The 143,923-nt window shown below is 37.1% G+C and overlaps 9 protein-coding genes across 11 annotated transcripts in view; 3 read left to right on the top strand and 6 right to left on the bottom strand.

The window, feature by feature from the left end:
• Window positions 1–3,736: 3,736 nt before the first annotated feature.
• Window positions 3,737–11,614, bottom strand: LOC110942200. The gene is made up of 2 exons (XM_022183947.2): window positions 10,647–11,614; window positions 3,737–3,962 (listed from the first exon to the last, which is right to left on the bottom strand). The coding sequence occupies exons 1-2, from the start codon at window positions 11,502–11,504 to the stop codon at window positions 3,837–3,839; spliced, it is 984 nt and encodes a 327-aa protein (XP_022039639.1). The 5' UTR covers window positions 11,505–11,614; the 3' UTR covers window positions 3,737–3,836.
• Window positions 11,615–51,331: 39,717 nt separating this feature from the next.
• Window positions 51,332–52,339, bottom strand: LOC110944104. Its single transcript, XM_022185818.1, has one exon. It carries the CDS (start codon window positions 52,337–52,339, stop codon window positions 51,332–51,334), a length of 1,008 nt encoding a protein of 335 aa, XP_022041510.1.
• A 32,283-nt stretch (window positions 52,340–84,622) lies between these two features.
• Window positions 84,623–85,639, bottom strand: LOC110944105 (NADH-ubiquinone oxidoreductase chain 5). Its single transcript, XM_022185820.1, has one exon. The coding sequence runs from the start codon at window positions 85,637–85,639 to the stop codon at window positions 84,623–84,625; it is 1,017 nt and encodes a 338-aa protein (XP_022041512.1).
• Window positions 85,640–89,904: 4,265 nt separating this feature from the next.
• Window positions 89,905–90,441, top strand: LOC110944106. The gene has a single exon (XM_022185821.1). The coding sequence runs from the start codon at window positions 89,905–89,907 to the stop codon at window positions 90,439–90,441; it is 537 nt and encodes a 178-aa protein (XP_022041513.1).
• Window positions 90,442–92,436: 1,995 nt separating this feature from the next.
• Window positions 92,437–98,134, top strand: LOC110942170 (ras-related protein RABC1). 3 transcript variants are annotated; one of them, XM_022183912.2, is made up of 7 exons: window positions 92,439–92,667; window positions 92,749–92,923; window positions 93,014–93,082; window positions 95,086–95,151; window positions 95,527–95,648; window positions 96,487–96,615; window positions 97,845–98,134. In XM_022183912.2, exons 2-7 carry the CDS (start codon window positions 92,776–92,778, stop codon window positions 97,947–97,949), a joined length of 639 nt encoding a protein of 212 aa, XP_022039604.1. In that variant the 5' UTR covers window positions 92,439–92,667; window positions 92,749–92,775; the 3' UTR covers window positions 97,950–98,134. The 3 variants fall into 3 exon arrangements, with proteins under 3 accessions (XP_035846316.1, XP_022039605.1, XP_022039604.1); XM_035990423.1 differs by having other exon boundaries at window positions 92,437–92,923; window positions 95,569–95,648; XM_022183913.2 differs by lacking the exon at window positions 95,086–95,151 and having other exon boundaries at window positions 92,437–92,923.
• Window positions 98,135–101,173: 3,039 nt separating this feature from the next.
• On the top strand, window positions 101,174–106,294 carry LOC110942171 (chaperone protein dnaJ 10). The gene is made up of 10 exons (XM_022183914.2): window positions 101,174–101,351; window positions 101,849–101,908; window positions 102,024–102,106; window positions 103,131–103,284; window positions 103,366–103,495; window positions 103,660–103,818; window positions 104,509–104,687; window positions 105,492–105,572; window positions 105,756–105,899; window positions 105,993–106,294. Exons 1-10 carry the CDS (start codon window positions 101,265–101,267, stop codon window positions 106,083–106,085), a joined length of 1,170 nt encoding a protein of 389 aa, XP_022039606.1. The 5' UTR covers window positions 101,174–101,264; the 3' UTR covers window positions 106,086–106,294.
• A 426-nt stretch (window positions 106,295–106,720) lies between these two features.
• On the bottom strand, window positions 106,721–111,026 carry LOC110942172 (F-box protein SKP2B). Its single transcript, XM_022183915.2, has 5 exons — window positions 110,895–111,026; window positions 110,593–110,776; window positions 108,074–108,422; window positions 107,286–107,427; window positions 106,721–107,218 (listed from the first exon to the last, which is right to left on the bottom strand). The coding sequence occupies exons 2-5, from the start codon at window positions 110,769–110,771 to the stop codon at window positions 106,845–106,847; spliced, it is 1,044 nt and encodes a 347-aa protein (XP_022039607.1). The 5' UTR covers window positions 110,772–110,776; window positions 110,895–111,026; the 3' UTR covers window positions 106,721–106,844.
• A 9,585-nt stretch (window positions 111,027–120,611) lies between these two features.
• On the bottom strand, window positions 120,612–129,575 carry LOC110942174 (2-oxoisovalerate dehydrogenase subunit alpha 1, mitochondrial). Its single transcript, XM_022183918.2, has 9 exons — window positions 129,253–129,575; window positions 125,970–126,107; window positions 125,699–125,881; window positions 124,660–124,817; window positions 123,526–123,625; window positions 123,322–123,433; window positions 121,769–121,908; window positions 121,457–121,642; window positions 120,612–120,883 (listed from the first exon to the last, which is right to left on the bottom strand). Exons 1-9 carry the CDS (start codon window positions 129,523–129,525, stop codon window positions 120,716–120,718), a joined length of 1,458 nt encoding a protein of 485 aa, XP_022039610.1. The 5' UTR covers window positions 129,526–129,575; the 3' UTR covers window positions 120,612–120,715.
• Window positions 129,576–139,089: 9,514 nt separating this feature from the next.
• Window positions 139,090–143,923, bottom strand: part of LOC110942173 (2-oxoisovalerate dehydrogenase subunit alpha 2, mitochondrial) — an 8,375-nt gene continuing 3,541 nt past the window's right edge. The window contains exons 4-9 of the mRNA XM_022183917.2: window positions 142,554–142,711; window positions 141,580–141,679; window positions 141,386–141,497; window positions 141,006–141,145; window positions 139,900–140,085; window positions 139,090–139,372 (exon numbers count right to left, since the gene is read on the bottom strand). Of these exons, the coding sequence (XP_022039609.1) occupies window positions 139,205–139,372; window positions 139,900–140,085; window positions 141,006–141,145; window positions 141,386–141,497; window positions 141,580–141,679; window positions 142,554–142,711 (864 nt within the window). The 3' untranslated portion in view covers window positions 139,090–139,204. The remainder of the gene's footprint in view (window positions 139,373–139,899; window positions 140,086–141,005; window positions 141,146–141,385; window positions 141,498–141,579; window positions 141,680–142,553; window positions 142,712–143,923) is intronic.

Genomic DNA, 143,923 nt, shown 5'->3' with positions numbered 1-143,923 from the left:
ACTCTCATAATTCACCATTTTTCTATTATTTATCTTCATTTCTCACACATTTTATATTATCTAGGTTACTATATTGTACACTTCAAAAAAATGTATATATATTTGAAGGTGTCACTGAGAGAAAGAAAGGTTTGTTCTCGTCCCACCCTTTTAAGACCGTACCATTAGCTATGGTTTGTATAAAGGCAGGGGCGGACCAACCTTAGGGGAAAAATTTGACGTTTTTTCGATTTCGTTACCGTTTTTTTTATAAAACGTTACCGCTACGAAGATTTTCTAGATCCGCCAGGGGTGGCTCAACGATTATGTGGGCCTTAGGCGAAGTAAAAAAAATCCACGGCTCTTTTTGGTGTTGGGAAGTCTACCACTTCATTGTAGAATTTTTTATCTGATACATGGCGGGTCGAATTGGATGTTGTATGAATCAATTTAAACGAAAATTTTGGGTTTAGAATCGGTTTAACGGTGAAAGATCGAAGATGTTAGACAACTCTCAAGGATGAAGCCGAAGGAACATGTTTCAATGTCAAAGTAAATCATGTTTTCAACAGGTATGATGAAGCTTGTTCGGAGTGAAGGCTCATCCAGATTCCAGATTTTCATTCATGTATGGAAGCTAGGGGCGGCCCGTTAGGCTTTCCACCCTAGCAATGGCCTAGGTCCACAAAATAAGGGCCTCCAATTCTTAGTAAGTTTTATATATTGTGTATGTATTAGGCCCAAATAAAAGCAAAACTATACCGTTTTTACTAAATATATTGAAAATGATAATTTTTGCAAAACGGTCTCCACTTTGTAGTTCGCTTAGGATCTTCAAAAACGTTGGAACGGCCCTGGATAAAGCATTTGTGAATATGCCATTTGTATACATGCAGGAACCAAAGAAATATGATATTATGTCACTTTTTTATTGGTTCGCATAGCTCCAAGTGTGTTTTCAGTCGATCTGGGTTCACGTACGAGTGGTCCATCATTAGTATGCTAGCTTGTTGATTAAATAAAAATGTTGCATTTGACCTTTGAACGCCCATGGTTTCCTCTCGTTAATCCATATATTTCTCAATTCGCTCGGTGAGTTTATCCATAGGTTGTGGTGTCGACGTTGATTTTGACCTCGCATTTGCCTTCGCCTTCTTTTGACCACATTTGCCTTGGCATTCTTTTGGACAAGGAAATTCTTTAAATTCGTCCTCTAGGTTGATCCCAAAATTCACAATTGAGTTTGGAGTGTCATAAGCGTAGAGTTCGACGCTTGTTGTGTTCGCATTCGCAGTGGATGTTTGCTATAGTCGTTGGGATTGGATGTCGTGATCTTCTTTGGGTGGAAGGGGACCGGTTCATGCCATTTTGGCTCGTTTTTTACGATATTCCACACGTGCTCATACTTGAACGCGTTTTGCTTTTCTTCAGCGTATTATCTTTGGTGCGACCCATAATTTGATCCTCCGACCAACCGCTTTTCTTGATCCGAGTGTTGTTGAACATCCCGTTAAACTTGGTAACCGGAGCTTGAATCATGTGACTATGCGATTTTAAGTGTTCGGCGGTTCAAAGCGTAGCACCAATTTCATTACAAAAATATTTATGGACGCGAGCCTGTAAATCGTGGCCTTTTCAGTTGGTTCCAACGGTCGAATCACAAAGGTGCCCACTATCTTCGTCTGAACAAAGTCCGGGAATCCGACTACCCTTGTAGACTTCACCCAAAACCCGAAGCCACGTCAATAGCGCCCAGTTGGTTCTCTCCGCTTAATGACACATGTATCAAATCCTGCCTCGTTCGGAAACTCACAAAACTAAATGTATCGTGATAAGAACAATAAAACTCAATACACTTGTCTACTTGATATTGTTGGTTCAGGTCCCACTCCTCACACTCAATACACTCACGAAGTTATAGTATGTAATGTATGTGAGAATAGAAAAGCTTTGAAGTGACTGTTGTGTTCGATTGTTATCAAAAAGGGTTACAACTTTATTGACTAACCAAAGACTATATATAGTCATACAATACAGAACGTGGGAAATATAAAATAATAAATAAACCTATTTTCTACCTAAAGAATAGGTAAACATGGATACCCACTCTTCTACCCATCACCAACGTACACTTCCAATAAAATAGGTCAAACCTATACCAAGTCTACCTAATTTAACTAATAAATAAACAAATATAAAAAAACTCAAACTTGCAGCAAAAGCATCAACCAATTCACGTAATAAAATTGCTGGTTTCTGACCCTTTTACCCCTGGACCATTCTGCCCTTATCCGTTACTATGTTGACCCGATAATGCACCGACCCGTGACCCGTAACATCAAGATTAACCCAACATTCACCCCCTTAATCTTGATTCGGTTCTTTCTTCTGGCTTGTCTTCAGTCTTGCTAAACTTTCTTGATTCGAACCCGTTCTTGTTTGCTTGTCGAATCTTCTTGCTAACTTTCATACTTTCTGAACTTGCTCTTTCTGAACTTGCTCAATCCAAGTTCTAACTTTCTTGCTATTTGAATCATTAAGATTCAATCTTTCTACTTTCTACGAGCCAATATGACTCGATTCTTGCTCTTGCTTCACGAACCACGCGGGCCCGACCTTTCTCTTTCTTACGTGAACGCTTTCGGTCTCTCGTTCACGACTCGGTCTATTGTGAACTCTTTCGGTCTTTGTTCACAATTTCGGTCTTTCTTTCTTTCTTCGCTGATTTCAATTAGCCGTTCTTCATTCTTGCTTACGGTTGTCGGCTTTCTTTCTACATCGACACCGGTTCTTTCTTTCTTTCTTACAGTTGTTGGCTTTCTCTATGTCTCCCACCGGAATTCACTTTCCGGTAGCGGTCTTTCTTACGCCGGTATCTCCTTCCGGCTACGGTCTTCTTTCTCCGGCGATGACGACGGTCTTCCTCGGTCTTACTTTCTTTCGGTCTGGTTGGCAACCGCCACCGTCTTCTTTATCTTTCTCATAGCGTGGCTACAACCTTCTTTCTTTATCTTTCTTGCTGATCTAATTAACCAGCTTTCTGTCTTGCCTTTCTTCTTTCTTTTGATCACCAGACGTGATCACCCTTGCACCTTCCTTCTTCGTCTTCAGCCCTGCAACCTACGGGCTGCTACGCTTCTCGAAGAACGACTCTCAAAACGACCCTCGTTTCAACCTCCGCTCTGATACCAAATGTTGGTTCAGGTCCCACTCCTCACACTCAATACACTCACGAAGTTATAGTATGTAATGTATGTGAGAATAGAAAAGCTTTGAAGTGACTGTTGTGTTCGATTGTTATCAAAAAGGGTTACAACTTTATTGACTAACCAAAGACTATATATAGTCATACAATACAGAACGTGGGAAATATAAAATAATAAATAAACCTATTTTCTACCTAAAGAATAGGTAAACATGGATACCCACTCTTCTACCCATCACCAACGTACACTTCCAATAAAATAGGTCAAACCTATACCAAGTCTACCTAATTTAACTAATAAATAAACAAATATAAAAAAACTCAAACTTGCAGCAAAAGCATCAACCAATTCACGTAATAAAATTGCTGGTTTCTGACCCTTTTACCCCTGGACCATTCTGCCCTTATCCGTTACTATGTTGACCCGATAATGCACCGACCCGTGACCCGTAACATCAAGATTAACCCAACAGATATTACCTCTCACATTTGTTATGAGTTTTGATATACACAATAATCACCCGAATATAAGTAACTAAGTCCGCACAAACGTTAAAAAACAATACCCAACAACCATTTCAAACCTTAAGAGTACAACAACATATGCAAAAACTACAATCCAACAACCATTTCAAACCTGTTGAGACGGATGTTATGGGCGTCCGAGTTGAATCTCCTCTCCGGGTCTAGGATACACGAGCGTCTCCCCCATATAAGCACCTAAAAACGCCGATAAACTCAACTTATCAATCGCTTCCCGATGATACGATTTGCACACCAGTGTTGGTTCAGTTCTGTTTATGCATAAAGGAAAACAATATAAATCATACCTGTCACAGCAGATAGTGCAGAGGAGAATCCTGTGAGAGAGTTCGACATGCCTGTCATCTTGATTTGGTTCCTCCTTAGGGTGCTGACTGATGATGGTGACTTAGAAACCGAAAAGGGTATCGGTTAGGAGAGGAGGTTTCGTGATGATGTTATGGCTTATGGGGTGTGAATTGTGAAACTGAGTAACCCTTAAACCTCCACATAACTCTCCTTATATAAGCACCCAGGAGGAAACCTAATTAGTTACTAAGGGTAATATGGTCCATCAACAATTACCAACTAATTAATAATAGGTTCTAATATATTTTGATCTCTATAATGTAAATGATTAAGATGGCTATAGATTAAATATTAAACATAATATATTTAATCTTACATTCTCCCACTTAGCCGAGTAATCATTTACTATGAGTATTAGATAAGCCTGATCAGGAGTTAACACTCATTTTAGCCTTAAACAAGTACTATAGCAGAGAAATACAGCCGTTGAATCATTATGCGACTCAGGACCCCCATTAATCATACTATAGCCTTAATTTAAAACCTAATCATCATGATCAAAATACACGTAAGCCCTTTGTTTGATTTGTAACTTTTATTTATTTGTCTATATGCCATTATACCGGTTGAACATATTCTAATAGACATACAAAATCAAACTTGAGGAAATTTCATTAAACATAAAACATAAGCTAGTACAATATGCTCAAATAAGGTCTTTACATAATCCCATATTCCGAACATGTTCTTCATAAACCTTAGGAGGGAGACCTTTAGTCATCGGATCCGCAAGCATATCCTTAGTACTAATATACTCGATACAAAGATTATTTTCCTCAACACGTTCACGTACAAACAGATATTTTGTATCGAGATATAAACCAGCTCCAGTCGAACTGTTACTGTTCGAGAAACTAACGGCAGCTGAATTATCACAGTAAAGCTTCAATGGTCTAGAAATGGAATTAACAATTTTGAGTCCAGTGACCAGGTTTCTAATCAACATTCCATGACAGGTTGCGTTATAAACAGCAATGTACTCTGCCATCATTGTGGAAGTTGTGGTCAACTGTTGTTTATGACTCTTCCAAGAGATAGGGCCGCCTGCTAACATAAAGATATAGCCCGAAGTGGATTTCTTGTCATCTTTGCATTTGGCAAAGTCAGAATCAGAATAGCCCACCACTTCTAAATGATCACTTCTTCTATAAGTCAGCTTATAGTCTTTCGTCCCTTGCAGATATCGAAGTACCTTCTTAGCTGCTTTCCAGTGATCTAGGCCAGGATTAGTCTGATAACGGCCTAGCATTCCAGCAATATAAGCGATATCTGGACGAGTACAGACTTGAGCATACATCAAGCTCCCGACTACTGATGCATAAGGTATCTGGCTCATTTGCTCCTTCTCAACCTCTGTAGTCGGACACTGAAACGAACCGAAAACATCTCCCTTAACTACTGGAGCGATGGAGGGTTTGCACTGTTGCATGTTATATCGTGTAAGGACACGATCTATGTAGGCCCTTTGGGACAATCCTAAGATCCCTTTGTTTCTATCTCGGTGAATTTCGATGCCAATGACGTAAGACGCATCTCCGAGATCCTTCATGTCGAAGTTATGCGAGAGTAACCGCTTCGACTCATGCAACATGTCTAAACTATTACTTGCCAATAGAATGTCGTCAACGTAAAGGACAAGTATAGTAAAGTTGCTCCCACTCATCTTGAGGTAGGTGCATTGATCCACTTGATTCTTCATAAAACCTTGCTTCTTCATGACTTCATCAAACTTGAGGTACCACTGACGTGATGCTTGTTTTAACCCGTAAATGGATTTCTTCAGCTTACAGACTAGATGCTCCTGACCTTCAGGCTCAAAGCCTTCAGGTTGCTTCATGTAAACATCTTCGTCCAAATCTCCGTTAAGGAAAGCGGTTTTAACGTCCATCTGATGCAGCTCTAAGTCGAAATGAGCTACTAGGGCCATGACGATCCTTAATGAATCTTTACGAGAGACAGGGGAAAACGTCTCTTGATAATCAATTCCCTCTTTCTGAGTGTAGCCCTTTGCAACCAATCTCGCTTTGTAGCGTTCAACGTTACCATTCGGATCCAGTTTTGTTTTGAACACCCATTTGCATCCTACGGGTTTGACTCCGTTGGGTAATTCTACCAAATCCCAAACGTCATTTTTCTTCATGGAATCAAGCTCATCAATCATTGCTTTATTCCATTCAGAAGACTGATCACTGCTAATGGCTTCATTGTAAGAGATAGGATCATTGAGCTTTCCGGGATCCATTTCAGTCAGGTAGGTAACATAATCATCCCAGTTAGGAGGCCTTCTTTGCCTGGATGACCTCCTGAGTAGATTATCGGGTTCAGCGTTGTCTTGGTTTTGAGCGTTTGATGTGCCTTCGTCATGAGGTATAATGGGTTCTGATTGTAGAGGTAAATTTGCAGTTGGTGCAGTATCTTCAGGAACAATAGTTGCATTGGGTACAAGAGGAGTAATCGGAGTAATGGTAAGCGACGAGTCTCTCCCCCCCGCGTCTTGTACTTCTTGCAATTCTTCGTAAGGGTTGGTACTGCTCCCACTGACCTTGAAATCCTCCAGGAACGCGGCACGCTTGGTTTCAACAATACGGGTGACATGGGAAGGACAATAGAAACGATAACCCTTAGAGTTCTCAGGATACCCGATAAAGAAACAGGTAACTGTCTTAGGGTCAAGTTTCCTTAGGAAAGGATTGTAAAGTTTTGCTTCAGCAATGCAGCCCCATACTTTCATATATTTAAGACTCGGTTTCCTTCCTGTCCAAAGTTCATAAGGAGTTTTAGGGACAGACTTAGAAGAAACTCTATTGAGTATATGAACAGCTGCTTTTAACGCTTCAGTCCAGAGGAATAATGGTAAGTTAGTGTTGGCTAACATACTGCGCACCATGTTCATAAGGGTACGGTTTCTTCTTTCAGCGACACCGTTCTGCTGAGGTGTACCAGGCATGGTGTATTGGTTCACAATCCCCTGGCCCTTACAAAACTCATAAAATGGACCAGGAGCTTGACCCACATCAGTATGTCTTCCATAATACTCACCGCCTCTATCTGATCTCACAACTTTAATCTGACGATCTAATTGCTTTTCAACTTCAGCCTTATAATCTTTAAAAGTTGTTAGAGATTCAGATTTCTCCTTAATAAGATACAAGTACATGTAACGAGAATAATCGTCAATAAAAGTGATAAATGAAGTATGTCCTGTTATGCCAGCGATTTGGTAGGGACCACTAATGTCAGTGTGAATGAGTTCTAATAAATTAGAACTCCTAGTGGCACCTTTCTTATTCGCTAATGTCATTTTACCTTTAAGACATTTGACACATGTTCCAAAGTCAGAGAAATCGAGAGGAGGTAAGACTTCATCCTTTACGAGACGATTTAATCGCTCTTTTGAAATGTGGCCTAAACGCTGATGCCACAACATGGATGAAGTCTCTAAGTCTCGTTTCTCTTCCATCTTTGTGAGTGATTCATTAATGTTATATGACAACAAAGATTTGGAAAAGCCATCATCTAGTTCTAATCTATAGAGACCTCCATCCAGAACACCAGTACCATAAAGAACAGAATCATAATGGATAGAGAGTTGGCGATGACCATGGGAAACAATAAAACCGTCCATGTCTAACTTTGGTCCTGATACAAGGTTCCGAGTTACCTCAGGAACATATAAGGTATCATAAAGTTTAATACATAAACCAGTTTTCATAACTAATTGTAATGTTCCAATGGCCTTCACTTCTAATTCTCGATCATCCCCAACCTTAAGCGTTCTTTGGTTTCTTTCCAGCTTCCGGATTGAAAGGAATCCCTGAGTAGAATTGGTAACATGAACCATAGAACCAGAATCAAACCACCAAGAATTAGCAGGAACACTTAAATTATAGGACTCAAGTATCATAAAATAATCGTTACCTTTCTTAGCCAGCCACTCCTTAAAGTCAGGGCATTCCTTCTGCATGTGTCCTGTCTTTTTACAGAACTTGCAGCGGATACTGCCTAAGGAGTTCTTAGAGCTGGAAGGTGCACTTGCATTAGTGTTAGGATTAGACTTATGGACTTTAGAAGCATCCTTCCTCTGATAATTGTGCTTCCTTTTCTTAGGATTGGAGGTAGTAAAGTTGGCAACATCAGTATGGCGATCCATCCTCATACGCTCCTCCTCCTGTACGCACATAGCGACCAGCTCACTCATTGTCCATTTTTCCTTCTGAGTGTTGTAGTTTATCTTGAATGCTTCAAAAGAAGAAGGAAGCGAAGTAATGATGAAATGAACAAGGAAACCATCACTGATTTCCATTTCCAGCCCCTTCAGCTTATTGGCCATGTCATTCATCATCATGATGTGCTCGCGAATGCCGCTCCTTCCATCATACTTAGTCGTCACCAGCTTAAGAATAAGAGTACTGGCGTGCGCCTTAGACGTTCCTTTGAACTGAGCCTCCACATGTTCCAAGTAGGTTTTAGCATCTTCAGAATCAGGAATAGCTCCCCTGATTGCATTGCTTATGGATTGCTTCATAAACATGAGAGACATGCGGTTACACCTAGTCCACTTTTCATGAGTTAACTGCTCAGCAGCAGTGCTTTGAGTGGTAAGGTCCGCTGGCTTTTTCTCTCTTAGAGCATAATCGAAATCAAGCAATCCGAGAGTAAGCATGAGAGCATCCTTCCATGCAGCAAAGTTATCACCAGTTAAAGGTGGAATCCCGCAGTTGGGTGCTGATAGTGGAAATAAGATGAGCAAGTTATGATACTAAGGAAGAAAACTAATGTGATCTATGGGCACGTTAAACTAAGGCAGGCAAAATAATGACCATTTTACATAATGAAGCTGTGATAATGTCTATTACTAACATCAAAATAATAGACTTAACTAAAAAATTCTACTTAAACGAAAACAAAACAGCTTTGGCCAGAAGTGTAATCATTTAAGCATATGTGCAAAGTGGTTGTAACAAATCAGCTTTGGCCAGAAATTGAAACAATCACTTTAGTTATGCACTTGCTAAGTATGCCATCTATGAAAGAATTAAATCAGCTTTGGCCAGATATTAAAACATTCATGCTTATGATGCACACTTAGCATAGCTTTCGTAATACTTGAATGATAAGTAGATGTATCAAGTCAGCTTTGGCCAGAAATGATATATCAAAAGCTCATTCAAGTTAAGCTATTTCTGGTTTTGTAAAACATTATCTGATTCTGATTAATTAACTAAGTAAATTACAAAAACCATTTATTTAATAGCAAACCACCCGTTAGCGCGGATCGACTAATGACGTTATGGTTGCGAGTCGCAACTACGGTTTCGACTAGTCACGTTATGGTTGCGAGTCGCAACTACGGTTTCGACTAATCACGTTATGGTTGCGAGTCGCTACCTCATGGTTGCGAGTGATGACATTCTGGTTGCGAGTAGCAACCTCATGATTGCGACTAATGACGTTATGGTTGCGAGTAGCAACCTCATGGTTGCGAGTCATGACGTTATGGTTGCGAGTAGCAACCTCATGGTCTCGACTAATGACGTTATGGTTGCGAGTAGCAACCTCGTGGTCTCGAGTAGCAACCTCGTGGTTGCGAGTAGCAACCTCATGGTTGCGAGTAGCAACCTCGTTAACAGCTGTAATTGTGATATCATAACCGAAAATTCGAAATCTAAGGGATTAAGAGATATCCTTTCCTGTTTAAGCTGATCTAATTTTGTTAACAGATTTCGAAAATTTCAATCTCTTTATCTTTTAACAGTTTTCTAAAAAATTTAGAGGACAAAATTAGATCAAAATCAGGAAAAACACTTAATAATCCAAATCATATTCCAAAACATAACAGAATATTCGAATTTTCACATGAACATGATGAACCCTAATCATAAAAAAATAAAATTCTGGAACCCGAAACCTGAATTTTAATAATTTTACTAAACAGATTTCGGCTAAAATTATAATCCAGTTAATTCGGTGAACAAACAATTAATCCTTTCATCGAAAATCATGATTTCGAGTCGATTCTGATGACTCGAAACCGGCTGTCAAGTTCATACGGTTTCAAAAAAATTCCGTTTTCCAAGTTTCAATCCCAGAATTATGGATACGAAAACAGAACTGACTAATCAACATATGCTCTGATACCACATGTTGGTTCAGTTCTGTTTATGCATAAAGGAAAACAATATAAATCATACCTGTCACAGCAGATAGTGCAGAGGAGAATCCTGTGAGAGAGTTCGACATGCCTGTCATCTTGATTTGGTTCCTCCTTAGGGTGCTGACTGATGATGGTGACTTAGAAACCGAAAAGGGTATCGGTTAGGAGAGGAGGTTTCGTGATGATGTTATGGCTTATGGGGTGTGAATTGTGAAACTGAGTAACCCTTAAACCTCCACATAACTCTCCTTATATAAGCACCCAGGAGGAAACCTAATTAGTTACTAAGGGTAATATGGTCCATCAACAATTACCAACTAATTAATAATAGGTTCTAATATATTTTGATCTCTATAATGTAAATGATTAAGATGGCTATAGATTAAATATTAAACATAATATATTTAATCTTACAACCAGATAAAACACCGTTTGAGTCACAATAAACATCAAAAACAACACCAATAGCATAAGTCCACACGCTATTCCAATCACCACCCTCCAAATCAACGCCAGTTTATACACTTCATGTCCGTATTCCACAAACAACAAGTATACAATAATTACACCTACCAAAATCCCATTCAACACGACCGCAATTCCCATTCCCACCGCCTTCTTCCCTTTCGCTAGATTCTTACCTTTCTTCAACGCGCTAAATCCATAAATGTTTTCTAGAACAGTAACAACACTAGCCAGTTGACAAACAACCATCAAGTATAAAAACCCGTACGCGTATAAAATCAAAATAATTATTATAACCACTCCGCCTAAACCCGAATAACCGAATATAGCTCTAGGAATAGCCAAAGCAACACCGCCAATTACATCGTAGATGAATTGCGCAATGTATATGAATACGAAAGTGATGCAAAGTCGTTTCCATATCTTCGAAATGACTTTCGTGACGTTATGAAAAACGACTTCACGGGTTGTGTAGATGGAGGCAATGGTGAACACGACCGCAGCGGTAGATAGGACAGAGAGGATGAGGAGGATAATGAAGTATGCGAATGTGAATAGCGCGTAGTAGAGCCAGTCCTTGGTGGTTGCTTCGCGCTTATCGTTGGTATGGTATGGTATCGTGTTGTTGTCGATTTTCCAAAAGAAATGGTGTGAGATTTCCATTTGAAGTATGAAGAAGATTGCGAGAGGAAGGATGAAGGCGAGAGTGATTTGCGCGAAAATTTTGTTCCATGAGAAGATTATTTTGAATGATTGGTTGAATATGCCAAAGAACCCGACGTGTTTCATATCGTCTTCGGTTCGATCCATGGCGATTTTTGGTGGATTGTTGAAGATGATCAAGTTGTGATTTGTAAGGTGTGAAGTGAATTGTGGATTTTTATGAGTTTATTTGGATGTATTGGTCCATGACAGTTTGTAGATATTACAACATATGCTTGTGAGCTGTGACTATGGTCCAGCTTTAAAGATATTTATCTTCAAGTGTACACTCAAAATTAGGGGCGGCACTTCTTAACACGGTCTGTCAATCTGACACGAAAAACCACAGGTTCAGTCAACTAACATGACTCATTTAAAAAATGGCTCGGGTTCAGGTTGACCCGTATTAAAAACAGGTCGGGTTGACCCGTTTAGCTATTTAGAAAAAAAAAACTTTTATATTTTTGTTTTTGTTTTTTTTTCGTTTCTATTTTACATGGTTAGTTAAAATAATGTTAGTTTTAACACATTATATTATTTACTTGTCAGAATCATACTCATCATTAAACATGTTATCAATAGCCCTCTTAAAACTCAGTAACTCGCTTATAAATCGTCAACTTGTATAACTCATTTTTAAAATACGGGTTAAAACGGGTCTGGTTTGGGTTGGGGTTGACCCAAATTTATATGTGTGCCGGTTAGGATTGAAAGCTTTGACACGAATAACAATATGGGTCAGGTTCGGGTTGAGCATTTTTACCCATCAACCCGCAACCCGTCAACCTATCAACCCGACACGACTGACACCTCTACTTAAAATACATTTTTTTTATAAATAGTCAGGATAAACCTAATAAGACAAATAATAGTTTTCTTAATAAAAAGACTACCGAATAAATATCAAGTTGGATCATTTGATGGAAGTGGTTTGTGAACCCAATCGTGTATCGACTTTTGAACATTTTCTCTTGTCGGTGACCACTTCACATCTTACAAATTACATAAATGGAGACTACTTTGTATTTAAAATACAAGTTTTACATAATTGGTCTACGTACTTATTAAAGAATAAAACCGTCACTCATTCAAAGTTAAGAGACGTTAGCCTTAAAACCCAAAGGTGTTATAGAAACATCAAACTACAAATTTGCAACGGTAGACCCCAAAAGCGCTACTTGGACCAAAATAGGGACACCATCTGTGTAATTAACTTCTAATATTATTATACGATAAAACCAGAATTTATATCCATCTTTGTATTTTCGTATTAAAGACTTTTTAACTCTGAAATAATTCAAATTAAAACTGAACTGAAACTAAGTAAATATAATGGTTCGGTTATAATGGTTTCAGTTTAGTTCAGTTTACAGTTTGAAACCAAATATTGAACCCAACGGTCTCTCAGGTTTTTTTTCGATTCCCCTTTTATTGAATGGCGAATATCTTGTGTTAGGCCATCGTACTCCCTAAATTAGAGAGCCATGTTGCCCCACTCCGACCAGACTATATTGTTTTAATCGGGCCCACGCTAGCTTCAGAGTTTGACTTTGACTTGAGCGTTTCTCCGGAAAATCATACCGCCGACTGCCACTTGACATAGGCTCAGGCTAGACAACTCATAATGCCTTGGGTTTATGCTATACAAAAATTGTTTTATGCGCTTTCGAAGTAGCTATGAGAGCAGGCGGGGTGGTCCGTGATGCCCACCCCATAATGCGTTATACCACCAGGAACACCGCCGCCCCCATTATGGTCACGCGTGATTTTTTAAACGCGTTGAATCCTTCACGCGTTGAAATGTTTGAAAAATTCGACCGTTGATTGATTTTTGACCGTTATTTTAAACGGTAATATTCAATAAAAAAAACCTTTAAACCATTTATCAATTTATATCTCCGTTTTAAACCATTTTACACACACCAATCTACATCTTTAAAACATTTTAAACTCATTTCACACAATTTTTATATCTTTCTCAAATGAAATTCCCTACGGATTCGACGTTTCCGATGTCTAGCGACAGCGATACCGAGTCGTCTTCCGACAACGAGACGCGAAAATATTTTGTGTCGGTGTATAACGAACTTGATGCCGAGTCGTCCCGCCCAAAGAAGAAGATGGTCGACCATGATCGTATACGTGCCAACGAAGTTTTGATGAACGATTATTTTGTGGAAAATCCGCTCTACAATGCCGAAACGTTTAGAGATCGGTTTCATTTACCCAAAGAAGTATTTTTAAAGATTGTTGGAGACATCGAAGCAAGCGAGGAATGGTTTCAAGAAGGTTACGATGCGAGGGGCAAACCAAGTTTCACGCCGATACAAAAATGCACGTCCGCCATTCGCCAACTAGCGACAGGTAACCCTCCCGATCAATATGATGAATACCTAGCTATGTCGGCCAGAACTTCACGTGAATGTTTGCAATTTTTTTGCAACACGGTCATTAAGTTGTATGCTAAAGAGTTTTTACGTAAACCGACGAGCCACGACATCTCACGTATTTACGCCGCACACGAGGCTAGATGGCATTTTCCCGGGATGCTCGGTAGCATCGATTGTATACATATCGAGTGGAAAAATTGTCCAAGAGAGTTGCGAGGGGTGTATGTTAGGGGACACATCAAAAGACCAACCATCATACTAGAAGCGGTGGCGTCGAATGATTTATGGATTTGGCATTCGTATTTCGGTGTTCCAGGTTCAAACAACGACATCAATGTGTTGCACACGTCGCCGTTGTTTCAATCCGTAACGGATGGTACCGCACCTTCCTCTCCTTTCTATGTTAACGGTCGACATTACAAACGAGGCTTTTTTCTTGTGGATGGTATCAACCCTTCTTGGTCTGGTTTTGTGAAAGCTCCCTCATTTCCTATCGAGCCTAAAGAAATCGTGTTCAAAAAATTGCAAGAATCAGCAAGAAAAGATGTTGAGAGGGCATTTGGTGTTTTAAAGGGTAGATGGGGTATAATACGCCGACTGGTTCGTGCGACGAACAAGAAATCAATACATAGCATAGTGTATGCAGTATCATATTGCACAATATGATGATCAAAGAAGACGGACGTGCAATATCCCCGGATTGGGTGCCGGATCCTCATACACAAGTTCAAGTTCCACAAAATATCCATCTAGAATTGCGTAATGAAGAAACTCACTTTCGGTTGAGATACGATTTAATCGAACTTGTAGGTTCTCTAGGTTTGGAGTTTCATGATTCGGACGAGAACTAGGTTTTTTTTAATTGTATGTTTCATGATTTCTAGTATGTTAAATTGAAGTAGTATGATTTAAATTTAATGAAATTTTTAATTTTAGTGTTTTATTGTTAATTTCTAATTTAAAATAAAAAATTAAAAAAATTAGTGAAATTTATAATTTAGAGTTTAATTTCTAATTTAAAAATAAAAATTAAAAAAATTTGGGAGTGATGGAATTGTATCACTAGTGACCACCCCCACTACATTTCTATCACTAGTGATAGAATATTGGGTGATAACATGGCATGAGTTGATTGGTGCTTGTGAGTGATAGAATTGTATCACTAGTGACCACCCTCTCCCCCCTGAGTCACCATCATACATATAAAACACGATTTTTTTTTTACCATAATGAAGTACTCATATAATAAGCTAAGTTTGATCATGTTAATTTGAAACCATATTATGTTTAAATGAACTAACTTAGGAATTGTGAGATTCAGGAAATAATGGAATCAGTTTTTTTTAATCAAAACAAATATAAAATGCAGGATAAAGTCACCAACAATGATGGATTACAAATAAAAGTGGAGCTTTTTTTGTCAAACAATGATATTGCGGATGTAACAAGGCACCACTAAATAAAGTGATTAGATATGCAAATGCTTAAAAGGTTGAAAGGTTCACCGGTTGAAAAGCTGTAAAGTGAGAAAAGTGAGGAACAGTAATCAATCACATCTGAGAACTCGTTTCACCAACTCACGCCCACAAAAGCAGAGCAGGTCTGCACGATACATGCTATTACCCAGGGGTCCAAAGCCTTCAACCCCAAAAGGGGAAACCCTCCATTGCAAACAGGTTCCACTAGTCTTGTACATACCATTATAGGAGATGTCTTCCCCTATAAGAAGACAGCTCATTCACTCCAAAAAGACATTCCGAAACAGAGAGATTACTTCATCTCTGGTCATTCATAGAGTACTTGCTCACTTCCAAGTTACTCCTCGTCACATCCACCACACACACATTCTATTTGCTCTCATTTCTGGATTCGAGCTCATCTCGGAGAAAGAATTTTAAAGCAAATAACAATTACATACTAGTGAACCTCCTTCCACGTTTTGCAAACGTGGGGGGACCCCGCGACCTGCGTTAGGCAAGGCTGAACCCTTCAGCCTTCTTGCCTAACCAACTCAGCTACCATCCTTGGTCTCGTGTTTGTTGCATCAACAAGTTGGCGCCCACCGTGGGGCTACGCCGCTATTTCTTCTCAAAAAAGACCTAGTAGTGTAGCTCTCTTCACTCAAAATCACCATGTCAGAAAGTGGATCTCCGGGAGAAGTGAACCAGATCCCTAACACTTCCACCCCGGGTGGTGGCCAAGCTCATACGACTATAACAACACCGTTTTCGACTCCGGGGAGCACACCCGAGTTCCTTACCTTCAACACACCAACACCGTCCAGATCTGGGGCTCCATCCCCAAATGTCGGTGTATCTGACACCCCGGCGCGTGTTGAACTTACCCCTGAGGGGGTCGCTAATAATTTCCTCGAGTTAAGGTCACTCCTTAACCAACATGTGAGTAAAGAAAGGGAAAAGGGTATAAGGATTCGTTTGGACTATGACGAACCTGAGCCAACGCTGTCTCCCGGACCTCCTCTACCACCTTTTGCCACAAGAGGTGAGGCTGGTCCCAGCAACCCTTCAAACCCTCATCCTTATCTATCCACTATGACAAATCCGATGGTACATCCTATCCTCTCTTCCCAACCGATTACTAGTGGTGCTCCTTTGGGACATGAGCTAACACTTGACCAGCTCCTACAGTCCCCAGTAACAAGCTATCCAGCTTCTTTGACAACCACATGGGAACAGGCACTGTCCGTACTCCCTTTAGCACGAAGTGCTGTTACTAGCACCCCTCTTGCAATAAACTGCTCGGTTGGTCCAGGAAGCCTTCAAGGCTTCCAACTCATGCCCAATATGATGGCCCAGATGATGGCCAACTTCCCATGGCAACACTTCATTAATCAAGTGTTAGCCACTCAGGGGAATCATGGCAATAGCAACAATGTGGATACAAGGCCTGAAGAAGACTTGGCTAAACCCTACAAGCCAAGCAACCTTTCATGCTTCTCAAGGCAGATAGCCGATTATGATTTTCAATCAAAAATCAAGATGCCAACCCACATCAGAACGTATGATGGGACGGAAGATCCCGAGGAGCACCTCCAGATCTTCACTGGTGCCGCTCGAATAGAAAAATGGTCGAATGCTGAATGTTGCCTAATGTTCATGCAGACTCTTGTTGGATCCGCCAGAATCTGGTTCAACGACCTACCTGCTCAAAGCATTCGAAGCTTTGACGATCTCAGCAGGGGTTTTCTGGCAAACTTTTCCCAACAAAGGCGTTATGTCAAGGACGCAACAGTAATCTTCCAGATAAAACAACGTGATGATGAAAGTCTTCGAGCATTCATTGAACGGTACAAGAAAGAAGGACTGACCTATGTAGGGGCTGACGAGAAAATGAGAGTGGCCGGCTTTATGAATGCCATAACCTCTAAATACCTCACACGAGATTTCAACAAGTTTCTGCCCAAAACCTTGGAAGAAGCCCTTGAAAGGGCCGAAGCTCACATTCGGGGAGAAGAAGCTGTAGATATCAAGGAACAAAGGAAAAGAGGGTCTGGCTGGCGAAGCAACAGCCCAGCCAGAAAGAGAGGAAACTTCAACTCCTACGACAGGCGCCCAAAGGGTTCAGACCCTCGAAGGGTTGAAAGTCGAAACCCTTCAGGCAGAGACAAAGGCATGAGTTTCACTCCCCTCACCAAAACTCCTCAAGAAATCCTGGCAACAGAAGAAGTCAAACAAAACTTTAGACCTCCCAGACCTCTCCCCAAAAGCAGAAAAAATGAGAACTCCACGCAATTCTGTGAGTTCCATGAAGAAAAGGGACATCACACCAACGATTGCTTCCCACTAAAAAAGAGAATTGAAGAGGCTGTTAAGTCAGGAGAGCTCGCCCATTTGGTAAAAGGAGTTCGAGACAAGATGGCTGAAGGCAAGGGAAAGGAAGTAAACATGGTGTATTCTGATGAAAAGTTTCCTCACAAGAAGCAGCGGTTGGAAGCCTGGGAGCTTCAGTGTGTCTGCTTCCCCCCAACGAGGAAGGACCCACTTCCCAGTCCCCTTGTGGTAGAAGCCACCGTGGGAACACTACAAACATGTAAAGCATACATAGACACGGGAGCAGCCACTGAAATCATGTTCGAGAAATTCTTCAACCGTTTAAGCAATGAAGAACGTTCAAGGCTTCAGCCTTCCGGAACCTCCATAAAAGGTATCGCCGATATAACCCTGAAGCCTCTGGGGCAGCTAACCCTTGATGTTCGTTTCAGCGAGGGATCGAAAGAAAGAACCCGATCATTAACCTTTGTGGTTATCAACATCCCTTCAAGTTATGACGTAATCATATGGAGGCCCGGACAATGTGCATTTTACATGGCAGTGTCTGTCGGCCATGGCACAGTCAAATTCCCTACTGAAAGAGGGATAGCAACCCTTCAACCCTCTCAGGAAGCTTACATGATTGAGGGTGAAAGTTCAAACAGTGAAAAAGACAAGCAAGGGTTGGTCATAAACCCTAAATACCCTGAGCAAAGAATAAGGGTCAACCCCAACCTTTCCAAGAAGACTCTTTCATACCTCGAAAAGCTGCTGAAACATCACAGTGATGTGTTCGCTTGGTGTCCTGAAGATATGACTGGGATCCCCTGAAACATTGCTGAGCACGAATTAAGAGTACCACCGGATGTCAAACCGGTGGTCCAAAAGAAAAGAAGCCTGGCACCTGAGAGAAGCCTGGCAGCTTGCCAAGAGGTCGAAAAGCTTGTGTCGGCCGGCATTCTCCGAGAAGTCAAGTACCAATCATGGGTTGCAAACCCTGTTATGGTAAAAAAAAAACCCGACAACTCTTGGAGAATGTGCATAGATTTTAAAGATCTTAACAAGGCTTGTCACAAAGATTGTTACCCACTGCCGGAAATTGATCTCAAGGTCGATTCCCTCACGAGATATTCGTTTAAATGCTTTCTTGATGCATACAAAGGTTATCACCAAATCCTCATGAAGAAGGAGGATGAAGAAAAGACAGCTTTTCACACGGACAAAGGTATCTTTTGTTATCAAAAGATGCCTTTTGGCCTCAAAAATGCAGGTGCCACCTATCAGCGACTCGTCGATAAGGCCTTCGAAAGTCAAATTGGCAAAAACATGGAGGCATACGTTGATGACTTGGTGATTAAAAGCAAGACGGAACACCAAATGCTTGATGATATCCAAGAAACTTTCAAGAACCTCAGAAAGGTCAACATGAAGCTCAATCCGGAAAAATGCTCGTTCGGATTCGAGGAAGGAAAATTCTTGGGTCACATTGTCGGAAAGCAAAGCATCAAGGCCAACCCTAACAAAGTAAAAGTTGTCCTCGAAGCTAAACCACCAAGAACAAAGAAGGAGGTTGAAAGCTTAAACGGGAAGCTTGCAGCCTTGAAGCGTTTTACCTCAAAATTAGCCGAAAGGTCTCTACCCTTCTACAAAACGCTCAAGAACTGCTCAGACAAAAAGGATTTCAAATGGACCGATGAAGCTGAAGAAGCTTTCAATCAAATGAAGCAGCACTTAGCTTCCCTACCAGATATTGCAGCACCAAAAACGGGGGAGGTAATATCGGTGTACCTTTCAATTGCCGACGAAGCCATCAGTGCAGTTCTCACCATTGAAAGGGACAAGGCTCAGGTACCCGTTTATTTTTTCAGCAAAACTCTAAAACTAGCTGAAACCAAATACCCTCCCCTCGAAAAACTTGCCCTAGCCCTGGTTCAAACAGCCAGAAGGCTTAGGAGATACTTCCAAGCACACCCTATAGAGGTGGTCACTGATCAACCTGTCAAGAATGTGCTTGAAAAACCTGAGAACTCGGGGAGGCTAGCAAAATGGGCAGTGGAACTAGGTGAACATAACATCACCTATGTCCCACGAAAAGCCATTAAAGCTCAGGTCCCGGCTGACTTCCTCGTTGAAGTCCCAAACCAAACTATTGACGAAGTAAACACCACAACCGCTGAACTTTCCAACCCTAAAGCCTGGAAATTATTCACTGATGGGGCTTCAAGCGTTGAAGGGTCAGGAGCTGGTTTAGTTCTAATCAACCCTGAAGGGCTAGAATTCACATATGCTCTCCGTTTTAATTTTCAGACCACCAATAACGAGGCTGAATACGAGGCATTGATCGCTGGCCTAAGGCTGGCCAAAGAAATGAAAGTTCAGAAGCTTGAAGTGTTCACAGATTCATTACTAGTATCAAGCCAAGTTAACGACAGCTATGTCGCCAAAGAGCCCAACATGAGAAGATACAAAGAAAAGTCCAAGGAGTTAATGAACACCTTCCAAACATGCAGCATTAAACAAATTCAAGGTCCCAAAACAAAAAGGCCGATGCCTTGAGCAAATTGGCATCCCTCACGTTCGCCCACCTCACGAAAAAGGTGTTGGTTGAAGTGTTGAAGGCCCCATCGATTGATGAACTGGAAGTGCAAGATGTGGTCACCGAGGAAGACCCAAATTGGATGACTCCCATCAAAAAATTCCTCCAAGACAATGAACTACCCAATGATCAAATAGAAGCCGAAATGGTTAAAATCAAAGCAAGACAATATGTGTTGCAAGGAGAAACCCTCTACAAAAAAGGTTACCTTGCACCCTTGCTAAGATGTGTGGGTCCTGAACAAAGCAAGTATTTGATTAAGGAAGTGCATGAAGGAATATGTGGAGCTCATTTTGGAGCTAGGTCGGTGGTTGCAAAGCTCATGAACCTTGGATACTTCTGGCCGTCGATGCATCGTGACACCGTTGAACAATTGAAGAAATGTGATGCCTGTCAAATTCATGCCCCAATCCCAAGAAGTCCCAAACATGACCTGGTTCCAATAACCTCGGCATGGCCATTCCATAAATGGGGAATGGACATTGTTGGGCCATTCCCTCCAAGCAAAGGGGGAGTAAAATTCCTATTGGTAGCAATCGACTACTTCAGCAAGTGGCCGGAGGTTAAACCCCTTGCCAAGATCACAGGAAAGCAAGTCATAGACTTCGTTTGGGAGAATATCATCTGCCGCTATGGGTTGCCGGGGGTAATTGTTACCGATAATGGAAAGCAATTTGCCGAGAAACCTTTCAGCCTTTGTTGCAAGGAATACAGGATCAACCAGATCTTTAGCTCAGTGGCTTACCCGCAGTCAAACGGCCAGGTCGAAAGGACCAACAGAAGCATTGTGGAAGGCATCAAAACAAGATTGGGGAGATATGAAAGCAATTGGCTCGAAGAATTGCCTAGCGTTTTATGGGCAATTAGAACAACCGAAAAAGCAAGTCACAAGAAAACACCTTACAGCTTGGTATTTGGATCCGAGGCTGTAATCCCTGCTGAAATAGGAGTTGTAACCCAACGAATTGTCAACATGGATCCCGAAGTAAATCAACAAGAGACCATGTTGAATTTACAACTCCTAGAGTAAGCCCGAGATCAAGCGGCAATACAAGAAGCCAAATACAAACAAAAGATGGAAGCCTACTACAACAAGAAGGTTAAGAACGAACGATTCAAGCCAGGGGATCTAGTCCTCAGAAACAACGAAGCCAGCAAAAAAGAAAATCAAGGGAAGCTGGGCCTAAAATGGGAAGGTCCATATACCATCCTCGAAGCACACAAGGGCGGATCCTATAAGCTAGCAGACTCAGAAGGCAAAAGGCTTCCAAGACATTGGAACGGAAAAACCCTGAGAAAGTTCTATGTTTAGACAAAAAAGTTTGGTTTGTATCAAAACGAAAACCTTTTATAAAAAGCAGATACTGCTGGAATGAATGAAGTTGATTTATCAAACTTGTCTTTCTATCCTAATATCAGGTTGAGAACCTAGCAAAAAACTCCATGGCAAGGGCCATGTAAGGGGATGAGCTCCCAGGCCATATCGCTCAATAGGTTCAAGGGTTGAATGAACCTATATAAGGGGTGAGTTCCTAAATCAATACAACTCCATGAGATTTATTAAGCAAAAACAATAATGTCTCATAGACAGGTTTGAACAGCCTACACCAATCGTTCCTTAAGTCTTAGAAATATAACCAACAAATAGGCTTACGAAATCAAGTAAATTACAAAAAAAAATAATGAAAAGGATAGATACTATGTCTTATTGTTAATAAACACTAAGGTAAAGTGTCTGCAGCACTGAACCCATTAAAGTGTAAAGAACATAAAGACAAAGTAGACTCAACAAAGACAAGGCCAAAGAAAAATGACAATTGACAAATAAGCAGACCCATCAATAAAACACGCAAACCAAACCAAAAGCTACCAAGGCTTCAAGCCACTCAGGTAATAAGCTTGAAACGTTGAAGGCTGCAACCCAAAAAACAATTAACCAAAAGGCTTGAAGGGTTGATAGCCCACCAAACAAACCAGGCAAAACAAGTAAACAAACATACCACAAGTAACATAATAACCATCATATCATAACTAGGAAGGCCACGAAGGACCTTCAGATAAGAGTTAAAGCAAGTTCTAGTAACTTGCAAAAAAAACTATTGTTCAAGTGTGTAACAACCTTAAATTTATACTAGAATTAATTACTAATTTATACCAAAAGATGATAGTTTAACATAAGTTACATAAGTATTATACGCCTTAGTCAATTAATGACTAAGGTAGAACATACGAAGTCGTTTGAGAATTTGTTTACAACCCAAGAACCACTATTTAATAAGTTCAAAACATAGCGGAAGCTTCAACCAATCGTGTTCGGTTCTTTAACATCGCTTGACCACCATCCGAACGATCCATCTAAGCACCTAGAATCAAAATCGTTAAAATATTAGTTTTGACATTTTGAACAACACATAAACATGAGGTCCAACATCAAATAATAGAAAAAAAAAAGAAATAAAAGTTTTATTTTCTGGTTCCACCGTAACTTACGGTGTCACCGTAAGTTACGGTGAGTCCTGGAAATTTTTGGGGCCATCGTAACACAGTAGTGAACCACCGTAAATCCCTGACTTCTACCGTAATTTACGGTACCACCGTAAATTACGGTAGCACCTGGAAATTTATGTTTTTGTTTGGTTTGGTTATTACACCAAAACCCAAACTCTCGGATTTTAGTTTTCTAGGATGCCAATACGTTAAATCTCGAAATTTTAATATGTTATACAACATCCAATATCAACAAATCGACCTATCACTTTCCGGAGCATTAACCATGCCTTACTTGTTTATCCGACCCGTTTGGCTCGTCTACGGAATTTCTTCCTTTTGACGACTACCAACGAGTTCTAGCCAAGTTTTGACCAATTATTCAATATAACGATATCATCGCCTAAATTCATAGCAACCTTTATTCCAAAATTCAACTATGCATATTATGATGATTCAAATTTACTTAATGTAACGGGTCAAGTTACATACCTTAGCGCACGCCCTTCAACCGTGAGTCACCACCGGCTTGTCCGCTCGACGTTCCGGTATCTTGTCCTATAGAGTTCAATGCAAGACATGTTTAGAACTCTCTTCGAATCATAATTCGCATAATACACCGAACATCATGATTATGCGTTTAACTCGAAATTTCAGTTTTTAAGCCTTCATAGAGGCATTTCAACAAACACTTCATAGGCAGACTTTTACATGATTAAACTTCACATCTCTAGTTTATCATTTAACCCTATTTTCATATAATTCAACCAATTTATATGTATATTAGCTTCTAATTGCTGAAATCACTTCCAGTTTGCTAAATTACACTAGGTTAACAATCTACTTTCTAGTGTTCATCCAAATACACATGACCCACTAATCACCTATCAAGGTGATTATGGATTCACCTAAAATTTCTTATGATTTCAACTTCTGTCGATCTAGGATTTGTCCTTAGACACTATAGTTGTTCCTCAATCATCATAACATGCACATGCATCCCTAATTTCAGATTTTTCCCACTTCATGAAAATTTCAAGTTGAGAGAAATTCTTAAATTTTACATACCTTGAGATCCTCTTGTGATGAGGGTCACGATTCTATGCTCGGATTTTCGTTTGGACCAGATTTAGGCCTTCAATTTGATTGTTTTGTGAAGTTAGGGTTTTTGGAATGGGGATGTCGCCCCCTGCTCCTTCCTGGTCGACCAACACTTCAAATTTTGGAGTGTTTGGTTTAATTCAAGTTAAGTTTCAGATTTTAACAACTAGGGTCCCTCCATTTTGTTCCACATATAGTTTGGTAACTTTTAATCACCTTATAAGCTAATTTTAGACTAGTTAACTAACTAGGTTAGAATTACTAGTTAGTAGACCCCCATTTATTTATGCTTCATAATTATGATATACTGTTTTATATTTTCGGGGTGTTACAAGTCCACCCCCCTTAAAAGGGTTTCGTCCCCGAAACTGAATTACGTACCAAATAATGAAGGGTAGAGTCGTCGCATTTCTTCCTCGGACTCCCACGTAGTGTCCGAGCCTTTTCTATGCTCCCATCTGATTTTGACTTGATCGATTTGTCTATTTCTTAAGTATTTGACTTTCCGATCTAAAATCTCCACCGGTCTCACCGCATAATTCAGGCTATTATCTACTTCAATATCATCGAAATGAATATAAGCTGTTTCATCTGCTAGGCACTTTCTTAATTGTGACACGTGAAACGTGCTATGGATTCCACTTAGTTCTGCCGGTAGCTCGAGGCGGTAAGCTACTTTGCCGATCTTTTCAATAATTTTAAATGGTCCAATAAACCTTGGGCTTAGCTTCCCCCTTTTTCTGAATCTAATAACACCTTTCCATGGGAGACTTTTAGCATGACCATGTCACCAACTTGGAATTCAATCGGCCTTCTCCTTTTATCGGCATACGCCTTTTGCCTGTCTTGAGCCGCTTTCAAGTGTGCCCGAACTTTATCGATCTTTTCATTCGCGGCTCGTACTATATCTTGGTGGGCGAGTTCTCGTGGACCCACTTCACCCCAACATACCGGGGTTCGACACTTCCTACCATAAAGCATTTCGTATGGTGCCATCTTAATACTAGATTGGTAACTGTTGTTATACGAGAACTCAACTAACGGTAGGTGAACATCCCAACTACCTCCAAAGTCGATTATACACGCCCGTAGCATGTCCCCCAATGTTTGTATCGTTCTTTCACTTTGTCCATCCGTTTGAGGATGGTACGCAGTGCTACTGAACAATTTGGTCCCCATTTGCTCTTGGAAATCTCTCCAGAAATTCGAAGTAAACCGGGTATCCCTGTCAGACACGATAGACACCGGCACCCCATGACGTGCTATTATTTCATTCGTGTAAACCTCCGACATCTTTTCTGACGTATAAGTCTCACGTATTGGAATGAAGTGAGCACTTTTCGTCAATCTATCTACCACTACCCATATGGCATCGAAACCACGACTCGTTCTAGGCAACTTGGTTAGTAGGTCCATTGTGATATGTTCCCATTTCCAAACCGGAATTTCTAACGGTTGGAGTTTGCCGTATGGTTTCTGATGCTCCGCCTTGACTTGTAAACATGTCAAACATTTTTCCACGTACTTCGCCACATCTCTCTTCATTCCGTGCCACCAATAGTTTTGTTTCAAATCATTGTACATCTTGGTCGCACCCGGATGAATTGAATAACGGGATTTATGAGCTTCATTAAGTAGAAGTGCCTTCACTCCACAGGTATGTGGGACCCATATCCTTCCGGATCGAGTCTTTAACCCGTGATTCCCATCCGACAAATCTTTCAACTGACCAATTATTCTTTCTTTCTTCCAATTCTCTTCTTTTACTGCTTCTAATTGCGCCCCTCGAATACGTTCCAGTATACCCGAGGTTACCACGAGTTGCATCGATCTTACTCATATCGGGACATAATCCGTTTTTCTGCTCAAAGCATCTGCCACCGCATTAGCCTTCCCTGGGTGATAACGTATTTCGCAATCGTAGTCTTTCACCGTTTCCAGCCATCTCCTTTGTCGCATATTTAACTCCTTCTGATCGAAGAAGTATTTCAAACTCTTGTGGTCGGTGAATATGGTGCACTTTACTCCATACAAGTAGTGCCTCCATATTTTTAATGCAAACACTACTGCCGCCAACTCGAGATCGTGTGTGGGATATTTCTTCTCGTGTATCTTCAATTGCCTCGAGGCATAGGCTATTACCTTGCCCCGTTGCATCAACACGCAACCGAGTCCCGATAGTGAAGCATCCGAATAAACCTCCATGTCTTCGACTCCGTCCGGCAATGTTAGTACCGGAGCTTGAGTTAACTTTTCTTTTAGCGTTTGAAACGCTTTCTCTTGGTCAACACCCCAAATGAACCTCTCTTTCTTTCGTGTTAGCTTTGTTAGTGGTGACGTAATCTTGGAGAAATCTTGAATGAATCTCCTGTAATATCCCGCAAGCCCCAAGAAACTTCTAATTTCTGAAGGGTTCTTCGGGGGATTCCATTTTGACAGAGCCTCTATCTTTGACGGATCCACCAGTACTCCGTCGGCACTTATTACATGGCCAAGAAATTGTACCTCTCGTAACCAAAAGGCACATTTAGAGAATTTTGCGTATAGCTTCTCTCGTCTAAGGGTCTCTAACACTTCTTGTAAGTGATGTGCGTGTTCAGCTTCACTTTTCGAATATACCAATATATCATCGATAAACACGATGACCGACTTATCCAGCATTGGCTTGCAAACCCGGTTCATGAGGTCCATGAAAGCCGCGGGTGCGTTTGTTAGCCCGAATGACATCACGAGGAATTCGTAATGTCCGTATCTTGTGCGGAAAGCCGTTTTCGGCACATCTTCTTCTTTAACCTTTAGTTGGTGATACCCCGATCTAAGGTCAATTTTGGAAAACCAGTTCGCGCCTTGTAGTTGGTCGAATAAATCATCTATCCTCGGGAGCGGGTATCGATTCTTTACCGTGAGTTTGTTTAACTCCCGGTAATCGATACACATGCGCATGCTCCAGTCTTTCTTTCTCACGAACAATACCGGTGCGCCCCAAGGAGACACACTCGGCCTTATGAATCCCTTGTTAAGCAGGTCTTGGATTTGGGACATCAACTCTTGTAATTCCGACGGTGCAAGTCGGTACGGGGCTTTTGCTACGGGTTTCGCGCCCGGAATCAATTCGATCCCGAACTCTACTTCCCGTTCAGGCGGTATCCCCGGTAAATCTTCCGGAAAAACATCTTCATAATCTCGTACTACCGGTACATCTCCAATCTTTCGTGATTCTTTTTCGGGTTCATTTGCGTATACCATGAATGCCTTACATCCTCGCTTCATTAGCTTGTGAGCTTTCAACATTGAGCATACTATGGGATTGCCTCCTTTTTCACCATAAATGGTGACGTGTTTCCCGCTCGGAGATGTCAATTTTATCTCTTTACGGAAGCACACGACCTTTGCATGGTGCCGAGATAGCCAATCCATCCCAACGACTACTTGAAATTCTCCCATCGACATCGGGATTAGATTTATCAAATATTCTTCATCGTCAATGCTCAGTTTGCAATTTTCACATACATCACAAACAATAAAGCTTTTATTATTACCTATCTCTACTTCTAAGGGCACTACGATAATTTAGTTAAAACAAATGAAGGATGTCGAATAAATCCATATGAAACAAAGGATTTATTCGCACCCGTATCAAATAACACACGTGCAGGAATCGAGTTTACAGTAAATATACCTGAGACCACGTCAGGTTCAATCTTTGCTTCTGCGGCGGTTAGTTGAAAAGATCTTGCCTTTGCCTTAGGGGCTTCACCTTTCGGTTCTTGCCCATCCTTCTTTCCAACCAATTCCGGGCACTCAGATTTCTTATGACCCGTTCGATAGCAATTGTAACAAACCGTCACCTTCTCCGGGCATGATATAGCTATATGTCCCGTTTTCTTGCATATGGGACAAGGCTTATCCTTGTAACGACATTCGCCTTTATGACCCTTCCCGCAGATCCTGCAACTTGGCGACCCGCCTTTTGTATCGGATTTCTTCACGCTTTCATTTGTTCGTGCCTTCTTAGTAGGGCTTGGATTAACATCTTGCGCTCTCCGTTCACCCCTTTCAATGCTCTTTTTCAATTCGATCTCCCTTTCCCGAGCAGCATTTATAATCTCGGTAAGGGTCTCGTATTTGGAAGGGGTGATAAATTCCCTATATTCGGCGCTTAACATGTTATGATAGTAGTATATCTTTTGTTCTTCGTTTGTCACCAGATCGTCGCAGAACTTCATCTTATCCATGAACGTTGCCGTAATCTTGTCTATGGTCTCGTTTTTGTGCCTAAGTTGCATGAACTCTTCCTTGATTTTATTCACAACCGCTTTGGGGCTATGATGCTTAAGAAATGGCGTCTTGAATTCTTCCCAAGTCATAACCTTAGCAGCTTCAATACCGATCTCTCTCTTTTTGTTTTCCCACCAATCTTTCGCTTGATTTCTTAGTTGACCCGTACCATAGGCTACATAGTCTTCTACATCACAACGGGTCCTCTCGAATACCCCCTCAATATCACTTAGCCATCTTTGGCACACTATTAGGTCAACCTCTCCATTATATATTGGTGGTTTACAAGCCATGAATTCCTTGTATGAACAAGGCTTTCGTCCTCCATGCTTTTCCTTTGTTATATTTGAGTCATCTTCTAGTTTCTTGATTCTATCTTCTACCATTGATAAAACTGTGTTTTGAATTCTATCAATGAAGCCTGTCAAACTGTTTTCGATCGCCTTTCCAACCTCTTCGGCAATCACTTCCCTCACTTGTTCGGTGACTCTTGGCACCGCATCATCATTACCTTTATCAGCCATCTCTATTTCTGAAATGTTTACACAAGTTGTTAAAACATTCCATCTATAACACATGCTTTACTTGTTTGATTCAATCAAGTTCATAACTTGATTTAATCGCTCTTGCTTTAATTCAATCAAGTTCACAACTTGATTTGATCGTTCTTGCTTTTGATTCAATCAAGTTCACAACTTGATTTGATCGTTCTTGCTTTTGATTCAATCAAGTTCACAACTTGATTTGATCGTTCTTGCTTTTGATTCAATCAAGTTCACAACTTGATTTGATCGTTCTTGCTTTTGATTCAATCAAGTTCACAACTTGATTTGATCGTTCTTGCTTTTGATTCAATCAAGTTCACAACTTGATTTGATCGTTCTTGTATTTAAATGAGCTTACTTTGCTCTTTTCATGCATATTTGTTCATTCCTCATTCTTTACGTAATATAAAATTTATTAACAGAAGTTAGTTCTTACCGGACGGTCGATCAAGCTTGAACCGAACACTTTGTAGACAACCTTAGCTCTGATTACCAACTTGTAACAGCCTTAAATTTATACTAGAATTAATTACTAATTTATACCAAAAGATGATTGTTTAACATAAGTTACATAAGTATTATACGCCTTAGTCAATTAATGACTAAGGTAGAACGTACGAAGTCGTTTGAGAATTTGTTTACAACCCAAGAACCACTATTTAATAAGTTCAAAACATAGCGGAAGCTTCAACCAATCATGTTCGGTTCTTTAACATCGCTTGACCACCATCCGAATGATCCATCTAAGCACCTAGAATCAAAATCGTTAAAATATTAGTTTTGACATTTTGAACAACACATAAACATGAGGTCCAACATCAAATAATAGAAAAAAAAGAAATAAAAGTTTTGTTTTCTGGTTCAACCGTAACTTACGGTGTCACCGTAAGTTACGGTGAGTCCTGGAAATTTTTGGGGCCATCGTAACACAGTAGTGAACCACCGTAAATCCCTGACTTCTACCGTAATTTACGGTACCACCGTAAATTACGGTAGCACCTGGAAATTTATGTTTTTGTTTGGTTTGGTTATTACACCAAAACCCAAACTCTCGGATTTTAGTTTTCTAGGATGCCAATACGTTAAATCTCGAAATTTTAATATGTTATACAACATCCAATATCAACAAATCGACCTATCACTTTCCGGAGCATTAACCATGCCTTACTTGTTTATCCGACCCGTTTGGCTCGTCTACGGAATTTCTTCCTTTTGACGACTACCAACGAGTTCTAGCCAAGTTTTGACCAATTATTCAATATAACGATATCATCGCCTAAATTCATAGCAACCTTTATTCCAAAATTCAACTATGCATATTATGATGATTCAAATTTACTTAATGTAACGGGTCAAGTTACATACCTTAGCGCACGCCCTTCAACCGTGAGTCACCACCGGCTTGTCCGCTCGACGTTCCGGTATCTTGTCCTATAGAGTTCAATGCAAGACATGTTTAGAACTCTCTTCGAATCATAATTCGCATAATACACCGAACATCATGATTATGCGTTTAACTCGAAATTTCAGTTTTTAAGCCTTCATAGAGGCATTTCAACAAACACTTCATAGGCAGACTTTTACATGATTAAACTTCACATCTCTAGTTTATCATTTAACCCTATTTTCATATAATTCAACCAATTTATATGTATATTAGCTTCTAATTGCTGAAATCACTTCCAGTTTGCTAAATTACACTAGGTTAACAATCTACTTTCTAGTGTTCATCCAAATACACATGACCCACTAATCACCTATCAAGGTGATTATGGATTCACCTAAAATTTCTTATGATTTCAACTTCTGTCGATCTAGGATTTGTCCTTAGACACTATAGTTGTTCCTCAATCATCATAACATGCACATGCATCCCTAATTTCAGATTTTTCCCACTTCATGAAAATTTCAAGTTGAGAGAAATTCTTAAATTTTACATACCTTGAGATCCTCTTGTGATGAGGGTCACGATTCTATGCTCGGATTTTCGTTTGGACCAGATTTAGGCCTTCAATTTGATTGTTTTGTGAAGTTAGGGTTTTTGGAATGGGGATGTCGCCCCTGCTCCTTCCTGGTCGACCAACACTTCAAATTTTGGAGTGTTTGGTTTAATTCAAGTTAAGTTTCAGATTTTAACAACTAGGGTCCCTCCATTTTGTTCCACATATAGTTTGGTAACTTTTAATCACCTTATAAGCTAATTTTAGACTAGTTAACTAACTAGGTTAGAATTACTAGTTAGTAGACCCCCATTTATTTATGCTTCATAATTATGATATACTGTTTTATATTTTCGGGGTGTTACAAGTCCACCCCCCTTAAAAGGGTTTCGTCCCCGAAACTGAATTACGTACCAAATAATGAAGGGTAGAGTCGTCGCATTTCTTCCTCGGACTCCCACGTAGTGTCCGAGCCTTTTCTATGCTCCCATCTGATTTTGACTTGATCGATTTGTCTATTTCTTAAGTATTTGACTTTCCGATCTAAAATCTCCACCGGTCTCACCGCATAATTCAGGCTATTATCTACTTCAATATCATCGAAATGAATATAAGCTGTTTCATCTGCTAGGCACTTTCTTAATTGTGACACGTGAAACGTGCTATGGATTCCACTTAGTTCTGCCGGTAGCTCGAGGCGGTAAGCTACTTTGCCGATCTTTTCAATAATTTTAAATGGTCCAATAAACCTTGGGCTTAGCTTCCCCCTTTTTCTGAATCTAATAACACCTTTCCATGGGAGACTTTTAGCATGACCATGTCACCAACTTGGAATTCAATCGGCCTTCTCCTTTTATCGGCATACGCCTTTTGCCTGTCTTGAGCCGCTTTCAAGTGTGCCCGAACTTTATCGATCTTTTCATTCGCGGCTCGTACTATATCTTGGTGGGCGAGTTCTCGTGGACCCACTTCACCCCAACATACCGGGGTTCGACACTTCCTACCATAAAGCATTTCGTATGGTGCCATCTTAATACTAGATTGGTAACTGTTGTTATACGAGAACTCAACTAACGGTAGGTGAACATCCCAACTACCTCCAAAGTCGATTATACACGCCCGTAGCATGTCCCCCAATGTTTGTATCGTTCTTTCACTTTGTCCATCCGTTTGAGGATGGTACGCAGTGCTACTGAACAATTTGGTCCCCATTTGCTCTTGGAAATCTCTCCAGAAATTCGAAGTAAACCGGGTATCCCTGTCAGACACGATAGACACCGGCACCCCATGACGTGCTATTATTTCATTCGTGTAAACCTCCGACATCTTTTCTGACGTATAAGTCTCACGTATTGGAATGAAGTGAGCACTTTTCGTCAATCTATCTACCACTACCCATATGGCATCGAAACCACGACTCGTTCTAGGCAACTTGGTTAGTAGGTCCATTGTGATATGTTCCCATTTCCAAACCGGAATTTCTAACGGTTGGAGTTTGCCGTATGGTTTCTGATGCTCCGCCTTGACTTGTAAACATGTCAAACATTTTTCCACGTACTTCGCCACATCTCTCTTCATTCCGTGCCACCAATAGTTTTGTTTCAAATCATTGTACATCTTGGTCGCACCCGGATGAATTGAATAACGGGATTTATGAGCTTCATTAAGTAGAAGTGCCTTCACTCCACAGGTATGTGGGACCCATATCCTTCCGGATCGAGTCTTTAACCCGTGATTCCCATCTGACAAATCTTTCAACTGACCAATTATTCTTTCTTTCTTCCAATTCTCTTCTTTTACTGCTTCTAATTGCGCCCCTCGAATACGTTCCAGTATACCCGAGGTTACCACGAGTTGCATCGATCTTACTCATATCGGGACATAATCCGTTTTTCTGCTCAAAGCATCTGCCACCGCATTAGCCTTCCCTGGGTGATAACGTATTTCGCAATCGTAGTCTTTCACCGTTTCCAGCCATCTCCTTTGTCGCATATTTAACTCCTTCTGATCGAAGAAGTATTTCAAACTCTTGTGGTCGGTGAATATGGTGCACTTTACTCCATACAAGTAGTGCCTCCATATTTTTAATGCAAACACTACTGCCGCCAACTCGAGATCGTGTGTGGGATATTTCTTCTCGTGTATCTTCAATTGCCTCGAGGCATAGGCTATTACCTTGCCCCGTTGCATCAACACGCAACCGAGTCCCGATAGTGAAGCATCCGAATAAACCTCCATGTCTTCGACTCCGTCCGGCAATGTTAGTACCGGAGCTTGAGTTAACTTTTCTTTTAGCGTTTGAAACGCTTTCTCTTGGTCAACACCCCAAATGAACCTCTCTTTCTTTCGTGTTAGCTTTGTTAGTGGTGACGCAATCTTGGAGAAATCTTGAATGAATCTCCTGTAATATCCCGCAAGCCCCAAGAAACTTCTAATTTCTGAAGGGTTCTTCGGGGGATTCCATTTTGACAGAGCCTCTATCTTTGACGGATCCACCAGTACTCCGTCGGCACTTATTACATAGCCAAGAAATTGTACCTCTCGTAACCAAAAGGCACATTTAGAGAATTTTGCGTATAGCTTCTCTCGTCTAAGGGTCTCTAACACTTCTTGTAAGTGATGTGCGTGTTCAGCTTCACTTTTCGAATATACCAATATATCATCGATAAACACGATGACCGACTTATCCAGCATTGGCTTGCAAACCCGGTTCATGAGGTCCATGAAAGCCGCGGGTGCGTTTGTTAGCCCGAATGACATCACGAGGAATTCGTAATGTCCGTATCTTGTGCGGAAAGCCGTTTTCGGCACATCTTCTTCTTTAACCTTTAGTTGGTGATACCCCGATCTAAGGTCAATTTTGGAAAACCAGTTCGCGCCTTGTAGTTGGTCGAATAAATCATCTATCCTCGGGAGCGGGTATCGATTCTTTACCGTGAGTTTGTTTAACTCCCGGTAATCGATACACATGCGCATGCTCCAGTCTTTCTTTCTCACGAACAATACCGGTGCGCCCCAAGGAGACACACTCGGCCTTATGAATCCCTTGTTAAGCAGGTCTTGGATTTGGGACATCAACTCTTGTAATTCCGACGGTGCAAGTCGGTACGGGGCTTTTGCTACGGGTTTCGCGCCCGGAATCAATTCGATCCCGAACTCTACTTCCCGTTCAGGCGGTATCCCCGGTAAATCTTCCGGAAAAACATCTTCATAATCTCGTACTACCGGTACATCTCCAATCTTTCGTGATTCTTTTTCGGGTTCATTTGCGTATACCATGAATGCCTTACATCCTCGCTTCATTAGCTTGTGAGCTTTCAACATTGAGCATACTATGGGATTGCCTCCTTTTTCACCATAAATGGTGACGTGTTTCCCGCTCGGAGATGTCAATTTTATCTCTTTACGGAAGCACACGACCTTTGCATGGTGCCGAGATAGCCAATCCATCCCAACGACTACTTGAAATTCTCCCATCGACATCGGGATTAGATTTATCAAATATTCTTCATCGTCAATGCTCAGTTTGCAATTTTCACATACATCACAAACAATAAAGCTTTTATTATTACCTATCTCTACTTCTAAGGGCACTACGATAATTTAGTTAAAACAAATGAAGGATGTCGAATAAATCCATATGAAACAAAGGATTTATTCGCACCCGTATCAAATAACACACGTGCAGGAATCGAGTTTACAGTAAATATACCTGAGACCACGTCAGGTTCAATCTTTGCTTCTGCGGCGGTTAGTTGAAAAGAGCCTTTGCCTTAGGGGCTTCACCTTTCGGTTCTTGCCCATCCTTCTTTCCAACCAATTCCGGGCACTCAGATTTCTTATGACCCGTTCGATAGCAATTGTAACAAACCGTCACCTTCTCCGGGCATGATATAGCTATATGTCCCGTTTTCTTGCATATGGGACAAGGCTTATCCTTGTAACGACATTCGCCTTTATGACCCTTCCCGCAGATCCTGCAACTTGGCGACCCGCCTTTTGTATCGGATTTCTTCACGCTTTCATTTGTTCGTGCCTTCTTAGTAGGGCTTGGATTAACATCTTGCGCTCTCCGTTCACCCCTTTCAATGCTCTTTTTCAATTCGATCTCCCTTTCCCGAGCAGCATTTATAATCTCGGTAAGGGTCTCGTATTTGGAAGGGGTGATAAATTCCCTATATTCGGCGCTTAACATGTTATGATAGTAGTATATCTTTTGTTCTTCGTTTGTCACCAGATCGTCGCAGAACTTCATCTTATCCATGAACGTTGCCGTAATCTTGTCTATGGTCTCGTTTTTGTGCCTAAGTTGCATGAACTCTTCCTTGATTTTATTCACAACCGCTTTGGGGCTATGATGCTTAAGAAATGGCGTCTTGAATTCTTCCCAAGTCATAACCTTAGCAGCTTCAATACCGATCTCTCTCTTTTTGTTTTCCCACCAATCTTTCGCTTGATTTCTTAGTTGACCCGTACCATAGGCTACATAGTCTTCTACATCACAACGGGTCCTCTCGAATACCCCCTCAATATCACTTAGCCATCTTTGGCACACTATTGGGTCAACCTCTCCATTATATATTGGTGGTTTACAAGCCATGAATTCCTTGTATGAACAAGGCTTTCGTCCTCCATGCTTTTCCTTTGTTATATTTGAGTCATCTTCTAGTTTCTTGATTCTATCTTCTACCATTGATAAAACTGTGTTTTGAATTCTATCAATGAAGCCTGTCAAACTGTTTTCGATCGCCTTTCCAACCTCTTCGGCAATCACTTCCCTCACTTGTTCGGTGACTCTTGGCACCGCATCATCATTACCTTTATCAGCCATCTCTATTTCTGAAATGTTTACACAAGTTGTTAAAACATTCCATCTATAACACATGCTTTACTTGTTTGATTCAATCAAGTTCATAACTTGATTTAATCGCTCTTGCTTTAATTAAATCAAGTTCACAACTTGATTTGATCGTTCTTGCTTTTGATTCAATCAAGTTCACAACTTGATTTGATCGTTCTTGCTTTTGATTCAATCAAGTTCACAACTTGATTTGATCGTTCTTGCTTTTGATTCAATCAAGTTCACAACTTGATTTGATCGTTCTTGCTTTTGATTCAATCAAGTTCACAACTTGATTTGATCGTTCTTGCTTTTGATTCAATCAAGTTCACAACTTGATTTGATCGTTCTTGTATTTAAATGAGCTTACTTTGCTCTTTTCATGCATATTTGTTCATTCCTCATTCTTTACGTAATATAAAATTTATTAACAGAAGTTAGTTCTTACCGGACGGTCGATCAAGCTTGAACCGAACACTTTGTAGACAACCTTAGCTCTGATTACCAACTTGTAACAACCTTAAATTTATACTAGAATTAATTACTAATTTATACCAAAAGATGATTGTTTAACATAAGTTACATAAGTATTATACGCCTTAGTCAATTAATGACTAAGGTAGAACGTACGAAGTCGTTTGAGAATTTGTTTACAACCCAAGAACCACTATTTAATAAGTTCAAAACATAGCGGAAGCTTCAACCAATCATGTTCGGTTCTTTAACATCGCTTGACCACCATCCGAACGATCCATCTAAGCACCTAGAATCAAAATCGTTAAAATATTAGTTTTGACATTTTGAACAACACATAAACATGAGGTCCAACATCAAATAATAGAAAAAAAAGAAATAAAAGTTTTGTTTTCTGGTTCAACCGTAACTTACGGTGTCACCGTAAGTTACGGTGAGTCCTGGAAATTTTTGGGGCCATCGTAACACAGTAGTGAACCACCGTAAATCCCTGACTTCTACCGTAATTTACGGTACCACCGTAAATTACGGTAGCACCTGGAAATTTATGTTTTTGTTTGGTTTGGTTATTACACCAAAACCCAAACTCTCGGATTTTAGTTTTCTAGGATGCCAATACGTTAAATCTCGAAATTTTAATATGTTATACAACATCCAATATCAACAAATCGACCTATCACTTTCCGGAGCATTAACCATGCCTTACTTGTTTATCCGACCCGTTTGGCTCGTCTACGGAATTTCTTCCTTTTGACGACTACCAACGAGTTCTAGCCAAGTTTTGACCAATTATTCAATATAACGATATCATCGCCTAAATTCATAGCAACCTTTATTCCAAAATTCAACTATGCATATTATGATGATTCAAATTTACTTAATGTAACGGGTCAAGTTACATACCTTAGCGCACGCCCTTCAACCGTGAGTCACCACCGGCTTGTCCGCTCGACGTTCCGGTATCTTGTCCTATAGAGTTCAATGCAAGACATGTTTAGAACTCTCTTCGAATCATAATTCGCATAATACACCGAACATCATGATTATGCGTTTAACTCGAAATTTCAGTTTTTAAGCCTTCATAGAGGCATTTCAACAAACACTTCATAGGCAGACTTTTACATGATTAAACTTCACATCTCTAGTTTATCATTTAACCCTATTTTCATATAATTCAACCAATTTATATGTATATTAGCTTCTAATTGCTGAAATCACTTCCAGTTTGCTAAATTACACTAGGTTAACAATCTACTTTCTAGTGTTCATCCAAATACACATGACCCACTAATCACCTATCAAGGTGATTATGGATTCACCTAAAATTTCTTATGATTTCAACTTCTGTCGATCTAGGATTTGTCCTTAGACACTATAGTTGTTCCTCAATCATCATAACATGCACATGCATCCCTAATTTCAGATTTTTCCCACTTCATGAAAATTTCAAGTTGAGAGAAATTCTTAAATTTTACATACCTTGAGATCCTCTTGTGATGAGGGTCACGATTCTATGCTCGGATTTTCGTTTGGACCAGATTTAGGCCTTCAATTTGATTGTTTTGTGAAGTTAGGGTTTTTGGAATGGGGATGTCGCCCCCTGCTCCTTCCTGGTCGACCAACACTTCAAATTTTGGAGTGTTTGGTTTAATTCAAGTTAAGTTTCAGATTTTAACAACTAGGGTCCCTCCATTTTGTTCCACATATAGTTTGGTAACTTTTAATCACCTTATAAGCTAATTTTAGACTAGTTAACTAACTAGGTTAGAATTACTAGTTAGTAGACCCCCATTTATTTATGCTTCATAATTATGATATACTGTTTTATATTTTCGGGGTGTTACAAGTCCACCCCCCTTAAAAGGGTTTCGTCCCCGAAACTGAATTACGTACCAAATAATGAAGGGTAGAGTCGTCGCATTTCTTCCTCGGACTCCCACGTAGTGTCCGAGCCTTTTCTATGCTCCCATCTGATTTTGACTTGATCGATTTGTCTATTTCTTAAGTATTTGACTTTCCGATCTAAAATCTCCACCGGTCTCACCGCATAATTCAGGCTATTATCTACTTCAATATCATCGAAATGAATATAAGCTGTTTCATCTGCTAGGCACTTTCTTAATTGTGACACGTGAAACGTGCTATGGATTCCACTTAGTTCTGCCGGTAGCTCGAGGCGGTAAGCTACTTTGCCGATCTTTTCAATAATTTTAAATGGTCCAATAAACCTTGGGCTTAGCTTCCCCCTTTTTCTGAATCTAATAACACCTTTCCATGGGAGACTTTTAGCATGACCATGTCACCAACTTGGAATTCAATCGGCCTTCTCCTTTTATCGGCATACGCCTTTTGCCTGTCTTGAGCCGCTTTCAAGTGTGCCCGAACTTTATCGATCTTTTCATTCGCGGCTCGTACTATATCTTGGTGGGCGAGTTCTCGTGGACCCACTTCACCCCAACATACCGGGGTTCGACACTTCCTACCATAAAGCATTTCGTATGGTGCCATCTTAATACTAGATTGGTAACTGTTGTTATACGAGAACTCAACTAACGGTAGGTGAACATCCCAACTACCTCCAAAGTCGATTATACACGCCCGTAGCATGTCCCCCAATGTTTGTATCGTTCTTTCACTTTGTCCATCCGTTTGAGGATGGTACGCAGTGCTACTGAACAATTTGGTCCCCATTTGCTCTTGGAAATCTCTCCAGAAATTCGAAGTAAACCGGGTATCCCTGTCAGACACGATAGACACCGGCACCCCATGACGTGCTATTATTTCATTCGTGTAAACCTCCGACATCTTTTCTGACGTATAAGTCTCACGTATTGGAATGAAGTGAGCACTTTTCGTCAATCTATCTACCACTACCCATATGGCATCGAAACCACGACTCGTTCTAGGCAACTTGGTTAGTAGGTCCATTGTGATATGTTCCCATTTCCAAACCGGAATTTCTAACGGTTGGAGTTTGCCGTATGGTTTCTGATGCTCCGCCTTGACTTGTAAACATGTCAAACATTTTTCCACGTACTTCGCCACATCTCTCTTCATTCCGTGCCACCAATAGTTTTGTTTCAAATCATTGTACATCTTGGTCGCACCCGGATGAATTGAATAACGGGATTTATGAGCTTCATTAAGTAGAAGTGCCTTCACTCCACAGGTATGTGGGACCCATATCCTTCCGGATCGAGTCTTTAACCCGTGATTCCCATCCGACAAATCTTTCAACTGACCAATTATTCTTTCTTTCTTCCAATTCTCTTCTTTTACTGCTTCTAATTGCGCCCCTCGAATACGTTCCAGTATACCCGAGGTTACCACGAGTTGCATCGATCTTACTCATATCGGGACATAATCCGTTTTTCTGCTCAAAGCATCTGCCACCGCATTAGCCTTCCCTGGGTGATAACGTATTTCGCAATCGTAGTCTTTCACCGTTTCCAGCCATCTCCTTTGTCGCATATTTAACTCCTTCTGATCGAAGAAGTATTTCAAACTCTTGTGGTCGGTGAATATGGTGCACTTTACTCCATACAAGTAGTGCCTCCATATTTTTAATGCAAACACTACTGCCGCCAACTCGAGATCGTGTGTGGGATATTTCTTCTCGTGTATCTTCAATTGCCTCGAGGCATAGGCTATTACCTTGCCCCGTTGCATCAACACGCAACCGAGTCCCGATAGTGAAGCATCCGAATAAACCTCCATGTCTTCGACTCCGTCCGGCAATGTTAGTACCGGAGCTTGAGTTAACTTTTCTTTTAGCGTTTGAAACGCTTTCTCTTGGTCAACACCCCAAATGAACCTCTCTTTCTTTCGTGTTAGCTTTGTTAGTGGTGACGCAATCTTGGAGAAATCTTGAATGAATCTCCTGTAATATCCCGCAAGCCCCAAGAAACTTCTAATTTCTGAAGGGTTCTTCGGGGGATTCCATTTTGACAGAGCCTCTATCTTTGACGGATCCACCAGTACTTTGTCGGCACTTATTACATGGCCAAGAAATTGTACCTCTCGTAACCAAAAGGCACATTTAGAGAATTTTGCGTATAGCTTCTCTCGTCTAAGGGTCTCTAACACTTCTTGTAAGTGATGTGCGTGTTCAGCTTCACTTTTCGAATATACCAATATATCATCGATAAACACGATGACCGACTTATCCAGCATTGGCTTGCAAACCCGGTTCATGAGGTCCATGAAAGCCGCGGGTGCGTTTGTTAGCCCGAATGACATCACGAGGAATTCGTAATGTCCGTATCTTGTGCGGAAAGCCGTTTTCGGCACATCTTCTTCTTTAACCTTTAGTTGGTGATACCCCGATCTAAGGTCAATTTTGGAAAACCAGTTCGCGCCTTGTAGTTGGTCGAATAAATCATCTATCCTCGGGAGCGGGTATCGATTCTTTACCGTGAGTTTGTTTAACTCCCGGTAATCGATACACATGCGCATGCTCCAGTCTTTCTTTCTCACGAACAATACCGGTGCGCCCCAAGGAGACACACTCAGCCTTATGAATCCCTTGTTAAGCAGGTCTTGGATTTGGGACATCAACTCTTGTAATTCCGACGGTGCAAGTCGGTACGGGGCTTTTGCTACGGGTTTCGCGCCCGGAATCAATTCGATCCCGAACTCTACTTCCCGTTCAGGCGGTATCCCCGGTAAATCTTCCGGAAAAACATCTTCATAATCTCGTACTACCGGTACATCTCCAATCTTTCGTGATTCTTTTTCGGGTTCATTTGCGTATACCATGAATGCCTTACATCCTCGCTTCATTAGCTTGTGAGCTTTCAACATTGAGCATACTATGGGATTGCCTCCTTTTTCACCATAAATGGTGACGTGTTTCCCGCTCGGAGATGTCAATTTTATCTCTTTACGGAAGCACACGACCTTTGCATGGTGCCGAGATAGCCAATCCATCCCAACGACTACTTGAAATTCTCTCATCGACATCGGGATTAGATTTATCAAATATTCTTCATCGTCAATGCTCAGTTTGCAATTTTCACATACATCACAAACAATAAAGCTTTTAGTCCCTCAGCACACACCTTTTCATTCAGTCCCTCAGGCTTCAAATCCTGTAAAACAGATAAAGGCTTACCAAAGCAAGAAGAAACCTCCTGAACATAGGGATAGGTTAGCCTCTCCATCTGCTCAACGGAGCCTTTGAAAATATCAGAAGCCTCGGGACGAAACAAAGGTGATTTCTCCAAGGGATGTCCAGATTCATGAAGCTTGTAACCAGCAATAAGGCCTTGGTGTTTCCCCAGGTTCAGAAGCTTAGTATAAACATCACCAAGGGCAGAATTGAACTCCTTGGAATGTAAAAGGTAAGTGACAACCTGCTGGAAACCATGCTCAATTAACCACTGATTGTCAGCAGTAACACGGCCAACCGAAGCTTTCAACCCTTCTTTTTCCTCACGAAAGGCCTGTTGTTGAACAGCCAAGGCCTCCCGGTCAGCCTTTAACTTCAGCAAGTTAGCTTCAAAACTCTTCTTCAAATCACCCATCTCAATATCATGCATCTTCTTCAAATCACTAACCTCCTTCCGCCACGCTGCTTCCTTCTCAGCAAAACTAGCTATCTCCTTTTTCATCGATGATAGGGAGGATTTCATCTTATCCTTCTTCTTGGAGAAGTCCTCATACTCTTGCATCCTTTGACGAAAACGAGTAATACCCTGAGGAAGCAGGGCAGCAAGGTTGCAAGTGCTCAAAACCATCCGAGACAACATTAAGTCATCATCCATCTCAGTAATGGTCTTGTGCACAGAAGGAGGAGCGAGATGACTAAGAGCATCCTCACAAACAGCAGCATCCTTGAAGGTGTCGTCATTTTTCACCAACCAAGCAGGCACATAAGTCCCTTCAGGATTCAACCCTTCAACGTCCCTGCTTGAAGACTCCTGAACAGGGGTAGAAACAACCTTCTTGCTTTGAACCTTTTTACCACGAACAACCAACTCCTTGTCCTTCTCAACACCTGCTTCAACTTGATCTTCCGAAACTTCAATATCATCACTCAAATCCACTGGTTTAGTAGAAGTGGATTGAGGACCAGCTTTCAACAAACGACGAGAAGATCGGCGAGTTGAAGACTTGGGAGCATTAGACTTAGAAAAGCCCTTGACGTTGGCAACACTAGCATAACCCGTGCCCTCAAACCTTTGCTCGGCAGTCCTAACTACAACATTCTCACCCGGAACAGACGGAGCATCCTCAAACACAACATCAGATGTGTCGTCACTCTTGATAAAATCCAAAGCAGACATGACTGACAAAAACAAACAAAAGCAAATAAGTCATAAGCAAAGCAAAATGAGTAAAAGGCAAAAAGGGAAAATGCATACCAATGCCATTTCTCATTAGCACCGGATCCCGATCGGCTTTCCCCCAAATATTACTAACCCCTAAAAGCACTAACAAATGTTCGGGGAAGGGACGAACCCTCGAAGGGCACCCCCGAATGGCTGTAAGAAAGGCATCGTTCAACTCAGATTCAGAAGGCTCCGGATCATTAAGAACAGCATCCGGATGCCTCCATACCATTTTGAAAGGAACAATAGACTCGGAAACCCAGAAAAAGCGATCCTTCCAGGACCCAAGTGTTGTAACCATGGAAGAAATAAGGCAAGTATCAACCTTTGATGTCTCAAAGGTGAACCAGTCACCATTCTTAGCCAAACGAAAAAATCGCCGAAAAAGCAACAAAGAGGGGTCATATCCAAGAGTACGACATAAAACCTCAAAATGCAAAACCCTAGCCATCCCCTTCGGATGAACTTGCCCAAAAGAAACCCGATAATACTCCAGCAAGTTTAAAACGAAAAAAGAAAAGGGATAACGAAGATTTGACCATTGAAAATGACGACAGTACAGAGCAATCGAACCAGGGTTCGGTTTATCAACAGAAACATCGCAAGCAGGGGCAGTTGGGTTAAATTTTTTATCAATGCCATATTCCAAACAAAATAAATCTACCTCCTCTTGTGTCATTCGAGAAAATGACTTCGCTAAGTCCTTAAGAGCACCCATTTTTGAAGAAACAAAAAACGAAGAGTGAAAGATATAGAGAAAACTAACCTTAGAGAAGGAAGAAACTTGGAGAAGTTATGAGTAAAATGGAAAAGATTCACAAAGTATAAAATAAATATGAGTCTAGGACAGAGGTAATAAAGGTAAATAATAACTCCTGCAAAACCGCCGCCCTATCAACTGACACATATCAATCAAATCAACTGTCAATCATTTAAAATTCAAATTCAAAAATTAACTGCCTTCAGCCTTTCAAACCTTCAAGCAACGGACCCTTGAAACATTCAAGTGACAAAACATATGCATAAAAGTCAGAAGTCTTTGAGCATACTACCCCAAAAACCTCTGACTTGGGGGGCTGATGACAGGGGTAGCCCAAGACTAAATAAAGTGACTAGATATGCAAATGCTTAAAAGGTTGAAAGGTTCATCGGTTGAAAAGCTGTAAAGTGAGAAAAGCGAGGAACAGTAATCAATCACATCTGAGAACTCGTTTCACCAATTCACGCCCACAAAAGCAGAGCAGGTCTGCACGATACATGCTATTACCCAGGGGTCCAAAGCCTTCAACCCCAAAAGGGGAAACCCTCCATTGCAAACAGGTTCCACTAGTCTTGTACATACCATTATAGGAGATGTCTTCCCCTATAAGAAGACAGCTCATTCACTCCAAAAAGACATTCCGAAACAGAGAGATTCCTTCATCTCTGGTCATTCATAGAGTACTTGCTCACTTCCAAGTTACTCCTCGTCACATCCACCACACACACATTCTATTTGCTCTTATTTCTGGATTCGAGCTCATCTCGGAGAAAGAACTTTAAAGCAAATAACAATTACATACTAGTGAACCTCCTTCCACGTTTTGCAAACGTGGGGGGACCCCGCGACCTGCGTTAGGCAAGGCTGAACCCTTCAGCCTTCTTGCCTAACCAACTCAGCTACCATCCTTGGTCTCGTGTTTGTTGCATCAACACACCACCAAAGAGTATACGTTGAAATCGACCTTCACTAATAGTTGTCTTATTACGTAAGACCATGAATCAAATACAAGACATGGGAAAATGTCACATAAGTTTATCAAGTATTTCAATTAACTCATTCAAAATTTTTATGTCTCTCTCTAAGATTGGACGTTGTGAAGGGCATGAAGCGTCACGTGACAACCACGCTAGCAGGGACATTTTAATAAAAAGCACAAGGTGAAAGGGGCTTGAATGTGGTGTTTTTTAAATAAAAATACATAAACAATTAAAATCCAACAACCAATCAAAACAAACTCGTTCAACAACAACCAACCAAGAGCCGCCAACAACCAACCAAGAGCCACCACATCCAGGGGCGCAACATAGTGGGGGCGATCCACCCCCGAACTTTTCGCTCAGTAGTGAAGAGTATGTAGTTTTCATATGGATATTTTTGGGTATATACGTTTTCAATCCCCCGATCGGAAATCTCAAGCTTCGCCACTGGCCACATCAAACATCCACTCCCCTCCACGCTAGTGGAACTCTCCCTGCCCTCCTCTCCACGCCAGGCATGTGCTGGTGTGTCGGCGTGCTTGAGCCCTCCACGCCCATCTCCACGCTGCACACCATGCGGTCTAAACTCTAAAGTAACCAAATTTATGTTACTTAATTGAAACAGTTGGCAACTTGATTATATTTCTACAAAGTTACCTCATGTTACATCCAACTACAAAATATATAAACTAACATAGCATATAAACGTAAATAACTAGTAATACAGTGATAACATTGATTATGTGCTATGTATTACGAGTTAAACTAATTAAGAATGTAGGTTTGATCTCATAGTCATATAAATGGTTGACAAGAACGTTTAATAAACGTATTGGGGTTTTATATTTCAGCATTATTAATTAACAAGGTCGATTTCACGTTAAGTCTATTGAGATATTTCAAATGTGTACCTAGAACGTATAATTGTTTAAGTTTCCATATTACCCTTTATATTTAGGGAATATTGGATTTAAATAACCTCAACTTTCACAAATTGGCCGATAACACTCTTAATTTTCGATTTGTACACCAGCACTCCCAACTTTCAACTTATTGACCGATAACACTCCCTAACTAACTGAATCCTAACCCAGATAGCTGATATCAACTGCCACGTCAAAAATACCATGTTAGCTGCCACATCATCAAAAATGTCACGTCAGCACCACATCAGATGCCACATTATCAAAAAAGGCACATCAGCTTGCACATCATATGCCACGTCAGCAAAAAGGCCACATCAGATGCCACATCAGCAAAAACTAACTGTGTTAGGGTTCAGTTAGTTGGTGAGTGTTATCGGCCAATAAGTTGAAAGTTTGGAGTGCTGGTGTATAGAGTGTTATTGGACACTTGGTGAAAGTTGTGATTATTTAAATCCAATATCCCTTAAATTTACCATTAAACTCAAAAAAAACTACTATATGTTCAAAATATTTTACCAGTAAAAGAATCAAATTAAAAAAAAAAAGTTATAATACTTGTCCTTCATTAAACACGATTAAACACGGTAGTGAACAGTTAATTTTGGACTAATAAAGTAATAAAGTATATACATAAAGTTTGAATATCGAACATTTTTAATTATGAAAATGATTGTCAAAACAAATTATTCAATGTAAGACTGTGTGGTGTGCTCTTAGTAGAAGAAATATTCTAGTGGAACCGTGCTCTTGTGTTTTGTGTGATTCTAAAATTGAATCCATAGATCTTATTTTTTCTGCTTGTTTAATGGCTTCGGTTGTTTGGCATTACGTGAGCAATGATGCAAGGTACCTTAATTATATGCTTTTTCAGTAAGGGATATGATGAGTTTTTAAGGCTCGGGGAGTAGGGGACCAAGAGAAAGAAGTCTTTCATGGGATTGTGATTGTTGCGTGCCTAAGAATATGGAATGCTAGAAATAAGACTATCTTCAGTGCTACGTATGTCCTTAGACGCCCTTAGCTGCCACGTCATGTGTCACATCATATCCTTACAAATCCTTAAAACCTCTTATTTCATCTCCAACCCTACAAATATCTTTACCCTTCTTAATTTCCACCTTATTACTTACCCACTACACACAATATTAAAATAAAACATTTTGTTCTTTTACTTTAGGCCCACTCACTTACATAAACAAAGCCCTTGTGAAAGGGCTTAGATGTTAAGGGCATCTATGGACAAAATCTTACAATGCTAAGGGCTTATCTTACAATGCTAAGGGCTTGTAAGGGCCTTCAAGGGCATCGTCTAATGGATGCATTGGAGATAGTCTAATAATTAATAATGTTTGTTTGGACAAAGAATTAATATCCAAGATATACGTGGATATATAAAGTCTTTTGGGTTGTTATGGTTCAAGAACAAGACCAGATCTAGATTTAAGTCCATAGTTTGGTCTAAATGATGTAATTTTCCGTTCATGTAGTATGTTGTTTGGTTTATTTTTCGGTTGTGGCTAGTAGCCTTTTGGCTTTGGGTCGTGTCTCTATTGTTGTTTGTGTGAATATAATTATACATTTTTAAAAAATGATAATAAGAAAAATTGTACATTTTGAAAAAAAAAGGCTTATGTGGGTGGGCGTGAGTGGGGCTCTCCATGTAAGCAACACGCTCACGTGAACACCACCCTTGTTCTCTATGAGCAAAGCGTTGACCCTCAACTCGCGAGCAAGCTCATAGGCTTAGACCTCCATTATGGGCTCATCCTCCTTTCACTCCACATCACTGCCACCTAATCAAGTACATGTCACTTCAATGACACATCATCTTCCCACTATCATTCATTTTCCTTTCCTTTACTAACACCTACTATGGTTTCATGCCCCTTTCACTCCACATTAGGGGTGTGCATGAGTCAGTTTTGACTAAAAACCATAACCATAACCGCGATGTCGGTTATTGGATAACCATAACCATAACTGATCGGTTATGGTGGTTATCATATATAGCATTTTTTATTTTGTCAGAAAAAAATCTTCTTCTGTCCGAAGAAATGATTCATCGAAAGGTCGGTTATGGGTGGTTAACCGTGTATTTAGCTTAGCTAAAAATAGTTTAATTTTTTTAACATGGAATAAATTGTTATTGCATATTTGTATATATTAATATATTACATAATATTAAAAAAATACATATAATCTATAATATTAATACCAATTATTATCGAATATTCAAATAAAGTGATATGATACATTCTATAAATTCAAATAAACATTCAACGAAAACCAAAAAATGATATGAAAAACCAATAAATACTAAAAATCTTCATTTAAAAACATCAATATTAAAAATATGGTGAAAAGTCCTAAATCCTACAAAGATTTATGACATGTCGGTTCGATTATGGTGGGTATGGAAAAAATGATAATCATAACCGATCCGCTACATTCGGTTTTCAAAAAAACCATTAACCGACCCACCGGTTTTTTATTTGGTTCGTTTTTTTCGGTTATGTTTTGTTGGTTAATTTGGTTATGGTTCGGTTAATTCGGTTTTTTTGCACACCCCTACTCCACATCGCCCCATCTCGATCATTTTTTAATTATTACCCATTTATTTATTTCTTATTTTTTTATATAAACTAATTTACTAAAATAATTACATAGGTATAAATATAAAACTTAAAAAAATTAAATTAAATTAACTAAAAAATTCATTACAAGGTAAAGTCAAATAATAAGAATAATAAATAAAATATAAAATTCATTAACATAGGTAAAGTAAACTAATTTACAAAAATAATTAAATGAATACAGAATTTAAAAATATTATTTTTGCCTATAATCCAAAGTGAAACCCATCTTCCCATACCCACCTTAGTCCCCTGCAACTAGGGTTGTTTAAAAAAATATGGATTCGAAACCAAATCCAAAATCAGACACTCAAAAATACGGATATCAAAAAACCGGATAATCTGAATCATCCAAATCTTTGGATTCGGAGATGAATTTCAAAAATTTCGGATAATCCGATTTTTTGCTATCCGAAAACTAATTTTTTTCTGAATATATATAGTATATGAGCATTAGATTTAGTTTGAAATCTCGTAAAAAATAGTAAATAGTCGGATTCAGAAGTGGATTTATGAATGTTTTTAGTTTTCAATGTTGAAAATTTAGAAAATCGAATAAAGGTTTAGTTTTAGTCTAGAGATGGCCATAATAACCAGTTCCAAACCCGACCCGGTGGAACCGACCTGGAACCGGTTCCGGTTCCTACCCGGCTAATAGTAGAACCGGTTCAGGGTTCAAAAAACCCGTAGGTTCCGACCCGGTTCCACATTTTATAAATAAAATCGGTTCGTACCCGGTTCGTACCCGGACCCGGTGCGTACCCGGAACCCGGTTCCTACCCGGAACCGGTTCCGGGTGTTACAAAAAAACTCGATATGCCCATCTCTACCGTTAACTTACACCTACAAGATATAAACCGAAACATAAATATTTATTAGAACCGGGTACATTGAACGAAACATAACTAAACACGTCAAACTAAACATAACTAAACCGGTTACATAAAACACACTAAACCTTCGAAGAACAGGTTCCGGATCCTTCACCCATTTCGTTTTTCTTCGGCTTTGTAACCGGACAATGACGATCGGTGTCTTTCTTTAGCGTGGAGTTGGCCATAGCCTTCATGAACTTCCCACAAGCTTTACACCTTGCCATCTCGTGGCTATTGCTCATTAAGCACAAGTCAAAGTGCTTCCAAATTGTGGGGTTTCGTTTAGTTTCCAAAACCATCACAGCCTCGTCGTTGCACGCCATTTTAATTGTGAAAGTTTGAAGGTGTAAGTTATTGATTTTGGGATGCAAGGAGGCAAGAAGGCAAGGAATTTATAATCGGTTTCTAATAGTTTTGCAGCTTATTTCATTGAATTGACCGAAGGAATCAATTCCTAATAGTATTTGCAGCTTTTTTCATTAAATTATTATTAGGAACCAGTTCCTGTTCCTGATAGTATTTGCAGCTTTTCCATAGTAACCTTTGGAACCGGCCTTCTGAAGAACTGGAACCGGGTATTTAAAGGAACTGGAACCGGTTCCACCCCGACCCGAACCGGTTACACTCGGTTCTAGTTTTAATGGTTTAAACCCGGGTAGGAACTGGCACCGGTTACAACAAGAACCGGTTCCATTGACACGCATTCAGGAACCGGGTCCGGTTAAGAACTGGTTCCGGGTATAAAAAGAAACCGATTATGCCCATCTCTATTTTAATCTATGCACGAAACGGATTTTTTGATTTTTTTTTATAAATTCAGATATCCGTTTGAATATCCGAATCCGTATCCGAAATTTTTGGATATCTAATTTTCGAGTATCCGAAAACCGGATAATCCGATCTTGAACACCTTTATCTGCAACTCAACCTTCAAATCTCCATAAAACCTTAAAAAAACTTCAAAAAAAGGGGAAAAAAAATGAAATCCATGTAGATGCAGTAGACCCTACCATAACTAGGGGTGTGTATGGGTTGGTTTGAGTCGGTTTTGGCAAAAAATCATAACCGAGATGTCGGCTAATGAAAAACTATAACCATAACCGATCGGTTATGATGGTTTCGGTTAATCGGTTTTGAAGGTTATAGTGAGTCTATTATGGGTCTGTTAACCGTAAATTTGGCCTAGCTCAAAACATTATAATTGTGCATTATTTGGGTCTGAAATTTGGTCATGAAATTTTTAACAATGGATTTTATTACACATTTCTAAATGTTAATATATTACATAGCATTAAAAAATACATATAACTATAATATTAATATGCATTATTATCAAATATTCAAACAAAACGATATGATATTATTCATAAATTTAAAGAATTTTTTTACCAAAGCGATATGATATAACCCACCAATTCAAACAAAGGTTCAACAAAAACATCAAATATTTAAAAACGGTGAAAAGTTCAAAATTCGAAAAAGGTTTTACTACATGTCGGTTTGGTTCGGTTGTGACGGGTATGGAAACATTGATAACCATAACCGACCCACTACTTTCAGTTTTCAGAAAAAACAATTAGCCGACCCACTGGTTTTTTATTTGGTTTAGAATTTTCAGTTTGTTTTGTCGGTTAATTCAGTTATTGGTCGAATAATTCGATTTTTTTGCATACCCCTACTTCAATCCTTCGTATATTCTGTAGCAGTTTTTTCTGTTTCTTTTTTTTTAATATAAACACTTTAAATTTTTCGGGACTAGTTATGGATGATTTTATTTGAAGGGGAAACTTTACATAATTAGTTATGTGAAGCATTATCTGTGATTTGAAAATCGCTTTCGTAACAAATGAAGGATCTATCAAATTCGTATATCATTAATAAAATTAATTAAAATCATCGTATCTATTATCTATTGGTTGTATTTTTTATTTTTTTAAGTAAGAAAAAGATCAATCATTAAAATATACATCGTATAGAAAATAATACGATAATCATTAATAAAATTAATTAAAAGGGTTTCACTAGGGTGATTGATTCGATATCCGGTCTAGTTATGAAAATGGTAATCGACTGGACTGACTAAAAGCCTGCCGCATAGCGAGAGGAATACCTTTCTTTTTATTGTTTTCGGTTATTACAAAACACACTTGGTCATCCATTTCAACACATCATAACTTTATTTTTTGGGGTTCCTTTTCCGTTAGTTAAACTGAGTGCTGGTATTTTACTCCTACGGTGATAAACAAGACTGATACTAACTGAATTCCCGTCACAACTTACCGCAAATAGAAATCTATAACATCCATTCATATAATGGATGAAAAACACTGACGGTCAAATTAACATTATGGCGTAATTCATGAAAGTTAGGATAGAAAGATAATATAACTTTAGATACACATAAATACTCTCGTGTATTTACTATTTTATTTTCATTATTACGTTAGAAACCATGTATAGCACGGATGGTAGAAAAACCTGAACCTGATGAGAAAATTTGAAACCTAAAACATCTAAGACAGGTAATAGGTATACATGAACCCGAAGGGTGTGCCCAATACCCGACGGGTATTAGGCGGATATGGAACAAAGATTTACAGTCAAGTATGAGACTAATATAAAAAATTCTCGGCTCATTGCTCTACTTACCCGTGCGCACATGTTGAATAAATAAAGTATGAAATTATTATTAATAAATATTTATAAATTATAAAATGATAGTTTAATATAAATTATGTAATTCGTAAATCTTTGAATATAATATTTTTGCTGTTTTTCCTCTTTTTTTTCTTTTTTTTTTTTTTGGTAATGGATTGTTTTTTTTTTAAATAATGGAAAGAGATAATGAAAATTAAATGCAAGGATTTTGACCATTTCGAGGTAGTTATGTCCAATTTAAATTTCATATCATTCCAAAAAAAAAAAAAAAAAAAAAAAAAAAAAAAAAAAAAAACTCGTGACACCAAATTTAGTACATCATATGCAGAAGGTACGAATCAACAAGCGTCTCAAACCTGTTCAGATGGAGGTCGAGGGCGTCCGAGTTGAATCTCCTCACCGGGTCCGGGATACACAACCGTCTCCCCCATATAAGCCTCTAAAAACGTCAATAAACTCAGCTTATCAATCGCTTCCCGATGATACGATTTACACACCAAATACAACACCATTTGAGTCACAATAAACACCAAAAACAACTTCATAAGCAAAACTCCACATAATATCCCAATCAACACTCGCCAAATCAGCCCTAATCCAGAAATGTCATCCCCGTATTGAACGAACCACTTGTACACATATATTAACCCCAACAAAATTCCGTACAACACAAACGCAATCCCCATTCCCACCTTCTTTTTCCCGTTCGCCAGAACCTTACCTTTTTTCAACGCGTTAAATCCATGAATGTTTTCGAGAACCGTAACAACACTAGCCAGTTGACAAACAACGCTCAAGTATAAAAACCCGTATACGTATAAAATTAAAATGATGATAAAAACCACGGCCCCGACTATACCCGAATAAACGAATATAACTCCAATAATAGCCAAAGCAACACCGCCAATTACGTCGAAGATGAATTGCGCAATGTATATGAATATGAAAGTAACGCAAAGTCGTTTCCATACCTTCGGTATGACTTTCATTACGTTACGAAAAATGACTTCACGGGTTGTGTAGATTGAGGCAATGGTGAACACGACCATAGCGGTAGAGAGGAGAGAAAAGATGGTTAGGAAAATGAAGTACACAAATTGGAATAGCGCGTAGTAGAGCCAATCGATGGCGATTGCTTTGCGTGAACCATTGGTATCGTATGGTAACGAGTTGTTGTCGATTCTCCAAAAGAAACGGTGTGAGATTTCCATTTGAATTATGAAAATTATTGCGAGAGGTAGGATGAAAGCGAGAGTGATTTGCGCGAAAATTTTCTTTGATGAGAAGATTGTTTTGAATGATTGTTTGAATATGCCGAAGAACCCGACGAGTTTCATATCCTCTTCGGTTCGATCCATGGCGATTTCGATCTAGTGGATTGTTGAAGATGAATTTGTAAGGTGTGAAGTGAATTGTGAGTTGTGACATATGTTATATATACCAAGGCAAAATGCCGTTATAACAAAGATATTTCTCTTCAAGTTGTAGATGTTACGGCCTGTATTTGTGAGCTGTGACCATGGTCCTACGTTAAAGACATTTCTCTCTAAGTTTCCACTTGTTAAAAAATGGGCGTAAAATGACAAATAATAGTTTTTTTTTTTTAACAAAAGGACCACATAAATTAATATCAAACTGGATTTGGTATGAAAAGGTATAAAAAATAAAAATAAAAATAAGAACAAAAACTATATCGTAGATCTGTTTATTAAAAGCTTGAATCAAGCTGAGTATTTTAATAAATAAGGCCGGATTCATATATCAAGTTCGTTTATAAATACGAGCCTAAACAAGGATGTTATTTATATAAAGCTAATGATTTTTATTTAATATAAGAATCTTACACAATAAATAGTTTCGAGTCATTTAGCGGGCTGAATCAAATGAAAAACACATGCCAGCAAATATTTGTAAGCTTGTTTATGTCTCATAGTTTAACTAGGTTATAACCCGTGGTACCCACGGGTCGCTCTATCTTTAAGGACAAATAAGAAAAGTAATAGAAAAGTAATAACAATATAAGAAAATTCAAAAGATCATAATTATTCTTAATGCTGAAACAACTTATTAATACTAAATAGGTGAGACAACGGTCTCTTCAAACGATGCTACATTGTATATTCCCTGAAATTTCTCTGCGTCTCGTAAGTATTGAGAGTCCTTCATTCCAATTTGTATATCGATAATACCACCCCGGTCGATGTTAACAGTCCAAGTGTCACCTTTGTTCTCAGCTAATTTGTTACGCCATGAATCAACTGAATAAAATAACTTTCCGCTTCTAAACGACGACACTTCTGACCAAATTTCATCTTCAAATTTATATAGCTTCACGATTGTTTTAGGGGTCTCTACAACAATAAACATATGAAGTGTGTTGCGGATGTTGAGAAAACTCCTCTGGCGACCAAAAAGATTAGTAGATTGGGGTATCGAAACCTTATAAAAAGTTTCAGATTCGACATCAAAAGCAATGGTATAACTTTTAGCAGGCGTCCAATAGTGTAGAGATGGAAAATATAAAACACTATTGCATAAAGTTCCGGAAGACCACCGATATAAAGTTGAAGCGTAATCCGCTCCTTTCAAGAAAGTTAAAGTTTTCCATTCACATGTGTTCCGAGAATACACACGCGGTATAACATCATCCGTACGACGTTGGAGAAGTAATATTTTTAGATCGTTAGATGAATCCATATAAATCCCAACTGCATCTTCCCTTAAATCAAAAAAATTTTTAGGTTTCTTATCACACAAATTCGAAAATTGGTTAGTTGTTGGATTCCAAAGAATCAATTCGTTCGGACGCCACTGAATGCACATCAGTAAAATACCATACTGAGAAGCAAGAATGATTAGATTGGAAAGATGTGTGTCAACGGGGAAGGAAATACTCTTCCCTGAAGAAATGTCTAACTTTCCTCCAATCAAGTTATGAATATCAATTGATGAGTTGGTAAACATGATAACCTTACGATAAGGGTTATTAGCCATACGGCGATAGTGTATAATCGCAAACAAATGTGACGACAGTTCATAACGCCATTGTTTAGAAACCATTCTTAATCGAGCAACATACTTTGTTGGTAGCCTTGATAGGATTTCGTTAGCAAACATTTCAAATTCAAGACGTTGCATCCTACAAAAAAAATCATAAAAAACTTTTGATGAGAATTATGTAATGCAATTTTGGAAGTAAGCAACAAAGTTGGATGAATCATGTACAAAACATATAATAATCCAAAATTGAATCGTATGAAGATCAATGGCAACTTAATCATCAAAACCTAAATAAACATGAAAACAAAGCACAAATTCAGAGTTAGTGTAAAGTACCTGTTATCTAAACACAAATAATCTAACCAATTTCGCTCTTCTTTATTTATAATTGCAATGTAAGGTAAAGCTCTATAATGTTAATAAGGATATTCTATTTTAAGAATGTATTATATAATTCCGGATATAATGCATTAAAATTTAAAATGAATGAAAATATTGTCTACAAAATTAGATTGAATTAAAAATATAAATATGTTAAATAGTTAGATTGAATAAAGGATACTATTTTTTAAGAATGTATTGTACAAATCGATTGAATTAATAATATAAATATGTGATTTTTATATTTTAAATAGTTGTTACTTGAATAATTTAGTTTTAATAATTAGGTTACCTATATTGATTATTTAGAAAAAAATATCATTAACAAAATTCGTTTGAATTATAACTTATTTGACAGTTCTTAACATAAATTTGGAAAATTTTCAAATGTAAATTAAGGATTTTTTTAATTAGAAAATTCCTTAAATAACTAATAAATTTAAAGACAAAATAGTTTCCATTCATATAATAAAAATTTCGGATGACTTTAGTTAAATATGCTTGTACAACAAACCTAATATCTATTAACATAAAAATATTAACTTTAATTAGACATATGTTTAAATAAATTTGAATTATACAAAAACCATAAATCATTGACATTTATAAATGGAGTTATACAAAAACCATATTTCATTTTTTTAGTAAGAACAGTTTAAATATTGGATAAATAAAAATAAAATAATAATAAATGTAAATTAACCTTATACAAGTTTTATAATAAAAAAGAAATAGTTAACTATTATATTATCTATCACAATCATACCATCATATCACTTATACTTACCCTAACATTGAGCAGACCTAAACTCACATTGTTCAAGAAATCTAGAAAACGCCGGTTGAAGATTTGGTAAAGGTAATTTTCCGGCAACACTTCCGATCACTTCTACAACGAGGTATTTGTTGATTTACTATGTAAAAAATGTCTTTAGAACTACAAATAAGTCATGGGAAGTTTGATTTTGGCGATTAATCACTACATAAACGCGAAAATTGGTGTTCAGATATTTCAACAGTTGAGATTTAGTATGTTATGCATATAAAAAATGGATTACATGTATTGCATGTCTTTGTAAATATAGAATTCTGGCTTGATTTTGTGTCTTGTTTGATAGATTTTGTTCATACTCTTATGAATTTATGTTTTTATTGGATAATATATTGATTTGGAAGATTGATTCAGTTATGAACATCGAATTAACTTTATGATTTAGTCAATTTTGATTCACCTATATTGAAATACAATTATATTATTTTTGTTGAATTTTTTTTTCTGTGCTTATGAAGTACAGTATAGTAATAGTTTAAGGTAGCTATAAAAAACATGTATCAAAGTGTAAATTTATTGAATAAAACGAATCTTTCTTTTCTTGTAAACAAATATAATGATGAAATAATACTCCCTTTAAACTTTTGTACATATCAATTCTACATTGTAATCTTGAAATCATACATAAAAGCAAATTAATAACATCAGTTTGTCTAATATTGGTTAATAGGTAGTTCTCATATTATTGTCAAAATATACGAATGACTTAAATTTCATTAGTAAATGTTTCTAATAGATGTTGTTATATTACAGGTATATGAAAATGAGTAGATCATGTGTCGCTTCGTTAAAAAAGACTTCATCGTTAAAAATGAGTAGATCATGTGTCTACAGTTTCCTCAGTAGACATGGACATAAATAAAGGAACATTATGACCAAATATCGGATGTGGTTGCATCTTCTTAAAGGGTGTTAACAAATAAGAATATAACTCGATTTGCTTAAACATGAGGAAACAGCCGTCGGTAAGTGATAGTTTAGCGACAATGTCTTGCCACCCATCCATGAACACAAACCCACCTCTATGCTTAGTAAATAGAACTTCAAATTCTTTACCATTCACAGATTTGATAACAGCTTGATTGTTTGGTTCGGCATACATTAGGAACCTGTTGCTATATTCATATGGTATTTCCTAGAAAAAAGTTAAACATATTAAAAACAATATGAAGAAAAAAATGTAAGGTAATTATAAAACTGATAAACATACCAAATATTCAGGAATGTCTGATGAAAAAATTGTATAAAAGGACGCCATAGTAATCTGCGTGTGAATAAAAAATGGAATACATTAACATAATTCACCCGTAAATAACCAAAATAAATAAAAATTGGACAGTAAACAAATAAAAACTTCCACAAAACATAATAATCTGATATAAAACCAAAATAATATAAAACTAAAAATTATGCATAACAAAACTAACATCAAAATATCAATGAAATTTGAAAAAAAAACAAAAAACATATAAAAAAAACCGATCTGGGTCTTTTTTATTTCGAAAAAACATATTAATAGAAGTAAGTTTTAACAAAGCCAAAAAATTCAGTGAGGAAGATAACTTCATAACTAAGATTATAGAAAAATAATTAATACTCGATCATAAAAAAAAATTCTGATATAAAACCAATGTAATAGAAAAATAATAATTATGCATAACAATTATACCATCAATAAATCAAGGAATTTTGAGAAAAATCTAAAACACATAAAAAACATTAGTACCGATCTGGGTTTTTATTTCGAAATAATATACTAACATGCAGTAAGTTTTAACAAATCCGAACCATTCAATGAGTAAGATAACTTCATCAATAACCTTATTAGAAAGAAAATTAGAGAGATATACAGATAATAAAAAATTAAGTATTAAACATCAAACACATAAAAGATTTCAAGGATAACACATAATATCTCATTCATCTGTTGAGATCACATTTAAGAAAATTTGTATTACAGATCAAAATTCACGGAAGTTGTTACCAAATACATTGAAAATCCGATTACCTGATAAAGATGAATATGGAAGGTTTGATATTGAATCGGTTGAAGAAGAAAGGGTTTATGGGGAGATGTGAGATATATTCTTGAAGAGAGAGACTGTATATGACTAATGAAGATTTGATAAGAGAATAAAAGATATTATATAGGATCCATGTTTGCGGGTCGGATCCAAAATATTCGGGTATGACGAATGGAAAAATAGGGACGCATGTTTTCCCGCCAAAATGCACAATCTAGAGGGGCTAATAGCATGACACATCAGCAAAATTTATCACATTTATTATATATAATAGAAATAGATATGTCAAATCATTTGTAAGATTTTAATTATGTATTAATCATTAATAATTAATATAAATATTTCTCGAGCCCAGAAAGCTCTTCCTGATGATAACCTAGTAAACTTATAAATACATAAAAAGCAGTTTTTTATTAACATAAATAAAATATCAAATTTAATAATATTCTCTAACCCAACATTATTAACATAGTTGGGTTTTACCGCAGTGGGCCTTCGGGCAGGTTTTCCCCAAAACTGGTAGCTTGATGGTTCGGCTATGCATCCGACTGTAACCGTTATGGAGAAAAATATGCATTTGCTCGATTGAGGGCATCTTAAGTTGTTTATCTGATGATTTAGTTGGACGTTAAAAAAGAATAGTTGGGTTAATGCAAAATTATTAATATAGTTGGGTTAATGCAAAGTTGACTCTTTCTCCACTCTCGATATTAACAAAACTCACTTTTTTATCAAGATCAGCCTCTGATCCTCTCGTAGTCTAGTGTTCAACTCCCAAAATATCCAGTGTTGACAATTTATAGAATCAAGATTTCACTCAATTGGATCCTTGCAAACTTGATGGTGTATTGAAGTGTGAATACAGTATAAGACCTTGGGGTATGGTGAGACGGGGGTTGGGGGCATGAGTTGACACGTAGAGTTCAAGTCTCCTACCGGTGAATAACGTGTCCGTAAGGTATGGCGGGGCGTGGGTGAACCGCGTGGCTTGGCAGTTTATAAAAAAATACAAAAAATTAAAAAAATACACACAACATTAAAAAAAGCCTAAAATTTTATTAAATTCTTAAAAATTACATAATTCTTAAAAATTACAAAAAAAAACCTAAAAACGATTACAAAATAAAAAAAACCTAGAGCGTTAGGTAAATTTCAAAAAGCGCGAGCTTGTCGAACGGCTTTCGCTCCTTGCCCCGAAACTCAATGTTCGCCACCGCCACCCGGTCCTCGTGGCTTAACTCACCGCTCGGAACGGCTTCGTAGTAGGCTTTGAAACGATCAAGCTTCGGCCGTAGCTCGCGCCATTTATGTTGGCACGCGTTTAAGTTGTGCTGGTCGTGTCCGACGTTATGTCGGTAGCTTGCAAAGGCTGCCGGTCAATATCGCGTTTCACTGGGTTGTCGCCCCTTCATTGCGTCAACGACGCTCGTGACGAGAGCTAGCTCTTCTTCGTGTGTCCAAGAGGCCATCGATCAAGTGGGTTGGGGTAGCGGTGGACAGCCAACAAGTTTGTTTGGGTTGGGGTAGCAGGTGAGGTTGGGGTTATATATATAGCCGGGTGGGTGACTGTTGGGTTGGGTGAACCGCTTGGCTTGGTCAAACGGTTAGATTTTGAATTTTAAAATGCCCCGCTATGACCTAGCCAACAAGCGAATAGGAGCCAGCTACATAGGATCGCTAGCCCGCCCCACGCCCGACTTTAAACTCCCGCCCCTTGGGCCACACCGAAACCCAAGCCCACCCAGGGTGGTGGCTTGGGCGTTTTCAGCCCACCCACACCCCAACCCCCGCCCCATACCCCACAGGCTAATACAATACAATGAAAACATTTTTAGTGGATGTAACAAAAACTTGCAAATATACAACCTAAAACTCATACAACAAAAGAATTCTGCTAATACCATGTGTATATCTCTTGAGTATCATCAATGTGGTTTACATTTCAACTTTCAACAACCAAGATGAATCTCATAGTTTTGGTTGAACTTGGAATGCAACTTTGCGCTCTCTCTCTCTCTCTATCTATCTATCTATATATATATATATATATTATATTATTGTTTCTCACCCATAACTCTAGAAAGAAATCTGAACAAATTAGTTTGATTATTCATTTACCTATATAACCATACATGTAGGCTATTAGTAAGGGGCTGTTTGTTTACCTCTTAATGAGGCTCTTAATTGTTTAGACCTCTTACTGGTTCAGACTGTTTGTTTCGCGAGCAGATGTCTGAATGTTTCAGACATTTGCCTCTGAATGGTTAAGTATTATACTTAGTCTGAATGGTTAAGACCTCTAATCTGAATTGGTCAGACATTTAACTCTGAACGGTTAAGCATTATGCTGGCTCTTAATGGTTCAGACCAGGGGCGGACCCACATTGGTGCTACCGGGGTCCCCGGACCCCAATCTTTTTAAAAAAAATAGTAGATTCGGTATATTAAATTGCATATGGACCCCATAAATACAATTAGGTGGACACCATAGAAATAAAAAGAAAGCTGGTGTAGTGGTAAATCTCCCTTTTTTCCACCAAGAGGTCATGGGTTCAATCCTTGATAAGCCCATTTTTCTTATTTTTTTTTTTAAATCTAGTTCAAACCTCACTTTAACTCGACCCGAACGAGGACCGACCCGAAAATGGACCCCATTGAAATAAAATCCTGGGTCCGCCACTGGTTCAGACCTCTTTCTAGTTCAGCACTTAATGGTTCAGACCTCTTACTGGTTCAATACTTAACCATTCAGAAGTTGCCAAACAACCCCTAATTAAGGTGGGGTTCGGCTACAAAGTCCATTTTTCTACAAAATGCAGGGGAGGATCTAGGCTACTTTTGTGAGTTCCCAAGAACCCATTCGGTTTGGAAAAAAAATAGAGAAATTTAGTGAGAACCTCTTATGATTTGGGAAAAAAATAGTGAGAATTCGTGAGAATCTATCAAAAGGAACCCAATGAAAAAAGTTCTTAGATCCGCCACTGACAAAATGTACAAAGTCATAAAACACCACAACCTTAGCCATAAAACACACTCAAAACCCGCAAATAACATAGTGAAGATCACTAAAACACAATGTACAAACCCTAACACTTCTTAAAAACTTCAAGCACATCATCATGCAACTATGAATATAAAACACAAACTGATAATCAACATAAAACACACTAATGTTAGTCATTCATTAATCAAAGTCTTATCATCCAAAACACAACACAAAACCCACAAATATGGTGTTTTAATAATCTACACTATGTTATTTGTGGGTTTTGAGTGTGTTTTATGGTTGACATTATGATGTTTTATAACTTTTTACACTTTGTAGGAAAAATAGACTTTGTAACCAACTCCCTAAGTAAAAGCATATAACTAACTAACCATTGATCAACAAAATATATGATATAGACTTGTTCCTTTTCTTCATAAATCTGTTTGGTAGCCTCTTAATGACCATTCAGATGCTACCTTTTAATGGTTTAAAACCTCTGAATGAATAAGAGGTAACCACAAGTCTGAATGGTTAAGAGGTAACCTCTGAATGGTAAATCATCACATGTCACATTCTTCTACCTTCTCATTGGTAAAATTTTTAATGGTTCCGTTAAAAGGTAGCCTCTTAATGACCATTCAGATGCTACCAAACAGCCCCTTAGTGTTTTGTAATCCTCCTACCCTACATATATTGTTAGGACTTATGATCTCTATAACTTTTGATACAAGATTCTAAGGGTGCATTTGGTTCGCAAAATCTATTTAGAAGAATATCAATTTGAAGGAATTGTATTTGAATTCAAACATTTCAAAAGTAATTGGAATTTAAAGGAATTAGAATCAAAGATTAATTTCATATATACCTTTTCAAACTTGAAAAAATTCATATATACTAACAAAAACAAAAAATATCATATATGGAGCGGGGCAATGATCTGGGTCTACGAATGAGTCTGAGTCGGACTGGCGGTTCGAGTCGGCACTCTAGTCAGGGCCAAAAAAGTGTTCCAGGTAGACGGTGTGTGTGTGTGTGGGGGGGGGGGAGATGTATTGCAAAATACATCTCTTATTCGTGTACAGTTTGTATAGTTTTCCGTTATATTTAGTTATGTTTTCGTTAGAATGTGCATACTATTGATTAAATCGAGTTTTGCAGGTCATGGGTGCTGAAAATGTTGAAAAACGATGAAGAATGAGCTGAGTTTGGGAGTTAGAATGATTTTGTAGAATTTGGAATGCTGAAGCCAATAACAAACGGAACAATCAGTGAAAATCTTGTCGTCGCGTCGCGCCACCATGATGAATCCTTGCATTCGCGGTCCGCCACCAATATTTTATTAATTTCTGGACAATTGAGGTGTCGCGTCACGCGACCTCGAAGACACATGCCCGTCGCACGACGCGACGGGTTTTTTTGACGGCTTTTCTTTGTTATCAGTTAGGGTTTCATATAAAAACTCAAGAAATCATATACAAAACCCTAGTTACGAATTAAGGAAGCAAGAGGCGATTTTCAGAGCATATTTTGAGCTGGTCGAAGCGTTTTTGAGCTGAGTTTGGGAGTTAGAATGATTTTGGAGAATTTGGAATGCTGAAGCTAATAAAAAACGGAACAATCTGTGAATATTACCGTCACGTCGCGCAACCATGATCAATCCTTGCAGTCGCGGGCCGCCACCAACATTTTATTAATTTCTGGACAATTGAGGTGTCGCATCACGCGACCTCGAAGACACATGCCGCGACGGGTTGGTTTGACGGCTTTTCTTCGTTATCAGTTAGTGTTTCATATAAAAACTCAAGAAATCATATACAAAACCCTAGTTACGAATTAAGGAGGCAAGAGGCGATTTTCAGAGCATATTTTGAGCTGATTGGAGCGTTTTTGATCACCGGAATCATTGGTTCGAGTTCGGGTCGAGGATTGAAGACTTGCACGGGTTCTCTAGTTCCTTGTTTGTCGATTTCTCTTTCGAAACTTGTAACGATGAATTCTTGTTTGAACAACTTTGCTTTGTTTTCATTATTTGATATGCTTGGCTAAACGTTTAAACCGCCTAGACTATGATGAATGGATTGAAATAAAGTTTGAACCTTTTTCGTTAATTGCATGTCTTTTATGAATTGATTGTGCATTGTAAGAAGTTTAGTTTATTAATTTGGTGTGTATGCGTACTATTATTTGGTAAATTATTATCAATTGCTTCGTGTGAATCTCGGTGGTTGTCTGCTACGGAATAGGTTCATGCTAGATCTTTGACCTCGTGTCTTTGACCTTTAGGGTGAATTGGCCAATAAGCCTTAGAAGTAATAGTTAATAATTTGCTAGATTTCAGTATTCTACTAGTCCTTATAGCTGGAAGGTGCAGGGCTATTGGTAGGTCTTACCCAGCGAATTGCTTTAGACAGTCTTTGGAAAAAGTCGTGCCTTAGTTGCCCCGTCGGTTTATTAGTCTATCAAGTCAAGTTAAGAAACCTAAGCTACCCTAGATCTATAATTGGAAAAGAGTAGGTCAACATTAGGGTACTTGCACAATAATTAGATAACCGGAAGGAAGTCTAATAACCGGTAGGATTAACGGCCTAGGTAGCGCCATAAGTTTCACCTCGAGAAGGGTTGAGGGGCTTAGTTGGTGTCTTAATAGGTTTAGTATTATAAGATCCCGGTTCCATAAAACATGCAGTTAACTTAATTGGTAAATTTTTCTAGTCTAGATGGTCCTCTTTATCACCTGAGAACAGTCTTCACATTAATTCGTATTAGCTTAGTTCTAGTTAATAATTAGTTTAATAGATTTCCTTTGATTTTCAGTAACCCCCCCCCCCCCCAAAAAAAAAAAAAACAATTAAACAGTTTGAGTCGTGTCTGTCAGCGTCTATTAGAGTCTAATTTGCGTGATTAATAGAGTCTCGTGGTTCGATATCCGGACTTCCTTAGGTCATACTACAGTGATCGGTACACTTGCCGATTGTGTGGTTTAGGTCGAGTCTAGATTTAAAGTTTTTTAGTGTCTAGCTTAGAGAGTCTAAAGCAGTTAATTTTAATAGTCTGTTTAGCACACATCAGGGGGGAAGTCTGGGTCCGAGTCGACGGTCAGGTAAGGCCACGATCGGGTTAGGTCGTCGGTCTGTGTTGGGGAGGCAATCCGAGTCATGGTGGGTCGGATCCAGGTTGGGGAGGTAGTCTGAGTCGGCAATCGGGTCAAGCAGGCGGGGAGGGCCCAGGTCGGGGAGGCGGTCCAAATTGGCGATGGGAGTTGGCAATGTGAGATAGTGTATGCGATGAGACGGTTAGTGGTTGAAGATTAACTTTGGTTAAAATTACTTCACATATTGGTAGTGTTTAAATTCATTTTACAAAGGATTTTGAAGGACTTAATTTCAACTCCAATTCCAATCTCTTTCCTAACGAAAACAAATTAAAAATGGAATTGTTTATGGTACTGGAGGCACCCTTCGGGTTGTTCGGGTAGTGCGGCTATACCGCCTCAAGGTGTGCCGGTAGGGCTCACAACACGAGTAGGGGGGTCAGGTATATGTTACTGAATCGAGTAATGTATTGAACGTTGGTCATTAGCTGTTCAACGGTCTCGGGTAGCATATTGAACTTGGATTGTGTTCCTACCTATTTAGATTTTGGGTATTTTGGGTGGATTTAATAAAAAAAATAAGGTCGTTGTCCATCCCCTCTCCCCTCTGGATGCCATTAAGATACTTAAGATTAAGATTGTGTCTCCAATAACCTTAGAAATGTTTGACACAAATACCATTTAAGTACTTCGTCAAATTACATCTTGCGTTTAACTACGTTGTTTTAATGACTTTACACTACACAAATACCCTTTTAGTTAGGGTTGTTCACGAGCCAAGCCGAACCGAGCGGAGCGGCTCATTTATAACCGAGCATCAAATCAAGCGAGCCTTTTTCGAGCAGAAAAATTCTGAGCGAACATCGAGCGAAGTTCGAGCGATTTGGACAACCGTGTCGCCCAATTTAAACTGGTGGAGAGAGATAGTGACAATGTTGGGTCTCAAGTTTTTATGTCTTTAAAAAACATGCACATTTCATGGCATAATATTTTTCTTATGAATAACAATGTTGTGGCTGACGAGGCGATGATCATATTGCACGAACAATTACGTTGAGAGCAGGAGGCGATCGACTTAGGGTAACGACATGAAACATTGAGGCGATGAACAGAGTGTCGTTTATCGGTTTAGGGTTTAACTTTTAGTTTTGATTTTAATTTTTTATTGGTGTGGTTGAGCTAGTACGTATACATATAGTTGTAAATTTGTATATAGTTAACCAAAATCTAATAGATTGGTACATATAAACCTATAAATTTAATTTATATTTAAGTATATATGTATGTGTAAGTGTGTGTATATGCATGTTTATAGATGTATGTTTATATGTATATGTATATGTATATATATATATATATACTAATTAAAATAATAATTCGAGCCGAACCGAGCCGAGCGGACCTTTGCTCATGCTTGGCTCGTTTACAAACCGAACCGAGCAGAGCGGCTCGTTTACAACCAAGCGCCAAATCGAACGAGCATTTTCCAAGCAATTTCCGAACAAGCGTCAAACGAGGGGCGAGCAATTTGAACAGCCCTACTTTTAGTACGTTTTATATTACAAAGTCATATCTAACCATTACAACTTACAAGTATACGTAATTCCTCTCAAGAAACATGTACACATGTCATCTTGACTTTATATTATCTTTGTATACATGTTTAGAATAACCAATCCAATAAAAAAAATACCCTGTTTACAATATCATTCGACTAAATGCAGATCAACAACATATGCAAAAATTACAAATCATCAAGCGTTTCAACTTTCAATTTTCAAACCTGATTAGACGGAGGTTGAGGGCGCCCGAGTTGAATCTCCTCACCCGATCTAGGATACACGACCGTCTCCCCCATATAAGCACTTAAAAACGTCGATAAACCCACCTTATCAATCGCTTCCCGATGATACGACTTACACACCAGATACAACACCGTTTGATTCACAATAAACACCAACAACCACACCAAAAACAAAACTCCACATAATATTCCCATCATCACCCTCCAAATCAACGCCCATTTAAAAACCTCATCTCCATACTCCACAAACAACAAATACACAACAACCAAACCCACCAAAAATCCGTACAACACGAACGCAATTCCCATTCCCACTAACTTCTTCCCGTTCGCCAGATCCTTACCTTTTTTCAACGCGTTAAATCCATAAATGTTTTCCAGAACAGTAACAACACTAGCGAGCTGACAAACAAGGCTCAAGTATAAAAACACAAACACGAATAACACGAGGATCACACTCATAACAATTAAGCTGGCACTCGTAAAACCTAATATCGCTCTTAAAATAGCGATAACAACACTAACAATTACATTGTAAATAAACAATGCAATGTATATAAATATGAAAGTGATGCAAAGGCGTTTCCATGCGTTAGGAATGACTTTTAAGACGTCGCGAAAAACAACTTCACGGTTGATGTAGATAGAGGCGACGGTGAAGATGACCGAGGCGGTTGATAGAACAGAGAAGAGGGTGAGGAAAATGTAGTACACGAATGTGAAAAGCGCGTAGTAGAGCCACTCGATCGCGGTTGCTTCACGCGATATGTGTGTGTCGTATGGTAACGAGTTGTTGTTGATTTTCCAGAAGACGTGTTGTGTGAGTTCAAATTGAATTATGAAGATGATTGCTAGAGGAAGGATGAACGAAAGAGTGATTTGTGTGAAGATTTTCTTTGATGAGAAGATTGTTTTGAATGATTGGTTGAATATGCCGATGAATCCGATGAATTTCATGTCTTCTTCGGTTCGATCCATGGCGATTTCTGGTTGATTGTTGATGTTGATCAAGATGTTGAAGATGAAGTTTTAACGTTTAAGGTGTGAAATGTGGATGTAATGTTTTTTAAATGATTTTGTTTGGATGGGGTGGTCCGTGAGAGTTTTTTTTTAGTAATTATGAATATGGTCCTACTTTGCTTTTTGTGAAAGATATTTTGCTTCAAGTTTTTTATAAAATAAAAAAAAAATAGTATTTTTTTTTAATAAGTATATGGATAAATATCTACATAGATATGGGAAGTGAGTCAACATTGGTTGTACCTAGCAATGATAAATGACGAATACAATAGATGGATGGTGGATGCTTAAACAAGCCATGATAGAGTTACACTTGATTTTCTTTGAGTTAGTGTGCCTAATATTTCTCTAATTGTCATTTTTATATTAAGATGTTAGTAACGGCGGACTTAGAAATTAGAGTAAAATACAAGTTTTGCCCTTTATTTATATATCATTTTTCTGACGTTGTCCTTTGGCGTAAAAGTTGATAAGTTCTGTACTTAATGTTTCAAAAGCTTGCACGGTATGTTCTTTGAGCCTAATCCAGTTAATTTTTTTAGTTAAGTATGGTCATGTGCATTGGACACGAAGGCATTCTTGTCATTTGACATCCTTTGTGACTATTGTGTAAAACAACTTATAGTAAAATTAAAAAAAAATTACAAATAAACAAAACTTTGCACATGTCTCTCTCTCTCTCTAAATTTCCCCCCTCTCTCTCTCCAGCCTCAAGATGACGGTGGTGGTGGTGGTTTCATGGTAAAATCAGCGGTAACGATGACAGTGGTGGTGGTGGTTTGAAGATGAATCTACGGCCACCACAACTACTCTTTCTAGTTGCTTCTCTCCATAAATCCACCACAACAAGAGTCAACTATGATGGGCGGTTGTACAAGTAGGTCCGATTTTCATATCTTAACAGATTTTGGGTAGTGGTTCGGTGGGTGGAATCAGATCTGAACGAGGGGTGGCTGTGGGTGATGAACTTTGATGATCGGACGGGTGCGGTGGTGATTTGGGTGCGGTGGTGATTTGGGTGCGGTGGTGATGGTGGGTGCGGTAGTGATTTGGGTTGTGGTGGTCGGTACGTAGGTGGTGTCTGTGAACGTTATGGGGTAGTGGGAGGTGGTGGTGGGTAGAGAGAGAAAGAGAGGGAGAGAGATGCATATATAAATTTGTTTTATTTTTTAAATAATATTAAAAAATGATTAAAATGACCAAATTACTCTGGTGTAATATGATTTAACAAGACACTATAACCCAGGTTCTAAAACGCAATCGGGTTTCATATGACCGTGATTATGTTTTAACATGGCCATGCCTCTATTCTAACATGATTATGTTTATGTTTTAACATGACCATGTTCTCTGCACTCAAATTTTGAAGAAAACGTACCTAAAACGCAATGGGTTTCACATAGTCATGTTTCTCTTTTAACACGACCATGCCTTTGTTTTAACATGGCCATGTTTTTGTTTTAACAAGGTCATGCCTTTGTTCCAACATCCAGGTTCTAAAACGCAATGGGTTTTAACATTGTAATGTTTATGTTTTAACATGGTCATGCTTATGTTTTAACATGGTCATGTCTTTGCTCCAACATGATCATGCTTCCCTTTAACATGATCATGTTCTTTGATGTTCTTTTACACCGCAGTTCTAAAACGCAATGAAACCCAAAATCAAGATTTTGCACTACAGATTCTAAAAAACAATGAAGTTTTAACATGGCCATGTTCATGTTTTAACATTGTCATGCTTTTGTTCCAACATGACCATGCTTCTATTTTGGCATGATCATGTTCTTTGCACCCCAGGTTGTAAAACGCAATGAAAGCAAAAATCTATTTTGCACTGTAGGCACTAAAAAGAAATGGAGCTTTAACATGGCCATGTTTTTGTTCCAACATGACCATGCTTCTATTTTAGCATGATCATGTTCTTTGCTTGTAAAACGCAATGAAACCAAAAATCAATATTTTGCATTGTAGGTTCTAAAAAGCAATGGAGTTTTAACATGACCATGTTTATGTTTTAACATGGTCATGTTTTTGTTCCAACATGACCATGCTTCTATTTTAGCATGATCATGTTCTTTGGTTGTAAAATGCAATGAAACCAAAAATCAATATTTTGCACTGTAGGTTCTAAAAAGCAATGAAGTTTTAACATGGTCATGTTTATGTTTTAACATGATCATTATTTTGTTCCAACATGACCATGATTCTGTTTTGGAGGTGGGCGGAAAAAAAACTCTGATACACCATGGGAAAACTGGTGGCGGTGATGGTGGAATGATGGTGTCAGATCTGAAAAACCCAGCAGGTGGTTGAATGTGGTGGTGGTTTCAGAACTAGTTTCCGGCAAGATGGTGGCGATCGTAGGTGGTAGTGGTGGTGGAGGAGGAGGAGGACGTGGTGGTGGTGTTGGTTGTGATGTGGTAGTTTATAGTTTTGAAAATGGTGGATTTGAGTATACGGGGAAGAGAAATGAATTGCAGATGCTGGGTTTTTTTTTTAAGATGGTGAGTTTTGACCAAAATGCTCCTCCTTATGTTTTTTATCTTTGCCACATGTCATCATCTTATTGCTTCTTATCCTTCCTAGCGAAAGTAAACTTCCTATTTGATTTTTCCCTTATTTTTAACCTGTGGGTCCAAAAAGATTTCACAGTTGCCATTTTAGTCCACTGAGTTAACTTCATCCATTTTTTCTGTTAACGAGAAGGCTAATTCGGTCATTTTATATGTAATTCTGTTAACTAGAAGGGCAATTCAGCCATATAAAATGACCGAATTGGCCTTCTCGTAAACAGAAAAAATGGATGAAATTAACTCAGTGGACTAAAATGGCAATGGTGAAACCTTTTTGGATCCACAGGTAAAAAATGAAACATTTGGACTAAACTGATAAAATGACTCAAACCACAGAGACTAAACTGACATTTAACTTTTTTTTTTAATAAGTATACACCCTAAATTGAGATGTATTCATTTTGTTTGAGTTGTAATGCGTGTTGGCTTAAAGGTCTTATATTAAGATGCTAGTTTCTTAAGAAAAAACGTTTTTTTTTTTTAAATAAGTTGTCATACACCCTAAATTGAGATGTATTCATTTTATTTGAGTTAGTATGTGTTGGGGAGATAAATTATAGCCTAGTGGCATTTGGTGGATGAGATAAGGCTTATGAACCATTAGGTTCTGGGTTCGTTTCCCATAAGAAAGTTTTTTCCTAAATTTATTGGATTAACTTCTAAATTGGTGTATATGCATTATAGCCTAGTGTAGATGGATATGATCGGGTGGTTCCGTTGGTGACACGATGATGCTTCAATAATCCGTCAATGATCCAAATTTTCCGTTAAAAAAAAGTATGTTTGTTGGCTTAAAGGTCTTGGAATGTTCTGATTGCTACATGGGTTGCAATATTACAATAAAGATCATCAAGCGTGTGCACAGGTGACATGTTTATTATATATCTAGATTGTAAAGACATACAATACATTGTGCACATGTGACTTGTTTTTATATATCTAGATTGTAAAGACATACAATGCAATAAGTCCAATTACAACTTTAAACCTTTCTATAGCTTCAATATATGTCAATTGAATTGCTATCGCTATCGGACCTTGCAAGAGGTCGAAACACATTAAACCAAAAATGAAAATCAAGAAAAACTCCTATTTGGCGAAGATGGTAAAATCACACATTAATGCATCCGTATTTGCATGTAAAGAATCAATAGGTAAATAAAAGATATGATAATGTGTATTCAGCCTTTGGCACCTTTGATTAGAACTGGAACATAATTGCACGCACCTTTTTGGAAAAAAAAAAAAAAATCTTAACCGTAGTTGGTTCAAGCATCCTGATCAAATCTTTAGACTAACAGTAATGTGGGACGACGCCCATTGTCACCAGTGGTGAAGCTTGAGATTTCCGACCGACGGGTGGGGGTGTGTGTGGGGGGGGGGGGGGGGGAAGTCACCAGATCTAAAAATTTCTATAAAGCCGGGGGGTCGAAAACATATATACCCAAAAATTTCTATATGAAAACTACACACTCTCCACTACTGAGTGAAAAGTTCCGGGGGTCGGCTGCCACTTAAAAGTTTCGCCCATGCTTGCCACTTAAGCCCTTTTGAGTGTGAAACATCACCCCAATGGAGCGTGAGTGGGTTTTTCGAGGGGCTGGCAACTGGCGTAAGGCGAGAGGTCACACACAAACCATTTTTAATTATTTTTTCCATCTAATCATACTTTACCATATCACACTTATTCTCTCTTATTTTAATTTCTTTATCATAGTTTACCATATACACTCATTCTCTTTTATTTTATTTTTCTTTATTTAAATGGTTAGCGAAACCATTACACTTCAGTGGAAATGGTAAGTAAGACCACTTGTGCCTATGTGTATTGTAAGATTAAATATATTACGTATTGATATTTAATCTATAGCTATCATAATCTTTTACATTATAGAGATCAAAATATATTATAACCTATTAAATAATTAGTTGGTAATTGTTGATGGACCATATTACCCTTATTAACTAATTAGGTTTCCTCCTGGGTGCTTATATAAGGAGAATTATGTGGAGGTTAAGGGGTTACTCAGTTACACAATTACACACACCCCATTAGCCATAACATCATAATTCGACCTCCTCTCCTAACCGATACCCTTTTCGGTTTTCTAAGTCCCCATCATTAGTCAGCACCCTAAGGAGGAACCAGATCACGATGACAAGCATGTCGAACTCCATTACTGGATTCTCCAACGCACTGTCTGCTATAACAGGTATGTTTTAATGTTTTCCTTCATGTATAAACAGAACTGAACCAACATGTGGTATCAGAGCATATGTTGATTAGTCAGTACTGTTTTCGTATCCATAATTTCTGGGATTGAAACTTGGAAAACGGATTTTTTATAACTTCAAAACCGTCACAGCCGGTTTCGAGTCATGAAGATCGACTCGAGATCATTGTTTTCGGAAAAGGATTAATCATATGTTCATTCGAAATTAACTGGATTATGTTTTAACCGAAGTCTGTTTAGAAAAATTATTAAAATTCAGGTTTCGGGTTCCAGAATTTTATGTTTTATTTTTTTAGGGTTCATCATGTTCTTAGGAAAATTCGAAAATTCTATTATGTTTTGGAATATGATTCGGATTATTAAGTGTTTTTCCTGTTTTGATCTGATTTTGTCCTCTAAAGATTTTAGAAAACTGTTATTAGATAAACAGATTACAAGTTTTTCGAAATATGTTGATAAAATTAGATCATCTTAAAACAGGAAATAATATCTCATAATCCCTTAGATTTCGAATTTTCAGTTATGTTATCACAATTAACAGCTGTTGACAGGAAGCTTCGAGATCATCAGATTACGACTCGAGACCATAGGGTCTCGACTCGAAATCATCAGGTCCTTAAAACCTTCATAACTCGAGACAAAGGTTGCGACTCGAGACCATAACGTCATAACTCGAGACCATAAGGTTGCGACTCGAGACTGTGGTTGCGACTCGAGACCTCATCATGACTCGAGATCTCATAAGATATAGTAGTCGAGACCATGGTTCCGACTCGTGACAACAAGGTTGCGACTCGAGACCTCATAACTGACTCGAGATCTCATAACTAAGTCGAGACCTGACTCGAAACCTCATTATTTTAGGCTGTTTAAATGTGAACTAAGTTCGATCCGCGCTAACGGGTAGTTTGCTATTAAATAATTGGTTTTGTAATTTTTAGTTAATTAATCAGAATCAGATAATGTTTTGCAAAACCAAAATAGCTTAACTTGAATGAGCTTCTGATGTATCATTTCTGGCCAAAGCTGACTTGATACATCTACTTATCATTCAAGTATTACGAAAGCTATGTTAAGTGTGCATCATAAGCATGAATGTTTTAATATCTGGCCAAAACTGATTTAATTCTTTCATAGATGGCATACTTAACAAGTGCATAATTAAAGTGATTGTCTCAATTTCTGGCCAAAGCTGATTTGTTACAACCACTTTGCACATATGCTTAAATGATTACACTTCTGGCCAAATCTGTTTTGTTTTCGTTTAAGTAGAATTTTTTAACTAAGTCTATTATTTTGATGTTAGTAATAGACAATATCACAGCTTCATAATGTAAAATGGTCATTATTTATGCCTGCCTTAGTTTAACGTGCCCTTAGATCACATTAGGACTTCTTCCTTAGTATCTTAACTTGCTCATCTTATTTCCACTATCAGCGCCCAATCAGTGGATTCCATCTTTGACTGGTGATAACTTTGCTGCATGGAAGGATGCTCTCATGCTTACGCTTGGGCTGCTGGATTTTGATTACGCTCTAAGGGAGAATAAGCCAGCGGACCTTACCACTCAGAGTACTGCTGCTGAGCAGATACTTCATGAAAAGTGGACTAGGTGTAACCGCATGTGTCTCATGTTTATGAAGCAGTCCATAAGCAATGCTATCAGGGGAGCTATTCCTGATTCTGAAGATGCTAAAACCTACTTGGCTTCTGTGGAGGCACAGTTCAAGGGGACGTCTAAAGCACACGCTAGTGCCCTTATTCTCAAGCTGGTGACAACTAAGTATGATGGGAGGAGCGGCATTCGCGAGCACATCATGATGATGAATGACATGGCCAATAAGCTGAAGGGGCTGGAAATGGAAATCAGTGATGGTTTCCTTGTTCATTTCATCATTACTTCGCTTCCTTCGTCCTTTGAAGCATTCAAGATCAATTACAACACTCAGAAGGACAAATGGACAATGAGTGAACTGGTCGCTATGTGCGTACAGGAGGAAGAGCGTATGAGGATGGATCGCCATACTGATGTTGCAAACTTCACTACCTCCAATTCTAAGAAATGGAAGAACAATTATCAGAGGAAGGATGCTTCAAAAGTCCAAAGGCCTAATCCTAATTCTAATACAATTGCACCTTCCAGCTCTAAGAACTCCTTAGGCAGTATCCGCTGCAAGTTCTGTAAAAAGACAGGACACATGCAGAAGGAATGCCCTGACTTTAAGGAGTGGCTGACTAAGAAAGGTAACGATTATTTTATGATACTTGAGTCCTATAATTTAAGTGTTCCTGCTAATTCTTGGTGGTTTGATTCTGGTTCTATGGTTCATGTTACCAATTCTACTCAGGGATTCCTTTCAATCCGGAAGCTGGAAAGAAACCAAAGAACGCTTAAGGTTGGGGATGATCGAGAATTAGAAGTGAAGGCCATTGGAACATTACAATTAGTTATGAAAACTGGTTTATGTATTAAACTTTATGATACCTTATATGTTCCTGAGGTAACTCGGAACCTTGTATCAGGACCAAAGTTAGACATGGACGGTTTTATTGTTTTCCATGGTCATCGCAAACTCTCTATCCTCTATGATTCTGTTCTTTATGGTACTGGTGTTCTGGATGGTGGTCTCTATAGATTAGAACTAGATGATGGGTTTTCCAAATCTTTGTTGTCATATAACATTAATGAATCACTCACAAAGATGGAAGAGAAACGAGACTTAGAGACTTCATCCATGTTGTGGCATCAGCGTTTAGGCCACATTTCAAAAGAACGATTAAATCGTCTCATAAAGGATGAAGTCTTACCTCCTCTCGATTTCTCTGATTTTGGAACATGTGTCAAATGTCTGAAAGGTAAAATGACATTAGCGAATAAGAAAGGTGCCACTTGGAGTTCTAATTTATTAGAACTCATTCACACTGACATTAGTGGTCCTTACCAAATCGCTGGCATAACAGGACATACTTCATTTATCACTTTCATTGATGATTGTTCTCGTTACATGTACTTGTAACTTATTAAGGAGAAATCTGAATCTCTTACAACTTTTAAAGATTATAAGGCTGAAGTTGAAAAGCAATTAGATCGTCAGATTAAAGTTGTGAGATCAGATAGAGGCGGTGAATATTATGGAAGACATACTGATGTGGGTCAAGCTCCTGGTCCATTTTATGAGTTTTGTAAGGGCCAGGGGATTGTGAACCAATACACCATGCCTGGTACACCTCAGCAGAACGGAGTCGCTGAAAGAAGAAACCGTACCCTTATGAACATGGTGCGCAGTATGTTAGCCAACACTAATTTACCATTATTCCTCTGGACTGAAGCGTTAAAAGCAGCCGTTCATATACTCAATAGAGTTCCTTCTAAGTCTGTCCCTAAAACTCCTTATGAACTTTGGACAGGAAGGAAACCGAGTCTTAAATATATGAAAGTATGGGGCTGCATTGCTGAAGCAAAACTTTACAATCCTTTCCTAAGGAAACTTGACCCTAAAACAGTTACCTGTTTCTTTATCGGGTATCCTGAGAACTCTAAGGGTTATCGTGTCTATTGTCCTTCCCATGTCACCCGTATTGTTGAAACCAAGCGTGCCGCGTTCCTGGAGGATTTCAAGGTCAGTGGGAGTAGTACCAACCCTTAAGAAGAATTGCAAGAAGTACAAGACGCGGGGGGGAGAGACTCGTCGTTTACCATTACTCTGATTACTCCTCTTGTACCCAATGCAACTAATGCACCTGAAGCTACTGCACCAACTCCAAATTCACCTCTACAATCAGAACCCATTATACCTCATGACGAAGGCACATCAAACGCTCAAAACCAGACAACGCTGTACCCGATAATCCACTCAGGAGGTCATCTAGGCAAAGAAGGCCTACTAATTGGGATGATTATGTCACCTACCTGACTGAAATGGATCCCGGAAAGCTCAATGATCCTATCTCTTATAATGAAGCCATTAGCAGTGATCAGTCTTCTGAATGGAATAAAGCGATGATTGATGAGCTTGAATCCATGAAAAAAAATGACGTTTGGGATTTGGTAGAATTACCCAACGGAGTCAAACCCGTAGGATGCAAATGGGTGTTCAAAATAAAACTGGATCCGAATGGGAACGTTGAACGCTACAAAGCGAGATTGGTTGCAAAGGGCTACACTCAGAAAGAGGGAATTGATTATCAAGAGACGTTTTCACCTGTCTCTCGTAAAGATTCATTAAGGATCGTCATGGCCCTAGTAGCTCATTTCGATTTAGAGCTGCATCAGATGGACGTTAAAACCGCTTTCCTTAACGGAGATTTGGACGAAGATGTTTACATGAAGCAACCTGAAGGCTTTAAACCTGAAGGTCAGGAGCATCTAGTCTGTAAGTTGAAGAAATCCATTTACGGGTTGAAACAAGCATCACGTCAGTGGTACCTCAAGTTTGATGAAGTCATGAAGAGGCAAGGTTTTATGAAGAATCAAGTGGATCAATGCACCTACCTCAAGATGAGTGGGAGTAACTTTACTATACTTGTCCTTTACGTAGATGATATTCTATTGGCAAGTAATAGTTTAGACATGTTACATGAATCGAAGCGGTTACTCTCGCATAACTTCGACATGAAGGATCTCGGAGATGCTTCTTACGTCATTGGCATCGAAATTCACCGAGATAGAAACAAAGGGATTTTAGGATTGTCCCAAAAGGCTTACATAGATCGTGTCCTTACACGATATAACATGCAACAGTGCAAACCCTCCGTCGCTCCAGTAGTTAAGGGAGATGTTTTCGGTTCATTCCAGTGTCCGACAACAGAGGTTGAGAAGGAGCAAATGAGCCAGATAACTTACGCGTCAGTAGTTGGGAGCTTGATGTATGCTCAAGTCTATAATCGCCCAGATATCGCTTATATTGCTGGAATGCTAGGTCGTTATCAGACTAATCCTGGCCTAGATCACTGGAAAGCAGCGAAGAAGGTACTTCGATATCTGCAAGGGACGAAAGACTATAAACTGACTTATAGAAGAAGTGATCATTTAGAAGTGGTGGGCTATTCTGATTCTGACTTTGCAAAATGCAAAGATGACAAGAAATCCACTTCGGGCTATATCTTTATGTTAGCAGGCGACCTATCTCTTGGAAGAGTCATAAACAACAGTTGACCACAACTTCCACAATGATGGCAGAGTACATTGCTGTTTATAACGCAACTTGTCATGGAATGTTGCTTAGAAATTTTATCACTGGACTCAAAATCGTTGATTCCATTTCTAGACCATTGAAGCTTTACTGTGATAATTCAGCTGCCGTTAGTTTCTCGAACAGTAACAGTTCGACTGGAGCTGGTTTATATCTCGATACGAAATATCTATTTGTACGTGAACGAGTTGAGGAAAATAATCTTTGTATCGAGTATATTAGTACTAAGGATATGCTTGCGGATCCGATGACTAAAGGTCTCCCTCCTAAGGTTTATGAAGAACATGTTCGGAATATGGGATTTAGTAAAGACCTTATTTGAGCATATTGTACTAGCTTATGTTTATGATTAATGAAATTTCCTCAGTTTGATTTTGTATGTCTGTTAGAATATGTTCAACCGGTATAATGGCATATAGACAAATAAAGTTACAAGTCAAACAAAGGGCTTACGCGTATTTTGATCATGATGATTAGGTTTTAAATTAAGGCTATAGTATGATTAATGGGGGTCCTGAGTCGCATAATGATTCAACGGCTGTATTTCTCTGCTATAGTACTTGTTTAAGGCTAAAATGAGTGTTAACTCCTGATCAGGCTTATCTAATACTCATAGTAAATGATTACTCGGCTAAGTGGGAGAATGTAAGATTAAATATATTACGTATTGATATTTAATCTATAGCCATCATAATCATTTACATTATAGAGATCAAAATATATTATAACCTATTAAATAATTAGTTGGTAATTGTTGATGGACCATATTACCCTTATTAACTAATTAGGTTTCCTCCTGGGTGCTTATATAAGGAGAATTATGTGGAGGTTAAGGGGTTACTCAGTTACACAATTACACACACCCCATTAGCCATAACATAACATCATAATTCGACCTCCTCTCCTAACCGATACCCTTTTCGGTTTTCTAAGTCCCCATCATTAGTCAGCACCCTAAGGAGGAACCAGATCACGATGACAAGCATGTCGAACTCCATTACTGGATTCTCCAACGCACTGTCTGCTATAACAGGTATGTTTTAATGTTTTGCCTCATGTATATACAGAACTGAACCAACATGTATGTGACGTGACACCATTTTTTTTTAATGAAACTATTACACATACTCTTACATTCTTAGCCTTCTTTCCCTTTCATATGTTCTTCATGGAGTTAAACTTACTACATTTACCAATCAAAATGATAAGAATAAGCTTCATGGAGTTAAACTTACTACCTTTACCAATCAAAATGATAAGAATAAGAATGTGTTTGGTTCGCGATTTTGTAGAGAATTAAAATTCATCAAAAGAATTAGAATTTAATCAAAGTAATTAGGCTTAGAATTTAGATTTTCCAAAAGGTTTTGCAAATTAAGGGAATTTGATTCTATCAAATGAATTTAAATGTGTAATACATTTGGGTGGCAAACAATTGGATCATAAAACCCTACAATTGTGCATGAAAACTTGTTTAGTAACCTTGCAATGTTTAACACATTGTTCTAAAGGTTTGAACACACCATATTATATGTTTGACGTGCCACTATAAATTATCTGTTGAAATCAATCGCAACACTTCGGTAATCTTGCAATATTTTACATATATACATATACATTGTTCTAAAGATTTGAACGCACCGGTATACCTATTTGTTGGTAGCCTAATTTAGGCTCTAACCTTTGACCCCTACCCTTTTTAGACGCACCTAAATAACTATGTTAATGACTATAGCTATGATATATATGTAACGTATCTGTTAAAAAAGTTAATAAACGTGTATTTAAACACACACATATATACACACATAAGACTGTGATAATGTGTCTTATGGAAGTTTTCTATACATAATCATCGTTTCTTAATGAACTGTGGTAAAACCTCTATAAATTAATACTCGATAAATTAATAATCTTGACAAAATTAATAATTTGTCCAGTACCAACTTGGGACCGGTACAAAATTGGACCCTAATCGATAAAATAATAAGATGATAACTTTTTTGAAATCTCAGTGTATATAACTTTTTTGGTCATTTTACTCTCATGTGAGGTCCATTTGTTCAGATTTAACCACAAAAATACCCTTATGTGGGGTCTATTTGATCAGATTTAACCATAAAAATTAACTGAGTTAGGGCTAAAGGACATAACTTGCAAGGGTTTGCAAACATCAAGTACGTTTTTTGTAATTATTGAAGACAAAAGACACAATTTGCAATAAGTGACATACATAAAGGACGATTTTTGTAATTTACTCTTATTTAAATATTTGTCGCAAATATTAGTGTTATGAAGTCTCGAGCAATCTATTTCGTCTCACACCGATGTTTCTGTCATCGTTTGGGGTGTGACACAACCGTCGAAGATAATTGAAAAGAGTAAAATGAGAAACGTCATGTATACATGCATCATCTTGCATAACATTATATTGGAGGACTCGGGCTGAGCGTTTTGTGCAGAGAGTTATAATGAAGGTAACCAACCGACAAACCCACTACTCACATACGCTCAAAAAGAAGTTATCCAAGCGAGGATACGTGACAGGTACACACACCTTAACCTTCAAGCTGATCTGACCGAGCACCTATGGTTTGATCGTGAACAATGAGGAGACGACGAGTGATTATGTGTATATTTAGTTTAACCTAGTTTATCCTTTTAAGCATTGTATTGTTTTAGTGACATTGTATTTTTTATTTAAATTATCAGTTTTATATTTTTTATGTTATTTAAAATTAAATTAAGAGTAAATTGCCATTTTAGTCCTTAAGTTTTGTCCAAATTTACCATTTTAGTCCAAATAGTTTTTTTTTGCCTCTGAGTCCCTGACTTTTCCCTTTTGTTGCCATTTTGATCACATACACTAACTCCATCCAAAAACTCTATCTTTAACCAGGGGTATTTTGGGGATTTTCATTTTAAATGATTTCAATTGCCATTTTGATCCAATTCCAAAAAATCAAAAAAATTCCAAAAAATCAAAAAAAATCCCAAAAAAATTCTAAAAAATTCTAAAAAATCCAAAAAATCCGTTTCGGCGCGAACCGTTTCGAACCCAAACCGTTTCGAGCTGAACCGTTTCGACGCGAACCGTTTCGACCCAAACCGTTTCGCGCTGAACCGTTTCGACGCGAACCGTTTCGACCCATACCGTTTCGACCCGAACCGTTTCGACCCGTACCGTTTCGAGCTGAACCGTTTCGAACCAAACCGTTTCGAACCGAACCGTTTCGAGCTGAATCGTTTCGAGCCAAACCGTTTCGAACCGAATCGTTTCGAGCTGAATCGTTTCGAGCTGAACCGTTTCTAGCTGAACCGTTTCGAGCGGAACCGTTTCGAGCTGAACCGTTTCGACCCGTACCGTTTCAACCCGAACCGTTTCGATCTGAATCGTTTCGACGCGAACCGTGCCTCGAAACGGTACGGGTCGAAACGGTTCAGCTCGAAACGGTACGGGTCGAAACGGTTCAGCTCGAAACGGTTCGGTTCGAAACGGTACAGGTCGAAACGGTTCGCGTCGAAACGGTTCAGCTCGAAACGGTTCGGTTCGAAACGGTTCAGCTAGAAACGGTTCGGTTCGAAACGGTTCGGTTCGAAACGGTTCGGCTCGAAATGGTTCGGCTCGAAACGGTTCGCGTTGAAACGGTTCGGCTCGAAACGGTACGGGTCGAAACGGTTCGCGTCGAAACGGTTCAGCTCGAAACGGTTCGGGTCGAAACGGTACGGGTTGAAACGGTACGGGCCGAAACGGATTTTTTGTATTTTTTTAGAATTTTTATGATTTTTTAGAATTTTATTATTTTTTAGAATTTTTTGGAATTTTTTTGATTTTTTGGAATTGGATCAAAATGGCAATTGAAAACATTTATAATGAAAATCCCCAAAATACCCCTAGTTAATGATGGAGTTTTTGGATAGAGTTAGTGTATGTGATCAAAATGGCAACAAAAGGGAAAAGTCAGGGACCCAGAGGCAAAAAAAAAACTATTTGGACTAAAATGGCAAATTTGGACAAAACTCAGGGACTAAAATGGCAATTTACTCTTAAATTAATATATTAAAATTAAATAATGTTTAAATTTAAATAAAAAATAATAATTAAAAAATGATGATGTGGGCTTTAAACCATTGCATGCAAGTTAAAATGAGGGCCCTTAAACCCTACTATGTGACATGACGCTAATATGACTTGATAAAGCCCCTAAAGGCTTTATACTACACCCACGAGCCTTGGTGTTGGTGTGGAGTTTTGGAAATTGCTATTGAAGGTTGTTGTTGCTGACCGCCACCTTGTTGTGTCAAATACTAGATATACAAAGGTTGTTGTTGCTGACCGCACTTTTGATATACTAGATGGGCTATTGAAGATGGTGTGTGGATAACGAATCCTTTATCCAGTAAAGAGTCCTTGTATGAGTTCTTTCAACATCAGTTTTCGGAGCCAACGTCAGATAGGCCGGGGATGGTTTGCCCTGGAATAGCTACCATTTCGGATTCTGAGGCAATTATGTTGGAAAATCCGTTCACAGTAGAGGAAATAAAAGTAGCCGTATGGAATTGTGAGGGAGATCGTGCTCTAGGGCCGGATGGGTTCAACTTCAAGTTCATTAAAAGGTGTTGAGCGGGTCTCCGGGATGATATTGTCAGATTATTCAACACATTTTATGTGGAGGGCTCAATTAATAAATGTTGTACTTCATCCTTTATTGCATTGATTCCAAAAGTTAAAGATCCTGTCGGCCCAGCAGATTTCAGGCCGATTAGCTTGATTGGTGTAATTAATAAGGTTATATCAAAAGTGCTTGTTAACCGTCTGAAAAGGGTGTTGGGGAATCTGATTTCTGAACAACAGTCGGCCTTCCTAGCTGGTAGGAATATTATGGATGGTCCACTAGTACTTAATGAAGTTCTGAGCTGGCTAAAAAAGAATAAGCGGAAAGGGATGTTTTTAAAGTAGACATTAACAAGGCGTATGATTAATTGGTCCTTCCTTAATTCGGTTATGGCTCAGATGAGGTTCCCGAGTAAATGGAGATCATGGATAATGGCTACTTTGTATTCCGCTAGAGCTTCTGTTCTAGTCAATGGATCACCAACTAGAGAGTTCGACTGCTCCCATGGACTTAGGCAGGGTGACCTGTTATCGCCTTTTCTATTTGTAATAGTAATGGAAGCTATGTCTTGTATTATGAAAAAGGCCGTTTCAATTAATTTGTTTAAAGGTATTGATTTATCCGCTGGAGGACCGTTATTGTCTCACCTGATTTATGCAGATGACGTGATGTTTATGGGTGAGTGGTCTTCGGTAAATATTAATAACCTGAGACGGTTGTTGAGGTGTTTTTATCTGGTCTCTGTTCTTAAAGTGAATCTAGCGAAGTGTAGCATTTATGGGATTGGGATGAGAGAACATGAAGTTCAACAAATGGCGAGTCATTTGCGTTGCAAACAAGGTACGTTCCCATTTACGCATCTCGGTTTACTAGTTGGGGCCAATATGAACTTAGCTCGGAATTGGAAAGCTAAAACACTCTCATATGGGGGTAGAATTACATTGATCAAGTCGGTGTTAAATTCTTTACCAACATACTATTTTTCATTAATTAAAGCACCGATTAAAGTTTTGGTTGCATTAGATAAGATTAGAAGAGTTTTCTATTGGGGTGGCTCGAAAGAAAAAGCTAAAATGAAATGGGTAGCATGGGAAAAAACAATTGCTTCAATTAAATATAGGAGGTTGGGTTTCGGTTCTATTAGAGATGCCAACCTAGCTATGTTGGCTAAGTGGTGGTGGCGGTTTAAAACGGAAAAAAATAGTTTGTGGCGAAGGGTAATTTGGGCAATACATCACAATAATAGAGCTTGGAATGATATTCCGGCTAAAATATCAATAGCTGGGCCATGGAAAAGTATTATTAGTATTCGGCAGCCTTTACTAAATGCTGATATTGACTTGAGGTGCGCCACATGTGCGAGTTTGGTAAATGGCAAGAACATTCAGTTTTGGTTAGATATTTGGGCCGACCCAACACCATTTTATTTAAAATTCCCTGATTTATTCAAAGTTGAAAGGTTTAAGGATTGCTTGGTGGAGGACCGATTGGGTTTTGATGAATCTGGACCGATATTTTATTGGGCCTGGGCTCGACCGAATCTCGGTGATAGTGAACAAGTGCAATTGCAGCAGTTGGAACAATTGGTTAGTGGCATAAATATGGGATCGGGTAAGGACTATTGGACCTGGAAGTATGACTCTAATGGAACCTTCAATGTTGCTGGAATTAAAAAGATTTTAAGCACGACAAATCGAGTAAGTCCTACACGGGTTTTTGAGTGGAATAATTGGATCCCGAAGAAGGTTGCTATTGTGGCTTGGAGGGCAGAAATGGAAAGACTACCGACTAAATGTGCTTTGGCATTTCGGAATATTACAGTACAAAATAATCTGTGTACTTTGTGGTGACTACGCCGAAACTTGTGAGCATATCTTTGTAACATGTCAGTTTGCTCAAATGGTTTGGCAAAACATTGCGGATTGGTGCAAGATTCCACCTATAATTGTGCTCGACGTCAATGATTTGCTTAGTTTACACGAAGCAAGTTCGAGAGCGAGGAAGAAGAGGAAAGTTTTACACGCCGTAATATTGGTGACTTTTTGGAGCCTGTGGAAATTGAGAATCGAAACTATTTTCCGACATGCGAGTCCAAACACTACGAAGATCTTAGACGAGATAAAAGCAATGGTGTATCTTTGGGTCAAGAATCGGTCAAAGATAGTGTCACTAACATGAGAGAATTGGAGTCGATTTGAAATTCTTGGATAGTTATGTGTAATTATATGTAATTTTCCTTTATATTGGTGTTGATAACTTTTGTAAGTTTGGCGGGTAGCATCTTGCTATAATTAATAAATTTTTTGTCGGCCGTTAAAAAGAAAAAAAAAATCGGTTTGTCTACAAAATTTGTTTGTCGGCATGTACCGATCCTACACAAACCGCCAACTTGGTACTTTATTAACCTATTTGTTTAACTCACATGTAGTCAAACATTAATGAATAAAACGTCAAATTATTAGTCTATTAGTATATCTTTGACGGTGACTTCATCTTGAAACCCAACCACTTGCTCTTTAACAATTTTCTTAAGCTAACCAAACTAATTGTCTTCTTTGGTTTGTAACGACATGTCACATGTGCTAAACAAAAATGATGAAACTCCATTAATTGTCATAATAAAAATTGATTAAACATTTTAACAACAATTTTTATATTCAAGTACCACAAAATTTAGCATTTACAAGAATTTGAACTCCTACCAGTTTTGACTTTTCATTGTGTACCACTAGACCATTAGGTCTAGTAATTGGTAGGGTGTGATTTTCTGAAATGAACTGACCCAAACACGAAATTTGTGGATTTGTATTTAGTCTAAACAGGCTCAGGTAAGTTTCAAGTTGAACCTGCAAACTCGTTTAGTTAAACGGGTCGAGTTCGAATCAACCCAATCGGGTTGACAGATTGACCCGTTGAAGCCATTTATACTAATTATATCATTTTTTTACAATAAGTTTTATGTTATAAATTTAATTAGGTGTGTATTTTATGTCATAAATATAACTCTAAAAAATAAATTGACATAATATTTGTTTAATTTAAATGTAATGTTATTATATACATTTGTGTTTTTTCAGTAAATTTTAATATATTAATTTGTAGGAAAAAAAAATTAAAAAATCAGGTTGAACGGGTCGTGTTCGGGTCAACCCGTGAATATTTGTGTCGTGTTCGGGTTTATAGGGGCACAATTTTCAGGTTCGGGTCGTGTTCGAGTTCGTCTAAAATTTTCATTTTAGGTCAGGTTAAACCCGCCAACTCACGAACACACCGCGATTAATTGCTTACTTATCATTCTACTAAAAAATCTTCTTTCACAGGGTCAATCTAGTCCTCGTTTAACACCCCTAATCATGGGTGATTAAAATGTGATTCAAGTTCATTTTGGAAAAATACCAAACCATTTACCTAAATTATCATGTTAACCAAACTTTTTTTCCAATATATACATAAAAATTTAGCCTTCATGAAAGTTAGGATTCGGCCTACACTTTTATCGAGACAATAGACACTACCAATATTTAACCTACTCTTTTTGCGAAACCCCCTTTTTGGTGAAAGGGCTAGCTCAACCCCGCTTTTAGATACCGGTTCAAACCGGCCGGTTAAACCGCCTGGTACACCAGGTCGAACCGTCCGATACATCCGGTTAAACCGTTTTTTAGCCAAATCCGATACGGTATAAAAACCGGATTTTAAAACACTGGCTAACACAACTTTGGAAAATGCTAAAAATCAATTTCTATTTTGGAAAATTCTTATCAAACATGCCTAGTTCGGTAATTTTTCTATTAAATGCATAAAGATACACACATATTGCAACCGATCCAGAGTCATTAAGTACAACAAAATATGCATAACGTACAACTTAACACACCTTTTTACACCATTTGAGCTGGAGTTTGAGGCTGAGCTCTTCCAAGCTGAATTTCCTCACCAGGCTTCGGATACACAACCGTCTCGCCAACATACCCACTCAAAAACGTCGACAAACACACCTTATCAACAACCTCTCGATGATACGACTTACACACCAGATACAACACCGTTTGCGCCACAATAAACACCAAAAACAACTTCATAAACAAAACTCCACATAATACCCCAATCAACACCCTCCAAATCATCAATAATCCAGCCACATCATCACCATACTCAACAAACAATTCGTACACAAGCACTAACCCTAACAATAAACCATACAACACGAACGCAATCCCCATCCCTACCGCCTTCTTCCCGTTCGCCAACTGTTTCCCTTTCTGCATCGCTGTATATCCGTTGACGTTTTCCAGAACTGTAACTACACTAGCCAGTTGCCACACAACGGATAGATACAAAAAAACTAGCACATAGACTAACAGGATGAGTAGCATGATAACAGATCCGAAAACTGTGTAACCGAAAATAGATCTGAAGATGAACAAAACGAAGCCGGTTAACACGTTGTAGATGAATAAAGTGAAGTAGATGAATACGAAGGTGATGAAGAGTTTTTTCCAGATGTTAGGGACGATTTTGATGAGGCGTCGGAAAGTGACGTCACGGTCGGCGTAAGCGGAGGCGACGGTGAAGACGACGGCGGCGGTGGAGAGGAGAGAGAAGATGAGGAGGATAGTGAAGTAGAGGATTTTGAAGAGCCAGTAGTGGAGCCAATCGGTGACGGTTATGGATCGGTAGCGTGTGTCGTACCCGTACGTTATGATGTAACTGTTTTCGAGTCTGGAGAAGAAGTGGTTGGAGATTTGGTAGTGAGCTAAGAAGATGAGTGTGAGAGGGAGGATAAGAGTGAGAGTGATTTGTGTGAAGAGTTTTCTTCGTGAGATGATTGCTTTGAATGTGTGGTTGAAGATGCCGAAGAATCCGACGTCTTTCATTTGTTCTTCTGGTGTATTCATGGCGGTTTCTTTGATAATATTGAATCCAGAGGTTGAAGATGAAGTTTGGTGGGGAAGATGATGCTTCAATGGAGGGTTTGTTTTTTTTATAAGACAATGTGGCCCATTGTATGATGCAGAAATTACGAGAAACCCTGTGTGTTATCTTTATTTTTTGGGTTGGGTCCCATTTTGTTTTATTGAAGTTGTATAGAAAATATGTTGCACGATCCCAAGTGCCCGTGTATCGTTAACATAAAGTTTGTTTTGTGATAAAGGTTGGTAAATACGCGATATAAACACGGATATAGAGTTTTTATGTTTGTTAGTATTTTTTTGCTTGCAAATAATATAGTTTACTATAAATAGTCATAATAATAACGTGAGCCGTTATGATTGTTACAATCAAAGTTGATAATTGATTTCTACCTTACACCATGTGTAACGGGAGGGGAAAGCATTTTGCGTCATGTGACGGTCCAGTCAGCATGTTTGCATTGTGTGGACATTATATTAAAAGGATGTAGTGGGGATGTGAACATTGTGTGATATTATGTTAAAAGTACTAAATAAAAAAAGCCATCAAAAAAATGTTATTGGTCGAAACAAAAAGAAGAAGGCGTTTAAAAAAGCATGCTCCTCCATTTTTTTTTTTTGTCAAAAAAGGCCCCCGGGGGCGGTCAGGCGGTGTTGCTGGGCATTTTTTTTTTTGAAGAAAAAACGTTAAAAAACCTCACTACGGGTGCTCGTAATTATGTTTCTTTGTCACCAATGATAAAATGAAAAGCTAATACATGATGGATGGTCATACGGATTGCACAAAAAAACTACCGTTGAATGTGCGTGTCATATATGACATGCATTTTGGCATAAAAAGATGTAGTTAAAGTTTGTTGCACAAGAAAATACGGGTAACGTAGCTGGAAAAAATACTAATTTAATGACTTTTTTTTTCTATTTTTACTATAAGTTTCCACCTAAAATATATGTTTCTTAAACCACTAAAAGTATTTTTAGTACGTTGTATTTATTTATCGTTTGAGATATGTGGACAAAGGGGGAAGAGTGGAGGAAGTTTACTTAAGTGAGACAAGAAAAGGAAAGTGCACGTGTAGGGTTAAAGAGAGGAGAGTAAGTTGTTGTTTCGAAGAAACAAAGGTGACATTTTGTGGAGTCTACTTAATTTTAAGAAAGGTTGAGGCAATTACTTGTTCTTTTCTCATGGTAGTGTTTCTTAAGAAAAGTGACACCACTAACTATTAGAAAAAGATGCTTGGACTAACTATTACAAAAAGATGCTTGGAATATAAGATTGTGTGGTAATTAGAATTAAGCTCATGTGTGGAAAGTCTTATCTCAATTTGGGGAAGTCTGTAAATTAGGGTTGGGTTAATTTAATATTGAGGGAAATGTTCAGGGATACACATTAAATGATATATCTACCCTTACGTAACCTGCACATATCATATTAACTGAAAAAACAAACTGAATTATACCTAAAGGACAAAACGTGATGGATTTTAAAACATAAAGTACAAAACTCGTCAATTTTGAACATAAAGAATAACGCCTCAAAATATGTATAAAGATAAAGAACAATCCTTGAAATTTACTCAAAATTCATGCTACTTTTCGTACACACAATACACAAGCCTTTGATATACAAACGTAAATGATAATACATTCCTTATATGTATTAATTCATAAGAATATGAGCAACAGTAACTTTTTTTTTTTGTTTTATTATGGTTTTTTCTTTTTTGCTTTTCTTTTTTCATAGAGTAAACTGCCATTTTGGTCCATGAGGTTTGGTTAGTTTTGACACTTTAGTCCAAAACTCAAACCTTTTGCATCTGGGTCCCTGTGGTTTCAGTTTTATTGCCATTTTGGTCCAAAAATGAAATCAGGTCATATTTGTCTTATAAAATCCTGCAATTTTGTCATTTTCCTCAGAGGCAAATCAGGTCATATTTGTCTTATAAAATATGGTATTTATTTATAAAAAAGAAATGATCATTTTGCCTCTGCAGAAAATGACAAATTAACAGGATTTTATAAGACAAATATGACCTGATTTCATTTTTTGACTAAAATGACAATAAAACTGAAACCACGGGGACGCAGATGCAAAAAGTTTGAGTTTTGAACTAAAATGACAAAATTGACCAAACCATAGGGACCAAAATGACAGTTTACTCTTTTTCATATATATAAACTTTAAGATTATATTTATGTAACAAAACTTTGGCTTTGTTATAATTTTGTAACAAAAATAAATTAGTTTAGTTTTTTTATAATAGTTTTGTTTTACGTTTTTTCTTGGGTTCGTTGTTGTTTGATTGCTACATAGCACGATGTTTGTTGGTCACATTTGTCTTCCCCCCCCCCCTCAAATTTTTAATGTGTGTCGGAATATATTCGAATGTGTCTATGATTTACGTCACGTGAGTCACTAAGCATTAAAATTCATGATTTTATTTCACAATTTTTCTCGGTTTTGGTCTTCGTTTAGTTGCTACTTAGCGCGACTTTGTGCCTCCCACTCCGCAACACTGGTAGCATGGTTTTACTCCCCCTACCCCGCAGCGCGGGGGGTTAAGACTAGTTTGACATAAATAATTATAGAACAACAATCCAAAAAGACAATAACACTTCAAACAATTTTTTTCTTAAAACCATATATCGATTCTAACGTGTTAAATTTAGACAAAAAGTAAGCTTAAAGCCACCTTCAGTTCCAAAATCGATTCTAACGTGTTAAATTGTCAACATTAAATGGTGATGAATTTGAAAGTTTTTTCATCGTCTATAGAAAAAAAACTGTGATATGAGAAATATAAGTAGAGATATGAACATCTTTTTATTTGTGGTTAGTTCATACTTCATAATGAAGGAGAACCAAATTTTTTGACATATTTTGCTCTTAATGTGCTTCGACCTCTTGCAAGGTCCGATAGAGAGCAATTCAATTGCCGTTTAAGCTATAGAAAGGTTTAAAGTTATTGCACATGTGCACATTGTATGTCTTTACAATCTAAATATATAATAAACATGTCACATGTGCACACGCTTGGTGATCTTGATTGTAATATTGCAACCCATCTAGCATCCCTTTAAGCCTAACACAATTCTAACTCAAAACAAAATCAATGCCCCTCAATATAGGGTATAAGAACACTTATTTTCATAAAATTCCCTTTTTTTAAGAAACGAACATCATAATATAAAAAGTAATATTGGATTTCAATTATCACAACTATTCGTCGTTGGTCGCCGACAGTCACAACTTCAAAAATAATCACTGGCAGTCACAACTATTAACATATTAGCCTCCAATTGACCCTAACTAACAGAACTCTAACGTCGTTAGTCTCCGGTCGTCGGGAAAAGTTTTTGGCCAGAAAAAGGTTCCTAAAGATTCTATCTAAGGTTACAAAGAGGTTTGAGACGAAAATGTTGAATTTTCTAGCTAAAAAGTTGAGTTTTCAGGGCAAAAAGAAGTTTCCCGGTAAAAAAAGAGTTTTCCGGTGACTTCAATAATTGTGACTTTTACTAGAAAAAGAATACTAAAGGCCCGTAGTAAGATTACAAAGAGTTTTGGGACGAAAATGTTGAGTTTTCAAGCCAAAAACGTTTTTTTCCGGCAACCACAGACTAACAGTGTTCAGTTAGTCAGAATCCATTAAAGACCAATGTGTTAGTAGTTGGGACTGCCACTAATTATTTAATGATTATTTAGAAGTTGAGACTGCTACGATCAAAGAGGAATAATTTAGTTTATTAAAATCCAATAATCTATATAAAAAATGACGATTAGAGAAATGTTTGGCCCACTAACTCAGAAAATCAATTGTACCCGATCATGGCTGGTTTAAGCATCCACTATCCATCCACTTGATTCGCTATCCATCATTGCTAGGTACAACCAATGTTGACTCACTTGTGTACACATTATCCATATACCTATTAAAAAATTATTATTTCTTTTTTTAATCTTATAAACTTGAAGCAAAATATCTTTCACAACCCCGTCCAAACAAATTTATAAAAAACCAAAAAAATGCATTACATCCACATTTCACACGTAACAACTTCACCTTCAACATCTTGATCAACAATCAACTTGAAATCGCCATGGATCGAACCGAAGAAGACATGAAATTCAACTTGAAGTTGTTTTTCGCGACGTCATAAAAGTCATTCATAGCGTATGGAAACGCCTTTGCATCACTTTCTTATTTATAAACATCGTGTTATTTATTTACAATGTAATTGTTAGTGTTGTTATGGCTATTTTAAGAGCGATATTAGGTTTTACGAATGCTAGCTTAATTGTTATGACTGTGATCCTCATGTTATTGTTTTTATACCTGAGCCTTGTTTGTCAGCTCGCTAGGGTTGTTAATGTTCTTGAAAACATTTATGGATTTAACGCGTTGAAGAAAGGTAAGGATCTGGCGAACGGGAATAAGTTAGTGGGGATGGAAATCGCGTTCGTGTTGTACGGATTTTTGGTAGGGTTGATTTTGGTGTATTTGTTATTTGTGGAGTACGGATATGAGGTTTTAATATGGGTATTGATTTGGAGGGTGATGATGGGAATATTATGCGGTGTTATTTTTTTTTTGGTGTTGTTGTTGGTGTTTATTGTGACTCAAACGGTGGTATATCTGGTGTGTAAGTCGTATCATCGGGAAGCGATTGATAAGGTGGGTTTATCGACGTTTTTAAGTGCTTATATGGCGGAGACGATCGTGTATCCTAGATCGGGTGAGGAGATTCAACTCGTATGCCCTCAACCTCCGTCTAATCAGGAAAATTGAAAGTTGAAACGTTTGTTGATTTGTAATTTTTTCATATATTGTTGACTTGTACTTTAGGCCACACGGGGCGGTCCCGTGATGGCCATGTATAACGAGTGATAGTGTTATGCTACACCGCCGCCACTATGTTGAACACGCGTGGAATTCACAACGCGTTAAGCCGGTCACGCGTTGAACTTTTGATTTTTTTGAACGTTGGATCATTTATCTATTTAACATCTCCATTTCAAACAATTTTTTCACCCCTCCATCACTAGTGATTCCACCCCTCCTACATTTCTATCACTAGTGATGGAAATTGGATTGATGACATGGCATTACTTGATTGGATAGTGGGAGTGATGGAATCCATCACTAGTGATTCCACCCCTAGTCCCCTTAATGGTGTAACGAGTTGGGGTACTAGATGGATTCTGTAATGCAGACTTTCTTTTTCTTTGTATGTATGTCTATCCGATTCAAAGGCTTGCCTCTTAATGAAACCATTAAGAGGTAAACAAACATCCCCTATAATACTTAACCATTCAGAGGCAAATGTTTGAATCCTTCAGACATCTGCTCGCGAAACAAACAATCTGAACTGTTAAGTACTGAACCAGTAAGATGTCTGAACCATTAAGAGCCTCATTAAGAGCTAAACAAACAGACCCTAAGACACTCGTATATAAAGCCACTGCACCTTGTGACATATCACGACTGTACAATTGTTATCTTATTGGTCTATGAATCATGATCATACCCGCAACCACCTTATCATTGAACATACGTTATACAACGTGTGTACTACACAATTTCACTGCCCACATGCCACATGCACTCGTCATAGATTTAGATAGAAATCTTTCCTTGAAAAGCGTCTTGTTATAATAATAGCATACACACTATTTAATGAATGTTTATAACCCCAAATCTCTCTATTTTAGTTTCTTAGATCAAAGTTTGTTGTTTGTAAGTTATTGTTTGAAGTATCAAATTTCTTTGCTAGTTAATTAAACACAATATGCAAACACTACAGATATATTATTCAAACACCACTGATGTGTCATACAAATCACATAATCATATATGTCGTATACCAAGACAAAATTATCAAATATGCCATATTATATTCGTTTGGGGGTATGATAAGGTGAAAATGATCAAATAGATCGTATAAGTGCCAAATCATAAGACTTTTATGATGTGTTTAACTGACAAAAAATGAGTGATGTAACTACTAGCAAAGTCACATACATTTTTGGTTGTATTATACGACGCATATGATATGGTAAACTAACACAAAGGTGACTAGGACCAATTATAAAGTTATACAACCAGCGGTGGACACAAAATTTATTTTATAGAGGTAATGTTATGAGGGTTTAACCATATTTAAAAGAGGTAGGATCGAGATTTTTGCCTAAATAATACACTATTTTTTATAGGCAAAAATCTCGCCCAAACCATGAGAGTAGGTCCGACATTGTATACAACCAATATAACCATTTTTTGATCTATTATACAGTCCGTACAATGAGATCACCCTGTATGTATATATCACCACGATCATATCTCTCGCAACTCCCTTTCAAAGAACTTTTACACAACTCCTACTACTAAATTACATCAAATTATAACCCTTTCTTGAAATTAAACCCAAAACCCTCCACTAAGTCTCTACCAATTTAGCTCTTAATAGTTCAAACATCTTACTGATTCAACATTTAATGGTTCAAATTGTTTGTTTCGCGAACAGCCGTCTGAATGCTTCAGACATTTGTCTCTGAATAGTTAAACATTATACTGAGTCTGAATGGTTAGGACCTCTAATCTGAATTGGTTAGATATTTGTCTCTAAACCGTTAAACATTATACTGGCTATTAATGGTTCAAACTTCTTACTCTTTCAATACTTACCCATTTAGTAGTTGCCAGATCGGTAAAAAATAAATAAAAATAAATAATATTTTTTATTGTTTATTTGTTTGTGATCTCTCATGTAACTAAAAACTTTCTTCTCTTTTTTCTCTACAAATCCGGCGTAAACGTAACACCGAAGGTCCACCCAATCAACAAGAATCAATGGCGTTTGTACACAAACTTTCTCAAATCGAATAACTTTTTTTCTTTCAACCATCAATTACTCCATTAACTTTACATTCAAGATCCCAACTATTCATCAACAGCTTCATAATCACGCTATTCATCGACCCAGATCGCCAAATTAGATCCACCCAGCACATAAACGTAATCTCTTTCACCATCAATGCTGTTGTATGCGTTTAATTTCTGGGTATGAAACAATTGTGACATTAATTTGGTTTCTAGGGTTGGTGGTTGATTCTTGATTTGCAAATGGACCAGTCTTCGGGTTCGGGTTCGGGTTCGGATTTTGATTACTTATTCAAGCTGTTGTTGATTGGGGATTCAGGGGTTGGTAAAAGTTCTCTTCTTTTGAGTTTTACTTCTGATAATGCCATTGAAGATCTTTCTCCAACAATTGGTAATCTTTTTATTTATTTATTTATTTAATTGTTTTTTATTTCGTGTTGTGGTTTCACATCACATTGTTGATTGATGTGATTGTTTGTAGGTGTGGATTTTAAGGTGAAATATGTCACGATTAATGGGAAGAAGTTGAAGCTTGCTATCTGGGATACTGGTAAACTATTTCCATTCCATTTTGAAAACCATTTGTTAGACTATTGTCGGTTAACTAAAAAGTGCATAACGCACTGGCACGTAGACAATGGGCTTTAAGGGGAGGCGGGACGGAGTAACTTTACTCCGTGATAGCCAAATTCAACGCGTGGAAAACAACAAATGCCCACCGCCACCTAAATCTTTCACGAGTGATGAAGTTTGTGTGTGATAAACTTCACGCGTTATGGGGGTGTGAGTGATAAATGGATGTGAGGGTTTATTGTTGGGTGTTGTGAGTGATGACCATTGCCACTAAAAAAGGTTGTGAGTGATTGAAAAATGGTTGATGACATGGCGGAACTTGATTGGATGTTTGTGAGTGATAGAATTTTTGCAAGTGATACCACCCCACTCCCCTAATGAACACACCCTTTAGTTATCAAGTTGTGGTTTAACTAAATATATATATAAAGTGATTGGTTGATTTGGGGTGAACCCATAGTTGTCCACAGCGGCGGACCCACATAGAGTGGGTTGGGGTCCCCGGATCCCAATGTTTTTAAAAAATTAGTAGATTCGGTATATTAAATTGTATAAGGACCCCATAAATACAATTAGGTGGACACCATAGAAAGAAAAGGAAACCTGGGGTAGTGGTAAATCTCTCTCTTTACCAACAAGAAGTCATGGGTTCAATCCTTGTATAGCTTGTTTATCCTCTTTTTTTATATCTAGTTCAAACCTCGCTATGACCGACCCGGACGAGGACCGACCCGAAAATTTGAAAGTTCTGTTATGAAAATTTTGAACTCCGAAACAAATGGACCCCATTGAAAAAAAATCCTGGGTCCGCCACTGGTTGTCAATAGCAGCTATAGCGATTGCTATAGCGCGCTACGTAGTGAAGCGATGTAGTGTCGCCGCTATTAGGGCTATAGCGACTGATAGCGAGAATAGCGACAGTTAATTTTTTTTTTTTTTATATAAATAGCAATTAGATATAGCTATAAAATAGCTGGATTATAGGTTTTTTGATAAATATACATGTATAATAACATATATACTAGTGTATTTTGATATAATATACATATAAAAATTTTCAAAATTCTTTTTCTAGTGTATCGCTATTTGTCGCTATTCGCTATGTAGCATATAGGTCCCTTGTCGCTATTTGTCGCTATTCGCTATTAACAACTACGGGTGAACCTCATCTCACAATTCTCTCACAGGCGTTAAGGGGGGTAACGCCTCCCCTCTTGGCGCCCCCCTTTAACTAGCACGGTGCGGTGTTTAACTAAAGTTTTAGGTGAGGTGGGATTGGCCGCTCCGCTACCCCACAATTTGTAGCCTTAGACTATGTGTAATGGTTTCACTAAAAAAGTGACTGCCACGTAGGAAAGAGGGTTTTCATTCACTTTTTCCTCTGACGGGTGTAATGGTTTCACTAAACCATTTTAAATAAAGAAAAAAAGAGATTGAACGTGATGTGTTTGGTTGTGATTGGGTGAAAAAGCTTGTTAACAGTGGTTTGTGTGCTAACTCCCACCCCATGCCCGTGATTCGGCTCATAGAGGAGGGCTCAAGCCCACAAAAACGCCCACCAGGAGTGGTGTGGAGGGCGTGAATATGGTGACATGGCCATGGGCGTTAGCCCATTACAAAAGGCCTTATTGGTTTTTTTTTGTTCTTGAAAGAAATTAGAGTAAACTTCCGTTTTGCTCCCTGTGGTTTGGTCACTTTAACGGTTTTGCCCCAAACCTTTAAAAATAGCCATTTTGCTCCCTGATGTTTTGGTTTTGTTGCCAGTTTGCTCCCTGCGGGGAGCAAAATGGAAAAACAAACAATTTGGATGGAGTTAGAGGCGGGGAGCAAACTGGCAAAAAACCGAAACATCAGGGAGTAAAATGGCTATTTTTAAAGGTTTGGAGCAAAACCGTTAAAGTGACCAAACCACAGGGAGCAAAACGGAAGTTTACTCAAGAAATTATTATCATAACGGTTATCGGACAAATTATTTTGCAGCTGGCCAGGAAAGATTCAGAACTCTCACTAGTTCGTATTATCGGGGAGCTCAAGGAGTTATAATGGGTATGTTTAAAAAAACTTAAATTGACTGTCTTATGTGCGTTCATCGTTCTTTTGATTTATACTACTTTTTTTATGTCTTGTTACTGTAAATTTGTAGAGTAAACTTCCGTTTTGCTCCCTATGGTTTGGTCACTTTAACGGTTTTGCTCCAAACCTTTAACTCCATCCAAATTGTTTGTTTTTCCATTTGCTCTCCGCAGGAAGCAAACTGGCAAAAAAACCGAAACATCAGGGAGTAAAATGGCTATTTTTAAAGGTTTGGGGCAAAACCGTTAAAGTGACCAAACCACAGGGAGCAAAACGGAAGTTTACTCAAATTTGTATCTTTTAGTTGGTTAATGTCCTCTAATTGCTTCGTGTTCTAAATTTAAACAGTTTATGATGTAACACGAAGAGAAACGTTCACTAACTTATCAGATGTATGGGCTAAAGAAATCGACATGCACTCAACAAATCAAGATTGCATCAAGATGCTTGTTGGCAATAAAGTTGATAAGGTAAATATCATAAAAAGTGTGTGTGTGTGTATATATATATATTTATTCATATCTATTTTGTAAGCAGTGGCGGATCTTGCTTGTTGAACGTGCCAGGGCCGAAAGACACGGGCACTAAAAAAAGCCCGGGCAAGCCCGGGCCAAACATGGTATATATAAAAAATTTCGATCAAAATGCGGAAAATTAGCAATACGGCCGAAAAACTTGCCCGGGCAATGGCCCTGCCAGAGCCTAACTAAGAACCGCCCTTGGTTGTAAGCATATGGGGATGCAATTATGTATGCACATAATTGTGTAGCTTTACATGTTTATTGCTATATCAATAAAACGAAAAGAGTGAATTTCAAGGATTGTCCTTTATCTTTATACATATTTTCAGGCGTTGTCCTTTATGTTCAAAATTGACAAGTTTTGTCCTTTATGTTTTCATTTCATACACGTTTTGTCCTTTAGAACTAACCCAGTTAGTTTTTTCAGTTAAATTTGGTCATGTGCTTTGCACATGACAGCATTTTTGTCAATTCAAAGGTTGCAGAAGCTTTGACCTGTAAATCTTCCGTTGAAGGGTTGAACTTACCTTTGAATTGACAAAAATGCTCTCATGTACAAAGCATATGACCAAATTTAACTGAAAAAACTAACTGGGTTAGGCCTAAAGGGCAAAACGTGTATGAAATGTAAACATAAAGGACAAAACTCGTCAATTTTGAACATAAAGGACAGCGCCTGAAAATTGGTATAAAGATAAAGGACAATCCTTGAAATTCACTTATTTCTTGATTCATACATTTAGATGTGTAAAATAAATACACCTCTAAAATTTTATTAATTATGTAGGAAAGCGAGAGGGTTGTCACGAAGAAGGAGGGCATCGAGTTTGCAAGGGAATACGGATGCCTTTTTATCGAGTGCAGTGCAAAAACTCGGGTCAATGTGGAGCAGTGTTTCGAAGAACTTGTTTTGAAGGTATATGTTCTAATTGCATGTCTACAATTTTCATAAATAATTAATATGTTTCATGGATCATAATAGCAGTTTTGTTAAAATAATATCTGTTAGTTTGAGTAACATATTTCGGAGAGTAAATTACGTTTTTGGCCCCTGTGGTTATTTCACTTTTACTATATTAGCCCAAAATAAGAATTTTTAACATATCTGTCCCCATGGTCTCTATAACTAACCATTTTGGCCCCTAAGTCTAACCATTTTGGCCCCCATGGTCTCTATAACTAGGGGTGCAAACGAGCCGAGCCGAGCCCGAGCTCGGCCAGGCTCGAGCTCGATTAACTTATGAGAGCTCGGGCTCGAGCTCGGCTCGATTCGAGCTTTGTTTTCAAAGCTCGAGCTCGGCTCGTTTGTATTTTATCAAGCTCGAGCTCGGCTCGGGCTCGGCTCGTTTATTATCTATTAATTAGTATATTAAATAAAAATAATATAAATAATATACTTTTTAGGCTTGTGAGCTCGATAAGTAAAGCTCGGGCTCGGCTCGTTTATTATCTATTAATTAGTATATTAAATAAAAATAATATAAATAATATACTTTTTAGGCTTGCGAGCTCGATAAGTAAAGCTCGGGCTCGGGCTCGTTTACTAAATAAGCTTATTTTTAGGTTCGAGGTCGGCTTGTAAACAAGTTTAAATAAGCTCGGCTCGATTCGGCTCGTTTATACTAAGGCTCGATAAGGCTCGACGAGCCTAACGAGCTTCACATGTGAGGCTCGAGCTCGGGCTCGATAAACAAACGAGCTTTGTTTTAAGGCTCAAGCTCGGCTCGGGCTCGATAAGGCTCGGCTCGGGCTCGATAAGGCTCGGCTCGTTTCGAGCTTTTTCTCGAGCCGATCTCGAGTAGCTCGCGAGCCGCTCGGCTCGTTTGCACCCCTATCTATAACTAACCATTTTGGCCCCCATGATCTCTAGACTTAGGGGCCAAAATGGTTAGTTATAGAGACCATGGGGACAGATATGTTAAAAATTCTTATTTTGGGCTAATATAGTAAAAGTGATATAACCACAGGGGCCAAAAACGTAATTTACTCTATTTCGGAGGGTCTTGAAGAATGTTCGATCTGTTTGATCCATTTCCTTTTTAGCTAGTTTTTTCTAGCTATTGATTCGTTATTAATGAAATATATTTAAAATCGACCTATTTTGTAAAATAAAATGTTTTTGGATATGAATATGTAAAAATGCAGATTTTGGATACACCTAGTCTCACTGCTGAGGGATCAACTGCCGTCAAAAGAAACATATTTAAACAGAAGCCAGTTTCGGATGCATCAACCAGTGCCTGCTGCTAAAGGTTATATATATATATATATATATATATATATATATATATATATATATATATATATTCTGCAATACTTATTGTTTGATCATTTTTAGTTTTTTTTATTTTTTATGCTTTTAGTTTCAAAATTGTCTAGGCTTTGTTCATAAAGAAGCTGTAAATTTCATCTTAATGGATTGCTTCTTTTGGTTTCCATGACACAAAAATATATTTGTTTGAAAGACTTGTTTGGTGAAAAAGTAAAATCATTATGGTCATTATATTAATATTTTTTGATCTTATATTGAGTTCTTATAAGCTTAATATGATTTCGTGTTATATATTGATTTATTTTGGGGGTGTTTGTTAATTTTTTTTAATCTCACGTCAGTCGTGGACAAAATAAATGCTCGGTTCATAAGGAATGTCCGACTTAAAATACCAGCAACACGTTTGGGACACATTGGTTATAACTTTGAGGAGTAGGGTCGTTCAAATCGCTTGCCGCTCGTCGCTCGCTCGACGCTCGTTCGGAAATTGCTCGGAAAATGCTCGTTCGATTTGACGCTCGGTTGTAAACGAGCCGCTCTGCTCGGTTCGGCTCGAATTATTATTTTAATTAATATATATATATATATACATATACATATACAGATGCATCTATAAACATGTATATACACACACTTATACATACATATATACTTAAATATAAATTAAATTTATAGTTTTATATGTACCAATCTATTAGATTTTGGTAAACTATATACAAATTTACAACTATATCTATTCGTACTAGCCTAACCACGCTAATGAAAAATTAAAATCAAAACTAAAAGTTAAACCCTAAACCAATAAACGACAGTCTGTTCATCGCCTCAATGTTTCATGTCGTTACCCTAAATCGATCGTCTGATGTTCTTAACGTAATTGTTCGTGCAATATGATCATCGCCTCGTCAGCCACAACATTGTTATTCATAAGAAAAATATTATGCCATGAAATGTGCATGTTTTTAAAGACATAAAAACAAAACTTGAGACCCAACATTGTCACTATCTCTCTCAGCAAATTTAAATTGGGTGACACGGTTGTCCAAATCGCTCGAACTTCGCTCGACGCTCGCTCGGATTTTTTGCTGCTCGAAAAATGCTCGCTTGATTTGATGCTCGGTTTTAAATGAGTCGCTCCGCTCGGTTCGGTTTGTAAAAGAGCCAAGCACGAGCAAAGGTCCGCTCGGTTCGGCTCGGCTCGTGAACAGCCCTATTGAGGAGAACTCCACAGTTGACCAGTTAAACATCATAATCTAACAAACATACTCAAGAACTTTAGTATAGCATAACATCAACTGTTGGGTTCTGAAAAGCAGCAAGAAATGGCCAATCCAAAACATCTAGGACGAGTATTCGGGTATGCGGCCAGGTTTACGATCGAGAAAAAAATATATCTTGCGGGTTTGGGCCGGCTGTGGAATTAAGTGATAGCCGACGCGATTACCTGATTTTATTAATGGTTCATTGGAACTTTTTTTCATTTGATTATATATTTTGATGATATTATTTATATTTGTATGCGGCGAAACACGAAATTATCTTTTCAGATTTACATCAGTATTAAATTATGTATCTTAGATCTTTCAAACATTTTATGGTAATGTTTTGGTTTCTTGTAGTTAAAAATATCATCATCATCACAATCATTAAGGTAGGGTCTAAGGATGAAATAATATAGACAGCCTTACCTCTACTCCGTAGGAATAAAGAGACTGTTTTTAATGAGACTCTCGGCTCGATTGTAGTTAAAAATATAAAATCACATAAAAAATAGAATGGAAGAAAAAAAATATACTTGAAAATCCTGACAGACATACATAAATTTTTTAAATGGGTGTATCTGATACCCGGCGTCCGAGGGGTAATTAATCGACACATACCCAATGAGTATTGGTCCGTGTATCTGATATAATTTTACAAGCAGATATCATACAAGGATTATCAATACCTGACCTATTGCGTTTATTCTATTATTTTAAATTTTAATGGTTTTCTGACCCCAAGTAGTTTCCCAATCAAGCCAAATTTTAATGTTTTTCTAACCCCAAGTAGTTTCACAATTAAGCCAAAATCACATGTGCACAACACCTGCGTCAAATAAAGTGGAATTCAGTCTTCTTGTATTTTACCTATTTAGTACTTCTTTGTCTTTTTGTTCTTGAAAAAAACAATAAAATGATTGCAACCTTCAAAACTAAGATTCAATAAATCTTTACTTTTAGAGTATTAATATATAAAATAGATCCGGAAAATTCAATAAATCTTTGTGTTTAGAGTATTAATATATAAAACAAATCCGGGTTACACGGGTCTAGTTCATGTCAAATTGTCAATCCACGGCGTATTGTGTTTGTGTTTACGTGTTTTACACAATTTTTGGTTTGTGTAATGTTTAGATTCGACCCTCCAACTCACAAAAAAGATTGTTACGCCCTAACTTATTTAGCGACAACCTCAACAATTTTACACATACGCGACACAAAATAAGTTGTGGCTTGCTTCACATCGCCTACTTAGACGCGTTGATATACAATACCACATATAATAATAAAAATAATAATAACAACAATATATAATTAGGCATCCGATCATCAATCTAAATAATAAAAAAGTGAATACACGTATTTTCATATGTCTTTTATTATGGGGTACGATCTACTCCCCTATATCGAGCTATACACCCGTATACAAGAGGTCTATGGCTCTATTTCTCTATACCAAGGAGGGTTCAAGAACTATACACCTGTGTATCAAATCTATACGCCTATCAGATAAAATGACTGATGTGACAAACGGATGTGATGATACATCCCTTTAACAAAATGTTTATTAGTGGCACTTATTGCATTAGTATAGTATTAGTATACACTATACACATTACTTTCTGTATGAGTGAGCCCAACCCATGTAAGATAGTGTCATTTCTTGACCGGTCCGCTTCATGTGGGGCGTTTGTACAGCCAAACATAACCCACCAATCAACCCATTTTTCAAAAGCAAGTGATGGGCATTTCAAAAAGTAGTTGCAAGCATCATTACCACCACATATCAACCGTTAAAATACTGTTTTTCTCCCGCCAAAAAGCTTTCACAAATTGCTAAATAAATAAATAAATAAATACATTCTTTAACTTTACATCTTTCTTTACTCATTTTTTTTTTAAAACTGGAAAGCTCACTCTCTCCTCATCATCTCTCTCACATTTTATTCTGTGAACTCTGATTTTGTACCCTGGGATCCATCTTTTCGGCTGATCTGATCGGATTAGTGAGTGAATTTCGAGATTATTCTAATGGTGAAAGAAACTGAATATTATGATATTCTTGGTGTTTGCCCACTTGTATCCGATGATGATATTCGCAAAGCTTACTATCTGAAGGTGCGTTCGTTACTCGTTAGCCCACTTGTTGGTAAATCAGTTACGATCTGTGTGCGTTTGTTGTAACGAAAGCCAGATTTGATGCTGTTTTTTTGATCGGTCTGTTTTCTAGAGTTTTGTTTAGATGCATACCATGTTTTCGGTGTAATTCTCCGGAGAGACTATTTTGAGTAAAGTACACAGATGGTCCCCGACCAAGATTTTGGATTTGGTCCAGAGCTTTCCAAAACTACACAAATGGTCCATATGGTTTGCATTGTTTAACGTATTTAGTCCATAACCTTAACCTGGACTTGCTAAAACCTTTGGTTAATCACAGGGACCATCTGTGTACTTTACTCGACAATTTATGTTTAAATTTAGTATGATATTGAAATTTTAAACCACTTTGTGCTGCTTTTGACCCGTATGACGCTTTTCCTTTTTTATTAGTTTGACGCACTTTGTCAAAATAAGCCGTAAACGCTGCCACTAACATTTATGTGGTTTGAAAACAGGCGCGACAAGTTCATCCTGATAAAAATCCGAATGATCCTCAAGCGGCTGAGAGATTTCAGGCAAGTGTTTCGAACGATATTTGTGTTTCTTGATGGTTTGAAAGAGCGGGTTTTGTTCAACATAATTACGAATATTTGTTAAAACGAACGAGAACGTAATCTTGTTTATGAGCAGGTGCTTGGTGAAGCTTATCAAGTTTTGAGTGATCCTGTGAAGAGAGATGCATATGATAGGAATGGAAAAGGCTCCATATCAAAGTAAGAATGGGCTCTACATTAAATTAAATTATGGAAAATTTGCAAATTTTAGGCCCAAAAAAATGGATCCTGGGCCCATTGGTTGGCCCAAAACCATCTAGACTCATGGACCTTCCGTCGTCGGCCCAAAAACTCGTACCCGTCTATGACATGCTGAACATATTTAATGAACTTATAATTGTCTCCTTTATCGAGCCGGGGGTCTCACTGGAAGCAGCACTCTATTCCTACGGAGTAGAAGTAAGGCTGTCTGTATCCTACCTCCTCAGGCCCTACCTTTACTTTTCTATTGGTGGGATTTACTGAGTCTGATGATGATTCAGTTAATATATCACATACTATTAGACTATGGGCCCACGGGCTCGGTAGCCGTCACCACTTGAGAAAAACCCTAGACAGGGTGGCGTGCCGCCACTGCCGCCCTGTCCGGTCTTTGTTCGTTTTCCGTTTCCATTTTTTTTCAGTTTTGTGTTCAAATAAAGCTTCGTCTTCGGTTCTAGATTCACCGGTCTTCTTACAGTCTCTTACCACACAGATGATGCTACGGCTCATCCTGTTGATTTCGCATCTCCGTCAAGCCGCCCCTTGTCGCCGTGCCGCCGCCGCTCATTAGACTACGGTCTTCGCCATGCCGCCTGCAGGATTACGATCCGCCGCCGCGCCGCTACCAGCCGCCGCTGCACTGTCATATTGGTTGTCTCTTATTGGATTACGAGATCATTCAAAACCGTGTATCGAAGATTATGGATTGAAGATTGCAAGATTATGGAATTTTGACCGAAATCGAAGACAGGTTTTTAGGGTTTATTATTGTTTTTTTGTTATCCGCCACGACTGCGGGGGAGTATTAGACTATGGGCCCACGGGCTCGGTTAGGTTTCTACGGTTACTCGTAATCCCTATATATTGTAACCTACTCATCCAATAATAATCATTCAGTCTTTAATAATCTTACACATACATCATATGCATCCATAATTAGTAACATTGTCTAATTATGTATAAAATATTCATCATATTACAGGGACACTATGCTGGATTCGACTGCGGTTTTTGCTTTTCTTTTCGGAAGTGAACTATTTGAAGACTACATAGGGCACCTAGCCGTTGCGACAATGGCTTCTGCGGAATTAGTTGGTGAAAATGACACCCCCGAAATATTGCATGAAAAGTTGAAGGCAAGTACTATGTTATGAATTTGATAAGTACCATTGAATGATTATTTTCTATTTGGATTTTAAGTATATTTAATCATGTAGATTATCCAAAGGGAAAGGGAAGAAAGATTAGCTAGAATATTGATAAATTTTATTCAACAATATGTTCGAGGTGATAAAGAAGGATTTTTAGACCGAGCTGAATCAGAGGTGGAACGACTTACACAAGCAGGTATTGCATGCATCCATTGTTGCGAAAAAAAGGGGTTTCCAAGGGATTTGCTTATAATGGTGTGGAAAACGGGTTTGGGTCAAAACGGGTAAATTTTTGTGTGGGTCAAATGTGTTGGTATCTACCCCAAAGAATATGACCCTTTTCAAATGTAATTCTAACAGCTTTTGGAGCAAATATCTTGCACACTATCGGATACATATACGAAAGACAAGCCGCACAAGAGCTCGGAAAGAAAGCGATTTACCTTGGGGTACCATTTATGGCCGAGTGGGTTCGGACCAAAGGGCATTTCTGGAAATCACAAATTACTGCAGCAAAAGGTAATTAGAAGCAATTTTTATCAATTTGAGTGAATTTCAAGGATTGGTCTTTATCTTTATACCTATTTTCAGACGTTGTCCTTTATGTTCAAAATTGACGAGTTTTGTCCTTTATGTTTTCATACCATACACGTTTTGTCCTTTAGGCCTAACCCAGTTAGTTTTTTCAGTTAAATTTGGTCATGAGCTTTGCATATGAGGACATTTTTGTCAATTCAAAGGTTGCAGAAGCTTTGAACTGTAAATCTGCCGTTGAACTTACCTTTGAATTGACAAAAATGCTCTCATGTACCAAACATATGACCAAATTTAACTGAAAAAACTAACTGGGTTAGGCCTAAAGGACAAAACGTGTATGGTATGAAAACATAAAAGACAAAACTCGTCAATTTTGAACATAAAGGACAACGTCTGAAAATGGGTATAAAGATAAAGGACAATCCTTGAAATTCACTCTTATCAATTTTTTTTTTCATCTTAACCAACTTTTTTATGTCCCATATCAAACCTACAAAAATTTGATTTAAGCAACATTCTTTTTCCTAAATATGAATGTTTATTTCACAGAATATTTGAACATAGTTGGTTATATTTTTATAAATATTAACCTAATATTAAATGGCCAGCAAGTACATTTATTAATTATCAAGTTATCATAGTACCTTATTTTGGTGAGAAATTACTCTCTAGGGGCTTTTCAGTTGCTGCAACTTCAAGAAGAAGCAAGTCGCCAATTTAAAATGGATGGAAGCGGGCCTATAAACGACGTTGAATCACATCTAAAATCCAGCAAGGAGACACTCATGAGCTCACTCTGGAAATTGAATGTTGTTGATATTGAAGTCACCCTTTTACATGTTTGTCAAATGGTGAGTAAAATACGTTATAAACGTCCTGCTTATCGACAAAAAATCCTAAGCACTTGCATAAAACGTGCGGTTAAGTCCCTTAGGTTTTTTTTTTTTTTTTTTTTTTTTTTTTTTTTTTTTTTTTCGACTGATTGATAATAATCTCACCTAGACCTTATTGGCCATTAATAATCCCATCTCAGAATATTCCCCTCACCAGTCCCACCTTTCAACTATTTTTCCTACAATGGTCCCCCGTTAAAAAAACTTAACGGAGTTAAGCTTTTTTTCCAAATTACAAACAGATTTTTTAGGGCTTTTGATCAGAACGACGATACGAGTCCATTGATGTAAAACTTACTTCGAAATGCTGCTCCAAGTGACTTGATTTTGGTTAATTGGAAATTTAAACACCCGAATTGAAGCGCCGTTTTCATCGTTTGGAGCACCGTTTCGAGGCAAGTTTTACATCAATGGACTCGTATCGTCGTTCTAATCAAAAGCCCTAAAAAATCTGTTTGTAATTTGGAAAAAAGCTTAACTCCGTTAAGTTTTTTTAACGGGGGACCATTGTAGGAAAAATAGGTGAAAGGTGGGACTGGTGGGGGGAATATTCTGAGGTGGGATTATTAATGGCCAATTAGGTCTAGGTGGGATTAGTACAGGCCAATTTCCCTATATATATATATATAAGTTTGGCCCAAAAAACATATTGCATGCATTAGTCACAATAAAAGTTGAGAATTGACAACACTTTTTGTGAAAGTATATAATGTTATCTTTGTTTTAAAGGTAAGGTTATGGAGGATTTGAATTATTTTGCAGGTGCTCCATGAAAATAATGTCAAGAAGGAAGAACTTAAAGCTCGGGCGGTTGCTCTAAAACTTTTAGGAAAAATATTTCAGGTGGGATTTCTAAATTGTGTTAATGATTGATATGGTGTTCGAGATTGCTTCATCAAACCGGTATCTGCTTATCTGTTAACTAAAAACAATAAACAAATAAGCGGTTTTTATAAGCAATGCCGAACACCCTCTAATATATAACATTTTAGAACTTGATTTTATAGTGATGTTTCTTGGATTTAGAGGAAGAAACAATCACAAAGTGTTGGAACATCAAAGAAGAAAGTTGCTTCTGATATTCATGATGATACAAGCAGCGGATCTGATAGTAGCGACGATGAAGATTCACCAAGAACGCTGAGTTATCGAGCACCTTTGATCACACAGGTTTACTCTTCTCATAATCTTGAAAACTTGAACATAATAACACATAAGAAAGTGATAACATATGATTGCGTATATGGTGGATGTATATAACAGGGAATCGGTAGGTTATTCAGATGCTTGTGTAATCCGGCATATGATGTGGATGATGACGACGGCGACGCGATTGTTTACAAGAGCAACAAATGATTGATGGTTGATGTTGTGTTCTTGTGGAATGCTCATGTGAGGAAATTAAATATGCAAATATCCTGGATATAGAGGTAAATTTGGTTGAATATTGTGTGTTAATTTTTGTGGAATGTTCCTTATACAACACAACACTGATATATAACTGAACATATGAAGTTTTGATTTGTACTTATTTTAAGAAGAAAAATGAAGAATGTTTTTCAGGATTCCGTTAGCAATTTAAGGCGCTGAGTTTGTTTGATACGTAGAGAACTAAAATCACTATTCATTTCAATTCGTTTAGTAATATATAGTAATAAAATACATAGTAATATAAGAAGTGTATTTTACTATTAATTAAATAGGAGCAAATGTTTAAAGTAATATAAGAAGTGTATATTAAGAGATTTAAAATCAGAACTATTAGAAACACATTTTTAAATTTTTAATAATTGGAAATTTTCTTTTCTTATAATATTAAAAGTAATAATGTAAATTGTTAAAAAAATAACTTCTATTATTATTTGTTATATGAAAATATATTTAAAAATAGTCAATCACTCAATGTTGAATGAAAATGGAACATGAGCCCACATAATAGTCATTTAGTCATACAAAACACTTAAAACCTGAGAGAGAGAGGGGGGGGGGGGTGTTCAAACACTTCTATTGTAATATCAATGTCCAAAACATTAAACTAGATAATTCAACATATGTACAATGATTAAACTCAAAACATGAACCAAACCGATCTAACCACTTGACCGCCCCCGATTTTCAATAAGCATGATGAGCAAGTGTGTTAACCTCCTGATGCGCTTGGAAAGCACACGCGCAACGAACCGAAGTTAAATTCAAACAACCACTTATGATAAGTGAATGCCTACCCGGGCACGTATGAAGCGCTGGAAATGAATCACATAGAGCCTGAACCGCTGGCGGTGTTAAAGCAGTGCATTGACTAATGTTGAGACTCATGAGCCCGTCTTCATCCTCATCCCCGGTTTTAACCCCATCCCACATTTGGTTCTTGTTTTTCACTCGAATATGTGCCAATGCGTAAATCGCTCGGTCCGTGATGTTTCGACAGTAGTAAAGATCCAAAGATCTTAGATGCAGGCAATTGTTTGCTAAAGCTATCACACTCTCATCTGCATACAATTAATTGTTGGAATTAAAAATTCGAAATAATGTATGTGGCGGTTGTAATGGTTTTACCTGTTATAAGAACGCAACCACATAAGTCGAGTGCACGCAGATCGTGACAGCCATACGCTAAACTCGTTACTCCAGCGTCACCAACTTCCTCGCACCATCCTAGGTTCAATGACTGAAGTTGACTACAGTTGTATCCGATTGCCTGCACACATAATCAAGCATATATCCGTGATCAACTCAAATCTAGACGTGGCTATTCACGCGGGCCAAAGCAAGGTTGGGTAACGGGTCAAAATGTGTACAAAAAAATTAGTACGAGCCAAAACGGGTTAGATGACCCGGAAAGAAAGGTTGAGTAACGGGTCAACACGCGTAATTTTTGTACGAGCCAATACGGGTATGTTTGGATTTGAGTGACCCAACCCACTTTTTGACCAAAAGTTTATCGTTTTATAAATAGTATCGGTTGAATATGATAATAAAAGTTGTAATATTTCATTACTAATTTATTAATTAAATATCATAATAAAAGTTGTATTATTTCATTACTATGCATTAAATAAAAGTTGTATTTCTTCTTTTAAACCACTATAAACATACTTTCACCAATTTCATAGTAAATATAATGAAATTATTTACCAATCCATAAGTCGATGCGTAACTTCAAAAATATTACATATAAAATATATGCGATTTTCAACCCTTCGATCCGTTTCCTTTTATCTATACTTCTTTTTATCTTACTTATTTGACCGGCTAAAGCATAACCAAAATCGAAACCATTCATAAGTAAATGGCTTGAAATTGCCGCCCCTGTTGAATTCTAACAAACCAAAAGGATCGTTTACCTTCAATGCCTTATCAGATGCAGCTCTTACGCATCCACAAAGATTCAAAACTTTCAATTGTCTGCAATAACTACTTAGATATGCAAGAGCGTCGTCGCTAAACGAAGAGCATCCGCTGATATTGAGCTTAATAAGCTTTTGACAACCATGTGCCAAAGCATATAACGATCGATCACTAAGCTTAAAGCTCTTGCTAAGGTCAAGATCTTCAAGATCATGACAGCTATTTGCAATGGTTTCAACCACATTGTCAACTAACTGCGGTTTATCTTGACGAAGGACTAAACCCGTTAAATTTCTAAACTTGGGAGCCATAGAAAGCACCAAGTTGTTCATGTTGTTTTTACACCTACAAAAACCCGAAGATATAATGAAAATGAAAGAACGAAAAGTATCCTTATTCCATCACAAGTATAATATTTTTACATTATTTAATTTTAATCAAAAGCTAAATTAGATTAAAAGAATGGCCAATGTCACATATATTAGCACCGTATTATAGTATTCAGTGGCGGAACTATCCCATTAAATCAGGGGTATCCCAAAAAAAAAATTACCGTGCAATCATACAATTTAAAAAAAACAATAATAAATAAATAAAGTAAAACAAATACCTAACTAATTAGGCCACAATTTCAATCATGTTATTATAAAACCGAAAAAAAACAAAAAAATACACTACGAATATGCCCTTGAGACGTAGCCCGTGCTATTGGAAGAGAAGACGAAATAAATTCAGTTAAAACTACCATCTTTTAAGTTTGGGTTGTATGAAAAGGATGTTTGATAATAAATACAAACCGGTCACAATTAGGACAAGAGAAATTCTATTTAATCATCCAACTATCTCTATTATTAGCGAATTTAACGGCAATAGGCAACATAGACCGATTTTTCCATTTATTTGTCGGCTTGTTATATCATAGCTTTATCTTTGATTAAATCTACATTGCCTAACCAAACATAGGGTAGGGAAATTCAAAACACGAACATGACAAGAAAGAAGAAGACATAACAACAATACCAAATAGTACCAAATAGTTTTACAAAAGAACAAAAGATAATGCATTAAGTGTAGCTATAAAAAAAAAAAAAAAAAAACTAGGGATATAATAGATATACTACTAATTCAAGATCAAGAAAAGTTATATGACTAGCTCTAGTTACTAATTAAGCATCACTAAAAATACTATTAATTCAAGATTAAGAAAGGTTATTATGTTAGAATTACAAAGCTAAAGATGGGTAATTCTAACGAATTTATATAAAACGGGTCAATTCGGGTATAGGTAGAGAAAAAGGCACATATACAATCTCCTAAATTTCTTTAGGAAGGAAAGAAGGATATATCTAAGACCACCCGTAGTGGAGCGGTATTTTTGAAAAAAATTGAAAAAAACGCCCCCCCCCCCATTACACTAGGCGTTTTGGGGCATTATTTTTGAAAAAAAAATTGCTGCAGCGTTATATATAAAACGCCTAGAATGGTTTGTGGAATGGTTGACTGGGTTTGACCCACCAATGAGAAACTAGTATGTTTTTTTTTGGGTTAATGATTGGAAGGGACATTATTTGGGCATTATTCCCACTACGCCACTTTTGCAATAACGCCCTATGCTGACTGGACTGCCACGTGTCGAATAATACCCCATGGTGGGGGCATTATTTGGCTAAACCACTACACATGGTCTAAGGGTGTGGCTTAACGTACCCTCTCTCGAGTGAACATACTTATTTAAGGGTGTGCCCTCCCATGTTTTGTTAGTGGGGCACGTAAAGTAACACACTCGTGTAATTTGACGCCAAACATACCTATGTGCTTGACGCACCCTCTGATAGAAACGAAAAAGCAAAGAAATGATGTGACTGATTCAACGACCAAGTACATCTAGTAAAAAGCTATAGAAGAGTACGATTAGCACAACTCATCAAGTATATGTGCATCCCACCTATTGTTTTACTAAGGGCATGTTTGGGATTCCTTTTTAACTCAAAAGGACTTTTGAGAAGCAAAAGTAAGAAATTCTTACTTATTGACTTCTCCTTCTTGAAGGCAAAAAAATGCATATAAGTCCTTTTCACAGAGTGTTTGGCATTCCTTTTAGATATATAAGTCCTTTTCTAGATGATGTTTGGCATTCCTTCTGACTTTTAGTAGGTTAAGAAGTCCTTTTGAGCTCAAAAGTCCTTTTTAAAAAGAAGGAATCCCAAACACCCACTAAAAACCTTTTTCTCCAACTAAATCAGTCACATCAACAACGTAACATATCTCTCCTATTGTTTCCCACCAGCTAAATAAGTCGCATCAACTCTTTAATATTTTGATCAGTTAAATCAGTCATATCAACTCTCTACTTTTGAGTATCTATCCGTCACCTCAACTCTTTGATATTCTCTCACCAGCTAAATCAGTCACATCAACTCTCTACTTTTACTTAGCGTATCTAGCATATACGCTCGACCAAATAACAAACAAACGATTAGGAATAGAAACAAAGGATTACATTACAAATACATACCAAGAAAAGGAAATACGAGTAAGTCCCCAACAAATAGCATCTCTCCATCCACAACAAACACAAGAAGCAACTACAACCGTCCGATCATCCAACGACGACACAACCCGCATCAAAAGCTCCACCGGAATCTCACTCCAGTCGGTTATCACCCTCCCAACACCCATTCCACCACCTTCCATATACCCTGCACTCAATTGGTATTATATTATAAAATAAATAAATACTAACAAAGGGTCATGAAATATATTAGTTTCGAAATTTGATCATAGGAAATAAATAAATAAAGAAGAAAGAATAGATACCAAGTGAAGATGTTATGTTTATAAGTGATAAGAATAAGAAAAAAATGCATGAAATGAAAGAAGAAAAAGGGGTTTTATTTATAAGAGGGGTGACACATTTGGTTCCACGTGTAAGCAAGGAAGGTTGTGGGAGTTTCGACTTTCGAGGAGAGGTTTGTGGTCCAGTTATATTTGTTTTGAAGGTTGTGGACGAATCTTAGTACATCATTTTCATGTTTTGAATTAAAGTTATTGATATTTGTTTGGATATGTATTAGGTTTTTGTTTTTATCTTTACTGGAAAAGCATGACAATGATGTATGCTAGATAAAGCTATGTTCCCGCATTTCAACTATATGGTATGTCTCTATCTCACTGAATCTAACGTTTAACAAACAGTTTAGAAGATGTTTGGTGGAAAGTTTGTATGTGTATGTTTGTATAATATATAAACGAAGATGAATAAGTAATTTTGTTCGTTTGTTTAAATGAACGAACATGAACAAAGGTTGTTTTTGTTCGATCATTTATGTTGGTGAACGTTTGGTAACGTGTTCATTTATGTTTGTTAGGGTTTTTTATATTTTATTTGAATACTTCAAAATTCTCACTAATAACGTATTTAATATATATTAGTATATTGTATCTTACATGCCTCACAGCCTCCGGAATTTCTTTTCACCATCGTCAACGTCGTCTTCTCGAGTAGCACCCTCTTTGTGATGAAAGATGCCGATTTCATTAAAAACTTAATAAATATTATTGTATCTTACATGCCTCACAACCTTCGGAATTTCTTTTCACCAACGTCAACGTCGTTTTCTCGAGTAGCACCCTCTTTGTGATGAAAGATGCCGATTTTTTAAATACTTAATATATACTTGTTTGTGTTTGTTTCTCTTCTTCACGAACGCTTGTTTCGTTTGTGTTCATTATCTAAAAAATTAACGAACGAACATAAACAAACACGAACACTTTCATTTCTTTAATGAACAAACACAAACAAAAAATCCCGCTTGGTAAGTGTTCATGAACAGTTGTAAACACATTCATTTCCTTAACAAACGAACAAGAACAAGACCTTGTTTGTGTTCGTTCGATTCGCTTACAGCCCTAGGTCCAAGCATCACTTAATCAGTTTGGATGTTTTGTGTTGTTCCTCTGCGCTTTTTAGGGACGACTCAAATATTTATGTGGCTCGACACAAAATAAAATTCAAGGCTCTTTTTTCTTAAAAAAAATTGGATTTATACTTCTAATTTCTATTTAGCCTAAATAGACACAAAACAATTTGTATCAACTGCATCAATCCAGGTCGTATCCACGACTACATTATGTGTCAAAAGTGAAAGAAGACCACACATTTAGAGCAAATACGAAAACAAACAGAGTTAGCACACCAAATAAAAAGTAAACAAAGTATGATAGTATCGGATTTATTGTAGATGAACACAATGCGTTCAACATTATTCGGTATGAGAAAACTTAAGACTAGGTTTTCACCCAATCATTCTTTTACAGTTCACCTAACTTCTTTTCTAAGTTTTTGATTTATATAAGGCTATGAGTAGTGGTCTTGCTCCATCTTTCAGGATGGAGCTCTATGTCAGCAGTTACGTCATTACAAGGTGGGATGATAACCCAAATGATGGAGCAAGGGAATGGTGGATAGACATGCCTCTTTTTTTGTTAATTAAATTAAAATAAATATAAAAACAAAATTAGATTAAATACTAAAATTAAAGTAACTAGATTTTAAATAACATTACATAACTAAAAACGTAAAATTTTAAAAACAGCATAACTAAAAATTTAAATAACTAGAAACGACTCGATGTCTAGGCCCATTTTTTTTGCTATCACGTCTTTCATTTTTTGCAAAACGTGGCGGTCTTTTTCTGGATACGACTCGTTGTCGGTCATCATTGTTTTCCACTCCTCCAATTGCGTCTTTTCTTTTCTAAACTACTGCTTTTCTTCTCTTCTTTTCTCTTTCAACCGAAACTTTTCTTGTGCTATCTCATTATTTTGTGGTGGTGGTGTTTATGCTTGACTCGGAAACGACATGCTCCATGGATTACCAAACCGCATTTGCATTTGTTGGAAGGCATTGTGAGATTGTTGAAAACCCGTAAAAGAATATGAAGAGGACGCGAGCGGGTCGAATGTAGGCGAGTAGGCGGGAGCCGAGAAGATGTTAGCATTCGGGTTTGTGTTCGGGTTGGGGTTCGGATTATTTGGGTTTCGATTCGGGTTGAATGGATCCACAAATTAATAAACTTGATGAAAGAATTTTATAAGAGAGGTTGGGTTTTGTAGAAATGATTTTATAAAAACTAGTGGGAAGCCCGCGCGATGCGGCGGGATGACAAACAAGGATGTGTATAGGACGGTTCGGTTAAAACCAGTTGGATTTTTTGATTTTTGATGGATCGTCTATATTCCTTTTTTTTTTTTAATTTTTGTACATAGTTGACTATTGGATATTGTGAGTGATTCTTAACACCTCTTCAAATGATGAATGTAAGTTAGGTAACACATATTTTTAGGTTCTATGATGTTAGGTAACACATTAGTGTTTGACGTCGTTCTAAATAAAGAGGCAGACTTTGACTTTTTAAGTCAAAGGAACTACTTTTCAACTTCAAAAAATGTTAATTATTTCAAATATTAATGATTAGTGATGCCTTTTTTATTTACTTGTTTTTTTTTTATCATAACCCAGTTTCACTTTCAATAAACATAAACTTTGATTATGATATCGATCTTCTTGATTTACACAATAACTTATAAAGTATTAATCATCAATAAAATAATAAGCTTCCATATAAGATTATTCAAGAAAAGAAAACTACCAATGAATAAGGTGTAAAACATCATATATTAATTGTTAACACCACAAATGCAATATCACTTATAAAATATATAAATTCTTTTGACAATTATTTAATGAATAAAGAAAACTTAGTTTGGATATCTGGCTAGATGCAGATGATAGAGCAGCATGGTATTTTATTTTTTCTTGTTGTCTTCTTTTTATTTACAACTCAAGGGATGACTCAGAAACTTCTTCTTCATTTTTCAAGTAGTTGCTTTGTGATTGAGTCTTCTAGCCTTGCCACTATCCTTTGCTCTTCAGTTTTGCCCCATAGTACTGAGTACAGACCAGTTATTATCAACACCGCCCCTAACAATCTATGGCATAATGCTACTCAAGTTGAAAGGCTGTCACGAGAAAATTTATCGACTTTTCAAACAATTCAAAGAAATAAAAGTTAGTGTTTTTTTAATAAGTGAAACGAAGTTACGAGGTGGGTTGGTTACCTTAATTTTTAATGCAAGCTGCGGATCAACGAAATCAAAAATGCAGACAAACAGGAGTTCCAACAAGACCTGTACGTTGTTTCTAAAGCTTTGAATGTGTGTCGTGCAATGAGTTGCATTCTAATCAAAGACGTCTAGATTAACGTAGGATTTTATACACTGAACGAGAGACTTTTTTTATTCCCATTTATGACGGATACTGGTTACAACATATGAAAAGGCCAGCAGTTATAATTCTCTCAGATTCATATTATTATAATCCATTTAAAACAAATCAATATAATTAGAAACTATATCACATAATTAAGTGTAGGGTCATTCAAAAGAAAACCAATCGAAATAGAAACACATGATATAATAAATCATAAAGTCAAAATCTTTCAACATATGTAACTTACAAATTGAATTTTGCATTCAAATCATTCTATTTAATATTCAATTCAGGGATATGGAAGAGACGATGTAACCATGGCATTGAAATTCAACAGGTAATTAAATAATTATTAAATATGCATTGATGTGTAACCCATGATTGCCTTAAAAAATATCTATATATACTTAAAAATTTAGTTATATGAACTTTTTTACAACCTTCATTATGAGCCTCTTAAATGCATTTTTTAAGGTTCATTAATTTAGTTATATCAACTATTTTACAACCTTCATTTTTTAAGGTTCATTAATGATACTATATTTAGGTTAGCCACACAACTCTAATATGTATTTAAATCAAATTAAAAGAATTAAACTTTTTATAAATTATGTGGTGTCCAAAGCCATATAAATGAACCATCACATTCATAATTAATAGTGGTGGGGGTGGGGGGGGGGGGATATTCCACGGTCCTCCCAACCGCTGAGGTGATCCCACCTCGCAGACCGCCACCCAGCAAGCCTGAGTCGGGGGTAAATCCGCTACCGTAGGGGCATTGGGAACGAGCAAGACTCGAACCCGCCACCTCCGGGTTAGAATGCGGGCTGGTGGCCATTGGGCTGACACCGATTCATAATTAATAGTGTACAAGTGGTAGGTTATAAAACATTTCCCAAGGATACCTGCAAAAATTAAGTAATTACAATTTATAGTGCTTATGGTACAAAACTTAATTACCTTAGTCTGGGGGCATAAGTGTCCTTCTCATTATCGTCTTTAAGGGCCATAAGTCTAAGTAATTCAAATAATTCACATAATAGTTCATTAATAATTCAATTAATAAAGGATGATTTATCTAATCCAAATAATAAAGACAGTGACATCAACCATCGTAACCGAACCTTCAAACAATACTTCATTATCCAAATAATACAGTCACATCAATCATCTTCTTCATCGTAACCGAACCATTTCATCTTTTAAATATCTTCCAATAAATCGAATCAAAAATTTAGTTATATGAACTTTTTTACAACCTTCATTATGAGCCTCTTAAATGCATTTTTTAAGGTTCATTAATTTAGTTATATCAACTATTTTACAACCTTCATTTTTTAAGGTTCATTAATGATACTATATTTAGGTTAGCCACACAACTCTAAAATATGTATTTAAATCAAATTAAAAGAATTAAACTTTTTATAAATTATGTTGTGTCCAAAGCCATATAAATGAACCATCACATTCATAATTAATAGTGGGGGGGGGGGGATATTCCACGGTCCTCCCAACCGCCGAGGTGATCCCACCTCGCAGACTGCCACCCAGCAAGCCTGAGTCGGGGGTAAATCCGCTACCGTAGGGGCATTGGGAACGAGCAAGACTCGAACCCGCCACCTCCGGGTTAGAATGCGGGCTGGTGGCCATTGGGCTGACACCGATTCATAATTAATAGTGTACAAGTGGTAGGTTATAAAACATTTCCCAAGGATACCTGCAAAAATTAAGTAATTACAATTTATAGTGCTTATGGTACAAAACTTAATTACCTTAGTCTGGGGGCATAAGTGTCCTTCTCATTATCGTCTTTAAGGGCCATAAGTCTAAGTAATTCAAATAATTCACATAATAGTTCATTAATAATTCAATTAATAAAGGATGATTTATCTAATCCAAATAATAAAGACAGTGACATCAACCATCGTAACCACCTTCAAACAATACTTCATTATCCAAATAATACAGTCACATCAATCATCTTCTTCATCGTAACCAAACCATTTCATCTTTTAAATATCTTCCAATAAATCGAATCATATAACATTAATGGTAACCGATACTTAATGGGTTGATTAATGGCTTCAGCCGATAAATCGGTATAAAATGCGACTCCGTAACAAACACGGGAACCTTTTCACACTCATACCCGCTCACGAGTTCGCTTCTTGACTCGCATGTGTTTCATCAGAATCTAATCGGACTTCAGAAAAGTTACGAATGAATTCAAACAGTCCATTCTCTTTTCTAAAGCAGGTACCATTTTTTTCCCTTAGATCGTTCCATGTTCAATTTTTAGTGCTTTTGATTTATACTATATTATAAAGCATTTCATAAGGATGACGGTAAAATTTAAGTAATTGCGAGTTTTTATGCTTATAGTACAATACTAAATGAGGTTAATTTTGGGGTAAAATGGTCATTTAACGTGAATAATATTTTAATTTTTTACAATTTATTATAAATTTAAGTTAACACAAATGAGTTAATTGAAATAATGGAATTAAAAGAGTTAATTGAATTAAGACGCCAGAGAGTCACACTTTTGAACTTCATTCCTCTTCATCTTCCCCCATGGTTTATGAAGCCAATTAAACCAAAATTGATTACAATCATCCTACAAGCTAGGATACCAAAAGTCGCTTTAAAATTAATTAAATTGCATTGTTTTATTGTGCCTCTTTGAATATCCCTGTCATTTAATATCATTCATTAGGATATGATTAATTTGTAGACAGTTGAACGGTCTTTGGTTATGCTATAAGATTGCCGGCTTTGTTATGTTTGTAGGTTTATAGTTTCCTTTCCTCCTCTATTGCCATGGCCAGGCCCCTTAGTTTGCAAACGTCCGACGGTACAAGCAGTCATATGTTCCTTAGTGAACTCCATGAAGGGAGCACTGGACCTATCATGATAATGGTTTGTAGAAAATGGGACGTGACAAGTGTTAATGGCAAGTAAATGAGCACCGACTATATTGTCACTGACATAAAGGTAGTTTTTTACCCTCTGCTATCCCACATTCTTACGCTTTTCTACTTTTGATTCTGAAACAAAAATCTACGCCTTTATTTATGCAGGGAGGTGTGATGCATTGCACCGCAAGGAATAACATTGCCCACTATTTCTTTGACAAACTCAAAGAGGGCGGTGTATATTTGGTCAACGGTTTCGCCATGTAATTGTGCATATTTATTTTTGGATAACCGTCTACATAAATGTTTCGTGCTTTTTCTTCGCAGGCCTGCTTATGCAGATTCGGATTCAAAAGAAACAGTTGACAGTGACCCACATGAAAGGTATACCGTCTGCACTTAGTGTTAGTAATGAAAACCTGTACTACTTTTCGATGCATATATACGTAAACATAGTATACCATTTTTAATAGTTTTCTTTAAGTTATTTCACTGCAGTCAGTTGGCTGGTGATGGGATTGGGGATGACGGTGGCATGCATTAGCTAAAGTTTGGTCTATGTGTTATCCAATAAGATAGGAAGGCGTGCGAGAGTTTATGCGTTTTTCCTTTTTCTGTTTCATGTTTTTTTTTTCTTGGAAGACATCTTTTTTTATTTCTTTTTGGCCGGCAAGTTTTGCCAAGGAAACAACTTATAGTCCATGGTTTAATAAAGTTTAAACACACCCCTTTGTAGGCGTATTGTCTTACATGTTATGCACCGGCTGTGTCAGACGTCTTACCACGAACAAACAATAGCTATTATGCATGTCGTGCATCGCACGGGCTTTCTCCCTAGTAACGTTGGAAAAAATAAGTGAGTTATGGGTTTTAATTAAATGATGGTGTTAGAAAGACAAATTCACCCCTAAAATGTAATTAATATATGCATTTCTTCTTGTACCTCTTAATTTTTAAGAAGTCCTTGATGAAATGCTTTATAATATAGTATAGATATAGAGAGATTAGGAGAAATTGTGTAAATAAAAATGGCGTGGAATGGTATTTATAGATAAAAAAAGGTTTATTTATTTATTTATTTTTTTAACCCCAACGTTCAAATCTACAACGGTCACCCTCTTTCCAACGTTCACATCGCTCCGTCTTCATCGTCCTCTCGATGCCATCTATGTGATCGAGATGGTAAAACCCGAGCATTAATGTATTGTGGGTTTTCATTGTGTTTTAAGTGATTATACTGTTTGAATGCGATAACCACGAGAAATTGTGGTTTTGCAGGATAATCGCTTAAATCAGTGGAATTAAAGTGCTCGAAAATGAAGTGGACACCCGAAGATGATAAGCAATGTAAAAGACATTGTTCGGGACTTGTTTCGGCCTAGAAGTTAGCTTGGAAGCATAAAGAATGTGTAAGAATGAAGTTCGAGGGCTAAATGTCATTTGATGAAAGTTGAATAGTGAAGAGATGAGGACATAGAAGAATCCACCATAAGCTACATGTGTAAACATGGGATACAGCTGTATACAAATAAAACTTATTAATGAATTGTCAATTGTGATTATCCGTAATGCACACGATGGGTAATACTACATAATCTATACTCTATATATAATGCATAATACGAGAGCATTTTAAAATACCAAAAAGTTAAGATTTTGTTTTGTTTTAATGCATAAGGTACAAACTAAAGTGAGGGTGAAAAACAGTTTTTCAAACACTAATTACACTTTAATCTCTTATCTTAATTACATTTTAATTCCTCATCTTTAACAAAATTGTTGATAATTAGTTAGTGGTTACATTTCATCCCCTTATAAAAACTAACTACCTCCACGTTTTTTAAATGGTCATAACTTTTTTGTATGTAAATACTTAAAAAAAATTACACCATAAAAACGAGTATTTTATTCTATTTAATTCGAGCATAATATTGCTATAGTTTTTTTTTAATTAAAAAATTGATATGTTACGTGATTAAGAGTGTCTAAGGGTGAGCAATAATGAAATTTTAACCGAAACCGAACCGAAAATAGACGATCCGAACCGAAATCAAACAAAAACTTAATTAATTGGAACCAAATTAACCAAAACCGGTTATCGATTTTTGTACCATCGTTTAACCAAAATTAACCGAACCGAACCATTCGTATTTTCATATATTTCTAGTTTTTATACCTTTAGTTCATGTATTTCATATTTATACCTCCATTTTATGTTTTTATATTTATACCTCCATTTTATGTATTTATATTTCCATTTTATGTATTTATACATCAATTTCATTTATTTATACCTCAATTTCATGTATTTTGAAACAAAAGTTTTAGTCTAAGTTTAGTTTTGGCTATTAACTGAAATTAAACGAATCAAACCAAAATCCATCAATTTAACACTAAACTAATTAACCGAAAACCGATTGGTTAACAAAATAGACTAATCGACGACTTCGGTTTCGGTTGAGGATAATAACGAACAAGCCGAACATTGCACACCCAGACAATGTCTATGTTTCCCGTTCCATCACGCGGACACCCTTCTAGTCAGTTTAACATGTATGAAGAACACAATAAACATAGTTTTATATTTTTAACGAATGTCAGCGGTGGAGTACCGGTCAATCCTTAAGTACCGTTTGATGATCCCCATGTTCCCGAATGATGAAACTTGCCCAGTCTGCCGTAAAGCATGCCTAGATAAATACGGGGAGCATGCGTTACACTGTAGAGAGTTGCCGGGGTTTAAGTATCGCCATGACTTTGTGCGAGACGCGTTAATGGATATTCTCAGACGAGCAGGGATCTCGGCGAAGAAAGAGGCACCGGTTAATTTTCTTACAGACCCGTCGGAAGGGAGATCCACCCTACGCCCAGCTGACGTGCTAGTTTTTGGTTGGGAGGGCGGGAAACATGCTTGTGTCGATCTCACAGGTGTATCCCCACTAGCCGGGTTCCGGGAAAATGGATTTGTGGCGGGGCAAGCGGTACTGAAAGCAGAGTCAAAGAAGGTGGAAAAGCACGCGAAAGCTTGTGAGGATAATCAACATGCCTTTGTCCCCCTGGCGTTTGACACGTTCTCCTTGGCGCCGGAGGCAGTTCGGTTCTTGTCTAGAGTTCAGCGTGTGGTCCATAGCAACTTTTCGACCCCTCAGGGGCGAGGCTTTGTTTTTAGTAGATTAAGGTTTTCTATTCAAAAAGGGATGGCGGCGCAGTTTGTTGCTCGTCTACCTGCTATCCTTATGTAATTTGCCCTGATGATTCGAATGAAATTGCTTTAAGTAAAAAAAAAATGAAAAAGGACAAAGCAGAGAATGAGATAATATAAAGAAAATTACACATGACTTCACTCAATTGATGATTAATATGCTTATGTGCTATAGATTAAAAGGATAACATTGAATCAAGCTCGTACATTTTCTGTTACATATAGCAAATAAATTAACCTAAAAAAGATTTCATAGTGGCATGTTGTTAGGAAAGTCCTTTGGATGCTTTTGTATTGTTTCTCTAAGCATTGTTTCTTGCTCCATTAGATTTAAAGGTAACTCATCATATACATCTGTGAACATGTCTCTAAGTGGTGGCATTTTTTTCTTTTCAGCTTCATCAATCGCAACTTTAACCTGCAAATGTGTAGTACGATAAGACTTACTTTTATTTATGGGAGTTAAATGCCATTTTAATCCTTGTGGTTTGAGTCATTTTGCCAGTTTAGTCTAAATGTTTCATTTTTCGCCTGTGGGTCCAGAAAGGTTTCACCGTTGCCATTTTAGTCCACTGGGTTAATTTTATCCATTTTTTCTGTTAACGAGAAAGGGTAATTCGGCCATATAAAATGACCAAATTGCCTTTCTCGTTAACATAAATAATAGATGAAGTTAAACCAGTGGACCAAAATGACAACGATGAAACCTTTTTGGACACACAAGCAAAAAATAAAACCTTTGGACTAAATTAACAAAATGACCCAAACCACAGATACTAAAATGACATTTAACTCTATTTACGGAGAATGAGATTATGAATGTGCGTTCAGAGTAAAGATCCCATACAAATAGACTTATCGTACAAAACGTACGAATGATGTGGAAAAGTAAAAAAACGCGGTGACATTTTCATAATTATTTAATTATTTTACTCGTAGGGTAAAAAACGTACAATAAGCATATTTGTATTTGAACTTATTATCGCTTTACCTGTGTGGTCGCCTCACCATGAAGCTTTGATTCATCTTTATTACTCCACCAACCGTTTCGCCCAATCCATTTTCTTAATCTCGTTATAGGAGAATGGAGCGTTTTCCAGTGCTCGATTTCTTCGACAGACCGATACTTTGTGGAATCGTCGGATGTTGAGTGGTGACTTACTCTATATGTCATCGCCTTGTGTTTCCACATAACAATATGTAAAAGATAATAAGAAATCACAAACAATTCACTTGGGAAAGTAAGATAGTTAAATTGAAGAGCAAATATGATTTATAGTTAACTACAAGAGTATATATTGACCTCGATAAGGATTGGTCGTTGTTCATTGATGGCCATCTCACGAGCACTACGAACAACATCGTAAACCGCAAGAGCATCGTTGCCATCTACTCTTATACTTGGAATTCCATAGGCTTGGCCTTTTACAACAATCCCATCACCTGTGCACATGCAAGGCATTATATTATATATATACTATTAAAAGTGCATGTTGATGAACACAAAAAAAAAAAACCTTTTTCACAATGTCAAATCACATTTAGGCTACAAGTTACGGGCGCCATCCACATGCCACCTCATCAAAAAATGAACAATAGCACCCTCTATCAATACCGTGGGCGCCAATGAGGGGTCCGTTATTATTGGTTTGTGAATGCAATAGCGGATGAAAAGTGGGACCCACATCAATTTTAAACCTTTAAAACTAAATAAATAAATTGACGGGGGCTCCAACCGTGCCTTGCAATCTTATAGTTGAAGTAACTATTTTACAAGCAATATGACCATGGATAGTAAATTTAGAATTTAGCCCTCTCAAAAGTTATAATATTGTTCCGTTAACACTTGTCTTTTTTTTGGATGGTAAATTTAGATCACTGACAGAGCCATTGAGTATTATTGTGTCACCAAAGGAACCACTAGATCATATCTATCTCCACTAGGCTATAACGCTTATACACAAATTAAGGAGGAAACCCAATAAATTTGAGAAAAACCTCATAATGAGAATAGAGCTCAAAACCTAATGATCACTAAGAGCATTCACATCCAATCCACTAAAAATATACATACATTCCACTAAAAAACAACTTCTATATCAATATATTTCCACTAAAAACAAATATTTTTTCTCTCTCTTTTTCAATATATATTACATTTTCTCTCTCCTCTACTCACAACCACTTTCAAAATATATTAAAAAATTATACAGGGTGAACAGTGTCCCCCCAAATATACAGATGAACAGTAACATTTTATCTCTCCTCCACTCACAACCACTTAAACCACTTTTTATAATTTAAAAACCCATCTCTCAAGATTTGATGGATAGAATGTGAATACTCTAAGGCTTATCCAACTTTACAAGATTCCGCTAGGCTATAACACTTACCTTTTAAACTCTACTTTTTCATTTGTTTTTTCTTTTCTTTTTTGCTTTAGCCAACCACGTCATCACACACTTCATTTGCTTTTTCTACTCTTTTCTAGCCACCAACATCATCACACGTGGCTCACGCACAACTCTTGTTTTTTTTTTCTTATAACCTTTAAAATATAATGTTTTCAAAACACATCAATGCGACATGTTCATTTTTATCTACGTTTTGATGTACCGTTATTTTTTTTCTCTTACAACCTTTAAAATATGATTTATAAAATTCCGACTTTGCCATTGCAACGTATTTATTTGTAAAAGTGTTTTGACGTTAATTTTTTCAACCAAGTTAATACTAATGCACAATTCGGCAAAACCGAACCTTAGCAGATAACATAATAACGAAACAAATACCACTGAATTCCCACATAATGCGTGGGAATTCCATTATTAAAAGTAAAACCATTAGAACAATTACTTCGAAATTGTTGGGTGACAGGAGTACTAATAGCCCATCCATTGTTGCGACATATGAACACAACCGGGGCATCCATAACCGCAGCAAAATTCAATCCAGCATGAAAATCACCCTTCATAAGAAAATTACATTGACCGTTAGTCAAAAGATATAGTCACATAAATTATTATATATAACAAATGAAAAAACAAAGGTTCATACTACCTCACTTGCACTACCATCTCCGAAAAAGGCCACTACACAAGAATCCTTTTTATCCATTTTTAGGGAATACGCCATACCAACTGCTTGTGGAAGTTGTGTGCTACGAAGGAAAAAATAAATAAATAATGATTTAAAATGAGAAGTTCCTTTAGAAGTTTTTATATTACACTATTCACTTATTTAACTTTTTTTCATTAAGATCACTCATGGATTAAAATTCATACATATATTGGTCACGCAAATATGCATCTTCTATAAATTCAAATTTGTCTTTGATGAGGCGTCGACTTATCATATGATAAAACTTGTCGATTCAAAACTCTTTGGGGAATTTTCCTATTTTGCGTGTTTTGAGTTGAAATCGGTATATTTGATAAATGATGCATATAGTTTGATGGCATACATGATGGTTTAGTTACATGGATGACTTATATGCTAATTTCAGGACATTGGATCATATTCATCATCATACTCAGTAAATCCCATCAATAGCTAAGCTAAGTTAGGATCTCAGGACATGAATTATCTTTATAAAAAAGTTTATATACTTGGGTATTCTTCGGACTGCTATCCTAAAAGTATATTTATGTTGCTAATATATATGGTTTGATAAAGTAACAAGGTAACATAGTCGTTCCAATGTTTTTGGAGGCGCTAAACGAACTACAAAGTCAGGGCTTTAATGCATTGTTGTAAAGAAAAATTAGCAATTTAGATTTGAGTCATTAAATAACCATAGCAAAGATTTTTCCTAATGCTGGCCCTAATTTCGCCTAATCCGCAATTAGTTTCACATTGGTTATTCAAAAGATGCTGCAAGTAACGAGGGTTGCTATGTTGCGGCTCTGCTTTTGGATTCTGGAATGAAGCGTGCGCGGACAGTTGTTGTTTAAAATCCAAAATTTTGGGCCTAGAAACATTGTTTAAATGGGCCAAAACAAGTCAAAAGAAAAAAAATGAAGACCCTTGTTTTTGGGTGGCCCTAGGCCTTAGCTTAGGTTGATAAGCTTAACGAATCGGCCCAACAAGGTAAGATGCATTTATCAATATCTTGGTGTGAGTATCTTGTGTTAGCAATTTGGCCTTTAAATAAAGAAATAAAAGTATGACTAAGAAATATATATAGTGACATACGTTAAAGGCGATGAGATTGTAACAAAATTGAGGCTCTTTGATCCATAATGAACTGGCATTTGCCTGCCTTTTCCATGGCCATCGTTGTTTCCAAAGCATTGGTTTGCAAAGTCTTGCACCGTGAAACCACGCCATAACAAAATGCCTGCCTCTCTATACTGCAATATTGTATAACATGTTAAGAAAGTATGATTAAACCATAAGCAATTGTGAACCATTGTTTCACCTAGGTCATTTGAACCATCTACATAACTTGTTGATCATATAACACATCATAAAACATTTTTTTTTTAAGTTCAACCTATCAACCTATTAAGATGATTACAATTTATTTACAACCCGTTCGAATCGGTTAGATAAATGGTTTGCCCGCGCCGTTTTCTACATGTTTTCAAGTGCACAAGCGTTAACCCCCCCCCCCCCCCTTGCCAAAATAGACATTGACTGAAAATCAACTAGGCCGGCTTGAATTTAGCCGTGGACTTGTTAGCCGGCTAGAGTCTTGCAAGATAAAAGGGAGCCGGCTTGAGCTAGCTAACATGGGTTTTCAAGCCACGAGCTAAGATTTAGTTGGTATATAGAGTGTCAGTTATATCCCTGCCAGCTTTACTTACGTGGATTGAATGGCTAAGATTTAGGTGTATAGAGTGAGTGTGTTGATACACGTGTTTTGTTATTATTGGCTTCTTTGTCACGTTCATCATACCTTTTAATTTCTTTTGTGGCTAGATTCTAGACTTCTTAGTAGGCTTTGCTTAGGTGTCATTGTCTGATTGGTTCTTTTAGATGTATTTATTTCATAGGTGGATAAAAGTTATTAACAATTTTGTCAAATAAAAATGGCTAATAAGTGGGTGAAAGTTGTTAACAATTTGTCAAATAAAAATGGCTCATAGGTTGGTAAAAGTTATTAACAATTTTGTCAAATAAAAATGGCTCAATATATCTACTTTTTTATTTCCATTTTTGTCAAATAAAAATGGCTCAAAATATCAATTTTTTTTATTTCCATTTCTTTTTTGTAAGAGTTTAGTCAAACCTGCCCCAACACTATATCGTCTGAGCTAAGTGCCGCAGCTGATCCTAAGTTGATAGCTTCCTCACCATAGGTGGTTAAATAGAATGATAATCTTCCTTGCCTTTGTGCTTCATATAAGAATTTATCCATAGTATTAAGGGTAACCATGCCACTATACACTTTCAATGCAAGCTCTTTACTCACCTGATGATTGGTATAACAAAGGAATTAACAATCAATTCGAGCTAATCAAAACAAGTCGTCAGTAACTAATAGATAGATCGATCATTACTAGTTCGGACATGTTAGATAAGATCGTGTAACCGTCCTCATCAAGTACTCGATAACATTGCACCCTCTTCTCAGATGAAGCAGGAAGAAAGTTCAGCTTAGTTGTATACGCAATCTTGCCACCTGGAAAATCGAATCCCTACACCCTCCAACAAAAATAAGTATAATCTGACATGCATTTTTTTGTTGTGATGATTACTATAATTATACACTTAAAAGTGAATTATGAACTCTATGCAAGTGTAGAAATAAAGTGATAGGTAATCGCATATAAATTTGGATCAAAATGAAACTTGTGTCATCTTAGGGGAAGTATAGAGAGAAAACTCATTTGAGTTGGAAAACTATTAAAACCCTTTGTAAAAATATTATGCAACAAACTTTTTTTTCTAAAAAAAATTAAGGCATATACATATTTTTGAATGTTTTAAGCCAAAAAAAACTCAAAAAGCGCCAAGTACTTGTTGAAAAAAAGTTTTAATATTTATGTTACACGTAATCATATTTTGGTAAATGTCTAAAAAAGTGTAACATACAAAATGTAACATTTAAAAGAAAAAACTACGTTGTGCTTTTTGGGGTTTTTTTTTGTTCAAAACGTTCCAAAATATGTATATACATGACCTAAATTTTGGGGTTTTTTTTTGTTCAAAACGTTCCAAAATATGTATATACATGACCTAAATTTTTATAAAAAAAATGTTTGTCACATAAGGTTTTCGCAGTTTCGCAACTCAAGGGGTTTTCGTTAGCTTCTGTATATTCTCAATTTCTTAATCGGTATAATTAAAACTGGTTAGATGAAAACTTATAGTAAATAGATCGTTGTTGTTCCTTTCTTGCCGGTATGTAATATTTAAATAGTTTGGTGTGACATTGGGTCACTCAAAAAAAAAAGTCACCGTTCAAATATATATATATATATATATATATATATATATATATAGGTAGAGGATCCTGTAAAAAGTGAGACTTTTGTGAGAAGTGTGAGAAATAATTTGGGAGTGACAAGTGTCCTTTATCCTAATTAATTCAAAAGGGTATATTAGTAATTTGACATTTTTATTATTTAATTGATTTCCAAGTAGAACTGCCAAAAAAAAAAAAAACTGCCGATGAGTTTTTTAAGGTTTGAATCGAATTTTGAATTAGGAGAAATTTTAGGAAACATTATACATCTGATTGTTTTATATTCTTCATCATCTTTTAATCGCAACATCTTTTAATCATACATTGTTCATGGCGTGGTGTTTTAAAAAACTGGAGACATTGACTATGATTCAAGTCATGATGTTTTATCTGGAGACATTGTTCATGGCGGGGTGTTTTATCTATGACTTGAATCATACATTGTTCATGGCGTGGTGTTTTAAAAAACTGGAGACATTGACTATGATTCAAGTCATGGTGTTTTATCTGGAGACATTGTTCATGTCGTGGTGTTTTATCTATGACTTGAATCATAGATGTTTAAAACACCACGCCATGAACAATGTCTCCAGATAAAACACTATGACTTGAATCATAGTCATGGCGTTTTAAAATCTGGGAATGTTTTGTTTTGATAAAACACCACGCCATGAACAATGTCTCCAGATAAAACACCATGACTTGAATCATAGATGTTTAAAACACCACGCCATGAACAATGTCTCCAGATAAAACACCATGACTTGAATCATAGTCAATTTTATCCAGTTGTTTTAAAACACCACGCCATGAATCTGATTACAGTTCTCTTTATGATAATGTATGACGAATATGTAACCAAAGACATCCTACAATTAAGGTGAATCATTAATTCCTATATTTAAGGAAAAAGGAGTAAATGTAGGAGGTTTTGGTCGTGTATGATATGGTTACCATATTTCAAACATTGAAAAAGACACTCTTCCCTTCAATTTTACATAAGGTCCCTCTAATTAAAACACAATTTACATTTTTATACCCTATTGATCTCAACCATTAGATCAAATATCCAATGGTTTAAAACACTTCTTACCATTCTTACATTTTAGACACTTTTTACCATATCTCTACCCTATATATATATATATATATATATATATATATATATATATATATATATATATATATATAGAGTTAAGTTCAAGTACAAACAGTCTTATCCAACAAAACGTACGATAGGTATGAAAAAAAAAATGCGGTGACATTTTCGTAATTATTTGCTCGTAGGGTAATTATCAAAATTAATCAACAAATGATCTTGTACGGTAATTTTATAAAATGTTATTGTAGGGTAATTTTGATATTGTATGGTAATTTTGTAAAATGTTCTTGTAGGGTAATTTTGAAACTTGCAGAGTAATTTTGATACATTTGTAGAGTAATTATGATACTGTACAAAATTACTATACAAGATCAAAATTATCTTAAAAAATCAAAATTACCTTACAAGATCATTTTTAGAGTAATTATGATACTCTTTAAGATCAAAATTACCTTACAAAAATATTTAAAAAAATTACCATACAAGATCAAAATTACCCTACAAAAACATTTTACAAAATTACCCAATAAGATCTATCCTACAAGATCATTTGTAGGGTAATTTTGATAATTACTCTATGAGTAAATAATTACGAAAATGACATCACTTTCTTTTATCTTTTCATCATATTCTTACGTTTTGTATTATAAGGGTATTTGTATTTGATCTTTTGTCAAATATATATATGTTTTCGCCAAAAAAAAAAAAAAAATATTTAACCATAAAATCTAAAATTATGTTTACAATTAAATAACGTAAATTAATATGAATGTGATGATAATATATGATAAATATCAAATAGAAATCAGAAAAATGGTGATGTTCCTTCAACCAAGATAAGTATATAAACATATAAAGTCAATTCACAATTTTCAAAATATATTTTTACAATAAATATAAAGTCAATTCACAATTTCCAAAATATTTTTTTTATAATAAACTAGATCCTTTCACTTCACAATTTTCATAATATTTTTTATAATAAACTGGATCATTATTTTCATAAAGTTATTTCTGATGAAAGGTGGATGATTTACGCCAGAGAGTTCTGCTTTTGTGATGGTATAACGATTGTCAAGTGGCAGCGGTGATATGCTTTCTCGGTGGAACGCCCAAGCTAAACTCTGAAGCCAGCGTTGGTCCGTTAAGGCAACACAATCTAGTCAGAGTGGGACAATGGGGCTCTCTAATTTGGGGAGTGCGGTAGCCTAATATAAGAAAGTCGTCGTTCCATAAAAAAATAATTAACGAAAAACAGTATTGGTATATTTACCTGCTTCTCTTCTAAAGTAGAACCATCCTCATCATCTGATTCAGATAAGAGCTGTCCCTCAGTTTTCGTAGAGTTGTAACGGCGAGCCCCAAAGAAAGCAACATTTGTTGAGCTGCAGAATGCGAAAATCGCCTTATGTTCATTTCTTCTAATAAGAAAGGGAAATGAAGAAGAAGCAGTTGCTTGATAATGGCTCAATGTTAGACTGCTACATATGATTTTCTTGATTAAGTTACCACCACCTATTCTTGTTAACCAGTGTGAGATGCTCATTTTAGAGAGAGAGAGAGAGAGAGAGAGGGGTATGGCAGTTAAATAGAATGGTTCATGTTCATAAATTATAAGGGTACGTAGTTGATATAGCTATCATAAATTTATTTTTTTTGAACGGAGCAATCATAAATTTATAATTCTAGAACATTATATAATAATGAGATAATGACAATAGTATAAAACGATAAGTTTAGTTTACATTATTTTATTATGGCATTTTAAGAATGTATTATAAATAATTGATAAACAAATTATGTAGGAAATTAAGTAAATAAACAATAAAAAAGAATTTTTATTTGAGTTTTATAAAATAAAGTTTTGAAGTTTTAAAGGAAGAATTTATTAAGTAAATAAACAAAGTTTTAAAGGAAGAATTTATTAAGTAAATAAACAAAAAATATAATTATTATATGAGTTTTTATAAATAAAGTTTTGAAGTCTTAAAGGAAGAGTTTTTTTTTCTTTTCTATTTTTTTTTTTGGAATGAAATTTTCATTAAAATGCCAAAGTAACAAATTACAAACAAGTGGCAGGTAAACGGGCAACAAGCTGCGCCGCAATCCCCTTTTGAATTGTAAAACCAATCCTGCTAAAGACGAAACGACACTTAAAAGTTGAGAGATTACTATTCACAACCCGTTGAACCTTGTTTAGGAATTCCACAGCCTCTGGGGCTACGGAACCAAATGTATCAAAAGCGAATGGGATAAACACATGTTGATTCTCTAAACAAGCCTTCTCATGTTTAGCGACCTTGCTTGATTCCGCCTTCAACGCAGCCTGGCTAGCAACAAACCCATTATCTCTGAGCCCAACAAGAGGGGACACTCTTGTAAGGTCCACACAAGCGTGTTTTCCCCTGACCCACCCAAACACAAGAATATTAGTTGGTCGAAGAGTAGACCTCCCATCGAGCGGATCCGTCAGAAAGTTCACGGGAGCCTCCTTTTTTGCTGAAATCCCTGCCCGCTTTATAATATCAAACATAATATCCCTTACCAAATCATGCCTGTATTTAAAACCAGGCAACTCCTTACAATGAACCGCATGCTCGCCAAAAGTATCTAAACAAACCTTGCGGCAAACAGGGCAGGGCTCATCAACCGAAAACAGAGGTATCATTAGCCGGTACTTAAGGATTGTCCGGTATTCCACTGCCGACATGTGTTGGCCTAGTCCTTCAATGGGGATGACTGTCAGGAAATCTTGAGCATGAGGAGCCCGGAGACAATCGAACACGGCTTTCTGACGAGGGGATAGACTAAACTTCTCTCCCAAACTCTGGACAGTTCTACTAAATAGGGCACTCGCCAAACATTCTGGGCTTTAGGGGGGGCGGTGTCCTTATTAGAGAAACCGCCAATATCGAAATCCGGAAGAGACATGTGCATGCAATCCAACGCACACACATAATCAGAATCTAACCCGGCAATACCACTGTCCTGAAGAATGTGCTACTGCGAACTCCAAGATTGCGCCCTCGATGCCATGAAAGCATACGTAGATACATCCTCAGCCGAACATAAACCCAAACCCCCAAATCGGGTCGGAAGGGTGCAAGCCTCCATTGAAGATCCCCAAAAAACGGACCCCCGCAAACCACAATATCCTCGATAGCTCTCCGAAGGCCTTTGTCAAAAACCGAAACAGCCTCCCCAACAAACGTGGGTTGGCACGTTCTGAGGCTGAACAACAATTTAGCAACACGCATGCAAGAGCGCAGCAGGAGAAGCTCGCATTGAGGGTCCCGCAGATGTGGAAGATAGCTCATCAGATCCACTGCACAAGATGCCCTTTTCACAGCCAACCTACTAATAAAACCCGCATCCCGACTAACAGCGCCCCCTAGGAGTTTGACACCCGACACCGGCCTTCCAATCCCACTAGGAAACAAACCCTTTTGCGCCTTAACTCCATTGCACGATGGCCAAAAAACTTCTGTTTTCTTTACGTTATGTTGAAGCCCCAAACAATTTAAGAAATAAAAAAATTAATGACAATTTAAGCAAAATCATTAATAGAAAAAAATTAACAAAAAATTAGGTTTCAAATAAAATGCAGTAACTATTAAAAATGTAAAGTGGAGGATTAAAAATAATATATGTAAACAAATTATAAAGGAAAAGAAATTCGAAAAATTGACATAACATTACCTTGACAACTTAGGCCATATATTATTTTGCTTAGGCTTAGGGTGATGTGGGGTGTTACGGGGTTTTGAACACCGTTCTCTACAAGAGAAAACACATTAGCGATAACAGTTTTAGCAGCGACATTGAATATGTAGCCGCAAATACCTTTGATCTAGAGCCGCCTCACAGAAAGTAAGGGTGTGCATGAGTCGGGTTAGGTCGGTTTTGATCAAAAACCATAACCATAACCGCGATGTCGGTTATTGGATAACCATAACCATAACCGATCGGTTATGGTGGTTATGGTTATTCGGTTTTGATGGTTATAGTGGGTCGGTTATGGGTGGTTAACCGTGTATTTAGCTTAGCTAAAACTATCTTAATTTTTTTGAACAAATGGAATAAATTGTTGTTACATATTTGTATATATTAGTATATCATATAGTATTAAAAAATACATATAATCTATAATATTAATACCAATTGTTATCGAATATTCAAATAAAGTGATATGACACATTCTATTAATTCAAATAAACATTCAACCAAAACCATAAAATGATATGAAAAAGCCCATAAGTACTAAAAATCTTTAATACAAAACATCAAATATTAAAAATATGGTGAAAAATCCTAAATTCTACAAAGATTTATTACATGTCGGTTCGGTTTGGTTATGATGGGTATGGAAAAAAATGATAACCATAACCGACCCGCTACATTCGGTTTTCAAAAAAACCATTAATCGACCCACCGGTTTTTTATTTGGTTCGATTTTTTCGATTAAGTTTTGTCGGTTAATTCGGTTTTTTGCACACCCTTAACAGAAAGTGATGGGGATTGGTAAACTCACAGCGTGAAATGGAGAAGAATTGTGGGCCCCTCTTTCAACGATCATGTGGCTGTTTGTTAAAATATAAGAGCATTCACATCCTAACCATCAAATTATGTGAGGAGAGGTTTTTATATTATAAAGGGTATAAAAAGTGGTTGTGAGTAGAGGAGAGAGAAAATGTTATTGTTCATCTGTATATTTGGGGGGACACTGTTCACCCGTTATAATTTTTTAATATATTTTGAAAGTGGTTGTGAGTGGAAGTTAGAGAAAAATGTAATGATAATATTATTTAATTGAAAGGAGAGAGAAAAAGTATTTGTTTTTAGTGGAAATATATTGATATAAGAGTTGTTTTTTAATGGAATGTATGTATAATTTGATGGATTGGATGTGAATGCTCTAATAGTAATAATACATTTCAACCACACCACAACTCAAATTCAATTTTTAACAAAACACTCTACTTATTTTTTCATAAAAGATGACAAGAAAACCTTATCAAAAATGAAGATATCGCATTGGTTATGGCTTGGATTAACGTGTCCGAGAACACACCACGAAGAACCCCATTGTTTGAAAGAGCGGTATTTCAAGAGTTCTGTCAACGTGTAGGTTAAATCATCCGCTCTCTGGATCAAACTAATTCAAGGTTAAAAGATTTGAAAATGAAGATTTGCAGCTTTAACCAACTCTACAACATTGTGATTGCTCGCTGTAAATACTTCTTATTCTTGTACCTGTACACTTTGAGCACCTAATACAGAAGGAAGAACTAGTTGTGGAGTGGATGTAGGTCAGATTAGACCAAACCACTATATTTCTTGTGTTCTTGTTCTTGTGATAAAGAGTGTGTGAGCTTGCTGCATATTGTTCTAATGTTTGTGTGAATCGTGTTCTAGACCTAACAGATAAGCCATGTCATATAATTATTTTGTCCGGCCTTCTAACATTACCGACTTTGAAATCTCGGGGTTTCAAATTGATTCAGAGAAAAAAATCAGTCGTATCCTGTGGCTTTGGAAATCATATTCTAGGATTTTTAATTGCTTTCATTTATGGTTATATATTTCGAATTTTAACCTACTTTTTTTGTATATCTCTAAGCCATATGTTTATAAAGCTGCAATTGTTCTTAAATAAATTAACTAATATATATATCATGTGCTTTTATAAGATCTCTGTGGTCAGTGACGGAACCAGAACGATTTATTTATAGGGTCATCGTAAGCTTATATTCTATACTGGTTCAAATTAGGGGGTCCATCTCTAAGTTTGTTCTTCAAAAACTCGAAATTTATAAATAAAAGGTCAAAAAATTCCGGTGACCGGAGGGTCAACGGACCCTCTTGACCCCCCTCTGGTTCCGCCCCTTTATGTGGTTGGATCAAGAAAAAAAGGAAATAGAAGTAGAATATGCACCATGTGGTTGCCAAAAAATGATGAAATATACACCCTAATTCGACATGCAAAGATTAACAAACAAAAAAAATTGAGGAAGCATGCTCTGTTTGACAACGAAAAGAACAACACGAATCGATGTTATTTAATGTGTAAACGAGTCGTAGCACTTTTAAGCTATCTGAAACTGACTTATTTAAAATTCAAAATCAAACAAGCTTGAACTTCAATTGAAGCTCATTCAATACCGACCTTTCCTACCTAGGCTTACAAATCTATAAGTTATATAAATATAATAACTTTTATTTTTTCTATAATTACATTATAAATATTAACAAGTTGACGTCAACCCATGCATTACAGCGGGATGTTAATTATGAATACTTTGGTATCACTATATTAGATGCGAAAGTTCTTAAGTTTATTTAAACATTCTTTTTTTGTTAATTTATCCCTAGCCTACAAAACGATGACAACAACAAAATCCTATGTTATTGTCGGTTTTATATAATAATTGAAAAAAAAATCATATTTGAACATGTATACCTATGACTTCGAGTTTTAAACAAACTCAATAACTTAAATGATAAACACGATCAAATATAAAAATAAAATAAAATAAATTACCAATATCTATTCTATACTATATAATAAAAGAAATCTGTTTTGGGACACTTGTCATTCTCTCATTTAATTGATTAAAATTTAATCCTAAATTCAAATAATAATAATATCAAATATTATTACTATTATTTATTTGTTTAAAAACATATAAAAGTAAATATCCGGCCTGAATATCGTAGAAGAAGAAAAATAAGGCAGCTGAATTGTTTCGAAAGTTTGGGACTTTGTCAGGATTGTTTCAAAAGTTTGGGACTTTGTCAGGAATAGTCCCTGTGGTTTTAGGTAAATTTAAAACAGACATAAAACTTTACGAAGAAGAAGAAAAATAAGGCAGTTGAATTGTTTCAAAAGTTTGGGACTTTGTCAGGAATAGTCCCTGTGGTTTTAAGTAAATTTAAAACAGACATAAAACTTCACGAAGACTTATAAGAACAAGTTTGTTAATGTGAGTATTATTATTATTATTTATCTGTTTAAAAACATATAAAATCAATCAAATATGCGCTTAAAGATTAACTAATAAGTGATACACGTATTAGTAATCAAAAATTATATTAAAATAAGATATCTAATTTTCTATTTTCCTAAGGAAAAATTAAAAACAACTTATCTTAAATTAACAATTTTAAATTTGAAGATAATATTTTGTTAGAAGATGAAAGGCTTCTATTTCACATTCAAAGTAACATAAGATTTAAATTAATTTATTATTTAATTAATATAAGATAAGTATAAAAAAAGACGGGAAAACAGAAAATTAGATAGTTCCAGTGAATGACACATGTCACACATTGGTTTACTTATCTCTTTAGTTTCATAGTTAATCCTAAATTAAAAAAAAAAAGAAAAATAAAAAAATAATCCTGAAATCTCAGTAACAACTTTCCAAATCTTCAAATAATACATTTTATGTTACATCTTTTTTTGAAACATTAAGTGTCTTTGTAATTTACATCCTTTCTAACTTTTTATTGATCATTAAATTTAAAAGTAATGTAATACGTAAATACAATAATACGTATTATATAATTTATATATATTTTTATTATTTTCAGTGACAGTTTGATTACATGCTTCTCTGATAAATTTTATAATATTATCATACATCATTTTTATATTAATTTATTTATGTCAATTTGGTATATAAGTATCTCGCTCTTTGGTTTGCATTTACAAAAAAATATTTATTAAATAGTTTAAATTGTTCAACCCGTGTAACACACGACGGGTTGAATAAATGTAATATTGTTTAGCAAATAATAAAAAAAAATATTTTTAAAAACCCCCGTGTATTACATGAGTTGAATAAATATGATTTTATTATTTAGTATATAAAATTTATTTATTCAATCCGTGTAATACACGAGGTTATAACCTAGTATCATTATAATTGATTGAAGTTAGCACGTGAGATCCACCGAATTAGTCACCCTTATCTTCAAATTTTGTTTTCCAATCCCCCCACCCCCCACCCCCGCTTGGCATGTCCAATTCCCAAAACACAATCTTACACTCACCTCAAACCGATTTAAAATATAAAAGATTCACGGTTTCTAACAATTTCGACATACTATTTGTTGGATATAAGTGTGTGTGCTTGTGTGCGTTTTTGATAAAATCTGTTTAACAATTCAAAATATCATTAATACAACTTAATAGTAAATACATCAATGAAAGCAATAACTGGATTTGTAAGGTTGATGTGTTGATAAAAGTACTCCACTTCTCCCCTTCAAATGATCAGCTTCCTATGATCCCATTGGACCCCACTTCTACTCAAACCGCCCCATCCCCTAAGGCCACTCGATATGGGGCGTCCCCGGTGCGTCGTGGGGCAGCGCTGCCACGGAACATCATTTCCCCCGGTGTGTTGACGTCGTCTCCGTCTTGAGGAAGACGTTCAAGCCGGGCCTCCACCTCACGCAAAATCATGCTATTTAACGGCTACTTTTAAAAAAAATAATTAATTTTCGAAATTAATGCCCGTTAACGGCTAGACTTAAAAAAATAATTATTTTATCTTTAAATACACATCTTTCACCCCATTTTTAACCATTTCAACCCAAACTCTCTCTCAACTTTATAAAATTCTTCATTTTTTCTATAAATTTTGCCATGGATCCAAACAACCAGAATCGAAACGCGAACATAAATCCAAACCCGAACCCAAACCCAAACGTTTTCTCAGTACCCGTCTACTATCCTACGATGGATCCGAGTTGGTCGACATCACAATTTTTTTTCTCGGGTTTCCAACAAACTCCCAACGCTTTCTCTCAAATGAGCCAAAAGCAATCCATGCAACAAATGCTAATGCGAAACCCGTTCACTCACAATTTCAATCGCAACCACAACCTTCATCGCCACCGGAAGAATCGTCTCAACCCGGAGAAGATGAAGTCGAAGAATCTGTTCCGGAGACGCAACCCCAAACCTCGAAACGGAAAAAGGGAAGCAAGTGGCGCGTCTAGCCGGTGATCAAACTTCGAGAGCCAAGTCACAACCTTGGTCAAAGATCGAGGAGTATGCGTTAGCTAAGGCGTGGATTAGCACGTCAAAATGTCCCATTGTTGGTATGTAAAAATATATATACTAAAAATAAATAAACTTTACATTTTTAGTATATAGCTTTTGTTACATTCTAAAAATATAGGTAACAACCAAACCCAGCGATGGTTTTTGTAAAGAAATATTATCAAAGTTCCTTGCGATTATGGAACAAGGTCTGTATCACGATCTCGATTCCGTCGCTTCGAAGTGGCGAAAGATGCATTCGGTCGTGAACCGATTTGCCGGGACATATAATAATTTATATGTTAATCGCCCTAGTGGGTGGAGTGACGAAGATGTTTTTAAAGAGGCGATGCGTAGATACGAAGATGAGCATCCGGTCGTTTTCCCACACATCCGGGCATGAGAGGTTATGCGAACCAATAATAAATGGGCGCCAATTCCAAACGAGGTTGCAAGCGCTAAACGAACAAAAACCTCGGAGATCGGAAGTTATAGTGCAGGGGGCTCGGGCGCACGATGCCAAATATATATAAAGAACGAGCCGGAATTTGACGAAGAAGAGCACGTAGTTTGAGAGGAGGCACGCCCCCGGGCAAGGACAAAACCAAAAAGGTAGCGGTTGCAAAAAAAAAAAGAACCCGCAACGGGGGGCGGTTCGAAAATAGACGACTTGATGGTCCAGTTCAAAGCATCCGAGGTCATAGCCCAAAAGGTACAAGCGAAGCAACGTGAAGTGGACAAACGGGTTCGATTGAAGCAAGAGGCGATAAAACTAAAGGAATGGGAGATAATGACAGCCGATATCAAGTCGTATCTAGAAGTAGACTGTCCAGTTTTGCGCAATCGCTAAAAAATGGAATTCTTAGGATTTTTAATTTTTACCAATCTAGTTTTTTTTTTTTTTTGAAATTATGTTTTTTTAAGTTATGTAATGTTTGTTTTTTAATATTAATGATTTTATTTTAAAACTTATTGAATGTTAAAAAAACATGTTGAATTTTAAAAAAATAAAAAATAAAATAAATGGGGGGAGACCTTCCTCCATTTCCCTTGGTCCATCCTTGTAGAGAGGTCCTTTTTGGATGTTGACATGACGATGACATAAAGGGACATCCTCCAAAGACTTGTCTCCTTCACACTCCATGGTCTCTTCTCCACACCCATAGTCTAAATAACCCATCAAATTATCCCCACCTACAACTCGGCCCACTAATCCCTTACCCACATGACCATGGCACCATGCCATTGCTTTATTAACCCATCTAGAGTCAAGTAAACTTATCTGAATGCCCAAAATATTCATGACTCAGTTGCAATTAATTCTCAACCCTACCCCACCATAATAGAACCCACACAAGTACCCATCCGCAAGCCATTAAACCCATAACCCGCACCATCCGTAATAATCTGATGCCACTCAGGTTTGTGTCCCAACTTTTATATATTGAGTCGTGTAATTTAAGTCTTTCTAGTTCTATTTTTATTTTTTATTTTTTTAGTCTGTTTTGATTTTATGGGTTCGCTTTCAGTCAGAAGTCAGAATTATCCATACTCAATCTCCATTTGGACGGGAATGATCTGACTACCACCTGTAGAGAGTGAACCGAGTCTTTGGTGAACGCGACCGCGAATGAAATGCTATGCGGTCGTTGTGGAACATGACTTATGAGGATTCTACCGCTTAAACCAGGGGAGTCTGTTTCAATTTTGTTATTGTTGTATTTTATTTTTTATTCTTTTTCGTAGGTAGTTTCTCGCTCCATTGAGGATAATGCAGAATTTAAGTGTGGGGAGGGGAAACTAACGTCTAGTTGTGTCTTAGTCAATGTCATGTACGGGTCGTTAAAAGTTGAAAAAAAAAACAAAAAATCATAAAAAAATTGAAAAAATTGAAAATGACCTGAAAGATTTTGCAAGTAAATGGAAAATGATAAGTGCAACACTTTCACAACGGTATAGTGCAACATGCAACATGACTTGTATGGTTTGGGTGATGGTGGTGCCATGTAACATGACTGATGGAGGGTATTGTTGTAAAATTATAGATGAGGTTATGGGTTTCAAAGAAATAAAAAAGGGAATTAAGTAAAGCATTTTGTATATGTGATATACAATTTATAATAAATAGAAACATATAGCCAACATATTGCAAATTTAGTAACCTCAAAAGATTTCATAGTGGTATGTCCTTAGGGAAGTCAAGTGGATGCTTTTGTATTGTTTCTCTAAGCAATGTTTCCTGCTCCATTAAATTTGAAGTCAATTCATCATATACATCTGTGAACATATCTCTAAGTGGTGGCATTTCTTCCTTTTCACCTTCATCTATCGCATGTGTAACCTGCAAATAACTAGTACTTAATCATCTCATAATACTGACTTTCAGTGACGGATCTTGACCAAAAGTTTTGAGGGGGCGTAGAGTCATGGGACCCAAACTTTTTTTCCTGTCGTTATGTTTCAGGTCGGGTCAAATAATAATAGTTTCAAATAAAACTAAAAAAAAATTCATTTATTCAAAGGACCCATTCTTACATATAAAAAAACTAAATATTGTTTAACAAACAAAAGACCAATATATATATATAATGGTACGAGATAAATGAAATCTGGACGAAGAATTACAACTCAGCTCAACCTTTAAGATTTAAAGTGGTAAGAAACTTTACTTTGATTTATATATTGTTTAAATATTTAGGCAAAATAATTGGAGGGGCGATCCTGTATAATTTTAAAATTTTCGGACGAAAAATCGAAAATTGGAGGGGGCGGGTGCACCCCGACACCTACTAACCTTAGCCCCTGCTAACTTTTGTTTTTATAAATATGCATGCATGTATTTCCTGAAAACTTTTACGATCGATTTACCTCTTTCTTTGCTGTAACATGAAGCTCGGATTCTTCTTTATCGCTCCACCAACCTTTTCTCTCGACCCATTTTTTGAATCTTGTTATAGGGGAATGCACTGTCTTCCAGTGTTCAATTTCATCCACAGATCGGTACTTAGTGGAATCATCAGAAGTAGAGTGGTGACTTACTCTATATGTCATGGCCTTTTGTAATTTGTTTCAACATCACAATGCATAAAAGATAAAACAAATCACAAACATTTCAGTTTGAAAAGTAAAATATATAAACTGAAAATCAAATACGAATGTAACTTAGGGGACTGGGGGTGGTAGCGTGATGGCAAAACTTCATGTGTGGAAAACAACCAAACACCGCCGCCACTAACAAGTTTCACGCGTGAATATTTAAATGCGTTAACTTTTCCACGCGTTGAAGTTTCAAAAAATTACCGTTGGACTGGACCGTTTGGGGTATTTTTGACCGTTTGGGGATTATTTTTTGAAGGTTTTTTTTATATAAAATCCACCAAACATTCCTCCCACTCAGTCTAAAAAATAAAAAAACTCTCTAGTTCAATTCAAAAAAAATTAAAAAAAGTTGTGAGTGATGGAATTCTATCACTAGTGATGACCACCGCCACTAAAAAAAGCTTGTGAGTGATGTAATAATAGTTGATGACATGACGAAACTTGATTGGATGTTGTGATTGATGAGTGATGACCACCTCCACTCCCCTTAGGTTATGTGTAATGGGGCGCGAGAAACGGCCATAGCGCCGCTATGGCGCCAAGAACACCGCCCCCATGGGCGTTATGTTTCAAAACTTGGAGGAGGGCGCCAAGAACATCGCGGCGTTACCTTTTGTTTGTTTAAACATTTGGCCAATCAAAAAATAGAAGAGTTTTTTATATTAATTAATTAAAACTTAAAATTATTAAATAGGTAATGATGGGCAGGGGCTTTATGACTACGGCCTCAAATTGCATAACGTCCCATAAAGCCCCTTGCTGACGTGGCACGACACGTGTCGCATAACGCCCCACAAAGGGCTTTATGACTACACATGGCCTTATAAGTTACTACGTGTGTGTATTTGTATGTGTGTATATAGATGTATATGAACCTCGATAAGTATTGGTCGTTGTTCGCTGACGGCTATCTCACGAGCACTACGGACAACATTGTAAACCGCGAGAGCATCGTTTCCATCTACCCTTATACTTGAAATCCCGTACGCTTGGCCTTTTATAACAATCCCATCACCTGCACATAAGCAAATCGTTTCAATAAATATTGGTAAGTGACACTGACAGATCTAGCCAAAAAATTCAGGGATATTCCAATTTTTTTTTGTATTAGGGGTATCCTTTGTATAAAACCGAAAAAAAATAAAAATTTTACAATACGGAGACAGAGTTGAGGGATATCTCGTGCTACCCACTGGTTAGTGACATTGTGACTCACTAGAAGCGTAACTAAAAGAATTATTGTTGGAACAATTACTTCGAAACTGATCGGTGACAGGAGTACTAATCGCCCATCCATTGTTACGACATACGAATACAACAGGGGCATCCATTACCGCAGCAAAATTCAAAGCAGCGTGAAAATCACCCTTCACAAGAAAATAATGTTGTCAAAAGATATTGTCACATAAAGTATTATATAACGAGTAAAAACAAAGAGGTGCATAATACCTCACTTGCACTACCATCTCCAAAAAAAGCCACTACACATGAATCTTTTTTATCCATTTTTAGTGAATACGCCATACCAACTGCTTGTGGAAGTTGTGTTCTACAAGGGAAAACAAGAAATAAGGATTTAAAATGTGACAACATCATTAAAAACACGACTAATTCTATGTGTTTTCGAACAAACGATGAAACATAAAACACTTTTACTATTAGATCATGCACAATTTGTTGCAATAGAATACAAGAGAGGTGATTTGTGTACAACAAATATATGTTTAGAAACAACTAACAAGTAAAAAGTGCATTGTACATATATAAAACATAAATTTGTGATATATGTATAGTTAACTTTTGTACCTCCCAAATGATTTATGTACTATTATAATAGTAAAGAAAATAATATGTGTCATCTATCATGTTATATATAAGTACGAGTAGAATTCCCCGCACATTGCGTGAGGAATTCGGTCATTGGTTCGGTTCATTACGGTATCGATACGATACCGCAATAGGTATAACAATTAAAAGAGAAAACTCAAAAATAAAGTCGTGATATACCTAAAAGGTTATCGTCGGGTGTTTTACAATGATTGAAAACCATGAAAACATATATCTAATGGTTCTGAAAGTATTAATATCTTACTTGCACTCACTATAGATTAAGATACAAAAATACACTATTTTGATTGTTCATCCGGAACCGGTTCGGCCTTTCTACATAAGGGGAACTTGGTAGTTTCACTCCACAACGTCAACTTAGTAAAATAAAATAAATACACTAACAATTCGGTTTCGAAAAAAACCATCGACACATAGATAAAAATAAGCACGTCGTAACAATATATAGTGTATTAAAAGTTATAGAGAAAAGCAAAAATACGCTCGACCTATAATAAGAAAATAATAAACTATTTATAATAATAAGAGAATAAACTTGAGATGAAAGCATTACTAACAAATATATAGTGACATACGTTAAGGGTGATGAGATTGTAATAAAATTGAGGCTCTTTGAACCGTAATGAATTGGCATTTGCCTGCCTTTTCCATGGCCAGAATTGTTTCCGAAGCATTGGTTTGCAAAGTCTTGCACCGTGAAACCACGCCATAACAAAATTCCCGGCTCTCTATACTGCAATTTATAATACGTTAACAAAATGTGGTTAAACCATAAGCAGTGGCGAAGCTTGACCCGAATGACTGAGGATTTGAGTAAAATACCAAAATCATCTATGAGGTTTGGGCATTTTTGCCACTTTCATCCAAAATAAGAATTTTTTTTTAACCAGACCCTGAGGTTTCATTTTTGTTATCATTTCTATCAAAATCACTAACTCAGTTAAAATGTATCGTTAACTCATGAAAGATTTTGGCAATTCCCAGATCTCAAGGACGATTTTGGTAATTTACCAGTTTATTCTTTTGACTGAGTTAATGATACATTTTGACTGAGTTACTGATTTGGATGGAAATGACAATAAAATGAAACCTCCGTGGTCTAACTAAAAAAATCTTATTCTGGATGAAAGTGACAAAAGTGTCCAAACCTAGGGACGATTTTGGATTTAACTCTATGTTAGTATAGTTATTTAAGAAAAACAAACTTTTGTAGTTACTTGTCACATATTTATTTTTCTTTTTGTGTAACACATGTGTGACAATGTGTAACATGTAAAGAACGAAATTTGTTATACATGTTTAAAAATTGGGTACAATCTTTTTTGTATAACGCTAATAACATATATTACATATGTTTAAAAAATTTAATTGTTATAATTAGTTTTCATGAGTTTCTTAACTCAAATGAGTTTTTAAATTAACCCTTCCAACCTTTCAAAGTCGTGAGAATCTAAAGATATTCAACTTTTATATATAACAAACCATGTGTTACATCCTCATCATACATAAACAATGATGATGTGACATTGATATCTATTTAATATTTATTCTTATAGGTGGGTGTATATTTAATACAACAATTGTCTCACAAGGAGGGTATTAAGTAATTTTCCTAATAGAGTGAACTTTCATTTTCGTCCATAAAGTTTAGTGATGTGATGTGAGATTGACATCTAGTTAAGATTTGTTCTTATAAGTAGATGTATACTTAATACTTCCATCACAAAAAAAGGTATTCTTCTAAGAATTTGTCTCACAAGGAGGGCATACTTTTCTTTATAGAAAAAAAAAAATTTCGTTCATAAAGTTTGTCCAGTTTTGTGACATACAAAAGTTAGATTTTTCACATTTGGATCCTAAAGATTTGAAATCTTGTCATTTTCATTCAGTTCATTAACTCCATCCATTTTTATTCGTTAAGTCAGGGTATTTCTATATTTTTTGT

This window comes from Helianthus annuus, chromosome 5, assembly GCF_002127325.2.
Source record: "Helianthus annuus cultivar XRQ/B chromosome 5, HanXRQr2.0-SUNRISE, whole genome shotgun sequence".
Lineage (NCBI taxonomy): Eukaryota > Viridiplantae > Streptophyta > Magnoliopsida > Asterales > Asteraceae > Helianthus > Helianthus annuus.
The sequence above is the reverse complement of the archived record's forward strand: the minus strand, read 5'-3'. Positions and strand labels throughout refer to the sequence as shown.

Excerpts from the sequence above, each read along its gene's own strand:
- LOC110942174 (XM_022183918.2), bottom strand. The coding sequence starts at position 129,525 with ATGAGCATCTCACACTGGTTAACAAGAATAGGTGGTGGTAACTTAATC. Across the intron at positions 123,434-123,525 it reads GAGATGGTAGTGCAAGTGAG|GGTGATTTTCATGCTGGATT; the intron begins GTAGTATGAACC and ends TTTCTTATGAAG. Across the intron at positions 121,643-121,768 it reads AACGACCAATCCTTATCGAG|GCGATGACATATAGAGTAAG; the intron begins GTCAATATATAC and ends TGGAAACACAAG.
- LOC110942171 (XM_022183914.2), top strand. The coding sequence starts at position 101,265 with ATGGTGAAAGAAACTGAATATTATGATATTCTTGGTGTTTGCCCACTT. Across the intron at positions 103,285-103,365 it reads TATTGCATGAAAAGTTGAAG|ATTATCCAAAGGGAAAGGGA; the intron begins GCAAGTACTATG and ends TTAATCATGTAG. Across the intron at positions 105,900-105,992 it reads GAGCACCTTTGATCACACAG|GGAATCGGTAGGTTATTCAG; the intron begins GTTTACTCTTCT and ends TGTATATAACAG.
- LOC110942170 (XM_022183912.2), top strand. The coding sequence starts at position 92,776 with ATGGACCAGTCTTCGGGTTCGGGTTCGGGTTCGGATTTTGATTACTTA. Across the intron at positions 95,152-95,526 it reads AGCTCAAGGAGTTATAATGG|TTTATGATGTAACACGAAGA; the intron begins GTATGTTTAAAA and ends AAATTTAAACAG. Across the intron at positions 96,616-97,844 it reads TCGAAGAACTTGTTTTGAAG|ATTTTGGATACACCTAGTCT; the intron begins GTATATGTTCTA and ends GTAAAAATGCAG.
- LOC110942200 (XM_022183947.2), bottom strand. The coding sequence starts at position 11,504 with ATGGATCGAACCGAAGACGATATGAAACACGTCGGGTTCTTTGGCATA. Across the intron at positions 3,963-10,646 it reads CTCAAACGGTGTTTTATCTG|GTGTGCAAATCGTATCATCG; the intron begins GTTGTAAGATTA and ends GAACCAACACTG.
- LOC110944106 (XM_022185821.1), top strand. The coding sequence starts at position 89,905 with ATGGCTATTTTAAGAGCGATATTAGGTTTTACGAATGCTAGCTTAATT.
- LOC110942172 (XM_022183915.2), bottom strand. The coding sequence starts at position 110,771 with ATGGAAGGTGGTGGAATGGGTGTTGGGAGGGTGATAACCGACTGGAGT. Across the intron at positions 108,423-110,592 it reads ACTCGTATTTCCTTTTCTTG|GTGTAAAAACAACATGAACA; the intron begins GTATGTATTTGT and ends GGGTTTTTGTAG. Across the intron at positions 107,219-107,285 it reads TGGTTGCGTTCTTATAACAG|ATGAGAGTGTGATAGCTTTA; the intron begins GTAAAACCATTA and ends AATTGTATGCAG.
- LOC110944104 (XM_022185818.1), bottom strand. The coding sequence starts at position 52,339 with ATGGATCGAACCGAAGAGGATATGAAACTCGTCGGGTTCTTCGGCATA.
- LOC110944105 (XM_022185820.1), bottom strand. The coding sequence starts at position 85,639 with ATGAATACACCAGAAGAACAAATGAAAGACGTCGGATTCTTCGGCATC.